Genomic DNA, 144,179 nt, shown 5'->3' on the forward strand with positions numbered 1-144,179 from the left:
CTTTTCCTAACAAGGGAGATACTAGGCAATTGTTAACCCTGGCCATCCATCTTTTTGGAAACACATGACACATATTCCAGTGGGATCTTTTTATAAAGATAAACTTCTGAAACATATATTCTTGGTCACAGTTTCCTTCTAATAAATCCAAGATTAGGAGAATAATCTGCTTCTGCTGCATCTGTACATTTTATTTGTTTTGGTCTTTTCATTTATCCTGAAGGAAGAATCTGAAGAAATTACTCTGATCCTCACCTTTTTCAGTGATTGAACTGTATTATTTACAGATGATAGAATTCTACTCACAGCAAGACAACTTTTATGCAGTTTTTGCCTCTTTTTAGAAAGTTTTCCTTCAGATTAACATCTCATATTTTACTGTTCTTCGTAATAAAATCTTCTGACTGGCAATGCTATTTGTCCCAATTTCTGCTTCTATTGTATCTAAAACTGGGTGCTGTAAGGTGTCTCATAAGCTAAAAAACTCACACCTTGGACAGGTCCATCAATGACAATCACATCCCGACATCAATGACATCTCATGGCACAGACAGGTTTGGGGCCCTGAACTATGTGACAGAAGCTTTCTACCCAAAGCTGAATGGTGGGAGAAACGAGAAAGCTGTAACACAGAAACTCTTTGAAAAGTGGTTAAGGAGGAATGGTGGATCCAATGGAGCCCTTCAGAGAGATAAAGAATAATATTTGGAGGGAGAGAAAAAAGAAGAGAGCCACAGGGATCTTATGATGGGGTGGCAAAGTACAAGAAATTTCCTGTTGTGCTTTCTGCATTTATTGAACAGGTACCACAGACAGCCATACACTGGGGCTACTGTTCCTCACAGGCTGCAGTGAACTGACATGACCTTCATCCTGACCAGATCACACTGGTGGAAGGACACAGAAACCAACCACATATCCATAACAAGCTGAGCAGACATCTGCCAATTGAGTCATATCACTGAGCTGCTGTTTCTTTAGTCGGGATGTTAGACATAGTCCTAGTTACAGTCTTGGAAGAGACTAGCTTATTTATCATGAAAATGGGCTTCCCAAAGCAGGTTTTGATTCCCACAAACACTTTACCCAACAGGAACATGGCTGCTATGAGGCAGACCACACAATAGCACAGGAGGTGGTAGGAGAGGAGCAACCCTTTGTGCACCTGGAGAGCACTGTTCATTAGGGTGTCAGGCTTGCCCAGAGGTGGCTCAGGTGAAACTCATCCTACTGCACTGAGCAGGGCAGGAACCTTGGTGCTAAGGGGTAGCCATGACAGAGATCCACAGGCTTGAAGTAATCCCAGGAAGATGCAAAAGAAATTTGGAAGCTGTAGAAGCACATAATTGCTGTTTTGGAAGGGACCTGTGGAGGACATCAACTGAAACATCCTGTTCTAAGCAGAACCATCCAGTAGAAACCTGCAACTCAAAGCAGGAGAGAGCTACAAAGGAAGAATCTCCACTGTCTTCCCAGGACCTCAGCACTGGCTTGAGGGATGCTAGCTCTGTGAGACGAAGTACAACTGTGAGTAGCATATCAAGATGCATGACTCAGGCAACAAAAGACATCCAGACCTGCAGGCAGATCTGTCTATCGGTTCTTCAGTTCTGCACTGCACTTATCACTGTGATTCAAAATAATTCCCTAATGATAGTTCTCATTGGAGCCAAAAGTAATCATGTGTAGGTCCTTCATTGCACTGTAAAAGGCAGTCATCCAGGAGATTCTCTAAAGAAGACCCAAAGGATAAAGAGAAAGAAATTGAAGACATTTTATATGAACATCATAAAAATATAACCTATCATCCCCAAAACAACTTCCTTTCTTCTTTATGTCTTTCACTAGCTTTCACACACTTAAAAAAATGTAAAATGATTTAGCACTAAATATTTCCACTGAGATATGATTCCAGAACCCAAAGCCCAAAGGTCAGCAAAGGCTTAATGACATCACCTTTCTTGTTGCATCCAGGACAGTAAAGTGCTACTTGTCCCTGACCAGCTAAAGCACAATTCTAGGGACTATCTAGGCTGAGCTTCCAGCCATATTGTGTAAAGCAATATTTTTCTTCAGGGGGTTTTCTCCTGAGTGACACATTAACATATGCATATGTACACATAACCACAGATAAAGAGCCTACTCATCAATCTGTTACTCCCAGTACAGGTATTTCTTGGCTTGTTGCTCAGAGTTTTCTACAAGATCAGACATGCAGTAGGATTCCTGTTCTCTGATATGAGTACGATTATTACAGCTGTCTTTGGTTTACCCAAATACAATATCTTTCATTACAAACCTTACCACTGCTGTGAGTGAAGGGATTGTGGGGATGCAAAAAAATCTCTGATCTTGTCTTGGATAGTCCTTGTGAGTCAACCTCTGCTCGGGCACTTTCACAGGTAAAAGCCAAAGCTAGGAGACTGCAACTTCATAGAGAAGATAGGCTTTTTCTAGAGAAGCTACAGATGGGACCCCAGTCCTCTGGGACCCCAAATCATGCTGCAGTGACACCAGCCAAACAGGTCCTGCTCACCCTTTTCTGTCTTTGCTCACTTCCATGCTCTTCCAACCTGTAGAGTGGTGCTTAACTTGACCCCACAGAGAGCAGGTCAGAGATAGGGATGCAACTCAAAATTGACAAGATTTAGGCAGAAAAAGTATGTTTCTGCCTTCTGTCTGCTTGAACAGGTTTATCATGGGGGCAGAGAAGCAGTAGGAAGCAGGTAGGAAAAAATGTACTGTCTCTTTCAGCAAGGTATGGACACAGCTCAACTACATCAGAAAACTGTGCTATAAATCTTAGGAGTTTTTGCAGAAAACTGAGCAGGCAATGTGTCAGGACTCCACCTCATACCCCTACTGACCTTCTTATTGGCACAGCCCTGCCTCTGTGTATGCTCAGTGGCTCCCGCTCAGGGTCACAACTATGGCCTCCAGTTTGGCTTCTTGTAACAAGTCTTGGGTCTATTCCTCTCTCCATCCAAAACCCCAGCAATGGGATAAGATTTCCTTTCCATTGCTATAATTTGCCTGCTTGTGTTTGTGGACCTAAAGACAATGTCCTGACCCAACTTAACAAAGCCAGAGATCTTTAATCTCTGACTGCTCAGATCACAAAGGCAGTAATGGGAGTGTGCCTTACCTAACCTGTGACAGCCTTGATTCCCAAATACTAGGTACTACTGAGAATGTGAAATAGTCTGAACTGTGGCATTTCTAGTCATATGAAAGTCCACTTGTATTACCTCACATGTCCTATGAAGTTGTAGCTGTATGCAATTTGAGTAGTGCTCTGAAGACATGAAGCACATAAAAACAACCCACTCTATCAAACAATTAAACACCTCTTCTCTGAGCATCCTAGTTTCTGCTGAGTGTCAAATTTCAAACATTTCCACAATCTTCTCTGTGAAGATGGTTTCATACACTGAGACCAAAGCATATCTCTGGCTATTTCCTAGATGTGTCTGCTTGGACATGCATCAAGAGATGCAAACAAACCCAAATCCTTCTGCCCAAATCTGGGTGGGGAAGACAGGAACAAGCTGAAATCTGGAGGTTAACTGGCCTCTTTAGACATGTCCATAGCCTGCTTCATGACCAGTTACTCTGACTCTTGTGTCAAGTCAACTCCACATTCAGGTCTTCTGTCCAAAAACACAAGCAACTTCACAAATAATTTCTGTCACACATAAACACCATTGTCACTGGATACCTAGCCCAGTGGGGGCACAAGCACATATAACAACTCCGATAACTCTCTTTCTGGGTGCCTTTTGTCTGCATTTGGAGGTCTGAGACAGAGGAAGAGTTTCTACAAATCAGCTAGCAGGGGCATGTTCAACTTTAGAGTAGCACTGGGGTCCAGGAAAAGAAAAAAAAGTAGACTTCAGCAATTCAGCAACACCAGGACACAGGAAACATTGGGTAGCAGCTGGAAAGTTGCTCTAAACAGCCAAGGAACTGGGCTCTTTGTGAATTTAGATCCTGGCTGATGTGAGCTAAGTGCCTTAACACCCTCGAGAATCTGGCCCCATGCTCTCACACTTCTCTCAGCTTTCCAAATACACCACCTGACATTTGAAAGCACCAGGCATGTAGCAGCTTTTCATGTGGTAGCACTGTGCATGCAGGCAAGCCTGAATGGGAACTTTGATGCACTTTGTTGAAAGGTTTGGAGAGGAAGCCGTATGAGGAGCAGCTAAAGTCTCTCGGTTTGTTCAGTCTGGAGAAGAGGAGAGTAAGAGGAGACCATATCATGCTTCCTCACAAGGAGAGGAGGAAGCACAGGTGCCGAATTCTTCTCTTTAGTGACCAATGACAAAACCCAAGGGAATGTCAGAAAGATGTGCCAAGGGAGGTTTACGTTGCACATTAGGAAAAGGTTCTTCACCCACAGGGTGGTGGAGCACTGGAACAGGCTACCCAAGGAGGTGTCATGGCCCCAAGCCTGACAGTGTTCAAGAAGAGACTGGACAACACCCTCGGACACATGGTGTAAACTGTGGGGTTGTCCTGTGCAGGGACAGGAGTTGGACTCGATGATCAGAACACTGGAACAGGCTGCCCAGGGGGTTGTGGAGTCTCCTACTCTGGAGACATTCAAAACCCGCCTGGACGCCTTCCTGTGTAACCTCATCTAAGTGTTCCTGCTCCGGCAGGGGGATTGGACTAGATGATCTTCTGAGGTCCCTGCCAATCCCTAAGAATCTGTGATTCTATTATCCTTGTGGGTGCCTTCCAACTCAGGGCATTCCATGATTCTAAGCTGTGAATACCTAGTGACAGTTCATCATCAGTTCATCAAAACAACATTTATGAGTACATGTCATGCCATAAATATTTTGGGGTACTCTCCTTAGGATGGACAGAAATATAGGAATGGAGCCCTCTGCTTTCTTTGGGTTGAATTTAAGCTGTGCTCTATTGAGGGACAGGAGTAGTTTCTTCCCTGACAACTCTGGTGGAATTCTACACAGTTCAATTCATAAGAGTTTCTATCTTTTGAAAAAAGAATGACATTTTAAGAAAATTATTTTGTGAGTTGAGTAGCTTTCACCTCTTCCAATTCTGTTCAAAGCCCAGAGTTCCTATCCCCAGCATTTGTATTCCCATTAGAAGTATCACAGTATCACAGTATGTTTGGGATTGGAAGGGACCTCAAAAGATCATCTAGTCCAATCCCCCTGCTGGAGCACGAACGCCTAGGTGAGGTCGCACAGGAACATGTCCAGGCGGGTTTCGAATGTCTCCAGAGAAGGAGACTCCACAACCTCCCTGAGCAGCCTGTTCCAGTGCTCTGTCATGCTTACTGAGAAGAAGTTTTTTCTCAAATTTAAGTGGAACCTCTTGTGTTCCAGCTTGATGCCATTACCCCTTGTCCTATCATTGTTTGCCACCAAGAAGAGCCTGGCTCCATCCTCGTGGCACTCACCCTTTATATATTCATAAGCATTAATAAGGTCACCCCTCAGTCTCCTCTTCTCCAAACTAAAGAGACCCAGCTCCCTCAGTCTTTCTTCATAAGAGAGGTGCTCCACTCCCTTAATCGTCTTTGTTGCCCTACGCTGGACCCTCTCCAGCAGTTCGCTGTCCTTCTTGAACTGAGGGGCCCAGAACTGGACACAATATTCCAGATGTGGTCTCACCAGGGCAGAGTAGAGGGGAAGAAGGACCTCTCTTATCTACTAAGCACCCCCCTTGTAATACACACTAAGATGTGACCACAAGGGCACAGTGCTGGCTCATGGTCATCCTGCTGTCCACCAGGACCCCCAGGCCCCTTTCCCCTACACTGCTCTCTAATATGTAATTTCCCAAACTATACTGCAACATGGGGTTGTTCCTGCCCAGATGCAGGACACTACACTTTCCCTTGTTAAATTTCATCAGGTTATTCCCCGCCCAACTCTCCAGCCTGTCCAGGTCCCACTGGATTGCAGCACAGCCTTCTGGCGTGTCAGCCACTCCTCCCAGCTTAGTGTCATCAGCAAACTTGCTGATAGTACACTCTATTCCCTCGTCTAAATAATTAATGAATATATTGAATAATATTGGCCCCAGTACTGACCCCTGAGGCACTCCACTAGATACTGGCCTCCAACTAGACTACGCACCATTGACTACCACTCTCTGGCTTCTCTCCTTAAGCCAGTTTGCAACCCACCCCACTACTCTATTGTCTAGACCACACCTCTTCAACTTAGCTGTGAGGATGTTGTGGGAGACTGTGTCAAAGGCTTTACTGAAGTCAAGGTAGACCACATCCACCGCTCTGCCATCATCCGTCCACCTTGTTACATTCTCATAAAAGGCTATGAGGTTGGTCAAGCATGACTTACTCTTGGTAAAGCCATGCTGACTGCCCCTAATAACCCTCTTATCCTTGATATGCCTTGAGATGGCACCAAGGATAAGCTGTTCCATTACTTTCCCAGGGACAGAGGTGAGCCTGACCAGTCTATAACTACCCGGGTCCTCCTTCTTGCCCTTTTTGAAGACTGGAGTGACATTTGCTTTCCTCCAATCCTTGGGCACCTCTCCCATTTCCCAAGACTTGGCAAAGATGATGGAGAGTGGTCTAGCAATGACTTCAGCCAGCTCCCTCAGCACCCGCGGATGCATCCCATCTGGACCCATGGATTTATGGATGTCCAGACTATTTAATTGCTCCCTAACCCAGTCCTCATCCACTAAAGCAAACTCCTCCATTGACGTGGCTTCATCTGGGGTCTCAGGGGTACAGGGCTCCCCAGGACAGCCTCCGGCAGAGTAGACAGAGACAAAGAAGGCATTCAGCAATTCTGCCTTCTCTGTATCTTCTGCCACCAGGGCACCCACCCCATTCCTCAGTGGGCCTACATTGCCTCTGGTATTAGTTTTATCTGCTATGTATTTGAAAAAGTTCTTTTTGCTGTCCTTGACCCCTCTCGCCAGCTGTAATTCTGAGGAGGCCTTGGCTATCCTAGCTGCCTTCCTACATCCTCTAACAGCAGCCTTATATTCTTCCCAAGTGGCCAGCCCCTGCTTCCATGACCTGTAAACTCTCCTCTTCTGCTTGAGCATACCCAACAAATCCCTATTCAACCGCACAGGCCTCCTGGCTCCCTTCCTTGACTTCCTACGTGTGGGGATGCTCTGATCCTGAGCGTGGAAGAAGCAATCTCTGAACGCAATCCAGCTATCTTGGGCCCCTTTTCCTTCAAGCAGTCTTGCCCATGGGATTTCCCCCAGCAATTGTTTGAAAAGGCCAAAGTTAGCCCTGCTAAAGTCCAGGGTTGCAATTCTACTTGCTATTCTGTTCCTGCCACACAAGATGCTGAACTCCACCATCTCGTGGTCACTGCAGCCCAGGTAGCCCTCAACCTTTACTGCTTCAACCAGACCCTCCTTGTTATTGAGGATGAGATCCAGCAGTGCACCTCTCCTAGTCGGCTCCTCCACCATCTGCATGAGGAAGTTATCATCAATGCACTGGAGGAACCTCCTGGACTGTGGCTGGCTGGCTGAATAGTCCTTCCAGCAAACATCAGGGAAGTTAAAATCACCCACAACAACCAGGGCCTGTGACTGTGAGGCCACTCTCAGCTGCCCATAGAAGGCCTCATCAACTTCCTCAGCCTGATCTGATGGCCTGTAATAGACGCCCACAACAGTGTCACCCCTGCCAGCCTGCCCCTTAATTCTGACCCATACACTCTCAATTCGCTCGTCATCCGCTCCTGGGCAGAATTTAGTACATTGTAGTTGCTCTCTCACATAGAGCCTCACATAACCTCACTGTATTGAGGTTATTTGTTCAACAGAGGTAAAACCAGAACTTTGAGGCTGTCTGTTTTGGGTTCACTGTGATATGTCTGTATATATTTCTCTAACTCATGCAGTAAATTTGAGAAATTTGGCTACTTAAACATTATGCTGTTTCACATTCTTCTCCCTTACATAGAGAGCAACTCTACCACCATGCCTGGCTGGCCTGTCTTTCCTGAAAAGGGCATAGCCATCCATGATCACATTCCAGTCATGTGAACTGTCCCACCATGTTTCTGTAATTGCCACCAGATCATAATCTCCCGACCGAACATAGGATTCTAACTCCTCCTGCTTATTCCCCATGCTGCGCACATTGGTGTACAGGCATTTCAGGGAGCAAGCAGAGCACACCAATTTCTCCCTCGGGGCATAGGAGGCCACCGGTCCTCATCAGTTTTAGAATGCTGCCCCACTGGGACAAGCCCGGCTACAACCCCATCCCACTTCGAGCCTAGTTTAAAGCTCTCCAAATGAGCCCAGCTAATTCCTGCCCCAGCATCCTTTTGCCCCTGCGAGATAAATCTTTCCCGCGTAACACTGTCCGGACTGGAGTCTTATAAAACCAACCATTATCAAATGTACCCCCTGAGGACAACACTTGACCCAAAAAGTTACACTGAAAGCAATGTTTTTGTGTTTGCATGAGACTTGTGGGTGACATTTTCTACAGACAGACACATGCTGAGGCATTAGCTATGATTCTGAAGATGTTAAAATGCCAAGCTGCTTTTAAGTGACCCCAAACTCCCCCCTTGCTCTCCTATCCCTGTCAGCAGAAAAGATTGTACATGCTTCAAGAGGGGTCAGTCAGGCTAGTTCAATCCACCTTCTTCAGCTGTGTACACTCAGCCTCCTGCTAAACAAAAGCCTTTGTTTCAGTGAATGGCCAACTGCAAGCCTGGTCAGATGGAAACTGATATGAAACGCAGACTCTTTCAAAAGAACAGCATTTAAATTTTGCTACGAATTTCACAAACATTAGGCGGAGAGGGAGTGCCTGGGACAATGCCAGCAGTATCTAGCAAAATCTGCATTTTATAGCCTTCTTTTACATCTATAACTCTTTTACCTCCAGCACAACTAGTGACCCAATTTTTTTCTCATGGAGCTTGCATCATGTGAAGTTGCTGATGCAGGAACTTGGGAGTTTGCTTAACCTCAATGCAAGTCAGAAAAGTTGAACTATGTCCCACACTCTCACTGTATTGAGGTTATTTGTTCAACAGAGGTAAAACCAGAACTTTGAGGCTGTCTGTTTTGGGTTCACTGTGATATGTCTGTATATATTTCTCTAACTCATGCAGTAAATTTGAGAAATTTGGCTACTTAAACATTATGCTGTTTCACATTCTTCTCCCTTACACGTTACTACCTAAGAAATTTTACTGAGAATTGGTCTATGAGCTCCATAAGAAAGCTGTGATTTTTAAACGATGCAAAATGTCAGATGTTGCACAGCAGACTACAGCAGAAGTCTATCACATGCTGTAACAAGCATGACACCTTGTCATTGTTCAGTCAGTTGTGCACTGCAATCCCTTTTCTTATGTGCTTCACCTCTTCTCTTTGCAGCTGAGCCACCCAATCCTTACCATTGCCTTATCAGAGGGGAACTCTTCCCTGTGGAAAGAACTGATGAAACTCTTAATTGAAGTGGTCAAGTAAAGAATAGAGAAAAATGCAAAACAGGTACAGAAGGAATCTCTAGAAAAGCCACATGAACCTGACAAATCAATTTGGGAGTGGCACAGGGTTCTCACTCTCGATATTTCAGATAAGTTGGTAGAAGCCATGTTAATGTCATCCTTTGGCACAAGCAGAGGATGCAGCTTTTGGGTTGTATCTCAGCCAGTTTATGAAAATGTTCATTTCCATGTTATTTGCAGTCCTGCAACAACACCTGTGAAGGTCTTTTTTCCACCTCAAGCACTGGGAAGGTACAGTAATCCTCACCACTATTTGAAACTCCAATAAATACATGAAAACCTGAGCCAAAGTATCTTCTTGATAAAATTCCAGATGAAAAGATGTAACAATTGACAGGAACTTCAGATACCGAGATTTTAGGATCATGTGGATCAATCAGACAAAATGGTAAGGGACACCACCCATGTCCAAAAATGCCAAGCATCTTGGTATTAAGTGCCAAATACAATATGTTTACTCTCAGTTCTTTAGTTTGAATACAGGCACTAATCTTCTGTGTATGCATATTTTCCTATAAAAACAAGTCATTGAAATGGTCTACCTGTCTAAAATCCTAAACAATAATCTGATCTTTTTAGGAACAACATCTGGTTGCCAGGTAAAACTTCAAGAAATGCCTCCAACTCAGTGACCAGCAGCATGAAACCTTCAGCACCTTGTGGAATCTCTTGATCAGTGCTGGAGGCTCTGGTGAACTCATAGCTAGCAGATTTGACCTGCTCCATAGTTTGTCCCAGAGCAAACACGCCCAGAATTACTTGCTCTGTTTCACTCTTCTTGATTTCTGCAACTTGTCTACAACAATTAAGTTGCAGGTTTTCTTTCCTTTAATCTTTATGGCTTGATGTAGTCATCTATGATTACTTTTTTCATTGTTGTCTCATGATTTTTTTCATTCTTGTTGACACTTGATTTGGTTGAATATGAATGCTTGGAGGGGATTCAGTGATTTTGTATTGTTTGAGTTACGCTCCTCCTGTTTTTGCCTCAAACAAACAGCGATGACACGGATTAGCATGATCTGAGATGTGATCCTGTAAACAGTGGGATAAGTGAAACCATACATCCATACATGCCCCTAGCTTTCACAGTTATGTAGGCCAGGAAGACTAGGTGAAACTCAGAAAGAAGACATAGAGCACTGAAACTAAATAAAATGATCTGGGGTAGATTCTTCCTTGTTTCTTGGTTGTACACAACTCCTATCTTTGATTATCAGAAGAGGCCAGCCCCTGCACAAAGCGATGTAAAGAATGGCCACAGGTATTTCAACCATTTCAGTAACAAGCTGGTCACTCTGTTCTGACATTAGGTACATTTCTGAAACATGCTTCATGATTTGTAGTCAGCCTTGGACTCAAGTTATAACTAACAGGCTTGCTAAATAATTATGTTAAAACTAATTCCAGACCTTTTCTGTCTCTTCCAGGAGTATAAAGTCCTGATAGTGTCAATGGAGGGCTCACAAAATAGCTTAAAGAATTATAAGCCTGTTGGTATATGCTGCAAGGAAAAAGAATGACTAAAAGCCAGAGCAAAGATAAGCCAGAAGAATTAAGAAGCCAGCAAACTATGTTGAGGCTGAGGCCTTGCATGCTAGAGGTGATAAAGAGAGCACATCTGGGGGATCCTACAGTGCCTAGCTGCTCCTGCATTTTAGTTTTGTCAGATAAAGCAAGAAGATTTACAGTGACTTTGCTTTTTTATCCTCACTGCATCTCTAATGAAGCAACATTAGAGTGTTCTGAACTCAGAGCAGTTCCTGGCGTGCAGCCATCGCACATCACAGAGACTCTGTCTATTCAGCACAGCTTCAGGGAGTCACCTCTCCTAGGCTTTAGTGTTGCTCTGCCCATCCATTTCTGAAGTCTGGATCCTACCAAAGCCAGTGCAAATGTTCCTTTCTACCTCCCTGGGATTTGACAGGATTCAGAGTCTGCTGAGCCCCTACACAGGACTGGTAGGACCCATGGCTCTGCTGTCACAGCCAAACGTGCCTCAAGCTTTGTTTCCAACTGACAGGCTCTGTCTTAAAAATAAGTCAGCTGAGTCATGTTTTCTTACTCTTATTGCTGTAGTTAGAAAGATACTCGAGAACCCTAAAACTGCTGTGAATCAATCTTTCCTTTAACTTTCAGTGTAAGAGATGGTCACCCATCCGCTTCAACTTCTTCCAGCAGTTCCTATGGGATCCATCTGCTGCAGTCCATGGGAACATGACGGGAGAGACTCTGGAGGCTTTCCTCAGAGGCGTGAGCAGCCAGGACTCTGCCACTGCTTTACATAATGGCAAAGTCCTTGCGCTCCCCTGGGGCTAGCAGCTAGGGATGACATTAGACATGGATGTGATGCTCCAGTCACTCTCTCATCCAGTGCCCTCCAGCACACAGTTTTGCCTAGCACTAGTCATTTATGAGGCAGTAGCCCTGAAAAACACCTAGTTCTTCAAAAGGGAAAACTATGCAATGAGGACTTTCTCTGACTCCCTGTTTGCCTGAGGTCAGTTTGTTTGCCTTGACTTGGAAGCCTCAGCTGTTTATAAAGGTAATAGAAGATAATGAAGAATGACAGCTCTTCATCAAGGACACATCCTCCATCTTGTTTTGTACAGTGCTCGGTAGTTCAATATACAGATGCAGAATATATTATCACTGGAGACAAAGCAGAAATAGCCTTTGTGTGTGGGGAATTAATCCAAAAAACCTTTCAGACATAAGGTCAGGGGTTGAAGGCACAAACAGGCTCTCCCTGGGAGGCATCCTTAAAGTAGTGCAATTAATATACTGGGTAACACAAGAGTATTGTGGTGCTGCCAAGTAGATAATAATAACAGATAAAGGGAGGGAAAGCTGCAGGCTCTGAATGGGATTTGCATGCCTCCCATGATGTATCTGGAACAAGTTCAATTTCTAGTATGTCATGGTGGAAAGAAAAAGTCTTTACAATATATTTAAAAAAAAAAAAAAAAAAAAAGATTTAGAAGCTAAATACTGGTAAATGGCAAACAGCTCAAAGTGATGCCATCATACTTAGAAAGGGACTGTAGTCTCTAACATTTGGTGTTATCAACCAGTTGCAAGAGACTCTATTCCTCATTCTCTTTTTCACATCTGAGCCCAAGGAAGATCATGCCTACACAGAAGATAGAATTGAAAGAAATGAGAAGAGATAGCACCTGCTCTTGAAGATGTAAGTCTCGTTTCTCTGATGAGCTCTTAAAACATCATCTTACCACCTTGAAGTGACTACACCAAGATCCATAGTTTCCCCCTCAGAGCACCTGGAACAGTCATACAGTATTTCCCCCCCAAAAAACGTGTTTGAGAAATGAAGCACAAAGCCTGGCAAAGTGGTATTTCATTTGGCCCAGGTCCATACCACAAAGCCACATGTGTTTTACCATGTCCAAAGGAGCATGTAAAGACATTACTCCTCCACAGTTCCCTTCTCACAGGCAGCCCAACCTGCTCTTCAGAGAGATGATTCACATCTGTTGTGTCAACAGTGGCTGCAACTCTATGAAAGGACTTTAGGGGTACAATTATGTCAGTAAAGCCCTTGTAGGCTCTGTAATCTGATGGCTGAGATCCCAGGGGGGAAGCAAAACTCTTGGCTGACCCCTCAGAAATCACTCTGAAGAAGGACAATCAGCCAGGGAAGGCTACTCCGTTCTTTAAAAGTGCAGGGAAGGGAAGGTAAAGAAGAGGCACTACCAGAGTCTCAAACACTTCTAAATCTTTTGTTACAATGTATTTGTGAGACATTTCTGCAGAATGAAATTAAAAAGTAGGCTTTCCATAAAGCAGAGAAAAGCCATTGAAGCATGAAAGCCTCAGACAACTACTTCTTTCTTACACGTGACTGGCACAAGTTCTCACCTGAACTTAAAGCAAATGCTTCTACCTGCAGAGTGCAGAAGTTGCAGCTCAGAAGAGAGGAGACTTGTGTGTATCTGTGAAATAGCAACAAAGGTTTAGGATTTTCCTCAGAGTCTGAAAGGTCAGAGAATGCATTTTGCAGTCTTCAGCATGTAAGAGATGGTTGTTTTAGCCTCAAGTATGTTTCTGGTAGCCAGAGAGCAAATACATGGCAACACTGTGTGCAGTTTGTGTCAGCTTTTGCCAGACAACATGATTTCTCAGTACCAGCCATGAGCTCATTGCTAGTACGGGAAGTTTAGGGAGGCCAGTCTAGTTGTCCTACCAGAAGAGAGGGTTTAACTACTTATGTTTTCGGAATTACTTGTAAAATGCTCCCCTTTTGATACTTCTTGTTAAGCATTTTCTTCCCCCCTCTGATAAAAACTTTATTTACATTTCAAACTGTGAAGAATGAAATTACTAAGTATCAGAGATTTTTCTGGGGCTTATTCAGATATTTTTAGTGACTTCTTTCTTTAAATTTGAACCTAACCCTTGCTCATGCCTATCAAGACCACAAAGAAAAGAGGGTTGAATAACCCTTGGTCCTGCCCATACAAGGATAGTAAAACTGCAAAGCACTCCCAAGAGAACTGCAGACTAACTTGCTAGTCTAACTGTATCACTGTATGCACAGCTTAGCCTGAGCTCTGCCAGGCAGACTGTATAACTAGGAAAGTTAATTTCATTAGTATAGGAGCACCCAGTCCCAGGCTTGTGCAGGTGCAGTGACAAAAGTCAGATTCCACTTTCACTCACATTTGACTGGCACTTTTGCCACCAAAACTGCACAGAAAATACAGTCTTAAAACTTTAGTGAACACAGAGCTATTCCTGCTCAGGCCTCAACCTTTTCACATAGGAGAATAATGGTCCCAGTTTTGGTTCTGGATGACCCATCCACACTTGCACGAATCACTTGGTGTAACAGAATCCTTGAAACTGGCTGACCTTCACATATCTTCATCTTTTACACCATTGCATTCTCCAGGAGTGAAAATATCATACACCACTGAAATAAATTGCAGTTCTCCTTCCACCCCTCATTTCATTGAGAGAAATTCCATCACTCTTCAAAATCACTACAAGCTGTGACTACTCCTCTAGGGATATACTTATTTTCTTTAATGAGCTCACCATCCTCTTGGCTTACAGAGCTGCTAGAGAGCTTTACTAGGGCCCACGTCTTAGAACAATGAAAGAAACCTTGCATGCTTGACTGGAGACCCTATTGACCAAGCAGGACTTTACCTGTAGTTACTATGTTTTAGCATTGTTCCCCAGCCACCTGGGCCAAACCAAGCATTTCGACCTTTACTATGCCTTAACAAATTGTTACAATCTAATATGCTTAAAGAAGGTTTTATAGGAAGCAGTCATATTCAAAGTCACAGATTGCTTCGGTGCTTTCCAATTAATTTTTGTTGATGATCCTCTTTTGAATGCAGCAATTTACCCATTTACAAGAAAGGTGTCAGTGTCTACACCACGAAGATATGGCTACAGGTCTTGCAGACATATCCAAGTTGTACTCAGACTGCCAGCTGGGGTGCTGCTAGGAGAGCAATCATGCACCTTCCCAAATTGGCTTTGCTAGAGATCATGCCACTACCTACTGCAGTGCTGAGCTATGTCATTCAAAGTTGCTCTGCTAGGCTGTGCAAACTCACAGAATTACTACTCTCCTCTCTTCCACTGCTCCAATAAAGTACAAGGAATGGTTGGGTGATGACAATAAACGGCAAGATTAAGTAGTACCATAATGAAATGAAATGTGAGCAGCTACAAATACTGCAAAAACAAGAAAAAACATGGAGGTCCAGAGACTATTGGAATTTTCCTAGAGCCATTTTATGACTCCCACAGGAAAGCAATAGGGCTCTTTGCAAGAATAGTGAGCGAAATTTGAGGTAAGGTCATTTATTGACACAGAAATCACTGTGAAAACAAAAACAAAAACAAAACACCAAAACTTGCAGTTGAGTGGTATTGCTATAGTCTATCATAATCAGAGAGCTTTTATTCATAAAGATAAACTTTTACTGATAGAACATATCTAGTGCTTCAAATAACCCAAACCACAACCATAAAGGCACAATTTTTAAAGTCTAACTATGCCTGCAGCAGGGCTGTTTAAGTGACAGAAAGCTATCTATAGTCAGCTGGTGGGTCATTTATTAACGAAGTTAACTAAATCAATCAGCTTGTTCTAGTATTGTAAAGGCTTCCTCTCATTGCTCTCCATCTGCCAACCACAGATCTAGCCAATTGTGGTGCTACTAGCTAACAAGGCTAGCTAAGGCCTGAAGTTATGGCTTATGACACTCGAAGTTAGGCTGACAAACAACACATTTGGAGTCAAGAATGCAAGACAATCCATCTGTATACTGTTATTTCTTCAACATTACTTCAAAGTTCTTAATATATGCTCAGAAAGATCAACAAGTTCTTCCAAAGTCTCCTGGAAAGAGAGAAACCATTTTGTTTTATCAATTGGAATGTTTTATGTTTCTGTGAAAGACAAATGATTGTATATTATAGCCAAGAAGATGGGATGACCTCTAGTTTCCTTTATTGTGATAAGATGTAGTGACTTTTTTTAATCCAGGGTATTTGATTGCAAATGTACTAGTCCATTAACTCCTCAGTTCCAGATAATTGCACTTTATTGTTTATTTCATTACTAGATGCATCTTATCTATTCTGGTGAGTGAAGAGTTTAAACCAGTGTAGTGAGTTACTGGGATGTAGGACACATGGATCAGTTTGGTTCTACATTTGGTTACCATTCAAAAGGCATATATGCACAGAAGACATCGTGACTAGTGCTAATTCTTGGAGATACAAGTGTGGACTTTCTAACCAAAGCCACAATCCAATCTATATTTGGGACAAAAGCCTGTTCATTATAAGACTAAGTTATACACAGCTACCCTCTTCTATCTTTACAGCCTTTGAATGTCACCTAACCCACTTGATCTTTTGATTCAGTTTTAAAAAGTAGCCTCAGAAAACTTCTTGCTGCATAAGGATGTGGACTGTGACATTTATGAAATTGGCTTGTTTGGGATGAATAATTTCTTATGTTGCAATGAATTCATAACTACCTGGGAAAGCCAGGAAGAACAAGAACATGCAATACTGATCATCTATTTTTTTTACAATGGCAACTCAAGTTCAAGCCTTTGTCAGTGAATTTCTGTTCTTGACAGCTCCTGGTGGGGGTATCTCATTGCAAAGTGAATCAAGCCTGATCCCTAATGAAATTCCCAAGCTGCAGAAGCTGGTAGAGACCCTCTTTAATAGAAATGACAGGGAGCCAGGCTTTCAGAGCAGAACATCAGACTGTTTTCTGTGGTCGAAGCAACCAAAGCATGCCACCTCTGGGGGACCACCTGTTACTGCTGCCCTGTTCTCATATGGTTTGACACTTCTGTGAAAATCTGAAGACATGGGTGAAAACAGTTTCATAGCTGCCCTATGTGGCAGGTGCTACCATTGCCTGCTCAGATGCTAGCAAGAAACCAGAAGAGACAGTCACACAACCTATTGGGATATTAGAGAAAAGCATGCTCCCATGCAGTTAGTCAGCCTTTGAAGCCATATCTCTCTGGTTTCAGGTCTACAAAATTTAACCATGGTAATAACATACAGTGGTGGGTTGACCCCAGCCAGCAGCAAAGAACCCACCTTACCTTTTGCTCACTGCCCTTTGCCTGGGAATGAGGTGATAGAATGAAGGCAAAAAGACTGGTGGGTTGAGATAAAGACAGCTCAACAAAGAAAGCAAAAGGTGTATGTGAAAGAGAAGCAAAAAGACGAATTTATTCACTACTTCCCATTGTCAGGCAGATGTCCAGCCACTTACTGAGAAGTAGGGCCTCAGCACATGTAGTGGTTGCTTCAGAAGACAAACATCGTAAGCACAAATGTTCCCCTTTCTCCTCCTTTCCCCTACTTTTTATTGCTGAGCATGATGTCATCTGGTATGGGATATCTCTTTGGTCAGTATGGGTCAGCTGTCCCAGCTGTGTCCCTTTCCAATCTCTCATCCACTTCCAGCCTGCTATCTTTTGGATGGGAGGTAGGGGAGATAAAAAGCCTTGACACTGTGCAAGTACCATTCAGCAATAGCCAAAACACTGGTGAGTTATGAACACTGTTCTAGCCACAAATGTGAAGTGCAGCACCATACAGGCTACTATGAAGAAAACTGACTTCATAACTTCATCCCAGCCAGACCCAGTACCAATACGAATGGAAAAAAACAAATTACAGTTATCAAACAACATTGCTTTTCTTGTGAGGAGCAACACACAGAATGCTTTGTATTCTCTCAAGAACACAAGAGAACAAAAAAAGGAGGTAATCTTTCTTTATCCTAAAATAAGTTCTTAGATGAAAGCAGATTTTTTTCTCCCTTAAAAAAAAAAAAAAAAAAAAAGAAAAAAAAAAAAAAGAAAAGAAAAGCTTCCACACAGGTATGCAAACTAGAAACCTGGGGCACTAGCAAATTTACATGGATTCATCAACTGGCTAAATTCAAGCTGAAATGAATCAAACTTCAACAACACTGTAAAGTGCTCAATAGCTAAGGTAGAAACAATTAGGTCCTTTCTGTTCTTTCTGTTTCTGACTGCATTATTATCCCGTTTCCATTTCAGTGATATTCAAAATACCTATGAAGCAATGGAAAAGGGAGACCAATACATTATTTTAACCAGAAACAGATGTCAAAGTATAAAGTCAGTCTACTTCACCCAGACTGTCAATCCAGATGGTAAATTTCAAGAACCATGGGGAAAACTCTCAAATGTTTATCTGGTTGGACGGGCTTATTCTACTTTAGGTCACTTTGTGCTTTTCTACGCTGTGCCAAGCCTCAGTGTAAAAAGTAAGAGTGTTGCCTTGGAAACAAGACCACTAAAGATATTTTGTGTAGACAAGTTCAGACAACTGCCATAAAGTGTTACAGTCTGAAGACAGTGGGTTGGTTTTGGTTGCAGTAGGGTTAGGGGAGGTTCCTACAAGCAGTGGAATAGACTGGGATCTCCACCCCTTGCTGCAGTTATAAAGGCACTAACATCTAAGGAAGGAGCTGGGGAGGAGTTGAAGGGCCAGCTCCTTTTCTCTGGAGTCCTTGGTGAAGAAAGTTGTAGAGCTGTTAAACTAGTAGGCAATGAAGTGTTTATTGGGAAGAGAGCTTATCTCTTCCTTCTGTCTCCCAGTGAGAAAAATGTGGCTGAAGCTTCTTTTGGCTATTCTTCTCCTGCATGTAACAGCTGCAAAGGAACCTGAGCCGTAAGAACTACCATATTATTACTAATAGTATTCAAGATAAGGCTTTAAAGACAGTGATAATTAGTGCCACTAATTTTACTTCAAATATTAAATACTACCAGGACTCGTCTTTTATATCTGAAGAGCTAAGTTAAGCTGGAACGTGGATGACAAGTGAATGGTTCTCATTTAACGCGAAGCAGACTTTCTGCCTATTGCAGAACTTCTATAGGAGTCGACCTATGTGTTCAGAAAAGATAATAGCAGTAGTAACAGCAGCATACTTGCTAAAATGAGGTGGGTCCAGGACTCAGATAATGAGCAAAAGGGCAAGAGCACTGTCAGAGGTGTCTGGGGCACCCAGGGCTGGGCTCGCTGGGAGCTTCAGGGCAAGAGTGAAAGGCACTGGCAGAGTGTCCTGCATTTAATCTAAACCAATCAGTACATACTGAATAATATCAATGTTTTGTATTTGCTTCATTTGGTTGAGGCTTTTTCTCCTTTCTCTATGATGTGATCACTTTAATATTTGGATCTCACAGGCAGTATGTCCTGATGGTGCCTGCTGTCCTCCAAAGTGACTCTCCAGGTCAGATTTGCCTGCAGTTCCTTGATCTCAATGAGACAATATCCGTCAGAGTCATCCTAGAATACGGTGCTGTTAACACTACTATTTTTGAGAAAACCATGACAGCAAGCAGTGGCCTACAATGCTTCAACTTCACGGTAAATTAATTTTAATTTATGTCCTAATGGAGAAGAAATATAAGGAGGGACAAGAAAAATAGAGCAGAGAGCACAAGAGAGCAACAAGCAACAGAAGAAATAAGACTTGTTGAAGGGAAAGGGCATCAGAGGAGACATATATAGTAACAAACAAGGAGGCATTTTTAATAGGCATAAGAAATAAGAAAGGTCCAAGAAAGGTGATGGAAGGTGAAGTAGGTGGTAGAAGTGAGATGGGTGTCTCTTTGCAAGATCCCATGCCACAGGCATAGCTGTTCAACAGGCTCTGGCAAAAATGACTTCAAGAATAGCAACCCCTGCTTGTTTATCTGTTTCCTCACAGATTGTTCCTGTCAGTTCTGTCCCACTGGCTTTCATTTCCTTCTCTGCCAAGGGCATCACAGTCAGCCTAGAAGAGCGGCGGTCAGTGATGATCTGGAACATGGAGAGCATTGTCTTCGTGCAGACAGACAAACCTATCTACAAACCAGGACAGAGTGGTGAATATCTATTTAGTTTATAACATGTCTTTTAGGAAGTGATTTCTTCAGACAGAATTTCTCTGATGAGTGTGTTTCAGACTCAGCTACAGCATAGGCAGTTTCTTCAGTTCCTGCAGTTCTTTTACCAGCTTCTCTTAAAACCATTGCAAGTATTTCCTGTGGAATTCAAAGAGTCATCTTCAGGATGGCAGGAGACTCTCATCCCACAGTCTCTATTACTTTCTTTGTCCCTTCCTCCCCACTGATGGAAAGGGGGAGCTTTTACTGCTGCTGTTTCATTACTGGTGACAGGTCAAGATAATAGAAAGAGGTGACTAGGTCACTACTTAAATGCCTGGCATAAAACAGTTCTTCTGTCTGTGATGCTGGTCAGCATCAAAGACAGTCTGAAGACTAAGAGTGAAATCCATTATTTTAAGATTAATTAGAAGTTTTTAAGCACAAAATCATGCTATTTACCTTCTGGGTTCTGATGGCTTTGGACTTTATTTTTTCATGTTGTTTTTCCTGCTCTTCAGCTCTTCCCCTGTCCATAACTTCTCATCTGGCCATCAAACAGAGCTCCATGTATGCAAAGAACCATATATCTAGATCCATTTCTTAATTAATTTCTAGGCTTTAAGGTTTCTAGCACACAGCTAGAACACTGTAGGAAACACTAGGAGAATAGTTCCTTCCAGAGGTCAGCCAATAATATAACTATTAGACTGGATCAGCTATACTTTATTTAGGGATGTGTTCTATCTACATAGATACATAGCATGAAGGAAAGTTTACCGATCAGAATGTGGTGCCATCAAGGTGTTAATGAAAAAAGTCTTGATTATTTGTCAGATGACTTGGTTTTGAGGTGAGGGAAACAGTAGATTAAATTAAATTAAGAAAAGGTAATAATTTACAAGGACATTTTTGAAACATGTTTTTATGTTTTTCCTTGTGCAGTAGCTCATTGTTCTCCTTTTAGTTTTCCTCCTGTTAAAAAAAAAAAAAGAAAAAAAAAAAGAAAAAAAAGCACAACTCAAAAAACAACAACAACAAAACTGTACAAGATGAGAACAAACTGAACCAAGAGGAATTACACTGCATTATGAAAAACTGACACTGCACCTAGTTCCAGTGATATTTGGAACTTTCATATGTTCAAAGCAACAAACCTTGCTTTAGAGAGGGGGAAATTAAGAGGAACAAATTTGCCTACATCATGCTGTCCACTGAAAGAGTTAGGACTGTCAGTTGGGACCGCATGACCTGCATAGGAGTTCTTATTCATTCGGTCATCCATTTTCTCTGACATTAAGAAAACTTCCATGAAAGAATGTGAGAACTCAATGCTTAGAAGAAGTCCCCTCAGCAAAGTCTGTTTAGGATTCTTTTACCTTCAGATGTATTTTATTACATGCATCGTGTGCAAATGGGACCATCATAAGATCCAGTGAAACTAGGAGTACTAATGAATGCAAAACATCATGCTCAGCCATACAAACTACAGCTAATGCCAGCAGCCTGTTCCTTGTCTTTTCAGTGATGTTTCGTGTTGTTGCCCTGGATTTCAATTTTAAACCTGTTCAGGAGATGGTAAGTAGCCAGTAATATTCCCCTGTTTTTAAAATTACTGGACGACAACCTCTTCTCAAAGTTTAGATAAACAGTTGCTGTGGATAAAATGAGATATTGCAGAATCTAAATGCCAAATAATTAATATGATTTCCTAAGAACAAGCTATAAGCCTCCCTTATGTTAGAGTCACAGGGAAGAGTACAAGTGTGTAGCAGGTTGGATTCCTGACACAAAAGCTCCTGCTGTTGCTGGGACAGAGGCTCAAAAACCCCTCCACTTTGTTGCTGCAGACATTATTTTAGCTCTGACCAGAAAGCCCACAGTTCAATCTCCTGCTATTACCGTTCAGCAATTGTTGCATGCAAAAATTCTTAAGTCATCCACCTGGTACTTTATTAATTTTAGAAAAGGGGAAATGAAAATGGAAGTTGTTACCACAATCCTTTATCTCACCAGAGGTACTTTTTTCATTGCCAGCAAGCTGTCTTCATGTTTATATGATATAAGCCAAGAGATGGAAGGGTATTTACTGGCCACCTCTCATGTGGCTGTAATGCAGAAGACAGCACAATATTACCAAAGAGCTAGCATTACCAAAGAGCTAGCATTAATAAGCAGAGTGAGAATATAAGATCAAAGAAGTCTGAATCACGGTTTACATGCACCTTTATAACTCTAACTACTCAGCTGCTCTGCATTAAATCCAGCATGAACAGAAACTGCCCCAACATTCCTATCTCTTCCTTTCATGTAATCTTATTGAAGTAAATGTGCTATTAAACTGATTAAAATAAGAGATTAAGATCTCTGATTACTGGTATTATACTGATTATTTTTTATACATTTATCACAGTCCTACAGAAAAATAAATTTTGTTTGTTCAGCCACCTAATCTCTTCTCTCATTTTGTTTTTTACTCTTTCAGTATCCCTTGATTGCAATTCAGGTAAGAATTTTTTTCCTCTTTGTACTGTATTATGCATCTAAAATTGTAAGGCACGTGTGCTTACATTGGTTTGTATGTGTCACATAGCCAAATCTTCCTCCTGAGTACATCAGCAGAAAGTAACAGAAACTTCATAAAATCCTAGGATGCTGTTTAAACCTTACTAACATGGAAACCATGCCTATATTAATTTCAGCAGTCAAAAGCTGTACTGTTCCTATGTGTGCCTTTAACTCCCCTCCATCTCCTCTAGTTTGCTCAAGTTTTTGGGGGGTAGAACTTTTTGTAACTCAAGTGCTGTTGAAAACCATGAACACAGGTAGGCTGTGGGTATAATTACTGGCTATGTTGGCACTTTCATGGCATTTTGTAGTGATTTTTGAAACCACAGTCCATGTCTAGATAGCATTCTTGCAAGTTCTCATGTTATGCTGTGAAGTCAGGTGACTTTATTTTGTTTACAGTGAAACACATATATTTTAAGGTCTATGTGTGGGTTCTTTTGCAGTTAGTGCTTTAATGAGTTCAAGGAAATGGTGTAGATGAGTTTTGTTTAGTCTAACTAGCATAACCTATACTGAGAGTCAAACAACACCTCAGTGAATGCAGAAAAAATCCTTCCTTCTTCTGGCAGCTGAAAAAAAAAGGGGGGGGGTGTTGCTGAAGACCAAGATTTGTGTGAGATAAGCTTGGCTGAAGGGGAAGGATGAAGATTCTCTTTCTCTCCCCTCTTGACATAAAACCAGAGCAACATATACTAAAGAGCAGGAAAGAGCAGTATTGTGCAGCTTCTCCTGATGATGGAGAATAACACCTAGGCTGGCAGAAGATGCCTAAGTCTGAGATCAACAGATAAGTATCCAGCAATACTAATAATCAGAATACAAAGGCGTAATTTATCTCAACACACATGCATCAAGCAACTTCCCCAACAATTTAAAGCAACTTTCCCTGTTTCCTTCTTTGTTTCTGGTTTAATGTGCTAGTAGCAGTAGATTTCCAAGGTAAATAATCTGAGTCTGTATTCTTTTTTTCTTCAGGATCCACGAGGCAACAGGATCTTTCAGTGGCAAAATGTGACATCAGAGGTGAACATTATCCAGATTGAATTCCCACTAACAGAAGAGCCTATCCTGGGGAACTACAAAATTGTCATAGTAAAGAAGTCAGGAGATAAAATAAATCACTCATTCCTTGTGGAGGAATACGGTAAATGCTACCCATTGTTTTCAATCAATCCTTTTGATTTCTAAAACTTCAAACAGCTTCTTGGTAAAAGAAACTTCCATTAGTTGTCATTAAGAAATGGAGAGGAAACAAACAAACAAACAAAACCAGTAAAAGGTCAAAGAACAAAAATCAACCATTTTGCACAAATTCAGCTAGGAAAATAATCTATACAACAAATCAGTAAATTGATTGCAAATTTCACTGTGACAAACCAACCTTCTCCTAGCCATGTCCATGAACTTGCTTGACCAAAGCTCTGCAAGTAAGTCATCTAGACCTCACAGGATTCACCTCGTAAGTCTTGACTTCTCTTCAAAGCTTTGTAGAAATATGTTAGTAAGCCTTCACAGGCCAGGCCACTTCTCGACAATGTTGGCACTCCCATTCTGAGATCCCATTCCATCTGTGATTAACACTGATGATATATCCTCATTTTCTCTTTCATTTCAGGAGATCCTGCAAATTTACAATATGCCAGTATTGGGTTTTTTTCTTTTCATTCTTTGTCCTAGTGTTGCCGAAATTTGATGTCACAGTCACTGCACCAGAAAGCCTTACAGTCCTGGATTCAGAGTTCACAGTGAAAGTCTGTGGAGTGTAAGTACCAGGTGCAGAGTGGTTAGGAAATATGATAAAGAGCAAGAACTTCCCAAGGACTAGGAAAGAGACAGAGCTTAGAGAAAAGACAAAAATAAATAGGGCCTCAGAAAAGGTTGGTCAGGGTTGACTTGATGGTTGAAGATTTCATTTACTTGTGTGCTTGTGTCATTTTATTGTATGAATATTCTCTTCCAGCTGATGTTTGGTGGATTTAATAAATATTTTGAGTGATAGACTGCTAAAATGGAATGTGTCCGCTTCCAATAATCCATTTCAGAGTGAGAGTTTCATATAGCACAGCATTGTAAATTCCAGCAGGGGTCTGTCTTTAACTGTCTTTAGCTGTCTTTAACTCCCCCTCTAAGCTTAGTCCTTCAGGATTTTGCTTACTCTAACACCAAGATCTCATAATTTTGAATCTGGGTTGAAATCCTTATACCCTTGCAGATATGAGGAGATTTGCTTTGATTTCAGTGAGTCTAGAACTCCAGTCTAAGCTGAAGAGTGGAGATTAACAGTCATAATTTGGTCAGTAGCCATGTCTGTCCATCACACTTATAGAGGTATTTATTTTTATGTTTAAGGTGTCAGTTTGCTTTATGGGTTTAGGGATAAATAGAACTCATTAATACTTAAACTTCTGAGTTGTATTATCTTTTTGTAACAGCAGGAGAGTTATGAAAAAGCCTGTTAAACTATTCCATTCTGTGGCTTCCCAACTCACTGCTTGGTTTGGGTCTATTCCTGCATATATTAGCTTAAGTCAATTTTTCAAGCATCAGTTCATGGGCCTATTTCCTCTTCCCCTAGGTACACCTATGGCCAGCCTGTTGAAGGGAAAGTCCAGCTTAGCGTGTGCAGGGATTTTGATTCATATGGGAGGTGCAAGAAAACGCCAGTTTGTCAATCATTTACCAAAGATGTATGATACGTAATTATTAATTCTTCTTTGTGCTTGTCCTCTCTCCTGTGTTCTTGCTTCTCTCATTTTGCTCATCACAATTCTCTTTCTCTCTTTGTTGCTTCACTTCACTCTACTCATCTATTTGCTTAGATCACTAGCTAGGAACTCAAGACAGCTCATTTCTCTTCTTGGTTTCCCACAGATCTGAGTTCCTTCCTCATGCCTCAGTTTCCAGTGTGAAAAGTGTAGACAGTGATGTCTCCATCTGTCCTGTATAAATCACCTTAAAAGTAGGGGGAAAAGACGTCACTCACTGAAGAAGGCTCTGTGTATTCCCAGCATCCTTTGAAAGCCGTGATCCTTGGTAACAGGATTTGGTTTTTTCCCTTTCCACAGCTGGAGACAGAGGGTTGCCTCTCCCAGGTTTTCAGCTCCAACACCTTTGAGCTAAATCGCATTGGTTACCTGAGGAATCTTGATGTGAAAGCCATTGTCACAGAGAAAGGAACAGGTAATCCCTTCTCAACAGTCAGAAACAGCATCAGTGTTGTGGTCAAAAAGGAGAGTAGGAGATACTCAGGCTCTGCCTGCTGAGTACAAAGTTGTCTTCCTGAAGAAGATCCATTTTATAAGCACTATGGCAAACATTAACTCTGATGAAGCCATATGCAAGACAAAGTATATCTTCTCTTGACTCCGGATGTGTCTTACAGGTTTGCAACTTACAGCCACTCAGTCCATTTCCATAACTCGGATAATGAGCAGTATAGAGTTTGAGAACATGGATCGCCACTACAGAAGAGGAATTCCTTACTTTGGACAGGTAAGCAAGGGCATAGAGTGCTTGCATTGAAGATGACTGACAGGTATGACAACGTTGATGGGAACATTTGGGGGACTGCTTGGAGTGCGGGTGTTCTCCCAAAGCTTCTTTCTTTACATACAGTGCTCTGTTGGTAATTCTGAATACTGAAGAGTATTAGTTTATTCTAAGTTTGATTCTGCCAGAAATGCTTTCGATCAAAACAATCCGTTAACTGGCATTTTTCTAACTCACTTTTAAAGCATGATAGAAATCACTGCCTATCCCTTCAGAATTGACCATCATATGACAGCCAGAGATGAACAAAAAAAAAAGGGGAAGAAAGAGTGAAAGCAATTTAAGGAAAAAAAAATCAGAAAATAGCAATTATTCCTGTCTCAAAAAACTTTTTCACTATTGTATGTTTCATGACAAACCCCACATCACTCTGTCAGTGGTTTAAAAGGTAGGGATAAGTAAGTATCTCTCTCTCCTTTAGTTTAGCTTTTTTTTCCATGAGGAAAATATAAGGGAACATCTTACCAGCCTCACTGAAAGAAGAGAAGACATTGTCTTTGAAATATTTTTTCCCCCCTCTGGAACAAGTCTATATAACTTTCTCACTTGGTTTCCACTCCCACTCTGTTCTTCAGACTGCTGTGTACCTTGGCACTTCTTACTGGAGAATGAGGGTCAACAGGTTTCCTGGGGAGATGTGCCACAGTGAGTTCCTCAAACACACACATTCTCATACATGCTAGAGGTTAAACATGCTGAAAGACATGTGGTTGAAGTCTAGGATGTCACATCTCAGAGACAAAACTGCTGATGACGGTTTCAGGCAGGTTCTTCACATTTGTGCAAAAAAACCCAACCAACCAACCTACCAAAACCAAACCAAACCACACACGCACACACAAACAAAAACCAAAACCCAAACAAACAACCAAACAAAAACCTACACGCAGACAACAACAACAACAAACACTTGAGGATCATATCACGGAACTACTGCCTGGAAGCCACTGATACTCATACTTTCTCAAAATGCAGCAAATCCCAGTACCTGTCCTGGTGCCACCACATGCTATTCACGCTCTTTCCCCGCACTATGAAGCATTTGTTGCTGGCTACATGTTGTATGCCTTCACTTTTGTTGCATCCACCTGAATACTTTTAGTTCCCTATTGTTATTTTTGTTTCAGATGTCATTTGTCTCCATGCTGTTTCTGCCCAGTGAGGATAGCTTGTATTTAGTATTTTATTACTTCTGCTGCCTTTTTCTGAAAATAACTCAAAATGAATGCTCTGTTCTAGCAACCTAGAATTTAGTTAATGGTATCTGTTATTTTATGATTATTATTTATTATTATTGTTGTTAGGAGTAGTAGTAGTTTAAATGTTTAACACATAAACACCGGAGGCAGTAAGGACAGAATCAGAAAAGTGTTCAAAACAAAGATCTGGAGAAAAGACCTTCTGACACTTAAAGGTATCAGCAGCAGACTCTCAAGACTAAGAAAGGAAAACATGGAAGAAAGGAAGTATATCTCTAAACTGGGAATTTGTAATCAGAAGGGACTGACCAGGGAAGAGATGAGTTCTTGCTCTACAAAAGAACATTATCAATGATGTACCAGATGCTGAGGAAGTTCCTGCTCTGAACCTCATAAGATAGCTGAGACAGCTGCCAGAAAGTGAAGACAGCCATTTTTGTTCTTAATTATTGCTTTGAATTAAGAAGAAAAATGAATTCTACTGTGTAAAGAGCAAAGGAGTGCAAAACATTAGTATCTACATACAGAAAGATAATTTGCTGAACATGTCTCACGTTCTCTTCTACAGATCAAACTGGTAGGCAAAGACAACTCTCCTATTTCCAATGAGGTTATTCAGCTATTTGTCAATAACAAGAATGTGGACAACTTCACCACTGATAATAATGGAGTTGCACCATTTAGCATTGACACATCTGAAATGTTTGATCTTGAGATCAACCTGAGAGTGAGTATAAAACAAGGCTGAATAGAGACAGAGAGAGAGAGATTACGTCTCTCAAAGTAAACCTGCAAAAGATGAGATGAGGTTTGAGTTCTGGTAATAAAATTGTGCTTTGTCCAGCTTATTTAATGTTGTAATGCTCTCAAAAGAAGTGAGGAAAACAGCAGTTGCAATGCAATGGCCTGCTGCAAGGCTGCAAGATCATTTTGCTACTTTTTCCTTAACAGTTTCGCTTTAGATGCCATTCTAAAATATATGCATTGTGTGAACTAATCATTCTGATGTCAGTATGTGATGTTTTCCCTAGTGACATATGTTTATTTTCCTTTTTTTCCCCACTCCCTCTCCCGATTAGGCAACTTATAAAACCAATGAGCAGTGTCACTCTGAAGGTTGGATAGAGCCTTTTTACCCTGATGCGTCTCTCTTCATCCAGCGCTTCTACTCCTGGACTAGCAGTTTTGTGAGGATTGAGCCTTATTGGAAAGATCTGAGCTGTGGGCAGAAGAGGATGATCACTGTGCACTATATCTTGAATACAGAAGGATACAAGAGCATCAACACCATGAACTTCTACTATGTAGTGAGTGTGCAGTTGTTTCATGGTTTGTTGAAAGGGTCTGACAGGCAGCTATGTGGCAGTCCATCCACAGCAATCAGGGCAGTGAGTGCTCTTCCAGCTTTTGGTTTACCAGTCAGAACTCTGGCCAACAACCCAAGGACAGAAACAGATAGAGGTGGTTTTGCAAAGCTACCTCCTCAGGAAAAATGAACTCCATTTCTTGCCATGTTACTCCATTTCATAGTAAGGAACAACCCTCACAATGTCTCAGGCCAGGTTTCTTGTCCCCTCCTAGAAACTCTTTATGGTATTCTCTGCCTCCCTTTTCTCTTCCTTTTCCTTCTGCTTCCTGATCAGTGACAAAGATCCCAACAGTAGCAGTGGCAGCACCCAGCATGCCCTAAGGCTGGTGTTCAAGCATTTGAAATACATGCCTTGATTGTCCTGTCAATATATGTCGAACCTGACTGCTGTTTTCTCATGACAACCTCTACCAACTCATAAATGTGTTGCTCTTTTCTGCACAGGGCATGGCAAAAGGCAAGATTGTCCTTACAGGGGAAATTAAAGTTAATATCCAAGCTGGTAAGTTAAGTGGCTAATCCATGTTTCTGCATTAAAAAAAAGGGTTGGGGGATAGTTGAACTGAGGACTGAGGAAAGACTTCCTGGACGTATTCAGCAGCTATTGTGAGGGCTGTATCTGTCTCCATCCATGCATGTGTGCATGATACTAGCACTACCACTAAAATCACTATAAAGTCATATTTAGTCCAGCAACTAGTTCATTTGATATGAGTTAAGAATTAGTGTCCTGTAAAGATCTTCCCAAAGGATAATGTAGGGAATGCAGAGTGTCTGTCATAGGGGGCTATCTGAATCTCGCCATATGTTCAAATCCACAATAAATCAGAGAGCATCTGGATCTAAACCCAGCCATGTTATCTCCTGGCAAATCCAGGATTTTTCAGTTTATCATCTAAGTAGATTGCTTCACTGACTGGTATAGCTATATGCCAGTTGAGGATGGCTACTACTGCAGCAGATCTTTGCACTTCTCTCCTTATTGGTCCCTTTCTCTGTTCTAACAGACCAAACTGGCACTTTCACGATCCCACTCATGGTCAATGAAAAAATGGCTCCATCCCTTCGGTTGCTGGTATATACTTTACACCCTGCCCGGGAGCTGGTGGCAGATAGTGTCCGATTTCCAGTTGAGAAGTGTTTCAAAAACAAGGTGAGAGGCACTTAGATACAGCAAGTCTTACCTGCTGTCAGATAAATACAAATTCTTTGTGCACACATTCACAACAGATTTCCAGTTTTATTTCTTGTTTCCACCCACTTATCTCAGGATTAGTCTGCTATCCTTATGTGTCTCCTCTAACACCACCTCCTGACGTTATTGTCAAATGGTAAATCCTCTTTTAATGTTAAAATCTATTTTTCAGGAAGCCCGCACTACCGCCAGATTGTTCCTGCCTTTCTTGAACTGTATTAGTGTCTTATTTAGCTTAGACTGTTCTTTAGCAGAGTGAAGACACTTTAGTCTTATCTCACTTCAAAACTTAATGTAATTTTTTACACTCTTTTGTTGAAAAACACAATTTGTGTTTACCAGAACTAAATACATATAGAAAAGAAGCAAAAAACCACAACCTACAGTTTAAGTTTCCCTATGCTTTCTCCACTGAAACGATTTCCTCTGTGATTTTGAAATCAGATTTCACCTTTAAGATTTTTCTAACCTTCAGGTCTTCTGACCTTTCTAGTTTTCAGCTAAAAAACCCCATGACACATTGGGAAAAGACAAAACAAATGAGGTTCAGTAAAATGTTTCCACTTACCTGACGTGGTCTTCCCCTCCTGCTTGTTCCGTCTTTTCTAACATGTGTGAATAGATTCAAACCAGAATCTGTTCTGTATTTCCTAAGGTGATCAATGGATCTAGTAAAAATCTGATTTGCTCACTGTAGTGTTTTTTGCATGCAGTCTGTGTTATAATAAGATTTGATTTGATACCAGAATATGGCAGAATCACACTTCATTTTAAATCACTTCAGGTAGGCTTCATTTAAACTATTACAGGAGTCCAAAAGCACCCATTACAGGAGTCCTAAGCACCCATTATAGCAGAGGCCTGGACAGCAGAGCCAGTGGAGATCAGATGCTCTTCTCCATGCAGACTATCTGTTCTTTAACAGAAGCTTCTACCCCCCTTCTTGCCCTCCATTTACACACACATCCAAAGCAGCCCCGATCAGAACGGATGAGCCATAACAATATCTGTTTGATAAATTTCAGGTCCAGTTGCAATTCTCTGAAAAGCAGATGCACTCAGCTTCCAAAGTCAGTTTAGTCATTGAAGCTGCTCCCAACTCCTTCTGTGCTGTGAGCGCAGTGGATCAGAGTGTGCTGCTCCTGAAATCTGAGACAGAACTGTCTGCAGAAACGGTGAGCTGCTCAAACAAACGCGTGTATGTCTGAATGGCCTAACATGGAGTGTCCCCTCTCCAGGGAAGGTTTAGATAGGATATTAGGAAAAATTTCTTCATAGAAAGGGTTGTGAAGCATTGGAACAGGCTGCCTAGGGAAGTGGTTGAGTCACCATCCTGGAGGAGTTTAAAATATGCATAGATGAGGTTCTCAGGGACATGGCTTAGAAGTAGATTGGCAGTGTTGGGTTAATGGTTGGGCTCGATGATCTTAGAGGTCTTTTCCAACCAAAATGATTCTGTGATTGTCTCCTTCCCCTGAGGCACTGCTTCCTCCTCCTCCCTTACAGTGTCTTACCACTTGAGACTGTTAGATGGTGTTAGACTGCCACTGCCTTTTTGATGTGCCATAGCTGCCATAAACCAGCTATAATAGGCAATACACAGCCCTTGTTTCTTGGCAGATGGAAGTTCTCTTTCACGTGGTATTTGGTTTAACCAGTGACTGGCAGCACAACCCTCTGGTATATCAGCTACTACTCCCAGTTTTGTGTCATTAGCAAACTTGCTAAGGATACACTCTGCCCCATCATCCAGATCATTTGACAGGATTGAACCCAGTATTGATCACTGGAGTACACCACTAGTTACTGGCCTCCAACTAGACTTCGTGCCACTGACCACCACCTTCTGGGTTTAGCCATTTAGCCAGTTTTCAATCCAGGAAATAGAGTATTGTTTCAAACATCTCAGCTCTGGCAACTTGCAACATGATGGTGTAATCAGAATTGATCTTTCCACATACACGAGTTTTGTGTTTCCCTCCCCCTTACAGATATACAGCCTACATCCCCTGCAAGACTTTCAAGGCTACATCTTCAATGGCCTCAATCTAGAAGATGACCCCCAAGATCCCTGTGTCTCACCTGACAACATCTTTCACAAAGGCTTGTATTACACACCTGTAATGTCTGGATTAGGCCCAGATGTATATCATTTCCTCAGGGTAAATGTTCTGTACACTACTTAAGTCTGTTGAAGTGAGTAGCTTTAGATATTTCTGCAAATGCCACTTTTACTAAAAGTCATACACCACAAACTCTCTTCATGGACATCTATTCTTGGTTAGCTCTGGTGCTTACTGTGATTCTCCAGCATGCATAAAGCTCTTGCAGGTCTCTGCATAGATGTCTCTGGGCATCTCTGTGGTGGGAAGGCAGTAATGGGAAAGAGGGAGGACTAAAATAAACCTCAGCTACAGTATGGTTATGGCTAACCCTGAAATGTATTTTTTACAGGATATGGGCATTAAATTTTTAACCAACTCAAAGGTTCGACAACCGGCTGTGTGTACTAGTGAGACTGTAAGACCTCCACTGTACTTCTTGAATGCAGGATTCATGGCTTCTTCACACCATGTCAAATCATCGGGTAACATAGGGGACAGGAAAGAGATTTTATTTTACTCCTTAAATGATCTTCACGTGACATGGATATGGACAGTACTTATGCAACACATTGGTACTGATACTGAACGTTGGTCCAGCACAGAATGAAATTGCTTAGGATAATGGCCAATTCCCAAAAAAGCCTTTCAAGTCTACACTTCTGACTCATGTCCAGTTTCATGCTAGGAAGTGTTGGCAATTGGTAAAATGTCCCACAAAACTAACACTGTTTATACTGATCCTCTTTTGACCAGAGCTTGTTTGAATAGACAGTGTGACAGTAGATCTAAGAGCCAAATGACCTGACTTCTAGTTCTAGGTCTCATACTCATATCTGGAGAAGAAAGCACTCAAATAATGTCTTCTTTCTCTGTGATACCAGGTTATACCTAACTCACAGATACATTAGTGGCATTAATTAATATTTGTGTGGCATTACCAATAGTCTCAGAAAGAAAGGAGTAAAAGCTAATCATCGTACATACTGGACCATGCTAAAACCTGTCCTTTCTGAGAGTCTTTGTTATACAAACCCGATTTGACTGAATTCCTATTTTCTTACTAGCTGAAGTTGCTAGAGAGGAACGCGAGAAGAGACTTGTCCTTGAGACTATTCGGCAATTCTTCCCTGAAACTTGGATTTGGGATATTCTCCTAATTAAGTGAGTATTGCTCTCTTAACTGAGTACTGCCCTCTCTTTGCCTTGCTTTTAACTGTTACTAAGCATGTCCCCTGATGTCCTGCAAAGTGACAGTTCCTTGCCACCTCTTCTTACCTTTTGGCCTGGAAGATGTAGCTTTTACAATCATCACCTGACCACATGCCCTCTTCTTTTCCATGGTAAAACTACTCTGTCCCCAAGGACATCTATTCCCACAATGTGTGTACCATGAGTCATACTCCCTTCCTAGGAAGAGGGACACCTCTATTTAAAATGTGATTCTGCAAAATGAAAATTCTGAGTTTTCTTTCAAAACTCAGGGAAATGATGGGCAGAAGAACTTTTAAATGGGCTTTTCTCAGAAGATTTGGGTGATAAGTTCTGTGGGGGACATGGATGTGGGATTTCTGCAGACAGAATAGGGATAGTGTTGATTTTCAAAACCCGTAGCCTCTACTGAGAAGCAAGATATATGAAACTTTCCCTTTCTAAACTTGTCCTTTATCCATTCCCATCAGCTCTACTGGAAAAGCCAGCATCTCATACACCATCCCTGACACCATCACTGAATGGAAGGCCAGTGCCTTCTGTGTGGAAGAGTTGGTTGGATTCGGTATATCTGCGCCTGCCACCCTGACTGCCTTCCAGCCTTTCTTTGTGGACTTGACCTTGCCATACTCTGTCATCCGAGGAGAAGATTTCCTGCTTAGAGCTAATGTCTTCAACTACCTAGATCATTGCATTAGGGTGTGTACTTCTGCTCACATTCTTAGACTTAACTCCATCTCCAAGGAAGCTGCAGCTAAATGATTGGTGTAGATGACTAGATCTGCCCCTGCTCTTGGTTGATCCACTGCTCATTCTGTCTGATGACAGATTATCTTGACCGGATTTGTCCTCCACTGCCACTACAAAGCAGAGGGAGATCTGTGTGAGCTGTGACTAGGATGGATGTATAAGCACTGTTTCTAGAGATCATTAGATGAAGGAAACAAGTGCTTTGTGGAGTATCATTCACCATCCACAGTTATGTAAGCCATTGTTGGTTTTAGTGGGTTCTTTACCTTAGATGTATACGGGAAAGTGTGGAGAAGTGAAGGGCTTGTACTTGCCAAACAGAAGGAAGTAGGAATAGCAAGAAGTGTAGAGCAGACAAACTCTTCCTCTCCAGGGTGAAAGTACCCAGACATGGAGCACAAAAGTCCAGTACTTGCCCTACAGAGTTTCTGTCCAGCTAAAGGCTCTATTGCTCCCAGACACTGTGGGGTTGTACTCTCAATATTCAGTGCTTTGGAGGGAAAATGCCTCCAAACCACAGATGCACTGCAGCTCTGGATGGAGGGACCTTACACACAATTGAAAGGATGCTTGAAGAAAGAAAAGGAGAGAGCTGGTTGGCTTCTTGTTTCTTGTGTTGTATCTAGAAATCCTGGGGGAAAAAAAAAAAAAAGAAGAGGAAGTCTGAAGCCTAGATTTCTTCTGCTTGGTTTGACAATTAGGAATGTTCTTTTCCAAACTCTGTTAACAGTTTGGCCTAACAAAACAAAAGGCCTCGGGTTTTAAACATCCTAGAAAAAAGATCTCCATTATTGAGGCTTTCATCTTGCAATCTCATTTTTAAGTATTTCTACAGCAACTGAAGGAAAAACCACTAAACAATGGTTTCCTTTGCAAATTAGTTCAAAGACATTAGCACCAGCTCAACTGGACATAACATAACTCAATATTCTGATCAGGAATCAAATGTATGCATGGGATATTTAACATGTCAATCAAGAATGTCATAAGAAGCAAAAGGGAGTACTGTTAAGGTTACATCTGATGGATGATTCATCTAACACCATCATCCCAGGCCTTAAACACGCTCTACAATGTTAATGTTGGACATAAGCAGAGACTATCTCACCCCCTCTAGCAGTAAAGCACCATTTTCATATGGTACAACATCTTTATCTCATCACATTTCTCTTTCTGTTCTCAGATTAATGTTTTGCTGTCAGATTCCCTTGCTTATCAGGCCAAACTCATCTCCCCAGAGGATGATGGATGTGTATGTGCCAAGCAAAGAAAGACCCATGTCTGGAATATTTTCTCCAAAGAAATTGGTAAGTGCCTTTAAATCTACCTGAGATTGTTAATAATCAATTTATACCTCACCTGCAAAAAAATAATCCTCTTCCAACCTGGAGAACTTGGTCCAGCACTGGTGTTTCCAGCTGTGTGGGCTAAAGAGTTCCTCCACAACTGCAGTGTGTTTATCATTCCCATTTTTAGACATCAGCTCTCTTCCCATATGTCTGACCTAGAATGACTGACCGCTCATTATTTTGCACTATTTAATATCTGTAGATATTCATTATCAGATAAAATTTATTACTTTAATCATCAATCTGCATGAAAGAGGTCCATTTTTTTTTTCCTTTTCTGCTATTATTTAAGGTAATATAGTATTCAGCATTACTGCAGAGACCAAAAATAGTGGAGCTTGTGGAGACAAAGCACCTAGAAACATCAGTATTGACTACAGAGACACCCAGATCAGAACACTGTTGGTTGAGGTACTGCTGACAACCCTTACTGTTTGCCCTGTATTCCCTTCCATCAGGAAAGAAAAATACAGCAAAAGTACTAAAAGGAAGTAAAAGTTTTTCGTGTTCCCTAATGAACTCCTGGTTTGTCTCCACCTTCATCTGGCTGGGACAGGGTCTGGCCATTCAATCTAAGACCAAGTCTGCACCCATCTGACATCCTCTTCCGTAAGGATCAGTGGGTGTTGGTAAGTGCATATCTTCCTCATGCATAGGAGACACCGGAAATTAGGAACTCCATCTGATGGGAACTCCCTTTTAGTAGCAATCACATCAAACATGAACCTGTAAACTGTTGCTTCAAACCAGCTGTCTAAGGATGCTGGAGGATGGGGTGGGAGTGGCTCTTCTGTCACTGCATTGCTTCTGCATGCTTTGTGCTTATCCACTGCATGTGTCTCTCCTTCCCATCACCATGCAGCCTGAAGGCATCAGAAGGGAAAAGACCCAAAACTCCCTAATCTGTACAACAGGTAAGGGTCTTATATACTGCTGTCTTGTGAGGAACTGAAAGGCAGGCTGGAGTTTGCACTCTTTCCTGCAGTGCTCATTGGTGCTGTCCTTCCTCTTTCCCCGTGAATTCCCCAAATGGCAGCTAGTGTGAGCACTTACAGTTCAATTCCCTGCTACAAACCTCCTGTGTGATCTGGTGCATGTCACTTAGTGTCTGTGCTGCAGTTAAAAGTGCTCAGATGTTGAAGAAGGCTTCTCTGGAGCTATCATAGGGAGATGACCCATTTGTGTAAAATCTATTATGCCTTTCACACACTCAGCTGCTGTTGGCTATTGCATGAATAACTGTAGCTTGTAGCTTTCCACTTCTAGTGGGAGTGAGAGAGGGAATGTAATGTTCCCTTCCACACCACCTCGGTGCTGACAGGAAACAGTTTCCAAGGTTTCCTAGAAGCTCTGCTTAAAAGAGGCAAAAAAACCCAACCCTGACCATCACCAACAAGCTTTTCCCAGTGTCTCACTGAAAAAATTCCCAGGGTTCACAGACACTACAGCCTGTGAGCACCAGCCTTGCCCTGTTCAACTGATTTCTGTTGAGCAGTGACAGTTAATGGACCATTTAATCTAGTTTTCAGAATTTTGATTTTGTTGTGCCCCTCTTTCTCCTTATGTTCTCAGAGGCAGCTATGAGTTTCTGTCTATTGCTGTTTATTGCTGTCTATTGCTGTGTGCAGTTTTGTGCAATTCCTACCAGGAATATTTCACTGCTATAACCAATGTTCCTATGCAAATGAACTCAATATTTTTCTCCACAGATGATGTAATTATTCAAGATGTTTCTCTAGATCTACCTACAAATGTGGTGGAAGGATCAGCCAGAGCTTCCTTTTCTGTTGTTGGTAAATACATAACTAATAAAACAGAAAAAGAAAGATAATGTAAAAGATAAAAAATGAAAGCTTTTTCAGGATTCAAAATGTTTGTGTGGGAAACTTGTGAGCAAAGAGACTGATTCTCATCCTGTCTGGCAATGCTCTCTCTTGCATCAGAGAAAACAAATTTAAATATTGGTTACATCCTTCTTCATTTTTCTGTTCAAATTTATTGTATTTGAATGTTTTGATCTGAAGTAACACAGTTCTGAGTTATGACCTCAGCCAGACTCAGGTCAGTAAGACTTTTTTCCATTGACCTCCCCGCAAATCAGAGATACCAGTGGATTCTTTTCGGTTTCTTCCTGGAAATAACCTGGAATTGGTTACATGACTACTAGTCATAAAGTCTTTGCTTTGTAATATTGGTGATTTCAGCTCATTACAGAAATTGCTTGCTGGGTCTGTGCTATCTTTCCTAAAGATAGCAATTAAGAGGTGGTCTATCATCCATCTGCATAACCAATGTTCCTTCTCAGCATTAGCTGTTAATTCTGAAATACATGGTTCACTGTAGCATCTCTGGGCTGTTCCCCCTCACTCCTCTGGAAACAGAATTCTCCTGAAGGTACTTCTTTTCATTTCTAATAAGAAGTATCTGCTTGAAGTGGCATTAAAATAGGTGGTGTTTCTGGTGTGGGCAATTTAGACTAAGTAAGAGGGAAAGGGAAGGGATTTCTTTATTGACTGCAAAGCAGAACAGAACAAATCACTCATCACCGAGAGTTTCATGCTTGTTGGAAAGGCTTGCAACCACAGCTAGGCTTTCCATGACTTTGCCTACAGAACAGAAATTACTGTTTATTTCAGTGAACATGAGTTGTGTTAATACCCACTGGCACCTCCGCTTTACCAGGCGACATCATGGGCACTGCTATGCAGAATGTGCACCAGCTCCTCCAGATGCCATTCGGCTGTGGAGAGCAGAACATGGTCCTGTTTGCACCCAACATCTACGTCCTGGACTATCTGAACAAGACAGGACAGCTGAGTGAGGAGGTCAAATCCAAGGCCATCGGATACTTAGTAAGCGGTGAGACCTTGGTGCTTCCCCTATGATCTATACTGAAAATCCCATTGAGGAACAGTGAGCAGAAGCAGCAGCATGGCTATCGGAGCAGTACGGCACTGCTGCCGTAGTACAACTCAGTGACCCAAGGGCCTGCCCTCATCAAGACATTTTCTATCTTTGCTCTATCTTCTTTCTTTTCTTGTCCTAATTTGCTAAGACTCAACTGTCATGTTTCTTTAGAGGTTCTGCCTTTCAGTCTCTTTCTCCTTTTCCATCCAAGCAAAGCATTTATCCTAATCCTGTTAGCTTAGTTGGAGCAGAGAGCTGATACAGTTCTGCCCATTCTGTGACCCAGTGTTTCTGCAGGACAAGATGTTCCATGCTTCCATCTAAGCTTCCTCGAGGCTCCCCTGCCCACTGTGGTTTCAGATAAATCTGATAGCAAACAGAATAGTGTTTTGTTTTTAAATCAGAGAACACTTTCGTGTTTTTTGCAGGCTACCAGAAGCAGCTGTCGTACAAACACCCTGATGGGTCCTATAGCATCTTTGGCACCAGAGATAAAGAAGGGAACACCTGGTGAGTGACTGGGAGCAGAAATGGATCAGAGATGAATTTGCATTGAATTGACATGATGCAGTTAAGAGGTTTCTTTACTAGCTAAATCAGATATACAGAGCTGGTTAAGACTGGTACTCTGTAAGTACTAAGAAAAATGGCTCTCTACTTCCTGTCAGGTGGGGTGGGCAGAGAGAAAACAATTCCTATAGGCCCATCTGACATCTTGATTTGCATTCCTGCTGTCTCCCATGAAACCCAAGGCACTGCAGTACTCTGTGGCCAGGATCAAGCCCAGAGTGTGCTGGACAGCCTTCCTGTGTCTCATCTAGCTATTCTTTCTTTAACTACTTTCTCTTGGAGGAGCACACAGAGACAAACGAAGCCACCAACATGTTTATGTATAGCATGAAAGGGAGGGACTTTTTCTGTTCCTGCTTACAGTGCTCATATCACAGTTTCATCTTTCCCTTGCAGGCTCACTGCCTTTGTGTACAAATCATTTGCACAAACCAGTCACTTCATCTATATTGATGACAATGTCCAAGCTCAAACCCTGATGTGGCTGGCAAGCAAGCAGAAGCCAGATGGCTGTTTCCGAAGTGTTGGAACACTCTTCAACAATGCCTTGAAGGTGGCTGAAAATTACTTCTTTGTCAAATTTCCACTCTTTTCATTAATGCTCTCTCCCATTACTGTCAAAAACTATACTTTACTCCAAATGTCTGTCCTCTGCCAAGAGCTAAGTCTCCACACCTTACAGTGATTATTTTCAGCTCAGTCACCTTTCCTGCACCATACTTTACATCTTATGAACACTTCAGATAGGGTTACAGGACTATAAGCTTGAGGGAGTGATGTTTTTTGGGGTGGCAGCAACAGGCTTCTCCTTACTCAAAAGCTCTTTAAGAGATTTGTTGATGCTTTTCTTCCTTTTGGACTGTCTCCAGGGCTAGCCACACTTTCCCAGCTGGAATAAAACAATTCATATTTAAATACTTCTCACTCATGGCATTTACTGATTATTCCTCTGTGTTCTTTTCAGGGAGGAGTAGATAATGAGCTGTCACTTTCTGCCTACATCACCATTGCTATGCTAGAAGCTGGGCACTCCAGCTCGGTAAGGAGACCTTCAGCTGCTGGTATGCACCTGGAATTGGTCCCCAGCTGTTGACTTGGTGCGAGTGTCTGCTGCAAACTGGATAGCAGACTAGGTACAAACTAGGTAGTAAGGAGAGAGAGAGGGAGGGAGAGACAGCTCCCAGGGAATGTGACCCTGCTCTGTATCTGTACAAGTTCCTGTGATAGAGGTCACCACTTCTTAAAGCAACAGTGTTCAAGTAGAAACTGCACAGACCTCTGATCTTCTATTTGAGAGACCCAAGACATTTAGTGACACATTTTAGTTTCAAATAAAAAAGTCTTGACAGGTAATAGCCCATACACTATGGTTTAGCTTCAAACATGGCTCAGTCAAGAAAGTAAGTTATTGCAGGTGAATCCATGAAGTCTACAAATGGAACTAAAAGTTATGTTGAAAAGACAAAGTTCCAGCACAATGAAAAGCTGATCCGTCCTTTTTAAAAAGTGGCCAGTAGAAAGGAGACTATAGTGGAGATGTTAGAATTCAATATAAGAGTTTCTCTGCCTCCTATTCATAATATCCTTTTTGAGGACCTTCCTGACTAGTGCATTAGTGAGGACACAAAATCAAACTATGTTTTTACTTGGTGTAAACCTAGTGCAGCTCCACAGAATTAAACTAAAATTGCACCAGAGTCACTGAGGATAGAGACTACTATGTTGGGTTTGTTTGAGACAAGAGACTCTAGACATACAAGAGTGAATTGTTCTCATGGAGGTAAGCAGAGGAATTAGCTGTGAAAGAAACAGAGGAGTCTTGTGTTTATACACCAATATCTTCAAGAACACACTGAAAAGCTACTTGATTTGTATGATGTTCCAGTCTTAAATCCCTCTTTAAAGAATTCTGTATTCTCTGTGCTGAAGTATCTACACAAACTGAGGTGCCATTCTCATTACTGTGATAGTGACAGGATGAAGAGCAGGTTTAAAGAAATTAAATTGTTGGCCAGGTGAGGACTACTGTTCTGAATTAGACCCATATGTTACCTTTTTTTTTTTTTTTAAAGTACCCTGTAGCCCGAAATTCCTTTTTTTGCCTGGAGACTGCATCTAAGAAGAATATCAGCGACGTTTACACTCAGGCACTCATGGCCTATGCTTTCTGCTTAGCTGGCAAGGCAGAAAAATGTGAATCATTCCTTACAGTGTTACAGAAATCGGCAAAGGAAACTGGTGAGTTTCAGCCATTTGGGCAATTTGGGAGGTGGGAAGAGGAAACAGGTCTCGCTGGCGATATGTGGTCTAACCTTTACAATATTGAGAGTATATGCACATGAACCAACCTCCACAAATATTCTGTGGAGTTAATTTACAGACCACCTGTTGCTCTGTAGAGAGTACTTGTGAGAAGAGGCCTCTGAGGCAGTATAGAGCTGTGACACCTCCAATCTATTCTGGTTGCTCCTCACTCTCTCTTTGCATATTCAGATGGCTCACAGCACTGGGAACAGGAGGAGAGATCTCCATCAGAAAAATCTCCCTCCTTCCTCGACCATGCTTCATCAGCCGAAGTTGAGATTACCAGTTACGTGCTGTTGGCATTGCTCTACAAACCCAACCGGAATCAAGAGGACCTCACAAAAGCCTCACAGATTGTGCAGTGGATCATCAGGCAGCAGAATCCCTATGGAGGTTTCTCTTCCACACAGGTGCTGCAACTCCCTTCTACTCCCCAGGCAGTCCTAGGAATTTGGGCACTGGTTCAGGGTGCCAGTGGGGCTTTGACTCCCTAGTTCTCTTTTGTGTCTGCTGTCTCAAACACACAGAGACCAAGCCCTTCTCTTAGCTCAAATTAATTTTTTTATCCTCTTCTTCAAAACTATAGAAAGGTTAAGGACAATCAGGAGTAATTTTACTAGCAGCAAATACAGATATTTGTGTTGGGGATGTTCTGCAGTTTGCCAGAAAACACACGCTTCACCATAATGAAAAACTCCAGAAGTGTGCTCTAGCACTCAGAGTTATATTCTGAGACCTTCATACGAGTAGAAAGATTTATTCCACCCTAAAACACACATGCCAGAATGAAATGGCTCCTTATACATGGAAACCCTGGGATTATACACAAATTCAGAGTTTCTTTACACAGGATGAAGTGATGACTGTGCTTCCTATTGGAACTATGACTTTGACTTCCTCTGCACTGGTAATAATTTGTAGTTGATTTTTATTTTTCTTTTCCTTCAGGACACAGTCATCGCTCTTCAAGCCCTTGCTGCTTATAGTGAGGCCACCTACAATTCTGTTACACAAAATGTAGTCATGATTACTTCCAAAAAGCCTTTTGAGAAGGTATTTATTGTGAACAATGTGAACAGGCTCCTGCTGCAACAGAGCCTTCTTCCTGAGGTCCCTGGGAAATACAGTCAAACAGTGAATGGCAGTGGATGTGTCCTTATGCAAGTAAGTGTCTGCTCTCCTCTTCATTGTGTCTCATATTCCACATACAATACAGCCACGCTTTTGATGATTGTATATCCAACTTCTCTTTACTTTTTCTTAATTATTTAGTTTCCCTAAACTATTTAAACACTCTTTTCCACATCCCACATTCTGACTCCTGTGGATTCACAGCATGATGAAAAAAGAAGAGTCCTTTCTGATCAGTAATTAGTTTCCTTCTGGGAAGTGGCTCTGGGTACAAGAAGCACCTTCATTGTTGTAGAGCAAAAGTGTGATGTGTCCACCATTGATGTAAGCAAGGATCTTCCATATAAAACCAAACCCAACATCGCCAGGAAGCTTCACTAAGTGTGACACTTGTTCTTTGGAATGTCAAGGAAAACCCTTGCCTGAACAAAAGGGTTTTTTCCTCTTTCAGACAGCACTGAGGTACAATATCCACCTTCCAAAGGGGGCCTTTGGATTTTCGCTCTCAGTACAGATATCAAATGCTTCCTGCCCACTGGATCGACCAGCAAAATTTGATATTGTCATCATAAGCAGGTAATGAGCTGTCAACAAAGCAGCTGCACAGATGACAAGACATGCTGAGAAGATACTGTGTGTATTCAGTTCTGCTTATAAAGTCAAGAAACATGAGCTGATCAATTTGTTGATGATATCGGCCTATAAGTCACAATATCCCAAAAGACCTTGTGACAGTGACTGATGGTGGTAGCATAGACTTGGACCCTTCATAACAGGGGCCCCACAGTGTCTCCCATTTGAGCCAGTCAGCAAGTGCACATGATTCACACCAGCCTCCCTGTGCTTTGTGAGGCCAGGAGCAGAGAGTTGAGGTTTGCTTCCCCAGGTATGGTCCAGACTGATGGCGGCCTCTTTTGTTTCAGTTACACAGGAAAGCGCAGCAGCACCAACATGGTTATTATTGATGTGAAGATGCTCTCTGGCTTTCTTCCTGTTAAGTCTTCCCTGGATAAGGTAAACTATAGGAGCAAGATTAAATGAGTCACCCCAGGTACAAAGGAGAAGACTGGTCATGATGATAGGATCTGGATGAAAACAAAGACCTGGTTAATAATCATTCATCCACAAGCCTTGTGAGCTGTTTGCATGGTTACGGTCTTCCTTACTGGAATGCCCTATAGGGAGCTGTGAGCATGCAGACTTTCCTGCACTAAAAACTTGGAAGGGTTCCAGCTATAGCCTGACCAGCTGGCAGCAGTAACTGCAACATCATACAAATTCATTTGTATGGTGTTCCCAAGCAGGGAAAGGTGGGAAATCTATCAGACTAGCTCTGAAACCCATACAACACTGGAGGCAGGTCGTATTCTCCTAATGAACTGCAGTGCATCTCATGCACTTGAGAAGTGTTCATACACCCCACAAAGTGGCAGGTTTTGCTGAGTCCCCTCTATCTATCCAGCAACATTTGGACTCTAAAAATCAGCTTCTGACCCTTGATACTTGGCTATGAAAAGAATGAATTCCACAGCCATGTGGTGGTAACATCTGAAGTAGCACTTGTTTTTTAATGGATTATAAATAAATCAGTTCATCTCAATTTCTTTGGTTTTAAGCTCATTGATGGTCGTACAGTAATGCAAGCAGAAAGCAAGAAAGACCATGTTCTCCTTTATCTGGAAAATGTAAGTCCTGATCACTGATTTTCACTGATAATTGATTTTCACAAAGGATGCAAACAGCATGTAACAGATGCGTCTACAGAGAAGATACACTCTATAAAGTGCATTTATTATGTTTCCTTCCCCATCAATTTTCCCCTGTAATCACTAAGCTGCTTAATCCTCAAACTGCTTGTAACATCCCAATATTCCAAACACTTTTGAACTGACACCTGCCCTACTAGAAACTAGAAATAAGTTAATACAAAAAAGCACATAAAAATAGTCAGAATTCTTTCTCCTTTCAGTCAATAGCAAATCAACACTGAAAAAAAGTTCATAAACTTCAGTCTTTCCAACAGGACTCCTTCTCTTACACTAGTTCATTCCCCACTCTAACCTCTAATCTAATCCCTGGATCAGAATTTACATATTAAAAGTACTTTTGCTTGGGACCCTGCAGAACTAACAACAGAAGCCAATATTGCAGTGGTGCATGTATACTGCTTCCCCGTTTCTTAGTGACACGTAATGTTCATGTCTGAAATGGGAGGGGTTGGAATGTGAGTCTATCATCTTGACTATTGGGAGATCCTGGAGAATTAAGCTGAGTCCTTTGGGACATTTTCTCCCTCTCTGGTAAAAGGATGCATAATAACTACAGAATCAGGCAATAGAAGCAAGATAAGAAACCTACAACTCTTCAGTTTCACTTCAGACTCTCCATTCAGATTTCTGATCTCAGTTTGGCAGGCAGATAATGGATGCCCCACATCTTTATCAGTGGGACTTGGAATATATAATCGATTACCCTGGTGAGCTCCAGATGGTGTTGTACAAATAAAAATATGTATATATCCCTCCATTCCCAGATCCCACAGAAGAAAAGGAAACAAATAATTTTCTCGGTTGAGCAAGTCTTCATAGTGAGCCATCCCAAGCCAGCTCCTCTGCAGATCTATGATTACTATGAAACAGGTAGGTCTTTGATTTTAACCAGTATGAAATGGTGGGGAGGGACAGGGACAGCAGAAACACTGTGTGCATTACGGGAGACCCAGAACTAACCCTCCTGGAACAAACATTCCTCCGAACTGTATCAATAACTGAAATAATAGCATTGGGGGAGAGACTTATTGCATTTCAGTGAGCTTGGTCTCATGCCCAAAGTAACAAGTAGGTGTGACTGAAAATTTATGAAAGTGTCCCAGAATGGAGGAGATTTCAAGGATCTCCAGCTTAAGTGTGTATAGGGTATATCCACCTCCAGGGAAAGGAAGTGGTCTCCAGGCTAATGGGAATGTTTCTTCCCTTCTTCTCCAGAAGAGTATGCTGTTGCTCAGTATACGTCACCTTGCAAAGAGTCTGTTGCAGAAATGGACTAAAGATTAGAAAAGGTAAGCGAAAACCAGGAAAAAAAAAAAAAAAGGCAGGTGAGGAGGTGAAGTATAAAGCATGAGCAGAGGGATTAGCAGGGTGAGCAATAACTATGCTCACAGACAGAAATGGAGTCTTCAGTCTCCGGCAGGTTTCTCAGGGAGCAGACAGACAGTAGCCAGGTCCTGTCCCATGACACGTGCTCAGTGGACTCTGCTGTTAATACGAACAGCTCAGTCTCTAGGATGAAAGCCAAAATGCAGAATAATGGAGAGACTGGGAAACACTGCCATGTTTTCTCAAAAACATCGGCACTTAGCCAGGAATAATCTACCTATAGATATCCTTGAAAGCCTCCCCTCTGAAATCTGTGCTTCATGGGCACAGGCAGGGTGCTTCACCCCAAACCTACAGAAACCCCTTCTGGGCCAGCTCACACATTATCTGAGGAGAACACTTGGAGTGAAATGAATCATAGAGGTGTTGTGCCGGCTAGTCAGAGGTATGGTGCTGTCTTGCTGTAGGGAGGTCCAGGTCTGTGTCCTGCTCAGCACAGCAGTTGTGCTGGCTGTTATCTGCTCAGCAGCTCCCAGGAGGTAGGAGCACAGCTTTTTGCCAACCCTTGATCCAGCTCTTGTCTCTCTTGCACAGAAGAGGCTGACTACCCAGTATCCTGAAACTATATTTCATATCCTGCAGCTGTTGGTTTGTTCTCAATGAGACCATTTTCTTTTGGATTTTCCCCTGCAGGACCATCATAAATGTTGAACAGTGGTATATCACCCTATTTTCTTCTGTCATTAAGTCCTGGAAAAGGCCATTTCACCTAACTAATCACAGTGGGAGTTTAAGACCTCGTTTGAGCTAGTTTCTGATTCTGTTTCCTCTTGTGGGACATCTCTCCAGATCTGTATCATAATCATGTATACCTTTCCATCAATAAACCTCGCTTTTACATTTGTCATTGGTTTTTTCTCAGTGTCATAGAACAAACATTTTAACGGCATTCCACAAGTTATGACTGCTGGCTGGCAGAGGATGAAGAGAGAAAAATATCTGTCCTGCCTGCAGCACTCAGCCTGCTCTCCAGCTACAGCTGATAACCACTGGCAACTACTGTAACACGCAGCACAGTCAGTCCCTCCTAGCCACCTCCAGAGTTGCAGGGCCCATTGCCCATGGCTGCTGAAGAGACCCTCACCTTTCCCCAGCCCTGATAGGGTGCTGCCTTTGCAACTCTGCCATAAGAGTAGAGGTTTACATGAGGACATCATGCAGTGGCACTGCATCACATTTAGTAGAGGAGAGGGTGAAGAAAGGAAGAGGTTCCAGTCCAGGCTTGGTGGCTGACTGGTCTCACATGCTGGATCTCCCCCCGACAGGCCCTCCAGTCTATCAGACTGGACAGAGCTTGTCCAAAAGAGAAGGTGACCCTGGATCAGGAGGCCCTGTCCTAGCCACCAGCGACAAGCCTCCCCATTTTCCTGCATCTCTTGTCATTGTCCCGCTTCCTAATCCTTAAAGTCATGGTGCTTTCTGCAATCATCAAACGCTCTCAATCTGCATCATACCAGAGTTGGTGGTTGTGTGGGAAGGGCGTGATCCAGGCACTACCAGAGCCCTGGCAGAGGGGACAAAGGGACAGGGAAGCATGGCTGGAGAAGAAGGAGCAAAGCAGCACCGGGAGGACTGGATGTGGATCCTCTTATCCAGGACCAACCACCATGCCAGCAGCCCTCGTCCACCCAAACTGGGCTCCCATGGCCACAACCGGGCATTCTGGGCCATGGGGCCAGCTGTGCCACAGCTGGTGATCAGCGAGATCTATGCCCATGGTGGCTTGTTTGCAGGGTAGTGGGAGGTGACTGCCAGCCACACAGGAGCGGGGAGAAAAGGATGGATCTGTCACAGAGTGGGAAGAGGGGAAAGGACCTGCCACGGAAAAGACATGAACAAGCACATAAGCTAAGATGCAAGCTGTTCAAGTGCTGAGGACAAGTATTTGCTTTAAAAGGATGCATTTCACCAAGCAATTTACTAAAGTCATGCGTGGACTTGCATTTTTTTTTTCAGTGAAAATTAATCATCATGTCTACATGAATTATCCCTCTTCCCAAATATATATATATATATATTTTTTTTTTTTTTATTTTATTTTTTTTTTTTTTCCAAAATGTACAAAATAATTGGAGTCAGTGGGGATTTGTGCTTCTGAGTTAGTCTGGCCTGGATCCCCAGCAAATCAGATGTCTGAGTCTCTGCAGGCAGCAGGGTACCCAAATACGCACAGGATTCATCAGTCATGTGTGAGTTTTAGAATTACACAAGGCTGGCCAATGATATGCATGATATTGATTTTGTAAAAAGCCATTTCATTAAGTTTCACAGACGAGGATTTTGTGGTGCATGAAATTGCTTTGGGTAGAGTGCATGTTTCCATGCTAAGTTACAAAATTAAAACTTCACTGACAGTAGGAAGGAAGTAAGAAATGTTGTGAATTTATTTTCCTGACACACCCTGAACTGTAGCACCTGACCGGATTTACACAAGCATCAGACTGGATTAAAGCAAGAGAAATCAGTATTTACAGCAACAAGGCTGAAGAGGAGAGCAGGCTGAGAGGATGTGGATACAGGATGTGCATCTTTCTGGGGCATGTGAGGCCAGTTAAGCCAAGGCTTCAGGATCCCACATGGAACTCATAAAAATCCCCTCAGGTCTGGCCAAATGTTATTCTGTTCAGCCAAACATCATTTTCTGGGAAGAAACAAGGTCCTGGGGGAAAAAAAATATCCTGCATTTTTATCATTCTTTTGGAGCCTTCTTTTCCTCTTAGGCCAAACCTGAACTATTAAAACATTAGAAGCATATGTCCCAGTGCAGACTCTTCCTCTGTATGCTCAAAATGTAATATTTATGACCTGAATTTATCCTGTGACTCAAACAGCTAACTGCCAGTTGCAGTCCAATCCAATAAATATCACAGGCTTATACTCATTTTTACATGTAGACCATGTTCTCTCTGGCTCCCATTCCCACAGAGAACAGCAATACTCCTTAAAATGCATTTCAATGACTCCCAGATTTCTGGAACCTGGGTGTCTTGTTTCAGCTATATGCTTCATGGCATACACCTGAAGCTGAAGCAAGTTTATTAATTATTGACTAAGCAAGACAGGGATGCCCAGTAGACTGAATGTCATTTCTTCCTCTGCAATCGAATAATCATATCATTCAATCCAGAGACTTGCTGAGTGTTCTAGGTCTCAGAAGGTCAGAACTGATTTCATTTTGGCAAGACGTACAGGATAAGCAAATCTCTTTCCTGAGTGCGAGAGTATCAGGCTCACTGGCCCAAGAGGTGCTCTGAGCTACCACACTGTTCCCTCTTCTAAGGCACAGACACTGATTTACTGTGCTCAGTATTGAATACCTAAGTTTAAAACAGCTGCCAGACAACAGAGAGAGATATAAGCACCCACTAAAACTGTTGTGCAGGTCCTAGCGCATAGTGTCAGCAACGCTATCAGAAACAAGAAATTCAGAACTTCGCTATGGGTGTCTGCCAGTGCCCTTATGCCCGCTCTGCAGCTTCTGGGTCTCACATTATGTGCTTTAAAAAGCACAGTAAAAGCTATTCTGAAATGCAGGTACTTATAAATAACAAAGGGATAACAAAGAGAGAATGTCTTTGACTAAAATGTTCTGTCAAGCTTACTTCCCTTTGTATTAAAGCCTTCTCTGTAGAGTTTATTTGTGTCATGGGGGTTGCTTTGCTGCTCCTGTGGAGTTCACACTGAAGGATCTGTTAAAGGCTTATGTCACAGCCTAGTTGAAAAAGAAGACGACTTATAACAACCACACTTGCTCTGGAAACTGAACACAAGCTCTTCTTACTGTAGGTGATGAGTCTCATCCACAATGTGGTCAGTAGGTTGTAAAATCTAGAGAAAAAACAAATAGATATCCTCAAAAAATAAGCTCCAGCATAGCAGCATTCTTTTGTTTAGGTCTCTCAGTTGCTTACCCAGCACTCTTGTTAGACAAAGGAGTCCTTGATCCAGGGAACTTGGTTGCTCCATCTTCTGGCTCAAATACTCTGTGATCCCTGCATTGTCACAGGTAAGAATGCCAAACTATTAAGCAATGGTAGAGCTGTATGACTTCCAGATCTTTTTACCTCCTTGTTGATGTTCACATCTTCTCACCACTCTCCCTCTATTAAATATGAAGTGTTCAATATGAATGTTAGTGTTGACCAACCAATTCACTGATCAGAGAAGATGAGAAATGTGGCATAGGAATCTTCAATCAAGAAATGATGATGTGTCAAAATGCTCTGAGGAAACAACTCAGCTGTGCTCTCTGGTTGTTCCTTTGTTGAGTTCACTTGTCACCTAGCTGGTGGGCAATTGGAGAGGTAGGGCTATGTCTGCAGTCAAATGACCCTCACCACCTGATTCATCAGACAGGTGACACAGAAACATGGTCACCTCTCTGGCACCACTGGCTGTGAAATATGTGTCATCAGAGAAGGGCTTCCCGAGGAACACCAGTCATGTGCATTTTGATTTTTTTATTCGGAGTCACAATGAAAAGTTTTCTAAAAAATTTTTCAAATGGAGAAGCAACATTATGGCATCTAGTTCTGTAGCTCTACACCAAAAGGCAGCTTCTTTCTGCTCAACCTCCTACAGGCTCACCCTTCGAGGGCCAAAAAGGCCTAAAAGCAAGACATTAGATTGAATACAGGACCTACAAGCCTTCAAGGAAACTTCTCACTCTTCCCCTTTCTAATCCTTTGGCAACCTCAACAAACTGATCTCCTGATATGCCTTTCGATCCTGCCCTGGATTCCCCCAAGCCCCCTTCCTGCCACATCCATTTTCCTGCTGGGAAAACCAGGACCTCCCTTAGATCATAATTTTAGCAGGTCCTCTGGACCCCATGTTGTGACACTGCGCATATAACCTGGCAGCTGGGAGACTTAAATCTTATTTGAGCAAAAAAGGAGGGTAAATATGAACGAGGCAGGCAGCACTGAGGGAATAAAAATCACTGCTTTGTATGGACAGGGCTCTTCATGCATGCTACTAAAGTGCAAACCTGGCACATATTTTTCAGCCTCCCGCTCTTTGGCTCAGTACCCACAGGGAGGTGAAGGCTGAGTTATTACTGGAGGCAGCTGCATAACCATGCCATGTGTTTTCTACTTCACGTTACTGGAAGTGACTAGCTCTAACCCACGCTGGTTCCCCTTGCAGTCCCTCCTCTCAAGGCAAGGTGCGTCCACACTTACTTGGTTATCCGAGTTCTGTGCTGTGGTAAAGCTCTGGGAAGCCCTGTGCACTGAGTGTGGGATGCACAGCTGGCTCTCTCCTCACAGCCCCTCACTGCTTAGGTGATATCTTGTCCTGTTCCCTTCTAACCACTTGTGTCCAGTGCAGGGTACCGCAAAACAGGAGGGAAGTACAGTGGTGTAATGCAGCCAGGGCAGACTTTCTAGATGGACAAAAGGGTCCTAATAAATGGGATGTTCTCCAGCTGTGTTACAGCATCACGGCTCATGCCCCTTTCCCTGACTCAAAGGGTCAAGCATGACCAGCTCTGCCTTGCCTAACAAGGTGCAACAGAACAAAGCAGAGGTGCAGGGGACAGGGTTAAACATGCAAATATCTGATTTCCTTGCCTTGTACTCCATTAGGACTTCTAGTCTTGCTTTTCTGTAGCATCCTCCATCTCAAAAATCTGGACAAACACTTACCAGTGGAATCCCAGCTCCTCTCTGCAGTGGGAAAAGACGCGTGTCTGGAGCACCAAATGACATTTGGCTTAGCTGTGGCATACAGGGAGGCCTGGACTTGCTCAGTGTTACCCAGCAAGTCAGTAACTAAGCTAAACATAAAGCCCTTCTCTTCCACTTCAGTTCGTCCAGTAGGCTCTGTACAGGCACCACAGCAAGCAGGTGTTGTACCAGGCAAGTACAGCATGGTCCATCCGGCAAGCTGCACTGCCACAGTCCTCTGCTGCCTTCTAGCATGGTCATTCAGAAAAGAGCAGTGATCTGGGGTTTCATTTTCTATAGCTGAATGAATATCAAATCTAAATGGGAAAAATCTTTGAAATGCCTATGCCATGTAAGTACATTCTGTTTCTCTACTGGAACTCTTACTCATGGCCTTGTGTCATGAAATTTGCATGGTCTCTGGGAATGGCTGTCCCATGGCACCTCTGGGCACTTGTTCTGTTTTTGTGTCACCCTTGAAAGAAACATCTTTTCCTTCCATCTGCTCAGCCTTTCTCTGTATGCAGCTTCGTCCATTGCCTCTGCTCCTGCCACTGTGCACCTCTGAGAAGAGCCTGGCTCCAACTTCATCCCACTTGCCTTGAACATCAACCTCAGGGCCAGCAGAAGGTCCTTCATGAGATGCCTGTACCTCATATTAGGAGAGAGGTAGCCCACACAATAACACTACAGTTAAGCTAAGGATAAACAGAAAGTCTACATGCATTTAGTACATCTTTTTATATGGTAAAAAGTTATATCTGAAAAGATGAGTCGTATGACTCAAAGAGAGTATAGTTAATTGTCCCAAGTGCTGTTTGCAGACACATTTGTAAATGCTTATACTTCTTCTCCCTCCTTCCTTGGCAATAGTCTGGGAATTACAAATGTATAAATGAAAATAACTTTTCATTCTTTACTATATCAGGGATTATCTTCATTTCTCCTTAATATAAAAAAATATATGTGAACATGCAAACAGCTAGTTTCTTGGTTTTATGCTTTAAAATTATTAGACATTATTCACTAACTGCCTTTAATGGATTTAATAGTGGGATTTCAAAAACTGATCCTAGTTTGTGTGTGCTGTGCACTATAAGTGTCAGACAAACACACTGCAGATTTCTCTTGCTGCCATTTTTGCAGCATAGAGTATAGATTTTTTTCAGGAAAGACAAAATTTATAAATAGAGGTGTTGTTTGTTATATAGCTGGGAAAGGTCAATAAATTCTACTTTGTATAGGGCTGACCCTACAAATGGACTAGCTTTACATCACACAAAATGTAGTCACAGGACTACTTATAAACCTCAGCTACCGATTTGGCTTGCAATTTATTCTACAAAGTGCGTTAAAATGAAAGTAATTAATTGATGCGTTTGCCATGCATGAATCTACTCATTTGCTCATATGACAGCAAAGAAATATGAGTTATATTGAGCAGCCCAGCTGTCTGCGCCTGGGAAAGGCAGTTCATCTTCCACTAGGCCCTTGTCTCAGTTTAAGATATTCAAGAGGCCACTGAAGTGGATAATCTTTACTCTGATATTTTCAGTTTCATTTGAAGTTTAGCTGATGAAGCATTTTTCTGGTGTTTCATTTCCTTGCATATCTTCCTTTACCTGCATGTTGCAACTTGTATAATGTTCATATTGCCTGAGGCTTTCTGACAGATTAGCTTCTCTTCACTATTGCCTGTGGAATATTTTGTCCCCTTCACAATAATAAACCCTTTTTATCTCTCCGAGTATTGCTGTGACTCCTATTAATTTATACAATTACTTCTTCTTGTAATGCTTTTTGTCATTTGAAATAAATTACTTCGAGTTTCTTTGCTTTAGATACATAGGCTGTGGAAACTAATATCGTTATTTCAATTTCCTTTAAAATAAAAATATTGATTTTTTTTTTCTTTCTTCTCCTGAAGGATTTTTTCATCCTTAAGCTGCACGTTTGACACAATTTTGTTAACTGGAGCTGTTAATATAAGTCTCGGGTTTTACAATGATTGTTTTCTCACCTGTCCCTGTGTACCATGTAGGTACTGAAGAGAGACATTCCTTTGCTAGAGTCCCTGGTTTCCACCGGGGGTTCTTATGTGAAAGTGCATGAACCACGTTAGGTTTGATACCACTGTTGCCAATAACTGTTTCCTCAGCTTTTTCTTTTAACACATGCCACTTCTTGAAATCCAAAGGTTGAAGGTCAATTTGTTGCTTTGGTTTGGCTTCGACGGTTGAGCATTGTGCTACAGTCATTGAGGAGGCAGAATGGGAAAATAATGAAGAAGCAAGTGTTTTCCTTGGGATTATTTACCTTTGGTGACAGTGGTTGCAAAATTGCTTAAGACTGCTAGGGCAGACAAGGATTTCTGCACATAATAGTATTGTGATAGTACGAAGGGTATTTACACCCACCCGCAGACACCTTTTCTTCCTGCAATTGCAGTGACGGGTGAGCCCACTCTGTTATTGGACAATTGGTAGTCCTCTACAAAGTGGAACAACAGAAACTAAAGTCAAAGGAAAACATACCAGAACTGAGTTAAGGTAACTAAAATTGCACAGCTCAATATCTTACTTTCTTTTCATTGGGAAATATGTTTTATATAGTGGTCACAAACTTGGAGATGTAGGACACTTCACATTTTTCTGTCATTTTTTCTAGGCAAAGTGAAGACTGTGTAGCTTATAGGAACTTTCGCAGAATAAAGTTTGCTGTGACTGGAATTTATCGGCATTTATGATGGCCTATATTAACTTCTTAATTGCACCTTCTTTGTCAGTCTGTCCAACTCAAAATAACATATTTTTAAGTGCTGGTGGAAAGGAGCCTGAGAAGGGAAGTAAAAGTGCTCCCATGACATCCATTTCTTACTGACCTGGTGTCTTGCACCACTTCAATGCAATAATACCTGGAAAGGAAATCCAATGCGTCAGCACATGTAACTTACCAATATATCACTGCAACCTCTCTGAGAATTGTCTAGAATTAAGATAATTTTCCCTAGCATTCTTTGGAACAAAATAAAATTTTAGAATAACGTTGTAGTTTTATTTCAGCAGTGGAAATAAATAAGTTTCAAAAATCTTCTATGGAACAGTCAAAGGATGTGTTATCTTTAAAAATGAGAGTAAATATATGTCATCATTCATTTTTAAGCAGGATGAAACAAAATAAATTGCAATCATTTGGAATAGAAATCCACTCTGCTTGGAGGGTTGTAAGAAGTTAGATGTAGAAATTTTGGCTATATCAACCATGATGTGGCCTAATTTAAATTCTTTGTGATGTCTGTGTGCTACGTACATGATTCACTTACGTTTTGTACCACCCTAATATGGAGACTAGTTGCTGAAGATATTAGATACATACAGGTTTTCTCTTGATCTGCCAGGTGTTCAGTGACCTCAGACATATATGAAGTTATTACCATAAAAGGAAATTCTTCCCTGTGGTTAAAATCATGACTGCCAGTTCACTGACACCGTCACTGTGTGTTGCAAAGATGTTGGACTCAATGATCCTTTTGGGTTCCTACCAACTCAGGGTATTCTATGATTCCATGATTCTATGTTGTATGCCTTTTTCAGCAGTTGTATCATTTATTAGACCAGCTAGCCTTGTTGGAAGAAGTAGACAGTCTCACACAAGTCCCAAAAAGCACCCAGAAGCTTTCAAGCTCAGTACAAGTTCAGACCACTTGTTCTGAACTCTGTGAGAGAGGAACCAGCTGAAGCATCAGCTGCCTGATAGTGCTTCTGGAGCAGAGTGGGCCTTGGGGTGTCACAGAGCTGGTAAGTGGTTTCTGAGATGCAGGTATTTTATACCATGTGGATAGTAAATTGGTTAGCAGAAGGAAGAAGATGATAGTGAATAGGATCTCCATCAAATGGCTGGTTTTGATGGCCCTGTAGATCTATGAATTTTAGTTTTACGTGCTCATCCTTAAAGCGTACTTTGCCTGTGTCCATTCAGATTTCTTTTTGGTTCCAGTTTACAGCAGCCTGAATGACAAGTAACTTGGGATGAGTCATATTTTCCAGCAAATGCCCAGGACACTATTGCTTTGAAAACTGCTACTTGCATGAGTTATTTACTGGAGAAGTCAAAGACAGAAGTGAGAGGACAGACAACAGGGGTATTTCTGGAGAACGATCTGTACGGATTTTATTACTTGGTGGTTACACAACCACTTTTTTTTTTACCAGCATTTCTATCTGTAACTGATAATCTGCTAAATCTTTTGTTTTGTGTGAGTATACGTTTACCCTTTCTCCATGTGACATTTATATAACACTTCCCCCCAGCAGACACTGGCTGCCTCACAACTGTTTTCCTGATTTTCGTGCTTTACAAAAGGCATTAAATTTTATTCCATGAGAGACTATGCCTGATTTTTGAATACCATTCTTAAACTTACTTTTGTCCCCAGACATTTCTCATGGCCTTTTGCACTGCTATTCCCTGCAGTTTTCTGGCTACTACATCAGAGCCAAGACACGCTGTATAGCTAGCATTCGGTCTTAACATTCAGTCTTTTTTAAAGCTTAATCTGTAAGCAAAGAGCAAATAGGACTGCCTGTGCTCTTGTGATCCAATAGGCTCCCTTGCACAGAACAGAGAACCTCTGCCATTAATGTGGCTTCACAAACACATTCAAGGTGGTTCGTGATGAAGCATTTTCTCTCCTGGGTTATTCATACACAACAGAAATCTTCAAAGGGATCATGAATCTCTATAAACAGTGTTACTGAAACCTTTTACTGCACAGGCAATGGAGGGCATGCTGACAGCCCCACAGCTGCAATTTTGCAGATTTCCGTGGCCTGGTGCAAACACCCCACTTTGTCAGGCTTCTCAGGGAGTGCTTATAGTTTAGACTGAATATTTCTGTTCAGTGATTTGAAGGTATTTTGCAAACTTTTTTCTTAGTAGATTCAACTTCTAGATAAGCTGCTACAACTAGAGGTTTGCAGAAGACCAAGTCAAGTGAGCAGCACTATTTCTGAGTGACTTTTGTTACAAACGTGACACAGCAGCACGGATCTGACCCTGGCAAAGGGAAGGAGGATCTGAACCTGCAGCACCTGGAACATTAGCACTCCAGGTGACACTGAATGACAGAGATGATCATTGTGCTAGGGAAGCAAGGATGTCTCCCAATGGCATTGTGTAATATTTGTGCATGTTCACAGTGGAAACAGAACTCATTTCCATAAGTACCCCACCTCATTTGGGGTTATATTTCTAACAGGTTAATTGTCTAACCCATGGTAGCTCTGTTAGCTATTGTGTCAGCAAACTACTTCAGTATTCTGTTAACATGATATGGACAATATTTCTGGCTGTGGGTTTCCTTTTATTCTTAAAATACCTATAAACCTGGCTTTTGGCTGCAAAAGATCACAGTATCCCACATTAGAGTGCTGTGATTAGTTGTCGCCCACAAGGAATATTACATTGTGTTGAAGATGGCTCATTTCCCCAACACTGTGGATTTCTGATGGGTTAAAGAAAGCGGGGTCTGAATCATTCAAAGATTTCTAATATAAGCACTATCCAATAAATACCCTTCCCCCACTTGGAAAGCCTCTAGCCAAATACCGTCCCTCTGTTCCAGTTCCTCCTTACCGCCTCTCCCCATTTCCGGATGGGTCCTGGCCCCCAGCCCTTATCTCCTCCAGCCCCTGGGCTGTTTGCAGAGAGCAGTTATAAAGAGGCTGACCCAGCAGAGTGGAAGGGAATTACAAGGTGCAGGGAAACAGCAGCACCGGGCCAGACTGGGTGTCTGCTTGACTCACCGTGACCTGCTCTGCACCATGGGGAAGGACAGGCTGCCCAGCAAACCAAATATCTTCCTCCTTCTCCTCTTCATCCTTCCTGGAAACACATTTCCCACCACAGAACCGTAAGCTACACATGTGGAGGGGGGAGGAAGGTCTTAGTGCTCCTTTTTACTTTCAATTTTCTTCCTTTCTGTCATTCTTCAAAAAGCTGTGCCAATTTCTTCCACTTCTGCTCTGCGTCCCACTACTAGCCAAGCCCTGAGCTTCCTGCACATCTCTACTGGTGGTCCCCACTCTCACTCTGCAGCCCCCTTGTTGTCCAGCCCTGCAAGCCCCCTCCAGCTCTGCAAGTGCCCACACTCTTGCCCCGCAGCTGCCTGTTTATCCAGCCATGGACCATCACAACACCTTTGCCTAAGTATATTCCTTTCTAGAAACCTTCAGGTGCCTTGTTTTTTTTTGTGAGCATGATGCCAGAATCCATGTACTTACCTTTCCTGTAGTATCCTTGTTTCAATCACTGAGTTATTTCTCCCCATTGTCCTGTTGCTTTCAAGACACTTTGCTCCCCTTTCTCCTATTTCTTTCAAGTCAGTTTGTTTCCCTTGGCAACATCAAATGTACTTGTTCCCAAAGAGGATCTGTGACCTAGATTCTCTTCCTCCAGCACAAAGCCTGGTGCTGGCACCCTCCCCTGTGACATCCACCCCAGGGCTCTGCAGACCAGCATCATGGCTGCAGTGCCCCCTCTGCTGAGGGCCCCAAGAACAGGGGCAGCCTGGGCTGGTGGCATGGGCAGACTGGAGTCTCACCCCAGCCTTGCCTACCAGAGGGTTGCTCCAGAGCCTCTAATCTGGTTGGGAGCAGCCTCCTTCAGATCCTGGCTGCTGTCATGCTGTGCCTCTTGCTGTGCTGGCAGAAGTGCAGTTCTCACCAGTGCAGATCTCCTAACGCTTGCTACAGAGATTTCATGCCCACCAGCACTATGGTAGTGCTGGCAGCTGCAGCAGAAGGCACAGCATTACTGCTGCAGCTTACTGTGTGGTCAGGGGTGAGGTGATGACTGGCGCAGGCTGAATGACCTTTGACTCACACTGTACCATCAACCCTTCATTCATTTGCTGTTTGGGTTCTTCTGGTGTGGATCAGCCAGCCAAGTCTGCTTTGAGGTCAGGCAGAGATCTCTGGTCTGCCTACAGTAATCTGATGCAATTAAGTAATTAAGAAATCTTAATTCATCCCACCCAATATCAGAGTGAAAGAGCATGAAGGAGTACTGTTCAGACCTCTCCTACCGTGAGCAACATGCTGCTCTTTGTCTCTGACTTGAGCACCATTTTGGGAGGGGAGAAGGAGGAAGAGCTGAGAGAGGTGGAGGAGAGAGGGGTGTAGGTGGGATCCACAGAATGAAGATGGGAGCCCAGCAGGGAGGCAGTGGAGTCTGGGCAGGTAGTATGAGGGTAGCAGTTTTTTTAAGTGCTGCAGGGTAGATCAGATGCTATGTACAACACAGAAGGGAACCTGCCCTTGAACTGAAGACAGAATAAAGCTTCCAACCAAGACTTGCTTACTGTGTCCTGCTCAAGTAGGGAGATTGCTTCTTCGAGCAGCAGCAGTTGCTGCTATTCCTGTTTCAGATGTGGCCAGCTGCACAGCAGACACAATGCAGGTTCAGAATATATATTAGAAAAAGTCTTATTCACCAAGTTAGTGCAGCACTGGAAAGAGGTGGCCCAGAGAGATTGTGGGAACTCCATCTAATGCAGACCTTCGCAAAAGTCCTGTTTGAGAAGAAAAGTTTGGCTTGAGACATCCAGAGGTCCCTTGCAACCAAAACTTCTACGATTCTGCAAGATACTGACAGCAAGTTGGTTTGGTTTTGTTTTGTTTTGTTTCTTTTCTTGCTTTGGGTCTGTTCTGGAAAAATTCCATAGGAAGTATTGTTCTCCTATTCTGGTATGTGGTTGTACATGCAAGCTGGTTTACAACATAGTAGACCTGCATGGGTATACACTGCAAACGGTAAGAAATGCAAAGTCATGGTGGCAGTTGAATTTTCAGGTGTGGATTTGGACTGATGGAGCTGATGGGCAGAGTTAATAGGCAGACATTAGGCCATCTTAAGCTAGAGTATTACCTTCTGTATATAAACTCATAATTTTTGCCTCAAGCTCTTTCTCGAGATTCTCCTATTCCTTTTTGATGCCTGCTTCTGACAGCTATGCCTCTGTTGTCAGAATAGTTCATTGCAAGCAGGGAGACTGCTGAGATCTCTTTTGGCAGCCCAGATGTTTTTTGTCCTGGAATGTCTATACATGGACTTGAGATCCAAGTTATTTAAAGCTCTCATCGTACTTTAATACATCTAGCTCTTTTCACCAACACATCCCAAAACAGCTAAAGGGAGGTCTACAAACAACGTATTTCATATCTCTGTTTCAAAGGAATGGACCCTGCTGTAAGGAGGGCCAAAATTTCGTGTGTTGGCCAAAATTTCAGCAGATCAGTGAACAGGAAGAGGAATGAGGCCAAATTCCCCATGAACTAGGTCATGCTGTCCTTTTGGTACACTGGATGTTATAGTCAGGTTGCCAGTGCCACTGACAGTGTGCAGGGGAAATGAGATGAGGGTGAAGCTGTGGTCAGAAGGCTGTGAAGGAAGGGGAGCACTGGAACAAGCAGATAGGCACAACCTGTAAGTCACTCCCTGGGTGGCTGGAGCTCCTTCCTTTCCCTGCTTCTGCAGCAGCATGGACTAACCAGAGCTGCTGGCTGCCTTCTTACCATGCTTTATCCTGTTGCCTGGTGGTGAGGGAAATGGAGGTACTGCCTGGGTCCCACTGTCTCTACAGGAACTTTAGGGCTTCCCAAAAGTTTAGAGCCCAGACAATCACATAACTCTGGATGGGCCCAGCTATCTCTTTCCCCAGGGCTGGCACCAACTGGCAAGGTGCACATTAGCCTTCCCCAGTGAAGAGCCCATGGAGAAGTGGCATGAGCAGTCCTGAACACAGGTTTCATCCCATGCATACAAGGATTAATATGCCCTGCAGCTTGAATTGTCACCAGAACCTCCTGTTGCTTGCATCTGGATAGCTTGAATGTGCACATGGAAAAAGGAATACTAGGCCCATAAAAATGATCCAGCATAAGACCAGAGGACTACATTGGCTCTGTATTTTGCCTGCGTTGGTGATCAGTCATGGGTGCTGATGGACAGAGTAAAGGAGCAAGGCAAGTACTTTGGAAATGAGTTTCCTCTCTGCTGTAGACTTATGGAGCTTCTATCAGTGGTTCAAGGTCTTACTGTGGCAGAGATTCGCCTGGGCTGCTGTTTTCTAGTCATTCCTGGGCAATGAATTTACCCAGGACATTTTAATGACCTTCATATAAAAAGTAGCTATCTTCTTGCCCTTATGAGCCTCAACCAAATTTTATGTAGCTGATGCCATAGGGCAGACACAGTATGCCTTGGAAAATTACTAGCAGGTGGGAGTGACAGAACCATAGAATCATAGAATGGCCTGAGTTTGAAGGGACCACAAGGATCATCAAGTCCAACTCCTGTCCCTGAATCGGACAACCCCAAAATTTACACCATGTGTCTGCGGGCATTGTCCAAATGCTTTTTTAATTCTTCCGGCCATGACTACCTCTCTGGGGAGCCTGTTCCAGTGCTCCACCACCCTCTGGTGAAGAACCTCTTCCTAATATCCAACCTGAACCTCCCCTGGCACATCCTCTTGCCATTCCCTCAGGTAATTATGTAATTTTGTGCATTAGTGAAAAAGTTTCTGCTCCCTTCTATTTTTAAGACAGATGCTTAATATTTTCCCTTGGCGTTCTTTACTACAAATTTTGTCACAGGTGATGAACAAACCATACTTTCTTGTGTGCACATTGTGACTTTATAGCTTTCTGTCATGCCTTTTTCCAAGCTGAAGAGTCTTAATCTATGTAGTGTCTCCTCCTATGGAAATCATTCCACATTTCAGATAATCTCTGCTGTCTTTCACTGAATCTTTTCTGCTAAATCCATGTTTTAAATGCATGCCATCTGTGAGATGTGGAAGTATCTTGCAATTATACAATGGCAAAACTATGTGTTCTGATTTGTCCTCTGTTCCCTTCTGAACACTTCCCTACAGTCCATTTGTTACTTATCATTGAATGAGAACTTTCCAAGAGTGATCAACAGCACTTATGTCTGAGTGGTAATAGCCCACTTAGTGATACAGCATATACACGACAGCATATATACTGTTGGGGTAATTTTTTTCTTCCTCTATTGATTATTTTCTCTTTGTGAACAGTTCATTTGCCATTTTTGCTACACAGTCCTACCATATGACAAAAGTTTTCTACAAATAGACTCATAGAATATATAAGTCAGTTTTAGATATTCTGTTATTCTGGACAGTTATCAGAAAATGGTACTTCCCAGATCGTTCAGAAGTGTACTGAACAACAGGGGTTCCAACACAGATGGAGATTTTCACTGGTTCCTACACTTTGTGTCCTAACTTTTAACTAATTAATCCAGCTCATACTTAATAATTTGATTTATTAGTAAAATGGTCCCTTTCATTGAATGACAGCTTACTTTAAGGTTCTTTTGTGAGGAACCTTTGTCAAAAGCTCTTTAAAGATGCAAGTATACTTGTGTTGCAAGAAAACACTGCTCTCTGAAATCCTTTGTGCGCTCATCTTATAAAGGTCCCAAACTGAAAGAGCTCACATTTTTTCTCAGCATGAAAAGGATTTGGCAACCTGGATAGGCAACAGGAGAAACCAGACAAGTGGATAGTTTTTTCGACCCTAAAACTGCTGAATTTTCAACCCTTTTTAGCTAATGCCTTTGAATCTGAATAAGAGATTGTGGGGATATTAAAAAATCAGTTGACAGCCTTGAACCTTTCACACCATCCTTACTCCCTGTTGTGAAGCTGAACAAAAAATCCTTTGTAAAGGACTCTATATTAGCATAGAAATTGTTTCTTCCACTGCAAGCATTTTCCTGTGTTTAGGCTAGTTAGTCAGCTTAATATGTAAAAACCCAAATTAAAATGAATGCTCATGTGTATATGCACTGCAATTCACAGGGACAGTAATGGATTAGGCATGCTGATTCTTTGATTTCCTTTCAATTAGTAGTTTCCTTAAAACTGTTTCACATTTCTGATCCTTCTGATTCTTGCTTCCTTCTATTCCTAGGCAGTATATGGTGCTACTGCCCTTTCTGATACACACAGATTCTTCTGAGAAGGTCTGTGTTCAGCTGACCCACCTGAATGAGTCTGTGACACTGAGTGCCACACTGGAGTATCAAGGGGAAAACAGGAGCTTGATTGATGATGTGGCGTCAGAGAAGGACGTGTTCACCTGCATCCCTTTCTCTGTGAGTATCTCACCCTTGTGGGATGATCCCTTGTGTTTATTGATGTGGCATATCAGATCTAAACAGTCAAGAAATGAGAAATAAGACGTTGCAGTTAGAGACTTCGAAGCTAAGCCAAACAAAAAATGAATTTGATGTGGACAACTGACTGTGGTAACCTTATTAAGAATAATTTTATACAATTATCAAATTTTGTGTCCCACGTATTTCTATGCATGTATGGCTTAGAGAACTCTTTTTGGGATCTTTCATCCTATAACTTTGATGGACAGGACATACCCCATGTTTGTTTGATCTGTGTAAGCTTCAGAGGTAGAACAGTGAAGTGGAATGAGAACTATAGAAGCTGGAGAATTGTTAAAGACAGTGAAGTCCATTAGGTCATTTGTCTCCTTTTGGAGCTTACTCATGATTGTTTCCTGTAGAAGGCTGGTTGGTGAATAATGTAAGCAACTGATCCCACCCTCTAAATAATTAATCTGGGTTAATTTCAATTTTAATAAATCATATGATGGAACAAGACCAGATTCAATATTTCTCTAAGGAAAGTATATAAATGAAAATTTAAAGAACTACAAATTAAGGGAGGGAAAAGGCTTCCAGTATTGGAAAGAGAAAAAGAAGCGTGTAGAAAACTAAAGGAAATGGAGAAGATCTCTTATTTCAACAGTTCCTGAAGGAAAAAAAAACACGATGTTTTCTTGAGACAGAGGAGACAAATCATGTTTTTCTCTTGCTTCCAGCACTAAGTTTTTGGTATTGCTTTAGGGAACATTTGGACCTGGCTAATACTCAGTTCTTCAAAGACTTAATGCAATGGGGTGAATTACTAAAGCAGTTTTCATCTTCATTTTCCTTAGCTTCCAAAATCCAATAGCACATCAGTGGCATTTCTCACTGTGGTGGTGAAGGGGGCAACACTGAGGTTCAGAAGCCGCAAGTCAGTGCTAGTCAAGAATTCTGAGAGCCTGGTCTTCATCCAGACAGATAAACCCATCTACAAGCCTGGACAGACAGGTACAGGGAATTGGGTTGGTGTTGACTCTGACAGCAGAAACTCTTTCAGGATTCATTCCCCGGAGGACCCAGACTTCTTCATGGTGGGAGTTAAAGTACTCAGTAAATCTTATTTCAGTCAGCTGAAATCTAGGACATGTGGTACTTTCATCATTCCTATTCTCCATCCTTCAGCCACAGCATCTCAGCCAGATGTAGGCATAGGCTCAGATTCATTTGACCCAGCTAGAGGCATGAATCTGAGATGACTTCAAAGCATAGTTTCCCTTGGCTGCACCTGAATCAACAAAGCAGGACAGGCACTCTCAAGGGACAATTCAGTTCAGCCAAGATCTGATTATCCTTCTAAATGTATCTACCTCTCACCATCTGCAAGAGAAAGAGCCTGAAGTAATTGCTTCCATAACTTAGAGATCTCTATTCAAAGCCTGTTGATACATGGAATGAATCTGAGTCATAAATTACTGAAACTGACATTTTCTGGTAATGGCGACGAATTTAACAGTAGAATTTCCTTCTTTTCCATTACACTCTTCAGTTCTGTTTCGGATCGTCTCTCTGGACAAAGACTTCTACCCGCTGAATGAGAAGGTAGATCCATAATTCCTTGTTGTTAACCAGGAGGTTAATTCCCAATTAACACCATTACTGTCATCACCTAGAACCACTGAAAACAGCCTTTACGGCATATGATACTTTGTTACTCACACCATCCTTGACCCATTCCATATCCTGTCCTGGGACAGATTCCACCTGCCTCTGTTGACTGAGAAACATATGTCCTTTTTCATAGGGATATAGGTGTTTAAAACCAGATCTGCAAAGGATGTATGTGGCTACACATGTAGGCAGGGATCTCCTCACTGAATAAATTACTGGGACAAGTTTCCATTGGAAGTGACAGATGTGCAGTTGTTTCTGCAGTGAATGCAACCACATGCTTAGAGGCAGAGAAAGCAGTATGACAAGGTCTTGGTTTTAAAGAACAGGTCAGGGGTATAACTCCATCTTTTAGTTTATTTGGCAATCATCTCCTCATGCAGATAAGTTCTTTAAAAACTCTCACTTCATCACATTTTCATACTGTGGTAAGATAAAGAAGCTGGGGCTCTAAAATATTATAGAAGAGATTCCCTTAACCATCGAGAACTATGGAAATAGAGCACATACACAAAAGGAAGAACCCAAAGGACTTCTTAGAAGGTTATTCTTCTGCCCTTCAGTCCAAATCTGGGAAATACTTCCATTCATATGTAACTAATATTTCTAATGCTGATTTTCCTTTGTTCTTTCTCCACAGTTTCCATTTGTGTATGTTCAGGTGAGTGGATAAATATATGCCTATTATCTCAGCAGAATGTGCAGGCACAGAGGTAGTAGTCTCCAGCAGTGGTGTAGTCAGGCTGAGGTGCAAGGGAAAAAATATGGGCACATGACCTTTTTCCTTTGTGTAAAGGAAGGCTGAGTAGTTGGGCATCAAATAAGTTCCAACAGTGGTTCTTTCATTAGGGAATGTGCTGTAGGAACAGAGCAGTTAATCAGTGCAAGCCATGCTGTGAACAGAAATCTTGCCTAGTGGTCATATCAGAATGGCTTATTCCTCTTGCCAAGCAGAACTAAGATTTTGTGTCTGCCAAATATGGTTGACACCACAGAGCTGTGTTAAACAAACTAGAAAAATAAAAGAAATAAAATCACGTAAGTAGAGGTCCCCTATCTTCCCAAGCATGCCCTTTTTGTCTGCTTTTGTTTGTTTTGTTTTTGTTTTTGTTTTGGTTGTTGTTGTTGTTGTTGTTGTTTTTTAACAGTTGAGCTTCAGTGACAGACAAAAGTTAATAGGAAGGACGTTTCTGTTAATGATTCAAGTGCTCACATTGTCAGCTGAGAAACTAGAATTTACAATTATTATCTGGGACATCTTCTAGTGGAAAACTGATGGGAAGGACTCAGCGATGTACCCTGAAGCCATGATAACAGCACAAACAGTGCTGAAATTAGTATGCACAAATCTTACTTTGGTTTGTGTGTTTATGGGTCTTGTGTAGTCAGTCCTGTCATTGCTCCTTGCTGCTTGGGATTGCTGTCAGCATTCTGCACCATGTCTCTCTAGATCTGGGGCTATTTTCACAACAGGGGAGGCAGAAGATGGGCCAAAACCAGGCTATGCTCCTCTTTTCCACCCTCCTGTCAGAGTGCTTTCATTCTCCCCATCAGCAAACTTCCAGAACAGAGCTGCAGAACTGGTGGGCCACTGGTCATATGTGAATATTTGGAGAAAGAACAGTAAGAGAGGTTGTGTTGTGGGACCGCAGGTGAAGAAGGGCATTTCAGAACTACCTTCTGTTGAGGCTCTCCCACGAGGTTGTGGAACAGTTCCTTTGCCTTTCAATTAGGTGATATTTGACCAATTTCAGAAATTTCATTAAAGGAGCAAGAAGAAATAAATTCTATCCACTACCTCGAGAAATCCCATCTGTCTTTGTCTAACCAGCTGAATAATTTCATAACCTTTTTAATTTTTTTGTTAGTACCAATCGAAGGCTTCAATTCCAAATCACTAGGAAGACCATCCTGTGTTTTCAGCTCCAGCCTGTGAGGCACAGTGTTTGTCCATGTTGTTGATGCCAGTTTATGTAGACCTACTCCTCCAGCCCCACCATCTTCTTCAATTCTCCTTCTCAGTCCAGCACTGCCCTTTGTTTTGCTTTCACAGATGTCTACAAGGCAGTCTTGTAGAGTGGGAAACTCATTTGGCAGCAAATTCACCATTTTTCTCTAGGTTTGTTTTTTTTTTTGCCAGATCAGATCTGGCAGTGCAGTTTACCGTGTGCTTGCATGAAATTTGGGCTGGCCCAAAGGAAATGGTGTCACGAGTGAAGAAGGGTGATAGCTTACAGTCAGCAGTGCTAAGGAAATAAATGTTCATCAGTCCACACCCTTAATATAACTAATTGATTATAGCCTGTCACAGAGGCAGAAGCTAGTGTTTCTGATCTAGCTATTATTTCTGAACTATCATCCTGACCTATTGCCTCTGCCATAAAGAAAAGAAATAACACACCTTTCTGAGGAAAACCAAACAAACTGGCTTTCAGACCTTCTCTATAAATATATCACAGAAATGGCAACAAATTCACAAGCCCATCTGTAAACATTTTCTTGAATTCCTCCTCCAAGGAAGATCAGTGGTGTCTCTCACAATAAGTGGTGAGCTTTTCAGCAAGGTTGAAAGGTGACAATGAAGATGGTTTGGTCAGAGCTGTGGGATGTGTTATTCTGACAGTGCCCTTCTCCCAAGGTGCCTCTTGGGAAGAAGACCCCCTCTTCTGACCCCTGACTAGTGAACTCCAACTGGGGGATGTCATTCACATCCCCTTTTCCCTAAGCCCTGAGATAAAATCTCAGTGAAGTAAATGCACAGTCACATATCTTGAGCCACATACCTATCTAAAGTAAACAGACTTTTGGTGACAGCCAAGGTACAATGCAAACATCAGGGAGAAAATGAAAGACTGTAAACATTAACCATCCTGATGAGGAGACTGGAAAGGGTGCATGAAACTATGCAGCACCACTGCACTGGTTCAGTGACTTCTGCAAGAAATTTGGGGCTGAGCTGATGAATTTGGGGCATGGCCTATTGATAGTCTGTTCATAATGGACAATACTCAGCTGTAGTAGTGATGACATTTCAGCTCCAACATTAGGAGTGGGGAGAGATAAAAAGGGAGAGCTCTCAGCTGTATGTGCATACATGGGAAATACTTTACTCTGTTCGTCTCCCCACTCCCCCACCACACCACAACCTTTGGACTTTTACAGATGTACATTTCTCAGTCCCATAGTTAGATCATTTGTCTTATTCCTCAGCAGATTATGCACTAGTACCCAGATAGTCTCTATTCCAGGCATGGAAAAAATACTTTTAGCAGGCTGTATAGTGAGTGAAGAAGACTGAAACTTACCTTCTGCTATCCATCTCCTTGCCTTGTTACCTTACCAGTCTGTCTTTCCCAGCTTCCTGACCCTATCCTTCATAAGCACGCAGGTAGAGCTGAGGGGAAGACAACACAGGACCTCCAGGGTTTAAAAGATTTATTGCATGCTAATTCTGTAGAACTGACAGGTAAGTGCTCACAGATCCTTACAGATTATTGAAGAATTACAGGTAGGTATTTCCCAGCCAGGATGTATATGCAATCCACTCTTCTGTCCCTGGGACTCTCCTGTGCTGTTTTGTACCCTTGACTTAACTTCACCTGCAGGATCCCCAGAGGAACCGTGTGTACCAGTGGCAGGGGGTGGAACTAGAGACTGGCCTTACACAGCTCTCCTTCCCCCTCACCTCAGACCCTATCCAAGGCTCCTACAAAATAGTCGTGCAAAAAAGCTTCTCATACCATGTGGAGCACTCCTTCAGCGTGAAGGAATATGGTAAGTAGAGGTGGTATGGGATGCGAGGTTGGCAGCAATGCCTTTTACTTTGACCTCTCAATTTGGGATTCCCTGGGAATGGCATGGAGAAGAGAGAGACTGAATATATAGGCAATGAGGTTCAGAGGGGCTGACCCAGAAGGTGCAGAGCATCAGAGGTGGTTGCTCGCTTTATGGCACCTCTGCAACCTGCCTGAGCTTCTATTTGCTTATAGTGCTCTTGGGTGTACAGGATCTGACAGGCTTTCTGTGAATGGCTTGTGGGACCAATTTAATTCGACTTGGTTTTAGTCACTTTTTGATCCAGCAGCTTGTTGCAAGTAGCACTAGATAGAGAGTGAGAGACTACAATATTTTGGTGACCCTATTTTGCACCTCTCATCAGCTGCATTAGTTTGTTTTTTCCACTTGTAGTCCTCTCTCATCTTCCTCTTCTTCCTTGTTTCTGAAAAAGCTTAGAAAACATGTTTGGTAGAAAACTTCGGTTTAAAGAACACTCCGAAATGCTACTAGCAGACACAGTCTGGTGGTAGAGACTGAGTAAGGAGAAATGTCCTGCCCCAGGAAGTAGTATAACCCCTAGTTCTGTAATAAAACTTCTCTGGTGTTTATTAGACATGTACTCTGGCTAGACCCAAACAGTAGTGAAGACTGAGAAAACCTAGGGAAGGAGTAGCAGAGCTGTACTAAAGACCATGGAGAGGCGATTGTTCATATTAAGATGATCCTGGCTCTGTGTTTGGGTTGCTGCATAGTATACAGCTCACCTTCACTCTTGTCATATCAGACTTTCTCTCTCCCATCTAGTGCTGCCCAAGTACGAGGTCCTGGTGAAGCTGCCCAAGATGATCACTATTAAGGAAAAGGAGCTTCCAGTGTCTGTCTGTGGTTTGTGAGTCACAGAGCTGGAGTAAATCTCTCTTTCTCACCCTACTCTCCTCTTTTCTGCTGAGGACCGAAAGAAAAACTGGGGAAGGCTTTTCATTCTTTTCCTAGACATGTAGTGCATGATTGTTCCACCTTCTCAGTCCTGAGTCTGCTACTTGGCCTGAACAGTCAAAATGAAGGGTCTACTCTGTGTTCCTTAAAAGATAATGTCAAACTAATCTGCAGGTCGCTCCTCTCAGTTTACAGTACATTTCCTGTCTTTACATTTCTTCAGTTAGAGCTTCTCTGCCAACCCTGAATCCTCAAATACTCAGAGCTGTTGGGTCAGACATAATTTAAAAAGGTGGTGCAAACCCAGTGTTCTCATTTTTAACTCCAAAATTGCTCCTTCTGAGCCCCTGGTTGCCTTTCTACTTTTGCACTGAACCCTGAGCAGTTTGTGATACAAGGACACTCCTGGCTGAAATAACTTTCTATAATCTTTTTCTGCATTCCTACAGAGACCTTCTACTTAGAATAGATTTGAATGGATGATGAAAGAATCTTACCACAGACATGATGGAAATATAATCACTAGAATCATTAAAATACCAAGTTAGTCAGCCTTTAAGAAGAAATATTGGAAGTCATCCACAAAGTTCTTTAAGGAGATGTTTCTGAGTGTGATTCTGACTGTCTCATCATCTAAAATATTGTTTAACGTTTTGTGATTAAAGGTATACCTATGGGAAACCTGTTCTTGGTTTGGTGAATGTCCAAGTGTGCCGGAAATTTTCCCATTCTGCTTCAAATTGTTATGGAAAAGAAGTAGAAGCTGTATGTGAAGAATTCACTAGGCAGGTGAGTCCCAAGATTAAAATGTAGGGGTCTTTCTTATGGGTAACAGGCAACATTAAGGGTGGCCAAATTTGTGATGGCTGAGAGACAGCAGGACATAAGAGACAGTACTCTGCCCAGGGAAAAACAGATGTCCCAGAGTAAGGCGTGCTTAAGAAGAGGTGAGCCATTAAACTGGAAACAGAATTGATGAAGAAAACCCCACAGGTGAAATTCTGACCTGATTGAAATTAGTGACAATTCTCCAGTTGTCAGCTCTGAGGTCCCTGCTATTGATCCCAAAACTGAGAAAAGGATCTGTGAAAGAACTTTGTAACTGTGGGAGCAACTGTCAGGTAGCAAGGAGCAAAGAAGAGGAGCAGGAAACAAGAAGGTAGTATTGTATATGGGTCAAACACAGGAGAAAGGAGAAAGGACAACAAGGAGAAGAGTGAAGGCAACAGAAGAAACAGGAAGAAAAACAGAACTAAGGTAGGATCTTGTTAACAAGGAAACCAGTGTGTGCCTTGGAGAAGTGAGTGACAGGTACCTCACAAAACACAGAAAATGTGTGGATGAAACACTAGGAAACAGACTGTAAACAAGTTCTGGTCTTGGAGACAACACTAGAACGTAAGGCTGGGATTTCATGAACAGAAGTTAAACACGTTGGATTTGGGGTATCTATTCCTGTCTCACAGCCACCAAATTTGTTCACAGAATTCCAATTTTGTCTCCAATCCCCTGCTTAGGCAGACACTCGTGGGTGTGTTTCTGGTGTAGTAAGGACCAAGATATTTCAGCTCCAGCGCAGGGGATATGAGATGAGCATTGAGGTACAAGGCAAGATCACAGAAGATGGCACAGGTATGTACCACATGGAGATGTCAAAGTAATGCCAGGCCATAACAGGAGGGCCTGCCAAAGATGAAGAAGGTGGAGTAACATGTCTGGAAATGCTGTTTTTGCTTAATAATTTCTCTTTACTGTGCCTCCTTTCAGGAACAGAGATGACTGGAACAGGCTCCTGTGGAATCACACCTATCATGAGCAAAATCAGCTTTGACCTGCTGGACTCTCAGTACAGACCAGGGATCCCACTCTTTGGGAGGGTAGGGAACTTCTTCTGAGACCCTGGACAATGAATGGCAGGGTATTACAAACTTGCAAGTACATAATCCCAGCAGATGGAATAGCAGTGTGTGCACATGACATGGTCCATTTTCCTGTGCCTTTGCACAGACAGATAAATTACTGATAGTTGAGGCACTCTAACAGGCACATGGCCCTGAACCTTCTGGCACCCAGCCCAGTAGAGAACAGAAGGCCTGTTGTTCTGACACATGGGCATAACATGAGAGAGCAGCAAGTCTGGGCTATTCCACAAGAGAACATTACCCAGGTGCAAAAGGTGATCACAACACAGGTAGGCATAGTGACCTGCTCAGCAAGATCCCACAGTACCCAACCAGACTGAGCAGAGCAGGGTGGGTTCCACCAACAGTCCAGTGACCACCAGACAATGTGAAGTCGTGAGTCAGGGCTGAGCTCAACTGAGGAAGTTCAGTTAACCAGATGGGAACAGCAGGAGAAAGAGCTGAGTGTAGGTTTACCTCCAATGTAGATTTAGTCAAGGACTGGGGCAAGGCACAAGTCTGAACTTGGAGTTCCCAAACCAAGAAGCAGATGATAGGTGGTGGAGGTCCCAAATGAGGCTGATCAGGGGAATGAAAATCTACTGAGGAACATGGGGCCCTGACAGATAATTTCTCTGGGCCAATTAGATGGTCTGCTGCTTCAAACATTTCAGGACTCACCTCACACATTTCCACATTCATGTCTTTTTTTCTTCTCTGTAAAGAAACAACCTGCCTGGCAAGGAGGAAAATAGGGAAAAGGCTTTAGGACTTGGGAATTGTTTTCTGGTTTTGGTCTAAAACCTGAAGTTTGCTTTTACTCTGTTAGGTGAAACTGGTAGATGGCACTGATGCTCCAATTGCCAATGAAACCATCACAATTTCTGTGGATGGAGACAAATACAAAGGAAATTACACTACGGATGAGCAGGGACAATCCTGGTTTTCCATAGACACTACCACCTTCACACAAGCCTCCCTGGAAATCCGAGTGAGTGACAGAGGCAGGGCAGAGGGACTAGGGTGAGGCTCTGTCTTTCTTACCAGAAGGGGAAATGTCTATCCATGGGTTATCAGTCTTTCTGCCAGTGGAAAACAAAGCAATTTTCTTGGCAGGTCACCTCCCTTCTCTGACTCTCCTGTGCATGCTCTTTACCTTCTTCTAAGAATGGGATGTACAGAACATACCCAGAGTTTTCCTGTGGACTTTCATGTGGCTTGTTACCTGGTTTTGGTCAGCTATTAAACTTTTATTCTTCATTATCAGGCTGATCATAAACCTGAACTGAACTGTTATGACAACAACTGGATCACACCTTCATATGAGCATGCCATGCGTAGAATAAGTCGGTTCTACTCCCCCAGTAAAAGCTTCCTCAAAATTGAGCCAAAGCCTGAGACACTGAGTTGTGGCTCCCCCGCAGAGATCCATGTGCACTATATCTTCACACCAGAGGCCATAGGAAAGCAGAAGAAAATCATCATTTACTATTTGGTAAGAATTATTGGTGGTTACTTTGATCTATGGTCACAGAGAGCTCTGTGACATACATAGCTGCTTTCCATGCTGAGCAACCACAGCACTGCTATACGCTCAGTCCTTAACCAGTAAAGACAGAAAGAGTTTGAAATGGAAAGCATGTCCTGTGGCAATGGGATTTAAACAGATTTCCATAACGTTTCTAGTGTCATCTTCTGTGTGCAGACATGGGTAATGGTGTATATGTTTTATTGACAGAATAGAGACAAAATGTTCATGCAGAGAGCACTGTCTTGGGCACAGCCATACAAGATGCACTTCATAATACTCCACTCCCAGTTTCCTCCTTTCCAAATTCTGGTTCATATATGGTCACAGCTCAGAAACCAGCATCCTACAAGAAGATGAAAGATGAGGAAGAAAGCTGCCTCCTACTCAGTTTTGTCCTTTGGTAGTCATCGGACCACTGAAACTAAAGTGACTCCTCTAACTACAGTACTAAAAAAGCCCAATAAGCTTAGAGCTTAGGTCGTATATCAGGCAATGATGAAAAGTTTGGGATATCACAGGAACTGGAACAGGGTATAAAATACTGGCATTGAAGATCCACAAATTGGTTCATTTAGGGGGGTAAGAAGAGAGACTTTTTCAGCTGTGACTGAACAGTGATTTATCAGTTTTGCTTGGGAGAACAGGAAGAATCAGATGAATATTCAAACAGAACTTATTTCCCCTAAATTTGTGTTTCTGGTTATGCCATGTAATGGCACTGGCAGAAGAAATGAGAGTAGTCTTGGAGAGCTAGAAGAAAACAGTGGAACAGATAGTAATGTTCTGATGGATTGTACAGAACATCAGGGTGGGGCTTAGACTGAAATTACAAAAAATATAATAGAAACCTGTGGTAGACATGGCCATGTGCTTATTTTCAAGACTGCTAACAACAAATTGAAGCATAAGACTCCTGTTTATTTTTATAGCCTGGGAAAGCTGGTCTTAAGTATTTACATTCAGCAGGTAACCAAACAGTAAGGGAACTTAGTGGATCCCACAACATGAAATTGAACTATGGTGCTATGGAATAGATATCCTACATGGAAATTAATTGCATAAAAGGTGGTTTTGACTGTGAAAAAGGAAACATTTACTAGAAATTAGGAAATTGCAGGCAACAGTCACGCTGTTGCTTACTGTCTGACTTCGGGTACTTTATTCAAGCTTGTATAATTTGCAACCTGTGCTCTTCTATTCCATTTCTGTGTGAGTTATGAAACTAGTCTGACTATGTTTTTCTCCAGGCTGTTTCATAATGCAACTGAGAGTGGAATGTGTAGAACGTTTGATCCTCAGTCTGTTGCAAATTGCTAGAAATGTGCATATGACCTCCAAACTTATGTGTGCTCAGAGGCAAAGCCCATTTGAATTTGGTCTATATATGCAATATGTACAAAAGGGAAACCAGGTCTGACTAATAAGGAAACAATGGTTCTCCTAGAAGTGAATATTTCTGTCTCCAAAGACCCAGTAAATTCCAGTCTGGTGCTTGCTTAGTATCTTCTTGGTTTTGCTCACTGTTGGCAGTGTTATTCATACTCATACTTTACAGTTAATTCAGTGAACATTCATTCTCCTTTCCTGCAACACCAGTAGCGACAATTACAGGAAGGTTTCTCTGTCACACAGGTGATGGCCAAGGGAGGCATTGTATTAGCAGATACCTATGATCTGAGTGTGAATCCAGGAGATGGTGAGCAGAACTGTGCATTTTTAGCATATCTGATGATAATTTGTGGATGGGAGGATGTAGAGAAATTCTTTCAGTTCAAACATAAAATGTATTCTTTAAATGAAGTGGCTTGGGTTAGTTTTGTTTCCTCTGAGTTCTGTCAGATGCTATTTTCTTGACAAGAAAATGTTAGAAAATTCAACAAAAAATATGCATAAAGTTTTGGTCATTTTTTCCTCAAACCAAAGTTTTCTGCTGACAACTCTACCCTGTTCAGATTCTGGATGCTTACCAGTGTTGTGAGACTCATATATACAGTGAGCAGGAAGAAGAGCATGTTTCCTTTTATTTATCTCTCACTTTCCTTCATTTTTTTTGGTACTATTTCTCCCTTATAAGCATGCAAACACATACAAACCTATATTCTAACCAGTACATTTAATTTTATTCATATAAATGTCCAAGGGTTACACAGTAACTGAGACTGGCTATGATGTGTCTTTAAAAGTCTTTCAACAATAAGACTGTTGTCTCCAGGGAGACATTTTGGAAGCCTCTGAGAAGGAGTTGCACTGCAATGAGTGCAGACAGTATATGGAAAGATATGGATCTTGGTGTTGCATGTTAATAGAAAGTTCTGCATCCTTAATAGTAGCAGTGACTAAGCTAGCACCCTGGCTCATATCAAGAGATATTCTATCACCTTGTCCAGACTGTGACATGAACCATTACAACAGTCTCTTATTTCTATGTTTTTTCCCTCATCTATTTTTTGTGGCTTGCAGAAAATCTTGGAATTTGAGGAAAGAAGCGGTTGGGGACACCAAGAAATTATGCCGGATGTTAACGGGGGAGAATCTAGAAAGCACGTTGAGGCCCACCAAACTCATCTCATTTGGCTATTACACAATCTGTTTGAATGCAGGTGTCTTCAGTAACAGCCATAGACTCCTGTCATGTATCAGTATTCCTGCCTCTGCTAACTGAAAACCTTCAGCATGAGTGAACTTGGCTTTTTATCTGGGGAAGGAAAATGCATATACTGGAACTACTTGTATGCTGCTTAACCTTTTCTCTCTCTGTTAGGCTATGGGACATTTCAATTGACCTTCCCTATTGAGGCATCAGTTGCTCCCCTGGCACGGATGCTTGTATATACCACTTCACCCAGTGGGGAAGTCATTGCCAGTTCAGCAGATTTCCAGGTTGAACATTGCCTCCCCAATAAAGTGAGTATAAGTCAGGGTTTATGCAATCCATGTTTGTCTTGTGGCCAGTAGTTCAGTTAAAAGTTCCAGAATGGAGGCAGAATTCACAATGGGCTCATGAAATGGTCTGACTAGATGTTGAATGAGGATTAGTGACTGAAAATCTGGAATAAATTACAAAGCCATAACTATAAAAAGTGGAGCAAGATGGAACAAGAAAGAGAATCACTGGTGGATATTAATTACTTCGGTCAAAACTGAATATGTAATAGAAGAACTGGAAGGCACTAGCAGAGCTCAGTTCACAAGGCTAGATGCTTCAGTATAATAGCATGTAACAGTGTTTAGACAAGTGGCTACTTTAACTTCCTTCTGGGGTTGCAGGTCAGATTGAGTTTTGTACCCAAGGAAGGTCTTCCTGCCTCCAACACACGCCTGCAACTGCACACCTCATCAAGGTCCCTGTGTGCCCTCCGTGCTGTGGACAAGAGCGTTCTCCTTACGAAACCTGAAGATGAGCTCTCTCCCAGCTCTGTAAGTCTTGACTATTTCTGCAAATGAGCAAGTACAAGAACCAACCATGTACCTATTAACACCACTGTAGACATGGGGACACATATTTTTATAGTTGTATATACTACACTTATTTTTTAGAAGCTGGCTTTTATCAGTGGAGTGTTAGGTAGTGTCTGCGTCCCTGTAAGTGCTGACCTGCACGTTTTTCCCTGGTTCTTTGCATTTCCCCAGGTGTATGATCTTCTCCCACTGAAGGAAATGCGTGGTTATAGCTTCAAGGACTACTACCTAGAAGAAGACAATGTAAACCCTTGTGTGTCACTTGACAACATGTTATTAAATGGATTTGTCTATGTACCCATTTCTCCTGATGGCGAAGGTGATGCCTATGACATTCTCAAAGTAAGCAACAGCCTTTCACTTTTCCTTGTTTTTCTTTTTTTTTTTTTTTTTTTAAATTCAGTCTCTTCACCTTTCTTGAATGACTTTTTAATGAACTTTGCTCTGAGCTTGCTAAATTTTGTATGCAAGACAATTACCAGACCGAGGTCCTGCATCTATGTAACCCATCACTGGTACCTGAATGCTTCTCTGAAGCATTAAAACTTTGAAAAGTCTCCTTCTTGCTCATAGAGATACCTACAAATGGGCTTGAGTAAGGAAACACTCCTGAGAAGTGACCTTGCATGCTATAATATTAGAAACACTTCCTCAGTCATGCATATTCTCTCTCTATCTGGTGTAGATAGATGTTTAATAAAGTGCCAGTTACTTTGATAACACATATATCCACCTATACCCATCTAAAGAGTCTTGCACAAGACTTTTTGAGTACTCTCAATCCAATGTTTTTCACACATGTCATTTTCATCCAGGCAGATGTCTCCAAGGTAGACCTATGGCCTTAGCCTTCCATCTGATCATGCTAGGATTTAGCCCTAGGATTAGTGTAACATGATAAAGCCTCAACATCTGGGTTGAACCAGTCTATCTGGCATCTATATACAACACTTTGTCAGTCTTATCGATACCAATGGTTTATTTTCAAAAGTGTGCTTACATATTTTTTGTTCTTCTCTTCGTTTACTAGGAACTGGGCTTAAAAGTCTTCACTAGCAGCAAGATCCATAAGCCTGAAATCTGCCAGCATTACCCAGGACACATGATGGAAAGGAGTTACACTGGTTCTAGTACCTTCTTCATTTTACCTCCCACACAACTATCTAAAATTTGCCACCCTGCTTCTTCCCTTCCATCTACTTCTTTGAATATTAATTACATCAAGCAGATCAGATTCTGTTCAGATATGCTGACCTAATTCAGAATCACTCCCTTCTGGGCTCAGTCCTGAAATATGAAACTGATACACCTCTGCCTGCTTATCTCCAGCTAGACAGATGTGCCTGGCTAGAACTGTGTGTTTTCAGTGACTCCCACACCAGTCACTACAGCAGGGATCCTGTAGACACTAAAACAGTCTGCCAGCACAAAGTAGTAGGGAGTTTTTGCCATCAGATCTGAGTCCAGCTACAGAAGCGTAAAAAGGGTGTCTCTGATTCTAGGTAGTCACATCCTAGCAATAACTAGAGGAGCAACTAGGGCAAAAGTAGGCCAAGACAAATGAGGTGTTACCATATGTGGGTAGATGTTTTACCACTGGAGGCTGAGAAATTTGGTTCTGTTCCCAAGTTTCCCACTCACATGACTATAAGAGGCTGGGTAGGTCATGTCACTTCTGTGCAGCTTCAGACACTGTGAAGATAGAATAATGATATTACTTCTTTTTTTTTCTTCTTTTTTTCTTTTTTTTCTGAATAGTTCTGAGATTAGAAAGACTATACAAAACACTCTTACCTATGTCACTTCCAGTCACTGACTTTTCTGGTGCAGTATCCCAGTTCCTATTAAAAAATGATAGGTTTTTGGTCTGATGACAGATTCTAGCCTTCTATTCATAACAGATCAGGTACTTTCAAAATGCAGGATTTGTCTTCAGAGAATGGCCTGAGACATGTGGCTGCTTTTAGAAGATATAAAGTCTTCTAAGGCTGATTAAAAGCCTTTCATAATGTACAACACAATGCAACACTGTGAGAAAGCATCTCCTTGTTCTGGAACTGTTTATTTACTAATGACCAGAGATGTAAAGACCCATATTAATCTCAAAAGAATCTTAGATGGAGCTGGAAAGGACTATGTGTTTCTGGTCATGTATAAACACAATCAATTCTTTAACCCAATTTCATAAACTATGTGCAACTGTATTATCTAGAGGCAGTAAGTTCTACATTTGACTTTGTATTGCAATAGAAATGTATCCTCAATAACATGGCTCCTTTGGCACCACTGGGTTTGCTGGCAGTGGGGGAAAAATGCTCAGCCCCATCCAATCTCTGTAAGAAGAGCAGCAACATTAGGAAAAATGAAATATTTAGACGACAACAGAGAAATACATTTGTTTACCGTGGCCAAGGTTTCAAAGTTGTTCTTTCAATTTTAAAATTTTAGCTAAGAATAACCACTACCCAGAAGGAAAGTATCCTTGTGATTTAGAACGGAGTTTGACATGTCTTTTTCTTTCTTCCATCCTTGAACAATCTTGCTAGTCACTGCGATGAATCTGCTTGAAGATTTAGACTATGAAATAACAGAACATATTAATGCTGACAGTCCTGTGGAGACCATCCGGAAATACTTCCCTGAGACATGGATCTGGGACATAGTTTCAGTGAAGTAAGTGTTTATGGGAATTCAGAATGTGGTCAAGAGGGCAAAACATTATATGATATTTAAGCCTCAATGGAAGTATCAGTATTTCAGTGAGAGGAGTGTTTCTAATAGCTAGAGGGATTTTTCAAGGTCACTAAGTATAGGATGCTTCGGGAGGACATGTGAAAGCCGGTGCCCATATCCCAGCTGGTCAGCAGTTTGCTGTCAGCAGATGTTGTTCAGTAGGCTGAAAAAAACATAGATGATCACCAGAATATAACTGAAATTTTGTTATCTGTCCCTCGCCAGCTCTGACGGAAATGCTGATCTAAATGTGACCATCCCTGATACCATCACCGAGTGGAAAGCCAATGCCTTCTGCACTTCGGCAGACACAGGCTTTGGCCTGTCCACAACAGTGTCCCTCACAGCCTTCCAGCCCTTCTTTGTAGAGCTCACCATGCCCTACTCTGTGGTGCGTGGTGAGTCCTTCACACTGAAAGCCACAGTTTTCAACTACCTGACTGCCTGCATCAGGGTAAGAGAGTCACAACTTTGCTCAGTCTGACATTTTAGGGAAAGCTACATGGGCCACCTATACCATGGCTTCCCAGGGCAAATGACCGATCTCTGACTATAATTTCATGTATATGTGTGTATGTAGGAGTTCTTATATACTGAAGGGGGAATAAGGTTCTCCAACAAAGTTTTGAGAGCTGTGTTGGATTCAGAACACAAAGCTCTGCTGCTGAGGTCTCTGGCCTTGTCATCACAGATTTATGTTGTCCTACAGAAATATGAAACTTAGGTTATTCACAGACCACAGTGTCATTGCATACCCATATAGAAACTGTACATTCATCAGAGTGGATACCTGTGTTCAGCCTTTAGTCTTATATAAACATGTCACACAGTATCACACCAGATTTGCTGGAATATGTAGGCTTCCTGTGTTTTGTTACATCTGCCCCAAAGTCACTGAGCAGTGATAGCTTCATTATTCTTATCTGCATTCTTTCACCAACAAAAACGATTAAAGGGAATTTGGGAAGTGATTTGAACAAAATCTAAATCACCTTTGCTCAATTTTTTAAAAATACAGTTTTCTTATTCTAAAAGAAATTAAGCTGAAACAATAAAGAGCACTGAGCCTTTGCTCACACAACTGATCCATGCTCTCCATTTTCCTAGAATCTATTTCCTTTCCAGAGATACACATCCTGTTCTCTACACTTCCCCAATCTCTTACAATTGTACACATCTCAGTCTTTTCCCACCTTATCACCTAGTTTTTGCTGTGCAATATCCATAAGGTGCTCAGTCCTACAGTATAACCAGCTCCACTACCCATTTCCATGTACTGCAGTCTCCAGTTTCTCTGCAGTTCCAATGTTCATGACACCTCTCTGTACAAACAACAGGTCAGTGTGTCTCTGGCTGAATCCACTCATTTTGTGACTACGCCAGTAGGGAAGCAAGAAGAATCCTACTGCATCTGCATAAATGAAAGGAAAACTGTGGCTTGGGCAGTAACACCAAGATCTCTAGGTAAGAAGTCAAACAACAGGAAAATACTGGGATCAGATATCTGTGGATGACATCAGATCATTGGTGTGAGGAGTTAGCTGTCTCCAAACCTGTCTGGAAAGACCTTATGCATGCCAGAAATGATAAGTCCAGTTCTGCAGTTGAGACACTACACTGGGATGTAGTTTCCAGGTCCTAAACAAACTATTTAAGTGTTATGGGCCATAGTTTCCTTAACATTTGAACAGAAATCACGAATTCTCTGTGCAAGTAAAGTGCTCAGGCAGTCCTGTTGTGGAGCTGAGAATGTCTTAGCTCAATGTGGCTGGGTCTGAAATATCTCAATCAAAGACTGCTTTTTGTGAAGCCTTCCAGAACAAGACTGTTTGGCTAACAAGACCTGCACCTCCACTACTCTTCTTGCTGATGGACTAGCACCTGCTAGGATGGCCATCACAAAGGAAGGCTGCAGCTGGATCAAGACAAAATACTGTCTCAAGTTTAGTTCTCCTCTTGGAAAAGCTTCTCTGTAATGCACCAGAGAGTAACCAGCTCAATCACAATCTCACATTTCCCTGGCGCTGCCCAGCAGGGCTGGCTGACCCTTGTTTCCTACAGGGCAGGTGGAGTTCTCTGTGGGCACTGAGGCCCTGCAGAACCAGCAACCCTGCGGGAACGCCATCGTGGAGACCCCTGAGAAAGGGCGGAAGGACACGGTCATCAGACAGCTGCTGGTGGAGGTATGTGGGCTGCTGAGTTTGGTGGCACAGAAAAGGAATAATAATTTAATGCTCCACGGCAACAGTTGCTGTATGATAAAGGTTTTGTGGTTTAGTCATGATTGCAGCACTTGTGGTTTGTGTGACTCTTATTCTGCATGCATTTATAAAAGAAACATTGATAAATCTCACACAGGCCAGTAGAGCCCATAACTCAAAATGTTGCCATCTTATAGTAAAAGCAGGGTATTACATTACATTGTGGGACAGACATAATAAGGCACGCAATAATGACAGATTTATCCCAGATACATCATCTGGGAGATAAAAGAGAACTCCTTAATTTTACCTGTAATAAATCACAGGGGTAGGTTGCAAATGGAAGACTTGCCAGAAAACTTCCTCCAGCACATGGCCAGTACTCTGGAATATGGTGCTATCACCACAGTCTACAAATATTTCCAAACAAAACTACCATCATTGTTTTGAATTACTTATGTTACACTTTCAAGAATGTTCAAAACAGTATGAACTATTTTTTTTATTTTTGCAGTCTTTTGTACATTTTTTTTTCTTAAGTAGTGTTTTGCAATGGTAAAACCACAGCTTTTCCCATGATAAATAGCCAGTCATAAAATTAATCCACAGTTTAAGACTCCCTGTGATATTAATAGCAAACTAGCTTGTTGTATAGTGAAATCTATATAATATCACATCATAATATTGTCAGTCTTATGCATAACAGAAAGGAATAATCATATTTAACAAAATTATAGTCAGGAGGAATATATAAAATTGCAACTCCTCCTTACATTGCAGACATTCCAATTTTCAGCAAGGCAGAACTAGAATTCATGTAATATACAACTTCAGAAAATGTTTTGCTAACCTGAATGTAATGATGGAACAACAATCCTGTTATGCATTTTATTTTTTTTTAATTTCACTTATTTACAAATGAATTTGATTGTATAGTGCATTTTGTATATCAGGGCACAAATAACTGTTTAATGTTTCAGAAAACCTTCCTAATTTCAGATATGCTTTCAGGAAAAAGTGTGTTTACTTTTTTCTTTGAAGATCCTGGAAGATCAGGACTGCAAAGTCTTTTTTTTCTCCCAGATGGCGAGGGATTGAACATAACAATAAGCAAATGACTTGTGTCAGAGTGTCTCGGAGATTACTGGTTTTATCCTGTTAGTGTAATGAGGTAATTAATCTACAGCAAACCCTGACTAGATAGAATCAGAGATTAGAATCTAAGGCTAAACAATTAATTAGCAGGGGTGGATACAGTGTAACTTGCTCGGGGTGCAGCTGCATTGTCTCAGACACATGGATGTCAGTACCCCGTGCAGCAGACAGTGCATCCCGGGGAGAGAGACAGGAATGTGTCAGAGCCCCGGGGGCATCCTCCTGCCCCTCCGGAAACTGACCCTTGCTGAGACCTAGCTGGGAAACAGGATGCTTTTTCACTCAGGAATTTCTCAGCTGGAAGGGAAAATCTCTCAGTTACAGTTTGGATGTTTTAATTTCCTGTTGAAATGTTCAAAATCAAACAAAACCATGGATTTGTCATTTAGTTGCATTTCAGAATGACATACTGAAACAGACAAGAAGGTGCCTTTTCAAAACAGAAGCATTTAGCTCTGTCATATTTTATCCAAAAAAGCTTTTTATTTTTTTTTTCCTACTCTTTTAATCTTTTTCTGTCTTTTCACACTGAAGAATGAGAGACAATGTATTTCAACTGTGAGAGAAAGAGGAGGTAATACCATTGTTTACATGCTGGAAAAAAAATCAGCTGGCAATAGTTGGGACCCAGTAATGAAGCAATGGGAACTCTCCTATTTAGAGATTTAAAAAAACAATGTGGGTATCTCACTGAAATAAACTCTGGCAAAATATGTTATCTAGTAAATATTGGATTACTGTATTTTATGCAAAATGCTTCCAATCAGCCCAACAGAAAACAGGGCTTCTTTTCTGACTTCAAAAATTAGGCTAGAAGAGGGATACAATCATCAGTTGACTGGCATGTATTTTAATTTGGGCTGTTGTAACGTCTCACCTATGGGTCCATAGGAAGCCTCTGGTTGTCACTTGTCAAAGCTCTTGCAGACATATCCTACCAGTGTCCCAGGCACTCAGCCATCATCACAGTCTGAAGAGCTCTGATAGACTGTGTCAAGGTGGGCAGCACCTTGGAAGACAGAGCTCTGTGACTCTATTAGCACTGTCAGTAACATCATCTTGCATGTTACCCGCATTATAACTGTAAAGCTGCAGGGCCTCTTTCAGTAATAAGAAAGGAAATAACATGTATTAAATCTCATGCTTGTAATTAGCCAATATGTTATAGTCCTCGATTACCCTCAGTTTAGCACACAGAGAAAAATCTTTGTAAGTGATTTCTAAAAATTTTCAGTACAATCAATTTATTACAACGGGAGAATTTATAAGTATTTAATTTTCCTAGAGTCCCATTTAGTTTCCCTCTTAATATTTCTTCCTTTTCCTTTTTGTTGTTGTTTCTCATTCTTTGCTTTTTTTCTTGCCTTTTTCCCCCAAGCCGGAAGGAACTGAGGTGGAAACTACCTACAACTCTGTGCTCTGTCAATCTGGTAAGAGCCTTTTGCTTTCTAAGACTTTTTTTTGCTGAGGTAGAGACTAAAGACAAAGGGAGAAGACAAGGCTGGTGAATGCTTCACTCTGAGAAGAAAGGTGTAGGGATCTGATGAATTTGAACAAACTAGATGTATGTTCAACTGGTAGTGAAACTAATTCTTCCTAAAGGAGAAGAGCTGAGGCTGTAAAAGTATATCTCTCAGGAACTGAGGCTGGCCAGGTCCTTGTAGAGAGAGAATATCTGGGATTTAATAGTGTTATCTCTAGCATCTTTCATTCAAGGGGTGTGAAATCACAAACCAGACCATGCAGTAAGACAAGTCTGTCCACCAAAGCAGAACTGGCCAGATAAATAGGCTGGAAAGTGTCATGTAGAAGTCTGTGTCAGTCTGTGTGTGAGGGAGGGTATTGCAGGGAAGTTTCCACAACAAAATTACAGAGGAATAGATTTTTTGAAGGCAGGAAACCCCTGTGCAGGCGATGGTGTTTCACTCTTTTAGTTGCTACCCATGCATGTAGATATATCTGGATCTGTAATCAAATTGATCTGGTTTATTATCCCAGAAAAGTCAGTGTCAGAGCCAATCTTGCTGGTTCTCCCCGAGACTGTGGTGGATGGCTCAGCCAGAGCTTGTTTCTCAGTGCTAGGTAAGTGAAGTGTCATGTGCTATTTTTAAACACTGCCATGTTTCTTTGGGCTGTGCTTAATTTACTGGTAAGCCTTGAACTGTGTTAATTTACACTGGTAATTGTCTCGTTCCCCAGGTGACATCATGGGCACTGCTATGCAGAACCTGCACCAGCTCCTCCAGATGCCATTCGGCTGTGGAGAGCAGAACATGGTCCTGTTTGCACCCAACATCTATGTCCTGGACTATCTGAACAAGACAGGGCAGCTGAGTGAGGAGGTCAAATCCAAGGCCATCGGATATTTAGTGAGCGGTGAGCTGGGACAGCTTTTGCTTCTCTGTTCATCCCTTCCCTTGGCAACTGAATAAGGACACTATTAGCCACTGGTATGTATGACTGGGGGAGGCTGTCTGGTGCATTCTCTGGAAGGCAAAATGATACTGTGGTAGGCCAGGTATGTATAGTACAATATCTATAAGAGAGAATCCTGTTCTCATGTGGAGGTGCAGGGTGAGAGAGGACAGCAACCAAACAGGAACATAGAAGAAGTCCAGGACTGGCAATAATTCAACAGTTCTCTCCACAAGAAAAGGGATACATTAAATCTCAATACATAAATCAGATTGTAACTGTTAATCATGGCAGCTCCTTACGTAGATCTCAAACCCTCCTTAGGGTTAAGATTTAGAAAGCATAACTTCGCCTTTGACTAGGCCAGAATTTTAACACACTAGCTAGGACATGTTGGCAGACATAACACCATATGGACATGGTGGGTATCTGCTGACTAACAAGGGACTGGTTTTACTCAGTTATTTCACATAAAAATTGTACATTCTCCAAGGAAAATCATCCTGTTTTCTGCATCCCCATCCTGTGTGGGGCTCGCCTTTGTATTGAGTTCCCCTCTGGGAACCATTTCCCGATTTCTCTCAAGTCTGGGATACATGTACCTCTCCTTATCAAGCCTAGGGCAGAGAGTGACATTGATCACAGATACCCAGTTTCCAGGTGTTTTAGGAGAGATGAAGCGCACAAGGATGGAGGTACTCAGAGCTATGGGTTTGCCTGAACCTCCATTGTAACACTGAGCAGTATAGCTCACACTTGTGTCATTAGAAGGGGTACACTCTGTCCCATCTCTGCTACATATCCTTTGCATGGCTCCTTGAAAAGTACTGTGGCAACTAAAATATTCTTCCACTCTCCATTTCTAGGGTACCAAAGGCAATTGAAGTACAAACACTGGGATGGTTCTTATAGCACCTTTGGGCCCCGTTATGGGCAAGCTGGGAATACCTGGTAAGATTTCAGTACTGCTGGCTTTTCATTTCTGCTTTTCATGCTCTCCCTTTCTTCAGTGTTCTCTTGTGCATTGTGGAGGTTGAAATGGAGACAGAGATGAATTGTAATCATGACAGGAAAACCACATGGGATAATGAAACAGGGAAAGATGCTAGAGGAGGTGCCTTTTAGGTTTGCAGTGCTACACTGATAGCTACTTACCTCCTCTGGCACCCTTCTTCAGCCCAAGTGAGGGTGACCTGCAGAATGACCTAGCTAGTTCTTGTTAGCAGAAGATGCTGATGAATCCCCAGAGTGCCACTGCCTACCTACCTGCAGCCCCCAGGGCTCTGAATGGCAGGCTACATTTAGCCTCAGTCCCTATGTCACCGAGTCACTAAGCTAGCTCACAGTTTCCAGCCAGCGCACTGTGATGAAGTCTTGTAGCCTCTACTGCTTTCCTCCAGAACAATGATGCCCACATGGGCCCTCTAACCTTTGGTGGATACAGGGGCTACTCAGAATGTCTCAGTTCCTTCTGTCACTTTCAGGCTCACAGCCTTTGTCCTCAAGTCCTTTGCCCAGGCCCGGCCTCACATCTTCATAGATGAGAAGCACATCCAGGATGCTTTGGTCTGGCTCACTCAAAAGCAGAAGGAGAACGGCTGTTTCCGCAGTTCTGGGACACTCATGAACAATGCCATGAAGGTAACGTGGCTGCCTGGTTGGCTCCACATGGGCTTTATCTGGCTGGAACTTGACCATAAGTCATTCCATGATGAAAAGAGCTATTTCAACACTTGTGGGTTGGGAAGCAAGGGGTAGTTGTGTATGTGAGCTATCACAGAAACAAGGAAGAAGCCAACAGCCTCTTCTGAAGGACTTACCATGAGAAAGAGGCTAGGAAGAATTTGTCCCTGCAAGATGTAGATATGTAGCACAGGGAGAAGCCAGTGGTGCTGTGTGGGATCAACATCTACTTTTGTGGTTTGCTGCAGGGTGGAGTGAATGACGAGGTCACGCTGACAGCCTACATCACTATTGCATTGCTGGAGATTCCTCTGCCTGTAACTGTATGTGTCTGCACCCCAACCTGAGCCACAAATGGTACTAACCTGCCCTGCTAGTGGCTCCCCAGATTATCAAGTCCTTTTACCTTTTGAAAGGAGAAATCCTGTCTGAACACTCTTTCCATTCAAGCCTAGACTGGAATAACACTTCGCCTCCATTTTCTTACCCTGTCCAATCCTGTCTCCCATATGCACATTTCACTTAATCTTCTGAGCTCTTTTGTGAAGAATCATACTTTTGTCTCATTAAAACAGTACAGCTTGAATAAACAGTTAAATAATAATCAAATCTGAAATGAGCCAAATAGGTTTCATAAACAAAAATCTCCTTTTGCTTGTTGGAATAGTACATTCCTTTTGAACAATTTGTATGGGCCTATTGTGTTGAAACAACAGCACAGGCCTGTAAAAAAAAAGGAGCCACACTCAGGGATCCAGTCTCATTTTCTCTGCCTCATCTAAATTGTTTTATGGGAAATCCCCATCCTAATGCTTGAGGAATAAGGTATATCTATAGGTAATAAGGTATACCTATATGGAATACCATAAACAGTAGTCTGTGAAAAGCCTGAGCCCTATTTAAAAGCAATGTGGGTTTGGTCATTCTGATCTCTCAGTCTGTGATCCCCTCCCAGTGAGATAAGCTTCTAGTGCAGGTAAAATTGGGGCGTGAATTGCAGTACAAGGACTGCTGAGCCAGGATGGCTGTGAGGCTGCTGCAATCCCTCTGCTCCAAATGTAGGAGGGGCTATTTTGTGTTGAAAGTTTTTCCCTGTGTACTAAGAACAAGCAGAAGGAATTATTTTGTAAATAGGGTGACAGGAATGGCATGAATGCCACCAGAAGTGTATTCTTTCTTTGGTATCTGTTGTGTTTAGAAGGCAAGTTCTCAGGCATAACTATATTGAATAATAAGGATGTTTTTGTCTCCCTGACCGAGTCTAGAAATACCACCGAATGTGGAGGGGGTTGTCAGAATCTGATTGGGATATGGGTGCATTTCAAGTTAAGCTGCATGAACTCCTGAGCATAGCACAGCCCTTAGGTATTTATTGCTATTGAAAAACATACAGATTGGTCCTGTAAGTAAAACAAGCCATATTAGACCCCACATAAAAAAACTTATTAGTACTGTCCTGAGCATGTGTTCTGTCATTGGACTCAACTCCTCCCTAACACTGACCCTACAAACATAGGTACAGGAAACCTTAGGTGAGGCATAGATCAAACCAATTTTGGTTTAATTATTAGTTTTCTCAAAAGCAGCTAAATTGCTTCTCCAAAAATGACCACAAAAAAATAATCTTCTAATAGACATCCAGTGAAGGCAAAGTACAAAGCCACTGAAAAATAAGTCTTTTCCTTCTAGACCATTGATTAAGCTGTAAATGTGCTATTAGGCTTCAGACCATGGCATGCCCCCCTGCAATTTTATTGCTTCAGTTTTATGGCAGTTTTCCCATCACAAATGAGGAATAGTGATGTGTCTGCCAAAAGGTCACGAGGTCACAGTATCTGCTACTTAATGCTATGTAAAGTAGCTACATTTCACTTCGCTGTAGTGATTGCACTCTTAAACCATACTTGAGATTCTGGCTTCAAAAAGACATGCATTGTTGATGTCCAGAAAATAGAAAAAAAAATACATTCTTTCTTGTACAGAGATAGAACTTACCTCCAAACTAGAAGCTACATTATCAAATTCCAGAAAAATGAACTTTTTTCAGAAGGCCCTGTAAAAGGGGAACTAAACAACAAAAAGGAGAGGGTGAAAGCACAGAACAGTCTCAGGGCAACAGCTAGAGGAGGAAAGCAAGTATTGAGCACGTTTACAGACAGGAAGTGTACCAGAGAACTGCCCTTGCCCTGAGATGCAACCAGGGCAGTAATTCTTCTCAAGACAGAGGACTGGAGCCCTGCTTCACGTATTTAAATCAATCTGAGAAAAAAAAATCACAAGATTTATTAAAGAAAAGCAGATACAAGGTAAGGAACAGCTTTTGGCTTCCCACTCATTCCAGGTCCTATTGGACCTGGATGGGAAGGGATACACAATGGTACAATCATTGTCAGACTAGAGAGGGAAGATGTCAAGGGTCCATAGGTACCATCTGGCCCCTGTTGTTCTAAGACAGACCTCAGTGTGACCTCAGCTTGCTTCAGCTCAGACTCTCTCCCTCCCCAGCACTCAGTGGTGCGTAACGCCCTGTTCTGCCTGGAAACAGCAGCAGATGAAAAAGAAAACCATGTGTACACCAAGGCACTGATGGCATACACCTTCGCCCTGGCAGGCAAGGAGGAGAAACGGAAGGCATTGCTCGGCTCACTCGAAAAGGAAGCCGTGAAAAAGGGTGAGTGCTCCTGGTGGCACATCTCTTTCTTCCAACCCACTGGCCTTATATCTTCCTTTGATAAATTGGTGGGGCAATGGCTTTAGGAAATGGCTTCTGTGGATAGGGACAGGGGGTGGGAGAGGAAAGCCTTGTGTAAAGAGGTTGAGTTTTTGAGAATTCACTCTCAGTGCCCAGCTCTACTCCTCTGCCCTGAGGGAGTTCATCAGGTAGCACCAGGCACCATCACCATTGGTCCTGAAGTAAAGGGTGACTGTGCTCGTGTCCATCCTCGGTCCACTCCTCTTGCCACACCAGGTACTGCTTAGCGAGGTCTTAGCAATGTTTATGACTACACATGCTCAACATCAAACAAAGCTGACCTTGCACAGCACAAGGCACGATCAGTCAGAGAAAAGGTGCATGAGATGTGCAGGAAAATGAACATGCAGGTCATTTCAGAGGCTACAGTGTAACCCCTGAGTAAAGTCAGGAAGTGTTCTGGTAAAGTAGGGCCAGACAGTGGGTTTTGCCCAAGTGATGGGCAGTAGGGTTGTGAGAGGAAGCATCCCCAGCCCTGCTGACGGTCGTAGGGTCATTTTGCCTCACAGAGCTTGTCACTGCCTGACTCTGGTATCTCTGCTTCAAAAGGGAAGGTGTGCTAGCCTGGTGCCCTGGTGACCTGCTCAGGTCACTCATACCTCGAGGTGTCCAAGCCCATAAATACCTGTGTCAATCTGGAGTCTAGGACAAAGTGGTATCCAGTCCTGAGGACAAAGCCTCAGCAGACTCAGCTTAGTTGTAAACATGCAGCTAGTGTAAACCTGACACTTACCATTTCATGCTACGTGACAGATGTATCCTGGGGGCTCTGGCCTCCCAGCTGGATCGGCAGCAGATCAAGAACTCCCTTGCAATAACTACTAATAAATGGTTGTTGTCTTCTCTCCACACGCTCCCTGGCTCCCATAAAGATGGGTCTGTTCATTGGCAGCGGCCAGGGAAAGAGCCAGAGGTTCATCTCCCATACTTACGCTACCGAGCTCCCTCTGCTGAAGTGGAGATGACAGCCTATGCACTCCTTGCTCACCTCACCACGCAGCCGACACCTTCCCAGGAGGAGCTGTCGTTCGCATCTCTTATTGCAAAGTGGATCACCGGTCAGCAGAATCCCAATGGAGGCTTCTCCTCCACCCAGGTGAGCTGCTTCCCTCCTGCCACCTCACGCATCAATGCCAGAAGATGGGAAGTGTCAGAGACCTAGGTGGGAGCACAGTAATGTTTGCCAGGGCAGGGACTGCAGCACTGCAGTATCTCACTGTAGTATATACAATGGTTTCCAAAGTTCCCAAGAGGCAAGAGGCTGGTATGCACCTCTGGGAAATACTGATATTTTGCTTAATGACCTGGCTTGATTGACACTACAGTGGGGCACCACGGTAGGGACGCAAGGGACTGTGTCATTGGAGAGGGCTCCCACTGCAATTTCTTTCTGCATCTGAAGCTGCTGCTTCACCCTGTGGCGAGCGAGTGGAGGCTGCTCAGAGCTGCACACCAGGGAGCTGAGGGAACATGCAACTGCTGTGCAGAGGACACGGGAAGAGAATGGAAAGATGCAAAAGCTGCTCATTCCCTGTGTCCTTTGTTCTTAAAACTGGAGAAAGTGAAGAATGGAGGGGCGGGTGTCTCCTGGCAGCAAAAGGCAGGCTGTGGAAAGGCTAAGTCTGTCCCCTGGGTGCCGGGACCCGTCTCTTCCAGGACACAGTGGTGGCCCTCCAAGCCTTGTCCCTGTATGGAGCTGTCACCTATGCCAAGAGTGGAGCGGCTTCCAAAGTGACCCTGCGATCTGGAGGGGACTTCCAGCAAGACTTCCAAGTGGATCCCACAAACCGGCTGCTGCTCCAGCGTGTGCCCCTGCCCCAGGTGCCCGGGGAGTACAGCATGGAGGTTTCTGGCGATGGATGCATCTACCTGCAGGTGAGGGTGATGGGGGAAGCAGGTGGCATCCCTAGGAGGGGAGTCCTTTGCCAGGCAGGAGCTAAGGAGAGGGCAGAAGGGACAGCACAGAGGGTAGGAGTGGGAGGGAAGGCTCTGGGAGAGGGAATAGGAGAAGAAGAGTAGAGGTGTGTGGAGGAGAAAGAATGGGAGGGAGGGAGGGAGGGAGGGACGGAGGGAGGGAGGAAGGAAGGAAAGAAGGAAGGAAGGAAGGAAGGAAGGAAGGGAGGAAGGGAGGGAGGAAGGAAGGAAGGAAGGAAGGAAGGATGGGAGGGAGGGAGGGAGGGAGAAAGGGAGGAAGGAAGGAAGGAAGGAAGGAAGGAAGGAAGGAAGGAAGGAGGGAGGAAGGGGGGGGGGAGGGAAGGAAGGGAGGGAGGGAGGAAGGAAGAATCCACTGTGTGGAGGAGCTGGGAGAGTGGGAGAAGTGGGGAGGCTGGACAAGGAGAGGATTGTCTCTCTCAAGTGCTGAGCAGACACACACACACTCTCTCCTCTAGACAAGCCTGAGATACAACGTGCAGCCCACACAGAAGGATGGACCCTTCATGCTCCACGTGTACAGGATGCCAGAGACATGTGTGGACTCCAATGCTCACAAGGTCTTTGACATAGGTATAAATGTCAGGTGAGTCTGCATTTGGGTCTGAGCCTTCCTGAGAAGCCATGGGAGCTGGAGGAGGTCTGGCTGTCCAGGGTGAGCCACTGTGGAAGCCCTGCAGGAGCAGTGCCTCCCTGGAAAAGTGGGCAGGACACAGCTGGGCTGGGAGGAAAGGCTGTAGAGGAAGGACATGTCCTGTTGTCGTGGAGCTGTGTGGGCAGCCCATGGCTGGGCTACCGAGAGGCTGCACAGCTGACTAGGAGGCCATGGCATAGCTGGAGAAGGTGCTGGACTGTCAGGATGTGGTGGGGTGGCAAGTATTATGGAAAAGGTGGAAGTGCGCCAGCCTCCATTTGAGGTGCACTGAAACTTTGTCACTTGGTTCCTTAGTTACACCGGGGAGCGCAATGTCTCCAACATGGTGATTGTTGATGTGAAGATGCTGTCAGGATTCATACCCATTAAATCCTCTGTGACGAAGGTAGGATGCTGTGTAAAGCATTTCTTTGATTATAGCTGTCCTTAATCAGGGGCACCAATTTCCTTATTTAAAGGAGCATCTAATTCTTCCCCTGTTGTCTTCTCTGCTGTTAGACCTGTCCCTGTTTTTCTCCAGGTCTTCCACCCCTCAGCTGTGGAGGAGTAGTGAATGAGGGATGCCAGCATCAGCACTCTCTTCCCACCCCTCAAACACTTGTGGTAGCTTGCAGTAGCCCTGAGACCAAGAGCTGAAAGGAGACCATCAGGTCTAATTTCAGGGACTCAGGAGCCTTGGGAGATGTACAACAGCTGTGACAATGCTGTACCCTCATTCTATTTTTGTATCAAGGAGGTGCAGGAGCATGAGATGGTGGGAACTTGGGGAAGACGTACTCTGCATGGCTTCGCACAAGACTGTTTGCTAAGTCCCTTGGGAAGGACTTTACTCATGTGCTTTACTTCTCACCATCCATCAGCTGAGGCTCTAGGGGTGGAAGAAGCTCAGATGAGTTGAAGGATGGTTGACTAACTTCCCTTCAGATCAGTAAACTCTTCCATGTCTCCTCTTCCCAGCTCTCAAACAGCTGGTTTCACCAGATCCAGCGGACAGAAGTGAGCTCAAACCATGTTCTGCTGTACATAGAGCAGGTAAGAACTGAATCAGCATTGCCATGGGCACACAGTGAATTCTGTAGCACACTGGCAATAGCATGTACAGAGATAGAGAACAATGCTAAGCATCTCTGGACTTGTAAACATGACACATAAACCTGACTGCCACTGATTTTCTCTCCATCTCAGCCCCAGCAGCCTTTCCCTCTGCCCCACGCACACATCAGGCCCTGACCTCCCCAGCAGCCAGAGCCTCCACCAGTGTGGGGCAAGGCCCCAGGGTTTCCCCCGCACCCAGCCAGACCTGCAGCTCCTGCAGCCCCAGGGCCCGGGCAGGGCTGGCAGCGGAGGGCGACAGAGCCCGGAGCGGTGGGGGGACACGGGGGAGCCCGGGGTGGTGCAGAGCCGCCCCTGAGCTTCCACCGCTTCCCTTCCCCAGCTGGGCAGCGAGACCCTCAGCTTCTCCTTCACGGTGGAGCGGGACGTCCCCGTGCAGGGCCTGAAGCCGGCGCAGGTGAAGGTCTATGACTACTACGAGACAGGTGAGTGCGGGGTTGGGGCTGGCCCGGGAGCGGCGGGACCTGCACCTGCCCCGGCCGGGGCCCTCGCCCGCCGCGCTGCCTGAGCTCTCTGAGCACAGAGGCGCCCGGAGAGCTGGAGCCGCCACCACCCTGCCCTCCTGCTCCTGCCCGGGCGGGCCCCACGGAACACCGAGAGGCAGGTCCGGGCGGCGGTGACGGTGTGCAGATCCCTGCAGGGCTGCCCCTCACGCCTGCACCTGCTGCGCAGCCGCCCTCCCCTAAGGGAGAGAGCGCAGGAGGCCTGTGGCCGCTGGGGTCCCGTGTGCAAGGCCGGTCCCAGAGCGCAGCCCCGCCCGCGTTTCCAGGCGGTCCCTCCGCTCCTCGTCCCGGCTGCGGCGCCAGGCGGCAGCGACAGAGCCGGCCCCGGCCCGGGGTGCTGGCAGCAGGTGTCTGAGCAGCTCTAGGGCACCCTGGGGTGCAGACCTGCCGGGGCTGCTCTGCGGAGCAGCTCTGCCCTGCGCTGGGCTCCGGACAGGCCGTGACCGAGGCTCCCTCCCGCCCGGCTGAGATCTCTGGGGAGAAGGAGAGGGTGGCGGCAGCAGCGTGTGTGGGGCCTGGGAGAAGTGACTCCCTAGCACCCGTCCCTCTGCCAGGAGTGCCGAGAGGCTCTTGACAGCCTGCTCTCCTTTCCTTTCTGTTTTCCAGATGAGTTTGCCACACAGGAGTACAGTGCTCCTTGCACCACAGGTAGGGTATTGAAACCCCTTCCCTTCTTCACGGTTATCTATATCTTCCTTGTATTTTTGGCCTTCCAGCCAGCGCTTGCCTCCTTCTTCTTAATGGGTAATTTGGATGAAATTGGCCCAACTCACAGGCACAGATTTTGTATACAAAACTGAGAGCACAAGAGGCACAATGTTACTGTCTCATTCAAAATCCATCATCTCTGAATTCTCAAAGTGGTTTCCTTAGTTAAGTTCTCCTGGTTTGAATGAAGATTTGAGGTATCCTCTGGTCCTTCCTGAGAACTCCAGCTGGTGTAGCTGTGGGATCATTGTGAGGGGACTTGGCTCAAACCACCTAGCACACTCCTTCTAGAGCAACGGAGCAATTAAGACCACCAAAAGATAACCCATAAAAGCACCATGTCATGGTTTGACCTACCATGATTTCATGCTGTGCTCCAGAACCTCCTGGCATACCTTTTCACTAAAGCTGTAATGCAGTGCTGCTCTTAGCCCTGTGCTTCCTCCTCTGAGCACAGAACCATACCTGCAGTAGGGACTCCTCATTACGGAGGAATCCCTCCCTTGCTGTTGAAAAGGTAAGTGTTTGGCTCTTATAGGAGCTTGGGCTTTCCTCTCTTTTGTGGTGACAGAAAACTGCCATGGTGGTAGATCCTCACTTGTGCACACAGCCACGTCACTTGTCTGTGTGAGGGATCAGTTCTCCAATATGGAACCCTAGCCTGCTTAGCAACTCTATGTGGCAAAGTCTGTGGTCATTCTGGCACATTGCAGCATGCCTTTAAGCAATGTCATTCTCCTTGGATCCCAAGAGATGGCAAGTTTGCCTTTGGCAGCTACTGTCTGGAGCAACAGCTGCTTCCTGCTCAGCTCCCGTTGCCCAACAGGGGTCTCTCAGGAGGCAGATGTTCCTCATGACCCTAGGCAGCCAGCTCTCTGTCTTGGTTTGGAGTCTGAGCTGGTAGGACAGAGAGGGGTTCTCTGCAGTACAAGGCCTTGAGGCTTAGGAGCACAGGTAATGTAGGAGCTTCTGTGCAAGGCCCTGACCAGGGATACTTCTCCTATATGGAGTCTTCCAATACGAAGGCTAGCAGGTCTGGCTTCCCATCAGTTGCCCAGTTTCAGGTGTTTGAAATATGGAGGCTTCTGGAAAGCACTGAGACCCTGGGAAGTGGTTTTTCACTGGGCCTCACTGTGTCATCTGAGAGCAGAGAAAAAGTGATTTGGACTTGGGGAAGGCAAAAGCTTTATCTCTTGCTGGTGGTACATGGTGAATTTTTTTCCTTTTTATATTCTTATCTGGTGTCCAGGAAAAGAGCCTGAGCTCCCATGCTTTTACTCCATACTGCTTGCTAACCTGGGTTGTGTCTGTAGGTACAACTGTGTCCGCTGGTTCTGGCATACAGCCTCCCTTCATGGAAAAAGGGTGCATAAGTCCTAAGACAGACTCTGAGTGGACAGTACAGCATTTCCAAAGGGTCTATTGGTGTGGTCTGGTTATCCAGTCTGACACTAGTGGGGAGGCTTTAGATTTTGGGCTACTCTTCCCCATGTCTGTTAAAAGGCAGAGGCCCACCCACTGGTCTAGGTGTCCAAAGGTGGTCTGCACTGACTAAAAGGTGGATCTCAGTTGCAAAGCAGAAAGCTTCCTTCCCTGCTCTGAATAGTACTGATGTGGCAGATGCCTTCCACTCTCTGCAGAGAAATAAATACATTTTGAGAACATGCCTCATTGCTGCAGTGAACATCGTTGCTGCCTGTTTGCCCTGTGCTCCTCCTGTTTCCACCCCAGTTGTGACAAATCCTATTCTGCTTATCTCCCAGTGGGTCAGAAAGAGTCTCAGCCCTCTCTCAACTTCACACAGAATCACAGAATGTCAGGGATTGGAAGAGACCTCGAAAGATCATCTAGTCCAATCTCCCTGCCAGAGCAGATGAGATTACACAGGAAGGTGTCCAGGCAGGTTTTGAATGTCTGTAGAGGAGACTCCACAACCTCCCTGGGCAGCCTGTTCCAGTATTTTGTTACCCTCACTGTGAAGAATTTCAACTTCACATAGCTTTGAAGGTGGCATGAGTGTTGAGTGCTATGGATGATCCTCAACCCTGGTCAAATAGCAACTCACTCTTCTGCAATGTGTTTCACACATAACCTGGCTTCCCAAACCCACATCTTGCTCTTTCTGTCTCTCGGCCCAAGAGAGGGAACTGGAATATCTCTCTCACTCCTCTACCCTTCCCTCTTCTTCCATCCTTGCAGAGGAAGTAGACCAGGACAATGCATGAGGAATACTCCCAGCTGCTGGAATCCACGTGCCTCGCTACCACCACCACCATCAATTGAATGACAGATTAATAGTGCCTGCAAGGAATGGGAAATTAACATTACAAATAAACTAACTGTACTCACCAATGATTTCTGAACAGTTTATTTCCTATTCTGTTTTTTCCTGCTTAGCCTCCAGTCACAGCATTAATCTCCCTAGCTTCTTAGGCTGAAGAGCATCCCATCCAGCCATGTCTGTGTGTAGGACAGTAAGGCTGACTAGTGAGGGGAAAAAAACAAAATAGGACAGAATGATTTAAGTCAGGGGCAGCCTTTCTTAACATAGCCCTCTTAGTGTTATCTAGCCTGAACTTGTTATCTGAGATCCTGTCAAATCAATAGTGAAGTACAGGTACTTATTGAGAATAAGTTCTCTCCCTTGGTTTAGAAACCATAACTTTGATTTAATTTGTCTCTGTGTGTCTCCCACCAGTAGGCAGCCTGGATGATCAGCTAATGTTACATGAAATTCAACCTGTGATGTGCCCCATAGACACCCCTTCCAGGGTGATTTCTTGTTTGTAGAAGAGTGGGAGGAGATACACAGACTGCCCTCTTCTAATACTAGAATGTGCAGGGGTGGGAAGGAGGGATGTGTTCATGCATTATGCCCTCAGCTGCTAATTTGTAATGGCCTATTCTCCAGTTGAAGCTTGGGCCTTCTTGTGGAAACTTCCATATCTTGTGCCTCCTGCTTCTGGGACATTCCCAAGGAGAAGCTAACGGCATTTTCTGGTAACCTACCTAAGTTTAGTTTAACTGGCACATTTATTTAAATCATAGAGTTGCTTTGGTGAAACTGTCTATAGTCCTTTTAGCTATCTCCAGAAATGCTCCCCTTTTCTTGCTTCTGTCTCATTAGTTTCTGGTTTTAACCTTTAAATGGCAGAAAGATCTTACGTGACTGTTTATTCTCATACAATGCTTATTGTTAGGTATCATGGCTTATTGTGTATCCAAAGCATGCACAGCTAGTTGTTCCATCCATTTTTTTTTGTGTGCGTATCAAGTGTTTTTGAGAACAAATAAAGTTCTTCATCTATTTTGCTAGATATTAATATTATGTCACTTCGTCTCCTGTAGTGTTTGGTGTTTACTCACTCAAGACCTGTTTCACACCTAATATTCAAAGAAGTCTATGGAATGAACTGGCTTCAGCAGAAGCTGAGCAAGATTTCTAATCAAGCATGAATACAAATTGCATTTTGTTTTGATTTAGTAGTAAAACCATCTCATTTCCTACCATGAGGCAATTTATTTTCCAAGTTCTCAAAGCAACATAGTTTTTGGTTTGATTTCAGACCGTTGTGATTTGCCTTTGAAGCATGCCATGGGGATAGAAATTCAATGTTCAGACATTCCTGTACTTCCTTAAGGCAGCCTTGCTAAAGTTTTCTGTGTGGTATGCTGTGGAGGACCTGCAAGTATGTGACTTCGGTGATTCACAGCCTACACAAGCAGAGACACATTAAATGGCTTTACAGATAAGGACTAGCCAGGGAGCCCAAATGACAAGTGATGTGGCTGCCTATGGCAAATAGTTAGGTGTTGTCTAATTTAAAACCAGGCAGCAGAAAAATTTGTCAACTCTTTCCATGGTAGAAAGCAATTATCCAGATTTTGTGAACTGAATGTACTCCAGTGATTTCATAGACTTTTAAATTAAATTGTCATGATGATCACTTTCTTTCATTTGAGGCAGAAAAGAGCCAGCACCATAGCCATGTAGAGCACTGACCAGAAAGTAATGAAAATGAAGGATTTGTTGCCATCCATTTACAGACTGCCATAAAGGAGGGTCTGTATTTGCAGACATGTATCTGTATGCACAAGTTTGCAGACTTGGCACTTTTGAATCTTCTTGTCCCTAATTAACAATCTCAGCTGGGACTGTGTGTCTCCACTACAGTCAGTCTCTCATGACCCCATAGCAGGTGGACAACTATAAAATGGGCCAGAGCAACCTACTTTCCTCACACAGTAGGGAATTAGAGCTCATGAAGGAGACAGAGGGTCTTGAGATGCCCACGTTGATGATGACAATGCAAAAAGCTTCAGCATCAATGAAACACGTTCTTTGCTGCATTGGTGACCTGGGTCTGTGTACGTGACAGAAGCTGCATGAGGGACTCCTATAGGTGTGTTTGCTTAAGCTTATGTTGCTGGCGGGGTCAAAGGCACACAGAATCACATAAATAAAATACACAGGGTGCCATATGACCTAGTGAGCTAAGGCTGATTGACTGCATCCCCAGGAGAGATCTAGACTAGAGAGAATGTGATCCTTTGGAAAAGTGACAGGCAAAAACTTTAACCCAAACTACCAGATGAAAATCCAAGGCCTCACCTCTGAATTCTGCTGAAGGACTGTAAGCCTACTTATGAGGGAGAAAAAACAAAACAAAGCAAAACAAAATAAACACTCCACCAACACACAAACCAAAACAAAATACCACCAACTGTTTTAAAATTACTCAAAAATCCCAAAATAGATTTACAGGCCTCCACTGAGGGTAAAAGGAAAAAGTTCTCATGAACAATGCAAGGGGGTTGACTCATAGGATGGTTCTTGGTTTAAATTCTGACTAATGACACTGTTAAGCTCCTAGTCCCTCTCTTATTTCACCTCAACTGTTTAGAAAGAGCAGTGTCTTCACTGCCAGAATGGAAGAGTCCACAGGTTTTCCCTTCACTTCTACCTGGCCTGCTGTGAAAGATCAGACTGGGCAGGTTCACGCTGTCCTTCCACCTCATAGTAGCCATTTCACAGGGAGATAAAGCGATATGTGATCACTGGGTTATGTCCAACAATTACCTTGCGAAAAACACCCACTTATAGAGGCAAGGAACCAAGCTTCCCGTGCATAATGGATCATGTAGGCTTTCTTTTTTTCCTGGAGAACTAGCAAGCATGGAGGCAAACCTCCCAACTGCTAAAAGCTGTCTGCCTCCTGTTGTTCCTGAGGACTTGCCAAACACTGCCTTGCCGTGGATGGCTCTGGATTTAAGTATTGGGCCATTACACAGTCTGAGCTATGGACAGAGAGGGAGACAAGATGCAGTAAAAAAAAATAAGACCAGAGGCATCTGATGAGAATGAAGACTTAATTTATTTACAGTGTTGCTTCCTTTTTGGTGCTGAGGTGTCCTCCTCTAACATTTCAATAGGCCCATGCAACAAGATCTTCTAGGGGGAGAGACATGCGTATTGTTCCAGCAAGGTTCAGACAAGATGTGGTCTTCAGGCATTTCCCTGTTCAGCCTTGGCTGGAGGTGGGAAAAGGACACAGTGAGATAAGTATCCCGGTGAAGCAGTGTCCAGAGCCCTGGACATCTTCTCTGTGTTCTGGTGGCTATGGGAGTTCAAGCCCTGCTAAAAACTGGGAAACTGGCTCATCTAAAAATACCCAGTTGCATACAGATAACTGAATGGAAATGGCTGGACACATTGAAGATATATATCCATGCTACAGAGAGAGGACGGGAGGCAGAGGTACCCCAGAGATACATGAGCTATCCCACTACATATTCTCTCAGCACCTGTATTTCTCAAAGGAAGAGAAAAAATAATCCAGGGCATAGTCTGAAAGGTACCCATCAAAGACATGTGAATAATATAAAAATTTCACCAAGACATTTGTTAGACAATTCCTCATTATCTTTGTGTCTGAGGCATAGCAAACGTGGCCCTGAAAAGGGCAGAGACACAATGGCTGAGTGTGTTCAGTCCCAAGGGAGATTTCAGTCTTATTTGTACAATGTGACATACACACACAGCAAAACACAAGTGCGTCTGTGTGAATGAAGTCAGCAATGCTGGGACTGCCGTTCCTAGTGAACAAAATGAAAGCTTTATCTGATCTTACACAAGACATGGGGTGGCAGCATTGCTCTTCCTCTCAGTACTGAGGCATACCTAGAGATTGCAGTAGGCACAGTGAGGATAAATGCTGACAGCACACCCAGGCTGAGGAAACCCAGGTCTGCAAAGACATTCAAGGCAATCTGCAATAGGCCATACTGGAACATCTCAGTTGTTCCTGTGCAACCTACCTGTGGTGCAAGGAGCACTGTACTCCTGTGTGGCAAACTCATCTGGAAAACAGAAAGGAAAGGAGAGCAGGCTGTCAAGAGCCTCTCGGCACTCCTGGCAGAGGGACGGGTGCTAGGGAGTCACTTCTCCCAGGCCCCACACACGCTGCTGCCGCCACCCTCTCCTTCTCCCCAGAGATCTCAGCCGGGCGGGAGGGAGCCTCGGTCACGGCCTGTCCGGAGCCCAGCGCAGGGCAGAGCTGCTCCGCAGAGCAGCCCCGGCAGGTCTGCACCCCAGGGTGCCCTAGAGCTGCTCAGACACCTGCTGCCAGCACCCCGGGCCGGGGCCGGCTCTGTCGCTGCCGCCTGGCGCCGCAGCCGGGACGAGGAGCGGAGGGACCGCCTGGAAACGCGGGCGGGGCTGCGCTCTGGGACCGGCCTTGCACACGGGACCCCAGCGGCCACAGGCCTCCTGCGCTCTCTCCCTTAGGGGAGGGCGGCTGCGCAGCAGGTGCAGGCGTGAGGGGCAGCCCTGCAGGGATCTGCACACCGTCACCGCCGCCCGGACCTGCCTCTCGGTGTTCCGTGGGGCCCGCCCGGGCAGGAGCAGGAGGGCAGGGTGGTGGCGGCTCCAGCTCTCCGGGCGCCTCTGTGCTCAGAGAGCTCAGGCAGCGCGGCGGGCGAGGGCCCCGGCCGGGGCAGGTGCAGGTCCCGCCGCTCCCGGGCCAGCCCCAACCCCGCACTCACCTGTCTCGTAGTAGTCATAGACCTTCACCTGCGCCGGCTTCAGGCCCTGCACGGGGACGTCCCGCTCCACCGTGAAGGAGAAGCTGAGGGTCTCGCTGCCCAGCTGGGGAAGGGAAGCGGTGGAAGCTCAGGGGCGGCTCTGCACCACCCCGGGCTCCCCCGTGTCCCCCCACCGCTCCGGGCTCTGTCGCCCTCCGCTGCCAGCCCTGCCCGGGCCCTGGGGCTGCAGGAGCTGCAGGTCTGGCTGGGTGCGGGGGAAACCCTGGGGCCTTGCCCCACACTGGTGGAGGCTCTGGCTGCTGGGGAGGTCAGGGCCTGATGTGTGCGTGGGGCAGAGGGAAAGGCTGCTGGGGCTGAGATGGAGAGAAAATCAGTGGCAGTCAGGTTTATGTGTCATGTTTACAAGTCCAGAGATGCTTAGCATTGTTCTCTATCTCTGTACATGCTATTGCCAGTGTGCTACAGAATTCACTGTGTGCCCATGGCAATGCTGATTCAGTTCTTACCTGCTCTATGTACAGCAGAACATGGTTTGAGCTCACTTCTGTCCGCTGGATCTGGTGAAACCAGCTGTTTGAGAGCTGGGAAGAGGAGACATGGAAGAGTTTACTGATCTGAAGGGAAGTTAGTCAACCATCCTTCAACTCATCTGAGCTTCTTCCACCCCTAGAGCCTCAGCTGATGGATGGTGAGAAGTAAAGCACATGAGTAAAGTCCTTCCCAAGGGACTTAGCAAACAGTCTTGTGCGAAGCCATGCAGAGTACGTCTTCCCCAAGTTCCCACCATCTCATGCTCCTGCACCTCCTTGATACAAAAATAGAATGAGGGTACAGCATTGTCACAGCTGTTGTACATCTCCCAAGGCTCCTGAGTCCCTGAAATTAGACCTGATGGTCTCCTTTCAGCTCTTGGTCTCAGGGCTACTGCAAGCTACCACAAGTGTTTGAGGGGTGGGAAGAGAGTGCTGATGCTGGCATCCCTCATTCACTACTCCTCCACAGCTGAGGGGTGGAAGACCTGGAGAAAAACAGGGACAGGTCTAACAGCAGAGAAGACAACAGGGGAAGAATTAGATGCTCCTTTAAATAAGGAAATTGGTGCCCCTGATTAAGGACAGCTATAATCAAAGAAATGCTTTACACAGCATCCTACCTTCGTCACAGAGGATTTAATGGGTATGAATCCTGACAGCATCTTCACATCAACAATCACCATGTTGGAGACATTGCGCTCCCCGGTGTAACTAAGGAACCAAGTGACAAAGTTTCAGTGCACCTCAAATGGAGGCTGGCGCACTTCCACCTTTTCCATAATACTTGCCACCCCACCACATCCTGACAGTCCAGCACCTTCTCCAGCTATGCCATGGCCTCCTAGTCAGCTGTGCAGCCTCTCGGTAGCCCAGCCATGGGCTGCCCACACAGCTCCACGACAACAGGACATGTCCTTCCTCTACAGCCTTTCCTCCCAGCCCAGCTGTGTCCTGCCCACTTTTCCAGGGAGGCACTGCTCCTGCAGGGCTTCCACAGTGGCTCACCCTGGACAGCCAGACCTCCTCCAGCTCCCATGGCTTCTCAGGAAGGCTCAGACCCAAATGCAGACTCACCTGACATTTATACCTATGTCAAAGACCTTGTGAGCATTGGAGTCCACACATGTCTCTGGCATCCTGTACACGTGGAGCATGAAGGGTCCATCCTTCTGTGTGGGCTGCACGTTGTATCTCAGGCTTGTCTAGAGGAGAGAGTGTGTGTGTGTCTGCTCAGCACTTGAGAGAGACAATCCTCTCCTTGTCCAGCCTCCCCACTTCTCCCACTCTCCCAGCTCCTCCACACAGTGGATTCTTCCTTCCTCCCTCCCTCCCTCCCTCCCTCCCTTCCTTCCCTCCCCCCCCCCTTCCTCCCTCCTTCCTTCCTTCCTTCCTTCCTTCCTTCCTTCCTTCCTCCCTTTCTCCCTCCCTCCCTCCCTCCCATCCTTCCTTCCTTCCTTCCTTCCTTCCTCCCTCCCTTCCTCCCTTCCTTCCTTCCTTCCTTCCTTCCTTCTTTCCTTCCTTCCTCCCTCCCTCCGTCCCTCCCTCCCTCCCTCCCTCCCATTCTTTCTCCTCCACACACCTCTACTCTTCTTCTCCTATTCCCTCTCCCAGAGCCTTCCCTCCCACTCCTACCCTCTGTGCTGTCCCTTCTGCCCTCTCCTTAGCTCCTGCCTGGCAAAGGACTCCCCTCCTAGGGATGCCACCTGCTTCCCCCATCACCCTCACCTGCAGGTAGATGCATCCATCGCCAGAAACCTCCATGCTGTACTCCCCGGGCACCTGGGGCAGGGGCACACGCTGGAGCAGCAGCCGGTTTGTGGGATCCACTTGGAAGTCTTGCTGGAAGTCCCCTCCAGATCGCAGGGTCACTTTGGAAGCCGCTCCACTCTTGGCATAGGTGACAGCTCCATACAGGGACAAGGCTTGGAGGGCCACCACTGTGTCCTGGAAGAGACGGGTCCCGGCACCCAGGGGACAGACTTAGCCTTTCCACAGCCTGCCTTTTGCTGCCAGGAGACACCCGCCCCTCCATTCTTCACTTTCTCCAGTTTTAAGAACAAAGGACACAGGGAATGAGCAGCTTTTGCATCTTTCCATTCTCTTCCCGTGTCCTCTGCACAGCAGTTGCATGTTCCCTCAGCTCCCTGGTGTGCAGCTCTGAGCAGCCTCCACTCGCTCGCCACAGGGTGAAGCAGCAGCTTCAGATGCAGAAAGAAATTGCAGTGGGAGCCCTCTCCAATGACACAGTCCCTTGCGTCCCTACCGTGGTGCCCCACTGTAGTGTCAATCAAGCCAGGTCATTAAGCAAAATATCAGTATTTCCCAGAGGTGCATACCAGCCTCTTGCCTCTTGGGAACTTTGGAAACCATTGTATATACTACAGTGAGATACTGCAGTGCTGCAGTCCCTGCCCTGGCAAACATTACTGTGCTCCCACCTAGGTCTCTGACACTTCCCATCTTCTGGCATTGATGCGTGAGGTGGCAGGAGGGAAGCAGCTCACCTGGGTGGAGGAGAAGCCTCCATTGGGATTCTGCTGACCGGTGATCCACTTTGCAATAAGAGATGCGAACGACAGCTCCTCCTGGGAAGGTGTCGGCTGCGTGGTGAGGTGAGCAAGGAGTGCATAGGCTGTCATCTCCACTTCAGCAGAGGGAGCTCGGTAGCGTAAGTATGGGAGATGAACCTCTGGCTCTTTCCCTGGCCGCTGCCAATGAACAGACCCATCTTTATGGGAGCCAGGGAGCGTGTGGAGAGAAGACAACAACCATTTATTAGTAGTTATTGCAAGGGAGTTCTTGATCTGCTGCCGATCCAGCTGGGAGGCCAGAGCCCCCAGGATACATCTGTCACGTAGCATGAAATGGTAAGTGTCAGGTTTACACTAGCTGCATGTTTACAACTAAGCTGAGTCTGCTGAGGCTTTGTCCTCAGGACTGGATACCACTTTGTCCTAGACTCCAGATTGACACAGGTATTTATGGGCTTGGACACCTCGAGGTATGAGTGACCTGAGCAGGTCACCAGGGCACCAGGCTAGCACACCTTCCCTTTTGAAGCAGAGATACCAGAGTCAGGCAGTGACAAGCTCTGTGAGGCAAAATGACCCTACGACCGTCAGCAGGGCTGGGGATGCTTCCTCTCACAACCCTACTGCCCATCACTTGGGCAAAACCCACTGTCTGGCCCTACTTTACCAGAACACTTCCTGACTTTACTCAGGGGTTACACTGTAGCCTCTGAAATGACCTGCATGTTCATTTTCCTGCACATCTCATGCACCTTTTCTCTGACTGATCGTGCCTTGTGCTGTGCAAGGTCAGCTTTGTTTGATGTTGAGCATGTGTAGTCATAAACATTGCTAAGACCTCGCTAAGCAGTACCTGGTGTGGCAAGAGGAGTGGACCGAGGATGGACACGAGCACAGTCACCCTTTACTTCAGGACCAATGGTGATGGTGCCTGGTGCTACCTGATGAACTCCCTCAGGGCAGAGGAGTAGAGCTGGGCACTGAGAGTGAATTCTCAAAAACTCAACCTCTTTACACAAGGCTTTCCTCTCCCACCCCCTGTCCCTATCCACAGAAGCCATTTCCTAAAGCCATTGCCCCACCAATTTATCAAAGGAAGATATAAGGCCAGTGGGTTGGAAGAAAGAGATGTGCCACCAGGAGCACTCACCCTTTTTCACGGCTTCCTTTTCGAGTGAGCCGAGCAATGCCTTCCGTTTCTCCTCCTTGCCTGCCAGGGCGAAGGTGTATGCCATCAGTGCCTTGGTGTACACGTGGTTTTCTTTTTCATCTGCTGCTGTTTCCAGGCAGAACAGGGCGTTACGCACCACTGAGTGCTGGGGGGGAGAGATACCCAGTGATTAGAAGGGTGGGGAGAAATGAGGTTTTTGCCCTACTACTGACACATAACTCCACTGAACTTTGAAGAGGGGTCTGCCAGAATGAAGTCTAGGGATAAGTAGGGAACGATTTTTTCCAGTAATGCTAATATTGTCAGCATATAATTCTTATATCACAGGGATCAACAAACAAGTCCTTTTTTCAATGTGGAGGAAATTCTGGGCAGTAAAGTGTCATCATCAACTAACACAACATAACTGACTCAAGTTCAATTGCAGCCACATACAGTTACAGGCAGAGGAATCTCCAGCAATGCGATAGTGATGTAGGCTGTCAGCGAGACCTCGTTGTCCACTCCACCCTGCAGGAAAACACAAAGGTAGATGCTGACGCAACCACGCTTCTTATATTCAGTCTTTTCTCCCACTCCAGTGGGAATACTTTATTCTGCATTGTAGGCCACTGGCTTGTCTCCTTCCCCTTGCAGCTGATGTGGATGTATCAATATCACTTATAAAGTTCAAGTTAGCTTTTATTCTCCTTCTTATTGTGGTGATCACGTAGAATCATAGAATCATTTTGGTTGGAATAGACCCCTAAGATCATCAAGTCCATCTAGTACTAAACCATGCCCCTAAGAACCTCATCCATACGTCTTTTAAACACCTCCAGGGATGGTGACCCAACCACTTCCCTAGGCAGCCTGTTCCAGTGTTTCACAACCCTTTCTGTGAAGAAATTTTTCCTAATACCCAATCTGAACCTTTCCCGGCACAACTTGAGGCCATTTCCTTTTGTCAGATCCCTTGCTATTTCACAGAAGAGACCAACACCCTCCATGCTACAACCTCCTTTCAGGTAGTTGTAAAGAGTGATAAGGATGACCCTGAGCCTCCTTTTCTCCAAGCTAAACAACCACAGTTCCCTCAGCTGCTCCTCCTAAGACTTGTGCTCCAGATCCCTCTTCAGCTTCATCACCCTCCTCTGAACTCTCTCCAGCGTGTCAATGTCTTTCCTGTAGTGAGGGGCCCAAAACTGAACATAATATTCAAGGTGGGGCCTCAGCAGCGCCGAGTACAGTGGGATGATCTTTTTCCTAGTCCTGTTGGCCACACTACTCTTGATGCTGTTGGCCTTTTAGACCACCTGGGCACACTGCTGGCTTATATTCAGCTGGCTGTTGATCAGCATGCCCAGGTCCTTTTCCCCCAGACAGTTTTCCAGCCACTAGTCTCTGAGCCTATAGTGCTGCATGGGGTGGTTGTAGTCCAAATAGAGGACCTGGCATTTGGCCTTGTTGAACTTCATACAATTGGCCTCAGCCCAATGATGCAGTTGGCCCAGATCCCTTTGCAGAGCCCTCCTACCCTCCAGCAGATCAACAGTCCCACCCAACTTGATTTCATCTGCACACTTACTGAGGGTTCACTCGTTCCCCTCATCCAGATCATTGATAAAGATATTAAACAGAACTGGCCCCAACACTGACGCCTGGGGAACACCACTCCTGAGCAGCTACCAACTGGATTTGACTCCATTCACCACAACTCTTTGGGCCTGGCCGTCCAGCCAGTTCTTTACCCAGTGAAGAATGGCCTTTGGCTCCCAACTTCTTGCCATTGACGTGGGCATTTCCCATCTGCCTGTATACTCAAGAAGCTCAACTGGACCTATCTGACTTAGGGTCAACTTCTAGCCTCACAAAAAAAAACCAACCAGGCAGTCATGTTACCTTCATGGCATTGTTCAGGAGTGTCCCAGAGCTGTGGAAACACCCATTCTCCTTCTGTTTGTAAGACAGCCAGACCAAAGCATCCTGGATGTGCTTCTCATCTATGAAAATGTAACGCCGGGCCTGGGCAAAGGACTTGAGGACAAAGGCTGTGAGCCTGAAAGAGAGAAAGAGCAGTGAAAGAGCCGAGCATGCCTGTTACATGTCACAGGTGACAGGGCCCATGAGCACATCATCTGCTTGGAGAAAGGCAAGAAGACCTGGGGAACTGTGGGCCAGTTAGTCAGCCCACATGTATATTATATCTTCACCTCAAAAATCTGTCCAAAAAATGCTTCACAACTGGATTTCTTGTCCCTCTTTTGTCTCATGAAACCCTGTGATCCCTTTCTATTGAGGCTACAGTTTGAAGGACAGTTATTGGTCTGTATCTAAAAAAATCGCTTTAGAAAAAGTAGGGAATAGCATTCCAAAACATCTGCATAATAGTAATACTCAAAGTGACAGGGAAGAATAATTAAATCCCTGCTAGCTCATGGTCTATTGGCAGGACTCTTGCATTAGAAATCCATGCCTCACGGGCTTCCTAGAAGTCCCCAGAGTTTTAGAGTAAAAAAGAACATGTTAAAAGAGTGTTTGCTAGAGTTGTTACAAGCAGTTATGGAAAAGAAGCAGGCATGAGGCGAGAAGCCAGCATGCTACTGAGCCAAGTATTGTTGCAGAAACTAAAACTGAAGGTGATGAAGTCATCCATTCTTACTCTTACCTGAAGTTGAAAATGCATGGCAATGATATGCTGGAGCAACTCAAAACTTTGCAGTAAGTCACACTGACAATACACATCCTCCTCCAGGCTCTATTTGCTTAGTAATACACAAATGCTCTTGAAAAAAATCATACAGCACTGCTCTTATATTATCATCCTTTCCACTTATATGGAAACACCCTTCCTAGCAGCATTCTCAGCAGGTGCTGGTCTAGAAGAGCTGCCACTGCAACTCTTCGGGCTTCCTCAGTCAGGATGTGAAATCCCTGCTCCCTTCATCCCCAATTTATGACCATTTCTTTCATGTTTGTCATGGTCCTCAGACCTGCTGGTGGGAGAATGTGCTTCAGCCACATAACAGGCTGATGCAGCCTATTTTGTTAAGGCAGCACAGGGACCACACCAGCGCAGGAAAGCCTGGTGGTCTACAACAGAATTTCATATTTACTGTCATGCTGCACTTATTATAAATGTGTAGAGGAGAAAGAGGAGCATATAAGGGATGCATAATTGACATGAAAATCTCACCAAGTGTTCCCTGGTTGGCCATAACGTAGTCCAAAGGTACTGTAAGATCCATCTGGGTGCTTGTAGTTCAGCTGCCTCTGATAACCTGTAATGGAGAGTTAAAGCAAGATTCAGATGCCAGAGGAAGTCTACTGAGGGATGGGGAAGTAGAAAAACAGCTGTATCAGCAAAGGCAAAGGAGAGGAGAGTAGGTAAGCCCTGTCCTAGCCAGTAAGAAGTACTATACATCCCCACTTCCATGCACTGCTTGTATTTTGTGAGGTGAAGCAACACCTGCATTTCTTCAGAAGGGAGGACATATTAGTGACAATGGACAAGTAACTGTAGCAGGCCACCTGACAACTCTGCACTGCATTGCAACCCAATTCCGGAGCAAAGAAAAGTGGGTGCAATGATCAGGTACCCTAATGCTTAAGCAACAGAAAATAATAAAGGAAAAGGCAGTGAAGGGCCTTCTCAGGCATACAGCAGAGACCATCTGTGCATGAGAGAAGCTCTCTCTTCATATTTGGCCAACATTTGACAGAAGCACCCCAGGCAGGATCTGGAAAAAATACAATGCATAAGCAAAAGCCATGTCCCAGCTCACCGCTCACTAAGTATCCAATGGCCTTGGATTTGACCTCCTCACTCAGCTGCCCTGTCTTGTTCAGATAGTCCAGGACATAGATGTTGGGTGCAAACAGGACCATGTTCTGCTCTCCACAGCCGAACGGCATCTGGAGGAGCTGGTGCAGGTTCTGCATGGCAGTGCCCATGATGTCACCTGGGGAGCAGGAGATACTAGAGGTGTATTGACAATGCTCAGGGTTGTCTATCAGAATCAGAGGTGGCCACTGAATGAGAGAAGCAGGAGATAATGAAGAAGAACAAAAGAAAATCTGAATTGATAAACATCTTGGAATGAAATGCAGAACAGCAGAGAAAAAGAGGGAAAAGAGAGGGAAATGAGAGGTTAGGGCACTGGCAGAGAACGCTGAACAAAAGGACATGCAGAAAGGGCAAAAGAAAGATCACAACTGGAAGGGAAAGTGCTTGAGACAGAGGGGTGAAAGACAGGAATGAGGTGTGCTGGAAACCAGGAGAAAAGACTGTGAGGTAGGAGGCCAACAGAGAGGGGCAGAAACAGTATATGGTTCTTCTCAAAGTCTGCTCACTCACCCAGCACTGAGAAATGTGCTCTTCCTGAGTCTTGTACCACATTTGAGGGTAGCAACAGGGAAAACTTCTCTTTTACAGGTACTCCTGAGAGGGAAACAAGACCCAAAAAGCTTCAGTGCAGTGCCAAGAAATGGCTAATGAAAGGGGAGGGGGTCTCAGTGAAACAACAGGATCACTTCCTATTAGAAATGCCCTGACTTCAGTCTCTTCGTTCTTCCCTGGCTATAAGGCAATCTCTGCATGAAACCACCCTCACCACTGTTAGGCACTGTGGATCACATCTCTACAGCTTTTTCCTGGGCATGCTAGAAAACAGGAGACAGGGCTTGTAACTCCAATGTCAGCACACAAGAGAACAGGGATGCAAACAGTCATGCTAAATCTGTCCTAGTTCATACTCTGATGCTTAGGCAGGACTATCCATTCTCTAGGGCCTTCTTCAGTCTTACATCTCAGGCTCCCAATTGATGAGGCATGTTTTGATTACCTAAAAATATCAGCCTGTGTGGAATACATTAGAGGCAGCACTATCTTCCTTCTCCAGACTTGTCCCACCCATCAAACCAAACAGGAACAAATGGAGAGGGTGGGGAGAGACGGCTTTACCTTTTACACAGAGCACAAAGTTCTGGGTTGTTTCCTTCTCAGCTCCTTCAGGCTTGGGTGGGATGAAGGAAAATGAGAGAAGTGAGAAGTTAGTGAGACAGGAAGTACAGACAGACAGAGGAATCCTCAACAAGGACAGAGAAATCTGCCTATATGAGATTATACAGCACTCTGTCCAACTGCATCACAGTGTATGCTCTAGCCTGTGGAAAGCTCAGTCCTCTCATTCCCACAACCCACATACCTCCACCAGCAGCTGTCTGATGACTGTGTCTTTCCGCCCTTTCTCAGGGGTCTCCACGATGGCGTTCCCGCAGGGCTGCTGGTTCTGCAGGGCCTCAGTGCTCACCAAGAACTCCACCTGCCCTGTAGGAAACAAGGGTCAGCCAACCCTGCCAGGTAACAGGAGTCACTGCCACTTCCAGGAATTTCAATCTGCAGGCCCATGGGTGGGGACTTCCCTTCACACCTGGGCTCTGCTTATTTCCCACAAGAACGTGGCTATCTATATCAGAATCCATCTTGGAGGAGATAAGCTGCACTGCCATCAAAAGGTGACTCTTTTCCAGAACTTAGGACACCACAGAGGTGGGACTCACTAGCCTCACTGCTGTTCAGCACACTGCTGCCTGCATGCACAGCACAGATGCTACCACAGCACGTAACAACAGTGAAAACAAAGTATGAAGATCCCATGGGGCAGTCATCTAATCTCTGGGAGGGATGGAGACAACAGAGTATCCCCACTGGCTTGCAGCGTCTCTGGCTTCAGAAGATGTTGTCCAAGGGCTGTAAGGCTCGATGATGCTACATGTGGTACCACACAGAGCCTTGGACACTGTGAGTCTGCCAGCCTTTGCCTCCCAAATAACCCCAAATGAGACAGGTATTCAGCTCTAATGCTTACCAGGAAATTGTGTTACTCTAACACCCAACACTGAATGGGGAGAACATCACAGAGAAAATCTCTCTGCAGTTTTCAGCACCCTGAGACCTTTACCTAGAGATCTGGGAGTCACCAGCCAAGCCACGGTTTTCCTCCCATTCTCACAAAGACAATGAGATTCTTCATCCTTTTCCACCGGAGCAGCCAGGAAATGAGCAGATTGAGCCAGAGTCATGCTGACCTGCCAGTTGTAGAGAAGCACAATCAAGGAAGGGTGATCATGAGAGACAGGGAGCCAGGAAGCAATAGCAACAGCTGCTTCTTCAGAGGCAAGGGAGCAGGGAGCTGGAGTTGTGGGTTCTGCATTTGGAGTACATAGGAGGAATAACAAGAATTTTGGGACAGAAGGGTCTAGGGCTACTCAAAGATATAAGAAGGCTAGGTGAAGGTAAGAGGTGTACACAAGAGGTTACACAAGTACAGAGAAGGATTTAAACCTTCCTTACCCTGATGCAGGCAGTCAGGTAGTTGAAAACTGTGGCTTTCAGCGTGAAGGACTCACCACGCACCACAGAGTAGGGCATGGTGAGCTCTACAAAGAAGGGCTGGAAGGCTGTGAGGGACACTGTTGTGGACAGGCCAAAGCCTGTGTCTGCCGAAGTGCAGAAGGCATTGGCTTTCCACTCGGTGATGGTATCGGGGATGGTCACATTTAGATCAGCATTTCCGTCAGAGCTGGTGAAACACAGAGAGTAAGGACAGAGGGTGTTTTTTTTATGGCGTTTTGGTGACTATCTGTGCCCCTTTTGACCCACTGAACAGTACTGCCTGTGTGAACTGTATGTTTGTTACTGTAGGGCCACCCCACCTCTTCTTCCATACCCATGACCACTCCTTGGACAAACTTAACCATGGCTGAAGATAATTCCTTCTCAGAGGTTTGCCAAGTGATCTCCTCAAACAATAAAAAATGTTTTGGCATTGAAAAGGTTTGGCAAACATATGGGGGATTCATGTTTTCACCTTATAAAACCAGTTTTATTAAAAAGGAAGGAACTAGCCCAAGGTGCTTACCTTATAGATACTAAACTCCAAATCCAAGTTTCTGGGAAATACTTTCGGACTGTCTCTGTCACCTCTTCAGGAGTGCTTAATGTGGCATGAAGTCTGTCTGCCTGAAGGCCTGAATGCAGTGAGACGCAAAAGATATCAACTACTGACAATTCCAAACACGCAAGATCTACATCAGCATCATGCTTTGGTCTGAGAAAGTGTCAATCTACATGACAATTAGAAGCCTTACTGGCAGCAGATGTTTGCTGTGGTTGTAGTGAGTACTGGTACCCAGAGCAGTTAAGTTTCAGGGTCAGGGCTTATTAGCAAGAACTAGCCTTCCAGCATTTCCTGCTAGTCTCCAGCAAACCTTAGAGTATGCGGGGCAACACTTCACAGGTTAAAACAAGGATGTTAAAGCAAAGAGCTATTTATTACCTTCTGTGATACCTTCTGTGCAAGCAGCCCTGTCTCTTTCAGGCACAGTCTTAACCTGACATCCTTCTCTATCCTATCAGGCCAAGTAGCAATGGAATGTCCCTCTGTTGCAGTGTTTTTTACAGGGTCATTATGATTCAGAAAACCGCCTCCCTGCTGAATTTACAGCTTCTAAAGAACTAGGCTAGAGATGCTCAAACTAAAAACATGCAGTTGGAATTTGGGAGGGATAAAAATAGACTTTTTCCCTAAACCAAATATTTCACACGTAAAAATTATTCCCAAGAAGATATTCTGAGTTTGGGATGAAATTGGGTAAAAAATAAGCCTTTGTTTGACTTTAGTTTTGAACAGATGACAAACAGAAGGGTCACGAGCAGGATGGGACAGTTGGTTTGCTTGACTTTGACAAAAAGAAAGAGAGATACACACAAGCAGATAAAGAAGAAAAGTTCTTAACTGAATTCTAGTTTTGGTCATCTTTACTTTGCCTAAATTAATGTCTCTGTTTCGATAAAAATTGTGTAGCTAGCAAGTGTCCATACTATCTCTGCAACAGGCACCTCCAAAGTCTGGGAAGATTTCAGAGCAGGAATGAAAGATGCTATCAGAGCTGTATCACATAGCTCCAAGCAAGAGTGACAGTGGCTTGCTTGTATTGTCTATCATGATATTTCAGTCTTCTGACTTCTGCCTGTTTCAGTTTTAAAATAATTTAAAAGCACCTATCCTGCATCTTATCAACCTGTATTAGAAGTTGAGATTGGTACACTAAAGTGTGCCAATGGAAAACTCTCTAAATCAGTTGTCCAGCTAGAATAATCTAGATTTTCCAGGATATTTCCCTTAATACGAGACTCTGGATGATGACATGGCCAATCCTGTCCCCCAGAAAGCTACCGTTCAAGAGTTGAGATAGCCCTTAGAAACAGGGTGGGTCCATTTCAGGCTGGACTTCACATCTTACCACTCTCAGCCTACCAGCTTGTCACTGAAAATTTTCTCACCCGCTTCTTCTGTTTTTGATGATACATAAAACTGGATGAGTCAATGAGGGCAGACTGAAGATGGTATTGGAGACCCCTTAAGTGATACCTAGGAAAAGACATCTAGTACAAAAACCTAGTGAACAGTTCAGATGCCAAATAACATCCTCTATTCTGCCAGGGTCTTTGAAAACTACTTGGTTCTGCTGACTTCTAATGTGGAATTATCAAAGCTTGTCTTTAGACCTTCATAACCCAGCAAAAAAGATATTCCCCACACTCATGCACAAGCTGACATCTATGAACCCACTACTTCAGTATGACTTCCACAATGCCAGTTTTGGTTTGAGTATTCACCCCAAAATACAGACAGGATCTCAAATATAATAACAAGACCCAGTTCCTTTACCACCTGTCCTCACTGCAGACATAGGTCCTCCAGATGAGAGTGGAGCCGATTCAAGGTGGGCTGCTGCTGGCACATAAATACCAGTGCTGCAATACTGTGGTTTCCTCACTTTGGTATTTGTGAAAACCTTCAAACCCATTTCCTATGGGAGAGAAATCCAACATATTTTTTGGTTAATGAGTCCTGTTGAAATCTACACAGCAGACCTGACATTGGTATTTTACTGCCTCAAAAGGAGAAGCCATTACTGACTGTGGATTGGACCTTGAGATGAACTCCTTAACCCTGGGGTCTGGGTGCTTGGGTGGCTCAGACAGACCAAAGTATAAATCCCCTTTGTCTCTAGGGCACTGGTTCTTGTCCAGTTCCAGCCTAGGGGTCAGGATGAGCCAGGAAGTAGATAGTTTTCTCTCTGGAAGAAAATGTCTGTGGCTATGATGCAGCTCAAGGACTTTATTTGGACTAACTGTAATGGCACAGGATTATTTACATCCTGTTAGAACCTCACATCAAGTCAGCCTCAAAGCTTTTCCTGTAAGAAGAAAACTTTGGGACTGATCACTTTTCCACCAAGTCAGGAGCAAAGCTGGCAAGACAGGTGAAGCATATGACTCTCAGTGAACTTGCCTCTGGATAAAAATTAGTGTCAGATCATTCAGACTGACAAACCCTTCCCTTGGTATATTGCATCATGCCACAGAAGCTTAAGTATTCTCAGTCTGTCTCCCACTCCATTCCCTAACCATGCAAGAGGGCTATACCTTGAGAATGCTGTAAGTGTCGTCTTCATTCATCTCCACTACTGGAGAATAGGTGATCCCATTCAGAACTATCTTCTTCAAGGGGATGCAGTTTTCCAGGGACTCCTCTGAGAGAATGTCTGGACTATAAGGATAGTCACGCAGTCCCTTCCCTGGCAGCAAGTTATACACCTAGGCAGAAAGAGCCAGAGTATCCAGCATTTTCAGTGTCCACTGTCACAACACACAACTGAGGGAGTTGGACCATAACCATAACAGCACATACATCCACATTGCCATGGTCCTCCCTGTGGTGGGAACAGTGGGAATTTGGGAATCAAAAAAGAAATGCAGATTTGGAGATACCTCCTCTTCTGTTATGAGCAGCGTGTTACTCTGGTTATTATGGCTCAAATATATAAAAAAGACATTTTCAGTCCTTTGTCCCTACTCAAGGATTGTTGTTTGCTGCTTAGCATTGGAATAAACTCTCTTCCAGATGCTACTCCCAGAAAATTAATCCATGACTGGAGAGAATAACTGAAAAACCATCACCAAACTCACAACGGTGTTTGGCTCTGGCCAAGAGAAGCAGTCACCTTATAAGGTTTTCCTCAATGTCATCCCTATAGTTGGATAAAACTCTTAAGAAACAGCTGCTGCCCAGTTCTCATCTTTTTGCCCACCGAAGAAAGAAGAGAAACAGCACAGGACAGCTTTCCTGTGTCAGCACGGACAAGAGGGACTGTTCACTGTTTCTACCCCAGCACCAGGCTGCATTTTCTCTGACTAGGCTCCAAAGTTGCTCCACAGACCAAGCACTTACGGAGCTGGGTGACAGGTCAGCTTCTGGCTTCATGAGAAGAACACTCTTGTCTACAGCACGGACAGCACAGAGGGAGTTTGGGGAGGCTCTGAACAGCAAGTGAGCATCAGAAGAAGGCAGGCCTTCAGAAGGAGAGAAGCTCAAGTCCACCTATAGCAACAGGAAAAACTATGTCACAGATGCCCTGCCCTTGCAGGACTTTTCCCTTCAGTTGACTGCATCAGTTCTAACCTCACAAAAGCCCACAAACGCATAAACACACAGACACCTCTGTGCTCCCTCTGTGTGGCTGCAGAGCTGGGTTTCCTCTCTGCAATGCCAGACAAATCAGCACTAATGGTTCTTGACATCTTCCTACATCACAATTGCTCATAAAACTTTTGAGCCAGTTTTGGGGGTTTTATGGCCACTAGTAAATCTCATGAGATAATCGCACATAGTGATTCGATGTGTTCAGGCAGCTGGGCATGGTGTTGAACCAGGTCCACTCTCTGTACTATACGCAGATATTGTATGTGGAGAGAAAACAGGCTTGCAAAGACCTTGCTTAGCAAATTTTTCGGTAACATGAGAAGCAGTGATACCCTGGAGTAATATTGCAATATCTACTGTCTGTCAGTTCTGAAGAACTGGCTTGTTGGTTGAGGCCTCCCAGATTTGCGTGCCTTCCCTAAAACCTAACTGACAACTCTAATGACTCCCCTACCAACCTCTGCCCTGGTAGTAGTTGCTAGCATAAGTTGTCATCACCATCTAACATGATTTTGTAATAAGATAGCTGACCTGCATAAATCTTCCCTCTCCTCAGCAGTACAAACCCTCCTCTAACATTAAATGATCAAAGCATCCTCAGAGTAAATGTGTTGCCTGACAAAGTAGCATCAGCTGCCAGTCTTCCTCATGTTCCAAGCAGACCACAGCATGCCTTCTGCTGACACCTCCCACCTCTCCAGGCTGGACTCATAATCTTGAGACTGCAATAACAATATTCTTCAGGAAATGGCAGAACAAGGGCTTGTAGCAAGATTGCTGCTAGAAAAACTGTGTAGCATAGAGATAGCTCAAAGTCTGTCTTATCCAGTCTGACAACAGCTTTGAATACAGGATACTTTCAGAGAGGAAAGCAGCATCTAAGTGTGTAAATCACTTGGCTGGCACCTAGACCTTAACGCAGTGCATAGTATGACCTTTAATATATGAACAAAATGCAGGTGACCAAGCTCCAACAATAACACTGGTCTCAAGAACTCATTTAGCTTGGACTGTAGCAGGACAAGGGACTGCTTTTAGCAGTGTCCTGACTACTATTCTGAAGTTCTGACAGGAGTTTTTGAGGTTATTCTTTTCTTAGGGCTGCTCATACATCAGTCTGATCTTCTCATAAGGAATATGTGCGGCTATAAGACAACAAATGTCTACATACTCGCAGAAAGGCTTTATTCTTCCGCACTCTTTCAGTCTCGCCATTGCTATTGAAGCACCACTGTGCGTTGCTCAGCAGGTTCAGGCAAGGTTTATCTCCATTTACATACAACAGAAGTTAAAATGACAGGGTAAGATGTACAGGAGCTGAAACATCTGAAAAGTATGAGCTTCAGCCACTGGACTGGAGCTGTGTGTGTTCTATTTTTGCTCTGTAACCACATAAGCAGCCACCTCATTGCTGGAATGAGCTTGTGGGAAATAAAGTGAAATACATGGGTTGCAGAATGACATAAGACACGTGTCCTCCATTTTCTTTACCCAGGACCATCTCTGAGATCAGTGGTTGTATCTAGTTGCTAAGAGGAGTTTTATCAGTGTAGTCCCTGCTAGCACCTTTCTTCTAATAGTTGATCTCTTCCAAGCTAGTACAAATCAGTAAGCAGTGAAGCTACCTACAACAATTGATAGGTGGCATGTCCAGTGTTAGTAAATCTTAATCAATGAGCTTAGCCAGGCTAAATCTAAATAAATGAGCTTGACTATGCTGCAGTCTGACAGCTGCTCCCATAAGGATTGGACACGTACCTTATTGCTGAAACACTTTTCTACATTGAACTTGGTTGAATCAGCGATCACCTGTCTGCTGGGGGCAGTGGTGTAGACAAGCATTTCAGCCACTGGAGCAATATCAGCTTGTACAGGCAGTTGTAGCAAGAAGACCCCATTGGCTAGCAAACAAAACAAGAGCAAAACGTTACAGTACAGGAAACCTGTTCTTGGAGCAGCCAAAATGCTAGGTTTGACTTCATGCTGAACTTCATCCTGGCAATGATGAAACTCTGGACCTCCAAGTGGGATGAACTGGTGCTCACAGAGATGTGTAAGTCTCACTGTCTAGCTGAACAGTCCTGTTTCAAGTCTTGTTTTCCAGTGCATGAGCATGCTGAACTTCTGTTCAGCTTCTAAAAAGAGACCATCAGTCTGTGTCTCCTAGGAGCACTGGAGCCCCAAAAATACACTGTCAGAAGAAAGACAGCTAGCACAGGGGATTTGAGCAAATCCGTGCAAAACCTAAATAAAGGCAGAGAAAAGAAGTCTCAAACTCTTCCTGTATCTTAGAGGACATAGAGATGAGGATCCCTGCTTTTATATGGAAGCAGCCTCTATATCTGCCACAGTTGCCTAGCCTCCCAGGACAGCGACGATTTGGCAGGAGAGAGGAACTCACCACTTTCCTGGTCTAAATCCAGAATGTGGGTGCCTGCTCGCTTAATGATGCCCTTGGCCATCACCTGAATGGAAAGAGAAACTCTGCTGTGATTGAGGTTATGCATGATCCAAACCTGAAGGAGAGGGAACCTGAGAGGAGAGCAACCTAGCTGTATGCCTGCTGCTCACACCCTGCTCAGATGCTCTATGCCTTCTTGTAGCAGAATTCCAGTGCTCACCCAGGGGGTACTGGGACCCTTCTGCTCCTAAGCCAGTCCCTCCTTTTTGTGGGAGAAGAACATATGAAGGATGATGGGAAAGTGTTTAAAGCCTCCTGCCACAAAGACACAATTTCCATCTCCAGCCTCACCACAATTATCAGTGACAACCTCACTGTATGGGAGGTGCAAGCTTACCAGGTAATAAAAGACAATTTTCTTCTTCTCTTCTGTGGCCTCTGGAGTAAGGATATAGTGCACCCGGACCTCTGTGGAGAAGCCACAGCTGAGTGTCTCAGGCTTGGGCTCAATTTTGAGGAAGCTGTTACTAGGAGAGTAAAAGCGCTTTAGTTGGAGATAGCCTTCTTCATGGCGTGGAACAACCCAGTTACGGTCATAGCAGTAGCGACGTGCTTTGTGAGTTGCCTGGAAAATGAGAAAAAAAACACACATAGATCCTTAAACACAGGTGGCTGAACTGTAGCCAAAATTCATGGCCTAGCCTTAAAATTTTGGTATTTTTTGTATTTAAACAACAAGGTAGTCTACAAGAAAAGATGCATGACAGTGTGGTTGTATCATTAGCAAATCACTGGGAATTATCTCACTCCCAGAGAAGCTGGAGTTTGTCTCAAACAAGCTGAATCATATCAATTGTTTGTTTACTTCAGTTTCACCTCAAGGGCTAACACCTTGCCCTTTCTAATACCCTGTTAGTTGAAAAAGAAGAGAACCTGATTTTCATATTTCTTCTCATTATTGGTGCTGGAGAAGCGATAGTACTGTTCAGAGATTACTAGAATCACAATCAAGCTAAGGATGCTATGGAAAAGGAAGAAAAGTCTCCACCTAAGAATTCAAACCCTAAATTGAGTAGAAGTTTAGGAGCTGCAAGAGTCCAGGTCTCCTCAAAAATGAGAGCAAGGGGAATATATTTCACATTTAGAAGGATGCTCATAATTTTATGTGCCTGACATGCCCATGTTTCCTTATCTTTCTCACTATACTTGGGAATTCTTGCCTTTACCCTGCAAAATTCTGAAAACTTCAAGCACCTAGTGGTAGCTTCTGCATAGTTTTTAATTGTTTTAATCTGTGATAAGAGAATTGTAGGGAGAAGAGCAAGTATAATTCTAGGCAATCTACCCTATTCCAGGGTGAGATATTATGAAATGTGCATGCTACACACATATTGCATTTTCCACTAAAAAAAAAAGATGCTCAGCAGCACTTATTTTCCCAGATAAACAAATTCCACACCAGGGAGAGAATTTCTGTGAATGTTTCATATTCTTTATGACAAAAAAAAAAAAAAAAGGAGGAGGACAACTTAGAAATTCAGAATGCTAAATTAAACTCTGAGAGCTGCAGATTGCTTTAACTGACCACAAAGGATATTTAGATGAGACACTTGGGCAATCATCTAATTGAAAAGACAGCAAAGCACTAGCATTACTCCACCATGGGAGTCAGACCCACCCTTGAAACAGATTTCTCTAGGTAAGGCTGGTGATCCCTTGCAGCAGAATGGACTACTATGACCTCTTGACATTCCTTCTAACCCTGTATTGCTATGGCCAAGCATAAATCAAATATTTGCAAGCTAAGTGCAATTGTGACATGGCAACCTAGTTTGTTGTATGGCTATTTGCACCACACTGATGTCAAGGTCAGCACAAACAACCAGAAACAAGAAGCTAAGTGCTTTTGCATATATCATAGAAACTTCAGAGGTGTTCCCCTTCTGGCCCTGTGGGTCACTTCATCACCTCCTCTGCCCACAGGACTCACCTGAATTCCAACAGAATCGAAGAACAACATAGAAGTGTTCAAGGCAAACCGTGCCCTGCCCTCTTCATTTGTTGTGTAGTTGTTTTGCTCGCCTCCTTGGAAAGAAATCCTCACGATTTCATTGGCAATTGGAGCACCAGACCCATCCACTAGTTTCACCTGGAAGGAGAGGAATGCCTGTCACCTGAACAGACTGATAGACCACCAACCTAAGGATGTTGGGCTCATGTCAGACAAGGAAGCCTCCACTGCACTTTAAACATGCATCATCTATCTCTTTCAGAGAGAGATATTATTTCTTTGGCCCTTTCTAATCTCTGTCTCTGGGTCAGAGGAGTAAATGTGGAGACTGATATACACTCACACCCCTTAGGCCTTCTATTAAACAGAAAACAGGAAAAACAGAATTTGACTTGACTGAAGAAACAGAAGTGCAAGGACAGAGAGGTAAGCAGAATGGGGGCTGTGCTCTCAGCTGGTCTTCCCTAGTTTGAGAGCCTGCAGGGGAGAGGAGGCCCACAGGGATTAGCAGCTCTGAGGTCCAGCATCTTTGCAGAGTAGGATATGCATGGCTGGTCCAGGAGGTTCAGTAGCATGATCTTTTGGTCCTCATGGCGTTCCATTCTCATGGCTTCCCTACCTGTCCAAAGAAGGGGATTCCAGGTTTGTAGTAGGAGTCTGAATGCTCAAAGGTGATTTTGCTAATGGTCGTCGTGATCTCAGAGAAGCTTGTTCCAGTCAACTCCACTCCTGCAGGAAAAAGCATGAAGACTTAATTTTTCTCTGCCTGACCAGCATTACTTTTACTCCATACCCACCCTCCTTTGTTGGGCAAGCAATTTGTTGATGCTTCTGTCCTCCAGGTAGGAAAGCTTTAGGATTCCAGAAAAGCAAAGGTCTGGTTTTCTCCCTCATTCCTACTTGGCAGGCTGGTCTCCCTTGGGCTTATTACATGGGTCTTCAATCCAGATGATTCATACCTGTCTCCTCCTCTTTAATTTTAGCCTCTACACGGAGCTTATTCTCATATCCACTCCTCTTGAGCTGGAATAACTTGGTCTTTACCATTTCAGAAATGCAGCCATAGTTGTCTGTCTGTTGGAAGAAAACAAAGAAGACCATTGTAGTCTCATGTATATAATGTTTATCCAATTCACTGAATCCATTGCAATTTGTTGCTCTGAACTGGAAGAGAAGCCCATAACCTCACAGATTATTCCCTCTGTTGTTTTTATCAAAACTGGAAAAGCATACAAATAACTTGGCAAGACACAATTTTGAATTAATTGCAGCAACATCAGAGCAAAGAGTTTGCAACCTAGAAGATTTTTGTGTATGTGAAGTTTAGAATTCCAAACACTTGGTACAGAAGCACAGGGAATTATTCAAATGTATGCCACACAGGAATTGTTTACCGGGCATCAGGCACGTAGAATATAGCTGCTGCCTTAAAATGCACAAGCTGTATGAGTGATACATAAACCAAAGCCTGTGTATGCATAGAAAGATGACAGCTGAAAAAGTATTTCCAAAGCTTGCCACCTCTTTTCAGCATCCTCATGTGGAAGGTGGGTCTCCAAATAAAAGGGAAAAGATGCCTGGAACAGAGGTTTAGCACCACGATGTTTGTATTTTCTCCTAGCACGGGTAACAACAGCAGTGGCAGAGGCAATTGTGGGGATCATACTGTAGCAGACCTCAAGGATATCTTCTGCTTGCTTTTTTTGTCCTGGGACAAAATTGCCATTACTTCAGCTTCTGTCAGTTAAGCTAGCACTGTTACACCTGTCCATGCTCCAAACACCATTCAGTTCTGCCCTTGTAGACTTGCCAGTCTGAAGAGTGAAAAAAATGATATTTTTTTTCCTGTCTGTCATAATCACTGATGCTAAAATCTGTATTCCTTTCCTTCTTGCTCAAACCACATCACCTTTCCCCTGGTTTCTGCTCCTTTCCTGTTTCTATCACCAACTTCTGAGCCCACACACCATCTCTAGTGTAAGCCAACTCCACCTCTGCTCTCATTGCTCATACCTTTTCTATCTTAGTTCTCTTTTTACTTTCTACACTCAATCTGACCTTTTTTTTTTTTGTTTCTTTCATCTCTTTCTCCTCCATCAGCTTCTTTCCTTTACACACCTTTTTTACTGCACATACCTTGCCTCTGTTTTTTACCTTTCACATTTTGTCTTGCACCCAATCTTCTCTCCTTCTTCAGGCTTCCTTAAAAAAGGATTTAATCTGTCCTGTCTTTGCATTCACGCTTATACATCTGCAAGCTTGTTCCTACAAGGCAAGCTCAATAAACTACACTTTCTCCTATCACTCTACCCACAAGAGTAACCATGACTCACCTGTCCAGAGAACTCATCACACACTGCCTTAGCCTCTTCACCATAGCAGGTGGTGGCTGCCTGTTCAAATTTCCGGCAGACACGGAAGCTCACGAGGCCAGGAACAGGCTTCCCAAATGTGTATCTACCAGCAGGGAGGATTGAAAGAAAAACAGAGCCAATGGGAAAGTGAAAGGGATGGAAAAAAATAACTAGCTGACCCCCAGTGGAGTCAGGACTCTGCCCTAGAGATGTCTCCAGGATACAGCAGGGTCATCACAGGCAATAAAAAGTAGAAAGAAATTTGCATTTTAGGATCAGGCGTGGCAACAGAGGCAGGAGCACTGAATCTTATAGTCCTGACTATGATACTCACAGACCACAAACTGTCACTTTCAGCTTCTCATCAAGAATGGTGATCACCTTGGGCATTTTCACTGTTACTTCAAATTTTGGAAGCACTGCAGAAAAAAAAAGGAACACAGTCTATGGGGGTGGGATAACATAAAAATGAGACATGAAGGCTGTTCAAAGGCTCTTCTTACAAATGACCTGAAACACTTTTGCCTCTCAATGGTCTGATTTTAGAGGCTTCTGTCACTTGCACATCCCAAGTCAGTGAAAATCACAGGCACTCAGCCAACCACTATGCCAGGTAAGAAGACAGGATTTTTACACCAGCTAATAAAGTACAGCAGCTTCTTACATAACACCTGGGTTATCAGTCCCACAGCAGTAGGATACAGTAAAATATAAAGTTAAGTCAATAAAGGTCTCCCACAAACATATGGAGCTGGGACTGCAGCCTGGTCTCTGCATTTCCAAAGCATGTGTGTCTTAACAATTTGCAAAATAGGAAGACCCCATAGCTTCCTCACTAAATTAGCACAGGGTGGCATTACATCAAAACCCAGCTATGGGAAGGGAAGTGGATGGTGACTGTCTTGGGAGAACTAGGAGGGACGCAGGGCACAGGGACAATCTTGCAATTGAAAGAGGTCAAAGGACTTTCAACCACAAGCCAGATCATGTCAGGCCATGTAACCAGGGCTGCAGCTGGCTCAGTGGAGTGGGAAGATATGTTGGTTGCGACCATGTACAGGTGTATGTTTGGATACCACTTTCTAGCCAGGCAGATGGAACTCGCATAGGGGTGAGAGTAACAAAGAGAGGTTAAGGCACTAAAGCTTCATGCAAGCTATGGACTTAGCTTGTGGAGGAGGAAAGATAAGACCTGAATTCACAGAGAGCCCCAACCTACACCAAAAGGTCAGAACTTTGGGCCTTAGGCAGGGGAGACCCAGACTGATAGCATGACGCTTGACAGGTGTGTACCCAACTGGAGATGAGTCTGTGGCCTCTGAAAGGGGGTGAGGCTTGTGGTTACCAGCACAGACTGATCCAAGCACATTGCTCCTCCTGATGGGACCCTTGGTGAGGTGGGCAGTCAGAAGAGCCACACTGCATGGCTTGGGGCTTAGGAAGGAGTCACTCAAGTGTCACTCAAGTCCTTCAGTCTTCCCTCTTCAGAAAGGGATGATGTTTGGGAGGGAGTGGACAAAGAGACATTTTTCCAGCCATACTGGACATTCTGGCCAGATCTACTACCCTGTTCAATGAGGCTTTCAGGACCCATGGAACTGTTAGGAGCTTGAAAGTGCAGCAATAGTTACCATACTCCTCCACAGAGAAAGGATGCCGAATTGTCCTCCCGGAGGCCTTCTGTGCCACCACTGTGTAGGTCCCTTGCATAGGTTCAGAGGTGAGGTTGAAGAACAGCTGTATTAACCCTGCCTTTAACTCTGCATTTGCCCACTGGTACAGACGGTTGTTCTTTGGGTCCTACAGGTAATGAGAACACAAGGAGATTGTGAGAAGAGTAGGAGTCTGCAACAAGAACTAAAAAGCGCTACCAAAAGTGTGAGAGTAGGCTGAGCCCCAGTGTTTCAGGAGACTGCAGGGCAGGAATGGGGGTCAGTGCAGAATTGTGTGGGGAGCCCAGCCTGGGCAATAGAAGGACCTGTAACCTGGGCACAGAGTACTATTGCCGTCATATGAGTTAAAGCTCTGTGTATTTGAATTAATGTAATGGGCCTGCTTAATAGAGAAAATAGACAAGAATCATCTTGAGTTAGTTATTCTTCCTGGGTTGAGGTGCAATAGATGTGCATATGAATTTAATGTTTGTACATACCTGGACATATACCAGTGGAAACTAGAAAAAGAAGAAAGAAAACAGAATACTTAGAATGCACATTTAGACAGAATGCAAGCAACCCAGTCGAATGACCAGGGATATGACCATGTTTCAGGGAACAAGCTGGTCATCCAATGGGATAAGCAAAAAACTTCCTAGTATGGAGCAACAGAGGATTTTGAGGTACAGCTGGTAGGGAGGGCAGTCCTTTGCCTCAGGCAGAAAAGTCAGCTGAAATTACTAGCTCAGGGTAATCTGCAATACTAAGAGCATGTGTACACTGTGGCCTGCTCACTGCTGAGGTGTTCACACCAGCACTGTTTATTTGTAGTTTGTCAAACCTTTCCAAAAATGCAGAAGGCAGCCTTACACAGAAATTTGAAGAACAGGTCCTGTTAACAAGATCTGAGCAAGCCCAGGAACTGCACAACTATCCCAGTGTACTGAGAGCTCTCCCCAAAAGACACTCCTTTCCTTCCTTTCACCACATAGATGACTTAAGGCCAAACAACTAGTCAAAATGAAGGATCGTACTTACCACCTCATTCAAGGGACGAAAGTCTTTATCCAGAGAAACAATTCTGAACAGGACTGATGGAGAAAGGCAGACAGTGAGGTTCCACGGTATACTCACCAACCAGAATACATTAGTTACAAAAATGGTATAACAGAGAACAGAGCTGTTATCTTCTAAAGAAATTCCATTCACTAGAAAGCGAAGTCACACTAGAAGGCTACCCATGGAAGAAATTACATGAGTAAGAGGATGTTAAGAGCAAATCCATGGCAGTGTGAATGTCTTACTGATCACAGACAAGATAATCTCATTAATTAGGACCAAAGTTAAATTTAAATTGCCTTTGCCTACTTTGTAAGGATAAATTTTCACACTGGAATTCACATTGGTCTTCTAATTTTGCTATAACTAGACTGACTTCTTAGAAAGGATGAATGCAAGCAAATTATTTCAGCTCTTAGATGCGAGTTTGTGTTGGCTCTGGATAGACAGAGAATTCAGTGCCTCTGTTAGGACCTTTGTTTCTGTCCAGACCAAATTTAGGACATCAATGGCCTAGAAGAAATAAATGGCTTATATAGTTCTCTCTGTCTTAATTGAGCAAAATCTGCCTCTTTGAAAGCTATTTCATGGCTTAGTTTGAATTTTGGCCCTGTTCTTTGTAGGACAAATATCCAGTCTTTCTCTGATTTTAATACTGACCCTAACTGCATGGTCCCCAGTGACAGAGGGTGTGTGCGCAGGTGCCTTAAGATACATGCATGTATCTTAAGGTTCCCCAAATTGTTCCCACATGGAGCATTTAAAACCTAAGCCTCCACCATAAGGTTGCAGTTCTGGCCCCCAGTGAAAGCTGATGACATCCAGCCAGCATAGTCCAAGAGGTTTAGTACTAATTTTTGCTTCAAACACAAATCTTCACCCTTTCCCCGGTACCTGTCTGTCCAGGCTTGTAGATGGGTTTGTCTGTCTGGACGAAGACCAGGCTCTCAGAATTCTGGACCAGCACCGACTTGCGGCTCGTGAACTGCAGTGTCGCCCCCTTCACCATCACAGTGACAAATGTGACTGGTGACTGGCTATTTGATTTTGGAAGCTGGAGAGTAAGAAGCCAACTATGTTATAGGCTACCTTTAAAGGCTTCCTGAACTGAACTGGCCTTCATGAAATATGATATCTAATATAAACCTGAAGGACCCAACACAGAGTTGAGGAGAACTATAATCAGGAACAAAAGACTGATCTTTGTTTGTCCCACATTCCTACTCGTCCCTACTGCTGTGCAGTGATTGTGCAGGTATTGTGCAGCAAAATAACTGCCCCCTCTGCCACTTGATGATTTAAAAAAATTCTTACTGCCCTGACCGAAACCTTTCTGTCCGTTTCCTTTGACATTCACTGGGGCAATGGAATAATTCCCTTTCTCTTTCAGATAATGTCCCCAGTCCTTGCAGAACATCTCCTTTTCCAAACCAGACATGCTAGAATTCTATACATCTCTCTCCAAGTGACAAAATTCAGTCTTCAGCCTATATCTGATAAACCCAGACATGAATGCCAAGCTCTTCAGTGTCCTGAAAGACAATACTTCAGGACAAAAACATAATCTATGCTCTGAGCTAGATGGCCAATTTTTCTGGCTGCCCATGACTTGTTATAGTCCCTGGGGCTATCAATTACACTAAACTATTAATTTCCTGCTTCACTCTCTTTTTCAGACACAGACAATCACAACTCTATGATGTTCTCACTTTAATTCAGTGTACTATATCCACAAGGCAAAAAGTATCTGAGGTCCAAAAGCTCTACTCTAATTTGAAGACACTCAAGTGACAATCTGTGGCTGTTGAAGGATAATGTGAAGAGCCATTTGAAGAAGCTGTTCACCAAACAGCCGTCATCAGGAATGTCAATACTAAAACTACTCATTTCTCCTGGCCTCTCCTCCTCCTGTCCTAGATGTGCTTGCTTTCCAGGATTCAACATTCAGTAGCATGCTAAGGAGATCTCAGCAGTGAGATGGTGTTGAGGATGAACATGAACATACCTTTAACTAAGAGGGAAGTGAAACTACACAGTGTTACTCTGTTCATTAGTACTCAGTGTCCTTATAGTTTATCCCTAGCACAAGGGATCATCCCACAAGGGTGAGATACTCACAGAGAAAGGGATGCAGGTGAACACGTCCTTCTCTGACACCACATCATCAATCAAGCTCCTGTTTTCCCCTTGATACTCGAGTGTGGCACTCAGTGTCACAGACTCATTCAGGTGAGTCAGCTGAACACAGACCTTCTCAGAAGAATCTGTGTGTATCAGAGAGGGCAGTAGCACCATATACTGCCTAGGAAGAGGGGAGAAGCACAGGTCAGAGGAAAAGGAACAGGTAACAGGAGCTGTACAGGAAGAGCAAATAAACCAGTCTGATGATTCCAGCTTTCACTGTACAGGGAGAGAGATGCATTTTCTGGGAGTGTAACAAGTTTTCCAGCATGTCTGTAGACAGGTCAGCCTCAAAAGTAAAATACCACAGGAAATCCTCAACACAAACATCTGGAAGGGATATATTTTTCAGGTTCTGGCACAACAGCAGCTTTTCCTCCTGAGACCCCAAATAATGGCAGTGGGGAAAAGTTGATTGTCACCTTTCTCAGATGCTGTTAGTAGGATTCAGCAGCCACACAAGTACCAGTACTTCATGAATAAACACTGTTGACTGCACACTACAAACCGCCGGTAACACTACTGTCATTCCTCATGGAGACCGAAAACTGCCACAGCGTGGTGCCAGATCATAAGCAAAAACACTAGAGCAAATTCAGTTAGTTTGCAGGGAAGCAAGCTCTGCTGATTCAGGCCGAGCATGGGGTCCCTGGCTCAACTCTGTGCAGCCTCCCTCCCAGCAGAGCAAGGTGTCAGAGTCCTGCTGCTGAACACTGCATCCAGGAATCAAACCTGATCAGTCTAGTGGCAACAGTGCTCCCTTTTGGGTGGGCAAGGACTGGCCTCTGACAAGCATCCCCAGAGCAGTGAGCAGCTGGGAGAAGAGCCCCCGACACCTCAGCAGTGAGGCGGGGCATTCCCTTTAGCAGCAGCGGAGGCTCTCACACCTTTATGTCCAACTGTTGGTCTGCAGGGAGAAAGCTTTGGTCCCTCAGATCCCAACCCTGCTGTCTGCTTGCGCCACATTTGATGAAAGTGCTGCAGCACAGCCTTGCTTCGCCGGGGAGGAAAAGACATTGCCAACAAGACAAAGGAAAGAGTCTCTGAGATGTCAGGACCCCTTGCAGACTGCTTCTGCTGTACACATACACACATGCACACAACACACACTCCCTTCACATACAAACAGGGCAAAACGAGGTGAAGAATGGATGAAGCAGAATATACCTTCACAGACCTTAACAGACACAATCTTACACTGCTACATAACCCTGCAAGAGAAGGGAATTTTCATTCCATTGGCTGAGCTGAAATAACATGAATTTATAAATGAAGCCTTTTGTGGTCACGCAAGATCCATTATTTGTTCCTTTTATATATATATATATATATTTTTTTTTTTTTTTTCCTCATTGTCAATCAAAAAAACCACCCCCATCTCCTGGGCATTTCAACCTGGGAGTAGGGTAGTCAACGCAAAATGAAATCTTTAATTGTCTTCTGGAAAAGTCTGTCTCTTGAGAAAAACTGAATGTGTAAACAGTTATAAAAAGCTGCCTTTTAAGTAAAGAGGCAATTTTGTGCAGCAAAATTTTAAAAATTCTTTCAGTTCTCTGAGGCAGCAAAAGATATTCTCATAGACCTTTCCCTCTTTTTCTTTTTTTTTTTTTTTCCTGAAGCTTTGCTGATATCTCAGTTTCACAGGCTGTTTTGGGTCTCCCTGAAGCACTAGAGCTGCTGCTTGTAGAAGACACTTTACACAGCCCAAGTGTCTTTATTCCTGCATAAAGAAAAGTAGGCAGAAGAGACAAACAACAGACACAGGAATTCAACCCAGGTCTCCTGCCTGCCCACAGATCCCCCTGCATAGCTTACAGTTCTGTGGTGGGAGAGGTGTCTCCAGGAAGGAAGAAGAGGAGCAGGAGGAAGATGTTTGGTTTGATGAGCAGCCTGTGGTTCCCCATGGTGCAGAGCAGGTCGTGGTGAGCCAAGTGAACACCCAGTCTGTCCTGGTGCTGTTTGTGCTCCCCCTCCGCTCTTCGAATCAACCGCTTTATACTCTCCTCTGCAAACAGCTCAGGGACTGGAGGAGATAAGGGCAGGGGGCCAGGACCCATTCGGAAGCGGGAAGAGGTGGTAAGGAAGAGCTGGAACAAGCAGCTCTGAATCTGGGCAGAAGGCCAGAAGCTGGGGGAGGAGAGGGAGGGAAGGCTGCCCAGCAGATAGGAGCTGTCTCTCTTTTGGGGCAGGGCAGTAGGCAATGAAGGAGGAAAGGTGGTAGCTAAAGAAAAGAAGGGCTAGCAGCAGAGAATAGGGGGGAAGTCTCCGTTTCTGGTAAGGCTCCCTGTATGGAGCTGGCCAGAACGCTGGTCTTGGAGGCTTCTGGAAGAGCAGAAGCAGTTTGATGTCCTGCAAACTGGGGGTGGGAGATTGATGTACGGTTTTGGAAACAAGAGTGGGTGTGCCTAGCCACCACTTATGAGCAGGATCTGAAAACAGAGAATGCAAACTCTGAAAACCTTCACGCGCCACCCACCCTGCTCTCTTGCGCTCTCCATTCCTTGTCCCACCAGAGCTAATTCTGGGAAAGGGGGCCAGAGAATGTCTGGACAATCAAGTTGTCTAAGATAATCTGACCTTCACCCTGATGGTAATGGGGACAGTGACATGATGAGAAGCTGCCAAAAGTTCAACCTGTTAACTGCACGTAACACATTAACCAGTTCCCCAGAGCAGCAGTTGCTGTCACGTAGAAGAACAGATGTGGCCTGAGTCTTGCTTTGCCTGTGTTGTTGCTTATCCAGGTCAAGTTATTGGCACATCTAGATCAAATTATTTCCATTAGATTGAGTCCTTCCTGGTTTCATGATGTGAAAATCCATGTAATGCACTGTGATGGGCAATGTTTTGTCATACAGAGAAATTTCGTTTTTACCATCATCTTTACTATAGTTACCTTGGTCTGCAGGAGGAGGATCGATAGCTCTGGTAATTATTACCCTTGAAAGTAGCAGTGGAATATCTGTCTTACTTCTAATCCTAACCCAGACTCCAAAGAATGGAGATCTGTGTTAGAGGATGTAAATATTGATCTGAGGATTAAAAAGGGTGCAGGATTATCTGTCTGTCCTTCTCCTCACCTGTCATCATCAGAAGTTTGTTAAGCTCAGGAACGTTGGAGTTAAGAAATCCAAATGCAATGAGATAATAAACCTTCATTACAGACCTCATTCTGCCCTGCAGCGAACTGTATGGGAAAGAAAATAGGATAGTCATGCATGTCCAATTTCCTTGGGGACTGCACAAAAGAAACAGCCCAGGCTTGTGCCCTGCCTTCTCCATCTGATGCCTGAAGGTTGCTCTGCCTGCCCAAAAGAATTGTAATTAAGGAAGATCTGCCTCACCAACAGAGAAGAGAGGATTTGTACACAGGATGGTCAAAGCCTTTTTGAAGATGGCTCTACATAGGTTTGATCAGGTCAGGAGCCAGACTGAGGCAAACCTTATAGGAAAGAGGTGCAGAACTGCACACAGCAAGGGAAGCTAGGGCTGCCCTTCTGGAAAACAGCCAAACAGCCCAGACACTCACAAGTCAGCTAGTGATCATTAGAACCCTGGACAAAAATGTGCCTTGTAGCCAAAACCTGAAGAGAAAGGCTTCAGTCAATTGAGGGGGACAAGATTTTAAAGGCTTGAGAATCCCAGCAGGTACCAATGAACATTCACAGATACCAAACTGACTTGAAATCTGCCCTCAAGCTTCTTGGCCTCCGCTTCATTCCCAGTGGCAACTTTGGGCCCCAACAACCTAATTTCAAGAGTCTCTGCACGGCCCATGTGATTCAGCTTGTAGGTAGTGGTACAAACAAGGCAGTGGCAATGAATTTTCCCTCTCCTGCCATTTCCATCTGCTGTGAGTACAACTGAAAAGGTCAATAGGCTCTCTAGAGTTTTTTTACTGGATTTTGAGTGGCTATCTCTAATCTCCTGAGAAAACTTCTGCATGGTGTTGGCCTATCCATGAGGAGAGTGTGTTTTAGGGAACTCTTTCCTGGATTTCTTAGTGAGTCTGAAGTTGTGTCACTTGGCATAGCTCAAAGAGACAGGTGCTCCAGTAGTGCAAAAAGAGCATTAAGTGTCCTGTAATCTGAACCAAGAATCCTGCTGCATTCATTGATAGCATCACAGAAGTGCTGGTTGGAAGTGAGCTCTGGAAGTCCACTCTGTCACTTGATGCAGGACTGCTGCCAATGCTAGGTCAGGTCAGCTGTGACTTTGTCTAGTCAAATCTGGAAAACCTCTAAGGATGGAGAATCTGCCATTTCTTCAGTGACCTGTTCCAATTTTGCACCAATCTCTGATGAAGACATCTTTCTTCATCTCCAATTGAAACTTCCTAAGCTGCAGATGCAGCCATTGCTCCATGTTAAATCTTCTGCCCCTGCCGAGAAAGGGCACATCCCAACATCTTTGCAACTGCCTTTCAAGTATTTGTGGGCACCTATTTAATCACCTCGACCTCCACTTGGTCAGACTAAACTAGCCCAGCTTCCCCTGTCACTCCCTGTGTGTCATATGCTCCATACTCTGACCAGTTTGGTGGTTCTCTACTAGACACTCTCCTGTTTCTGCATATCACTCTTGAACTGGGAGTCAGCAGACTGGATACCATCCAAGTGCAGCCTCAGAAATGCCATTGAAAATGAGGATTGTAACTTACCTCAATCTGCTGGCCATGTTCTTCCAGTATTTATTCATCGCTGCTTACAGAGTTCATCTAAGCAGAACTTACCTCCAAGAAAATGAGTATATATCAATCAACTATATCAACGTGCTCTAGACAGAAGATTAAAAGCTCTGCCAAAGATTTTCATTCATTTGCTTTTCAAGGAAATGAATATACTTGCTTCAAATCCCTTTAGTATTGTTGCAAAAACTTGAACCCAGAGAAGAGTCATGTGCATTGTTAAAAGTAAAATACACAGTTCAAACAATGGTCAACTTTTGAGGTAACCTAATGTATATATTTATTTTACAGTTCCTGAGCATCACTTTGGTATGGGATTGAGAGGTCATGTTTGAAGAGCTAAAAAGTTAAATAGTCTACCACTGTAAAATCCTAAGGGAAGCAACTGTTGCACTATTTGCAAGGCAAACTGCACAAGCTTTGAGACATGCTCACAGCACTTACAGGCATCATGATAGCATGATTAACTGTTCTCTCACTGAGATCTCTGGTAAATTAACTGCTAGGTTTCTTTCTGTAGATGCTTTCACAATTTTGACAGAGCAGGCAAAGTCTCCAGCATTATTACACAGAGCCTGGCAACTTTCCGGGAGTCAGGGACAGCACCTTCTTTTGATCATTGAATGGACTCTGGCACAGACAAAATGACACACACAAAGTAACCCTGACAATGATGAAAACTTGAAGTTTTTAGGTCCTAGCACACTGCTTAAAATACTGTGGTTTTCTCAGTTTCCCCAGGTCTGGCTGTTGCAGGCATGGTTGTTGAAAAGCAGGCCTACCCTCGCTGGGTAAACAGATAACAGTAAGTAGGAATGTAATGTAAATGTATTAGGATAAATAGGATAAATTGGGAATTAATACAATTTCTCTTCTTATGTTGGAACAAAACCTCTGTGTGGAAAAGAGTTTTTGAGGTGTGTGGAAATGCAACCTGCTGTCTTACTTTAATTGTTCACTGTGGCTTTACGCTGTTCACACTCATAGTCTGTGACTGCTCTATTTGAACTGAAAGTTCCTTGCAGTAAGGAGTTGTCTGCTGCTTCCTCTCTCTGCAGTACGAACCTGCAGAGGTGGGGAGGGAAACATGTTCTTGGTTGATTCAATAATACAACACAACTGGCTGTATTCCTCTGACTCCAGAAATCCAGCCTCTTGACTGCTTGCTTTGAAGCTGGCCTATACAACAGTCTGCAGTTGGTTCCTTCCAACAGAGAGACGTAATGGCATGGGTACACACTTTTGATCCAGTGCAGTATTGGAGGTTTGTTTTCATTGCTGGATTTACTGAAGTTGTAGTCTCATTTCACACTCTTCTCTTCCACTTACAGCATGGGATGCAAAAAGAGAGGCTGCCACTGGGAGAAGTCTGTTCATATGTTTCCAGCAGTTAACAGTAGTAGGCTTCGTTTTCCTGGTCCTGCTGGCACCAGACAATGAAGACAGCAGGGAATAGAAATGAAATCTGATGCTCAGGAATGGAGGATAATGGCCAGCTCACCTTCAGAGATCTGAAGACCCAGTATCTGTTGTGACAAAACTTTTCTTTGCCCTTATAGGACAAATAAGGAAAGACTAGGGCAGGAGACATGTCCCAGGTCTCATCTGGTCACAAACAGCAGTAATGCAACAGATGTGGACTGAGAATGGATCTGATACTGAGGATAAATTACCCTTATGGGCAACAAACCCATCACTGCAGAACACCTTTGTGAGGGTGTGGAAAGGGCAAGTCCTTGGTCTTGTGTAGAGCTTTGTTTTGCAGGACAATGGTCCACTTGTACAACTGATGAGATGGTTATGAGATGAAAATGCACAAGGGATTTATCTAAGAGATTTCTCACAGATCCATGCAACAGAAAATTCACAGCTGGAGGCCTGCAAATGACCTTTCATCAGGACACCACAGCATTGCACAGGGCTGTTAGAGAGGACCCTGCAAGAGACATGGAACAAAAGTGAGACTGAGAGAAAATGTTGAGATTGTCTCCTGGAGGCAAGAAAGAAAAAACATCTGATTTTGAAGGGTGGAGTCCAGAGGAAGTGAAAGAAGCCAACCTCCAAAAGGCAGGTTTTAGAAAACAAAACATACACCAAAAAAATCCCTATCCACCTGAAGATTACACGTCTAAGTAACTTTATCATTGTGGAACCCAAATCAGAACCAAACATAGACACAATGTCCTACAGTGGCAGTGATGCCCCCCAACATGAGAATGGCAGTGCTGAGAATTTAATGTAAAGATGATCACCTGCAAGGAGTTTGTAACAACTGGATTTAAGAAGGGAACTAAGCCAAGTGCTTGGTGTACCAACCTACTGACAGAGTTTCCTTGTGGAAGTGCTAGAGACTAACTTATTGTCTTAACTGCCGTAAAAAGGAAAGGGACAGGCAAAGTCACTGGACCAAATCATAATGCTTTGCCTCATGCAGAATGCTGAGTTTTGTCCCAGAAGACTACGCCAAAATTAATGTTCTGACTTGGGTTGGCACCAGTGAAGCAGCAAAGAACTGGGTCCTCACACCCAGTGACACCAGCATTTGGCAGAATGGGTGCAAGACGGTTAAACCCAGTAAAGCCAAGATAGACCATATGCTTTTCTGACTGTGCATCTGTATGGGCAGTGGAGGTAAATAATCATTGGTCTGAGCAGCTGGAGGGGACTGAGATACTACAAATAGCCTGCTTTTCAGAGGTACATGCCTTTAGAAGGTGCAGTGCCATAAAAAGCAGACCCTTTTGAATTCAGTGCTGTACAGGTGACAGTAAAAAGAAAATGTGCCCAGGAAGAAAGCTCCTAAGGTCTGGTGCAGGAACTCTGGGTGTTGTGGAACACAGGCAATCAAAATTAGCACTGTTGTTTTTAAAATAGAATGAAACTCACTTGATGCCATTTAATTCAGAGCCATCTTCCCAAATCCATCCAGATCCTGGGCTGTTCCTCAGTCCAATCCAGAAACATTCTGGTTTAATACTCTTGAACAGAGCCTAGAAATGGTGACAAATTACAAAGTGACTAATGAAAGCCAGCCTGAAAATGGAGGTAAGGATAAGTAAAGAGAACAGAAAGAAAGATACATACCCTCGCCTGACTGTTCCTTAAGTGACTGATAATAATGCTTTTCCACACCTGATCTGCAGATCAGCTCTGCAGATCATGCCTGGAATAACAACGTGTACACTCACAAGGAAGTAAGGATGCTTTCAAGGGTCCTGGGCAGATTCTTCAAATGACATTTCTCAGGGCAATATAGGTGAACCAACTGCACCCAAGCCTCCTGGAGTATCCTACACATAGCTTTATGTAGGAACGTATGCTATTAGTATTAATATTAATGATCTACCATACAGCTAGCTAGCATGCTAATGTAAAGTACTAACAATTAAAGGTAAAATCAGGTCAGGGCAGGAAGTGCTGGCATGACAGATCCATGTAAAGAGCCCAGTTCCAAAGCTCATTAAATTTTATACAAACTTCCCTCCTATGTGTTTTCAAGGTTCGTTTCCTTTTACCTAACCTTTAATTCCTGTTTACTGTTAAAATATGAAGTCTTCAATAGAAACTCAGCCTTTAAGTAAATTACCCCACCCCACCACCCCCCCTCCCCCAAAAAAAAAAAAAAAATAGACAAGAGAGAGAACTTTGTCTTGTCCACATTTGCAATGAAACCAAACAACAGTAAGCTTTCAGTGGTATGGCTGGGATCCATCCGTATATCCTGCTGCCATAAACTGCAGATGTCACATCTTCACAATGATGCATTAACAAAGCTGGTTTGGTAAAGTGGTGGGAATAGAAGTAGCTCAAGGAATGCTTGAGTGTTGCTGGGGGTTTGGAAGGTGACTGTGCTTCCCTGACAAAGGGAGGCTGAACAGTCACAGCCTTTGCAGCATAGGGCATATACAGCCAGGAAAGTCCTGCTTACATGGGGAAGTCTGAGCAGGGATAACAGGTAACACTCTAGTAGTAGAGACAGCAGTAAGAAAGCAGCCGGAGCAGGGAAGCTTTCTTCGTGCAGAGAAATGGGTAATCTGGGGAAGATGGGTATTTCCCATGGAATCAGGATACGCCTAAGCAAGCGTGAGGGCTTGGTACCTACTCCCAGTTGAGCAGAGACCTGGCTTTGTAAGCCCCCACAGAACATTATACAATGCAACTTCTGTCCAGGGACTGGAAGCTGGCCATGTTCATTGGACCTGAGCTAATACGCCATGGCTTGCACAAAACCAGACCAAGTACTTCTGCTCTACTTAGGCAGACGTGCCTCACCTTCTTAGTGAACAGCTCTGCCCATTTCTTTACTGGTCATACACACCCCTGTCTCTGGTGAGCACCTGCTAGAAAATGAGCAGCTTCTGATTTCACCAGCAAAAGTAGGCTTTTTGGCAGAAAGAGGAAGTGAGCATTGAAAACAGACCAAGAAAGAAATATCCATGCATGAACACAGGGAGTGGCGAGGGATACTGAGCAGAAGCAGCTGGAGCGGTTGCAGAGAGGAGAGGCATCACTTTTGCAAAGGAACCATTTCTGGAGAGTGGTGATGTGTTGGTTTGTAGGCAGTGAGTACAGTGACCGTACTAGTGCCAAAGTCTTTTCCTGTGATCATTCATATCAGCCTTATTTGGGATAGGAAGGGAGGTGGAGAGAGACAGTGGAGAAGGCAGCCTCTTGACATCCTTCATAGGATGATTCTGAGTACCTAACAGTGACCCTCACCTCTCCCTTCTCCCCTTTGCTTCTTTGCCTATTGGGAACTTTCAAGGTGTATAGTGAAACTGGAAGTGCACTATAACCTCCGTTGTAAATCCTTCTCCTCCTTTGAAGTCAAAACATTGCACTGCTTGGATGTCAATCACTGAGGTATCTGCAGGGAAAGGAAGATCCTCAAAGAATAAGAAAACCATTACCATTTCCCAGGTATCGCTGATCACCAGGAGATGGGCTCCCTTTGCCCAGCAGGATTCCTGGCTGGAATTCCAGTCCTTCTTCTCCTTGGAGAAGGAGTAGCAGCTCCCTCTGTAGGCCACCCACTGCTCAGGGCAGCGTGGGTGGGTGTCGCCTGTAAAGGAATCAAAATACCAGCTTTTCTCTACCATTAGCCAACAGAAAGACACTTGTCAGCAAGGAAAAGCAACTCTCCTGGATAGATGCAATGCAGAAAATGCAAGTCAGGGTAAACACGTAAAAGTAACAACGCGTGAAGGCAGAACTTCAGATCCTCTGTGCAATTTCCAAGCCTTTGTACAAGAGTCACATGCACTCTGATGCTGGTGCAACCCCTCAGTCTAGGCTTCCTCTGAACTACTCAGATATATGAGAACCAAAATTTGCTATCTGAAAGCAGACAACACTCTGGGTGTGCAAAAAGTGATGGAAATAATTACATCATTTTGTGGGTACATTGTGATCACACCATACATGAGGTGAATGGATTTTAAGCAGTAAACAGTACGCTCTCCCACATGGTCTAGCACCTTCTGCATGCATGCAAAAGTGTTATAGACCTTACGTATTTGTTCTACAGTTTACCACTATAATTACAACAGATAAGCCTATAGAAACCTTACAATATATTTCACAGTTTTTTGCCATAGGATCTGAAACAGATTGCTTGGGGTCTGCACAAGGACTATATTCCTCAAAATATTCTGGATAGGCAGTAGGTACTTAAGGCTGGTAGATATCCAGAATAGCTTATCGTTTAACCCCATGTAATGAAGTTCAGGATGAGAGCTCCTGTGCTTAGATGAGCCTCCAATCCTTTGCTGTTGGTTGCTCATCCTCAGCACCCCTTTGTGCACTTACTCATCTTCCAAATCAAAGCAATTGCCAGGGAGATGCTCAGTATCCCAAAGCCTATAGCCAAGCCCCGCACAACTGCTGGCCACAGACAGGGAGCTGTGAAAGAGAAAAGAAACCATAGTGAACAGGAGCCACATGAAAACTGATGGTAGTTTTACATGGTTTGTGTCCTGGGCATTTCCATAAGGAGCATCCCTGTCTCTCTATACTCTGCACATCGCTGCCATCACTATCCCTGCCCAGCCACCCCGGGGCCTTGCCACGCTCCAGCCCACTCATCCAGGGCCCCATTTCATCTGAGCCTGGGACCCTCAGTCCCTGCCTGAGCTTTCCAGGAGATGTACCTGTCTCCAGAGTAGCCACAGCTCTGCCCCTGCCTGGCCACAGAGCCAGCTGGTCCAGCTCCTGCAGTGGCTCACCCCAGGAGAGGAAACATCTGCCCCAAGTCAGCCAGAGCCCCCCAGGCACCCTATGGCATCTCATGCTGGCAGGAGCCTCCTAGCAAACCCACTTCAGTCTCAGCATTGAAGCTCCGGGTGCAAACACAGAGCTGCATTGCCACAGCCATCATGTTCCAGCTGAAGTGCAAAAAGAAACCCAAGGCCTTTCCCCCAGGTCTCTCAGCAACAGAGGCAGGTTTAACCTCAGCATCCTGTTCACAGGCTTAGACACAGGTTCATGTTACATCTTCCCAGGACACTCCCAAGTCAGTCCTATGCTCTCATCCACCTCTGCAGTGGTGGGATGGCAGGATGTGAGGGTCAGCCTTGAAGACTTTGGCATGCCCCTCCACACTTTCACCACCATCTGCTGTTCACTTGCTGCCAGTGACAGAGGGTGAGTGTTTAGGCTGCCTCCACCATAGCCCAGCACAGCTTCCTTTCAAACAGCAGGGCAGGACTGCCATGTAGAGATTTACAGCACAACAAGTTAACCACCATGCAACACATTGCTTTCTTATTGTCATCTCCTGGAGCTGTGTTTGACCCAAGAGGCATTCACTTTCCATAAACCATTTGAAATCTCAGCACTAAAACCTTGTCTCCCCGAGGCTGAGTAGAGGATGATACTTAACTGCCACAGATGAGCTCCATGGGGTTTTGGTTTGCTTGCTTTACTAACCTCAGGGTGACAGCTGCACAGACAAAAGGATTTTCTAAGAAACACCTAATGTGCAGCTAATGATTACTGGTGGTGAAGAACTCAGGATTTCCATGTGCTTATCCCTTAAACTTATGTACCACAACCTGCTCTTGTGGTGCTTGAGAATCTTCTATCCAAATCTAGCAACAAAGTCCTCGGTGAGGCTCTTGACATCCAAGGTGTTTCTCTCTCAGCCATGTCACAAAACCCAAACAAACATATTTGTACTTCCAAAAAAGGGCTAGGAGTCTAAGGAAAAAGATGGAGGAAGGGGAAAGCTAGCTTTAACCAAAGACACCACCACAGCAACCACATAAAAAACTTGGCAGAAGAGCTGTGAGCAGGATGTCATAGCAATAGGATACAAAATACACAGGCAAGACAGAAGGGGCTGATCTCTGCTCAAATAAAATTATGGTCAAATTAGATTAAACAACTACATAGAGAAGTAACAGTAACAGTAATTGCCTGCCACGGACTAAGCAAATACTACTAAATGCATGGGGGTTCAAATTATATTATGGACTGCCAGATAAGGATGGTGACAGCAGTCATGAACCGTCAAAATAACCCAGAGCAAGTGTGAGAGAAGCACAGTGATGAGGGGTATCAATTAATCACATGAAACTATACAAATGCCATGGCATGGCATGATGCTGAGACTGAATGCTTAGACATCATCAACAGGCACCTCACACAGTGGTGAGCTGGGAAACACAGAAAACGAAGCAGCTGGTGACTGCCCTGAGCCTTGCTTGGGCCACCCGGCTCAGCACAGCTCCATCCAGCAGTTGCTGTGCTGCAGGGAACACAACCACACTGAGATTCAACAGAGCCAAAAATCAGGAACCACAATGACAGGGGGAAAAAAGGCACTGTAATATAATAATTTCAAAATGGGAAACTACAGGAAAATGAGGAAGTTTGTCATTGAGAAATTAAAAGGGATGGCTAAAAGAATAAAATATTTATAAGCAGTAGGGAAGACTTTTTTAGGATCTCTAGGTGGAGACTGAAAACAAATGCACACTACATATCAAAAATACTGTGAGAAGGAAAAGCCAGCGCTGAAATAGAAGGGGAAGGGACTTTGCTTAAGAACAAGAATGCATGCTTTAACCATCAGAAGCTTTGTCCAAATACAGAAAGTAGGCCAGATCAATAAATTAATAAAAATGAATTGATTTTGATTTTAGAGCAGTTTGCAGGCTCATCAGTTTTAAGACTAGGTTCTGGTTTTATAGCAATATACTGAGATCTGTGGGCTTGATTAAAATAAGTGTCTTGGGTCACAAAGGAGGGGATGAGAGAGCTCCATTGTAAGCATCATTCTTCTGGTAGAAAGATCTTTCCTAAGTTAAAGGTTTTGTTGTGTTGTCTGAAGCTTGCAGGACCTTCTAGCTGCTGTACTTGTAATACCAACATTTACATCTTTTTAAATCATTATTAAAGAACAAAAGCCATCTCTTTTCAGTTACAAAATACAGAAAGACTTTTCAGTTACAACCTACTCCTCAGCTTCACACAAGGACAATGGGAGAACTGAAGGACTTGAACTGTGTACCTGTTCTCTCTGCCTGCTCTCTATTCCTCTTGTAAGGTCACTTTCCTGTCTCTGGTGACATGGGGTTTGCCATCAGATTAAGCCTCAAGAGAATGGAGTCAGATGAGGTTAAGGGTGGAGCTGCTTCTCTGCAGATTACAACTGAAAACTAGGTACAAGGGGATAAATATCTGTTGAAACCTAATTCTTTGTTCTGAGACCACATTTCTAAGGATTTGCACTTTTATTTTCCTTTCTCTCTGGCCTCTCAAAGAAGTTATCTCCTGCAACTTCCATATCACTGTTCCTGATCTTAGGGAAAAGATCACCCAGCTGGTGCCTCCTGGCAACGAACAGAGAAGTTCACCCTCTATTGTTCAAAACTAACAGCAGAATAAAAGGGAACTGACTCAGCATGAAAATAAAATCCCAGGGCACCTCCACAACCAGAGCAGTGAGAAGTTCACTTCAGTTCTCAAAAATGAAAAATTTTGCCATTTGATGATTTGGGGAGGAAAAAAGAAAATGAAGAGGGAAACTCATATTTAACCGTTTGAGGTGAATTTAAACCTCACTTGAACTGAAGCAATCAAACCAGGAAAGTGGAATAAAAACTTTCATAAATCTGGATTTTTACCCCTTGCAAAAGGGGTTCCCCACAGTTGCCCCTTTTTAAAACAGGTTCAAGGGTTTGTGCTTGATTCGCAGCCGCTGGACCACATGTGAATCTCCTGTAGAAGAGGATGGGAGAAGTACCTGAGATGAGTTTGAAACAGGAGGAAAATCTGAATGGACCATTGAGAACTATTTCCATGTCGTTGTCTGAGGAACTGTGGAAGAGTCTCCCCAAGGGAAGAGAAAAGTGGACCAGTGGACATTTAACATAAATATCCAATGTTATAATTTTCTAGCATACAAAACACCCTGTTAGGTCTCTCAGCGCTCTGGAGAAATGACTGTGATAGGCTGTATTCATCTGCAAGCAACGTGGCCCAATACTTTTAGGTTTTGGAGTCCAGATTCAGTTCAAAAACTAAAAGCTGTTAGCATTTTATAATTCAGGTCTTCTAGGACAACCTGAAGAATGTCATTGCACTGTCCTAAATGGCTCCCATCAGCTTCTGCCTACATCAGTATAGAAGCAGCATTACTACCTATAGCCAGGGAGGAGGATTTGAGAAACAAGGATCCTGTCCCTGGCTGTGGCACAGACCTGGTTATTGCTATCCCTACAAGCATGCCACACAGTCTAACACTGTCTTAAGTGACTGCTGGACTGACATTTTGGTAGTGTGGTGTATCTAAGGCTCTCTGGAAGCCAAACAAGACAGTCAGGGCAACTGTTCATTTTCAAGGAGACCATGAGAGCGAAAACCAGCTGGTTTGACCAAAGGACTGCTCTATACACCTGTGACACTGTGTCACAGGGGTGAATTGGTAGCAAGGGCAGCATTTGAAAACAGACAATAGATATCTGAGAGCACATCTCTCAAAAGTTATGGAGCTGGGGACACAGTTGAAAATAAAGATCTTCTAAAGAAAGGTACTTAAACTGTGCTCCTTAGAGACTCCTTACATGCACGAGAGAGCTGGGAAATAATCAAATTACATCCACAGAAATTGTGTTCAAATATCAGATTCCTTATTTTAGGTCCTCTGACTTTAACTTAAAAAGGTGAGGGTACATAGAGAAATTTGGAGAGGAGGAATATTAAAAAGACAACTGCAATCACCTCAAGAGAACATTGGGTAATCTCCACCTCCAACAAGGTGGGAGTCAACACAAACTGCAGGGAATGAAGGGATGTGCTTGTGTTTTCTGATGCAACAGAAAACATCACTTCTGATGAAAACACATGCAAAAGCAAGACTGCCTTCCAAGCAGATGGTGTGTGATTACCAGATAGGAACTTGAGGGTTTCTGTGCTCCCTTCGTTTGCATAGTGCAGCAAGTGACCAAGCAGCAGTAACAACCACTTATATATGAAGTTATTCTGCTCGGGGCATAGGAATCTCCTTTCCCATAGTGAAACATCCCTTTGCTGTAACAGCTCTGAAAAAAGCTGAGGTCAACCATTAGTGTTACAGCCAATGCAACACAACTCATTTAAAGGACATGAGCATTTAGAGGAAAAGCAATCAGCTCATCGAACAGAGACACTTAAAGAATGATCACCAATGCAAAGTCTCACTCTTCTAGGGCGGTATTTCTCAACTAAGCAGCCAGAGAAATTGCTACGTGTGACATTTGCAAGGCCTGAACAGGGGGAATGGAGCGGAAATAAGGAAAGAGAACATTTAGGGATAGCACTAAGAAAATCTCCTGATAGTAAAATGCCCTGCAGAACTGTCTCAAGGCAAAAGCTGAGGAGGTATGTAAAACTAAACAGTGAAAACACAGGAAAAAGTGTATCACAAAAGAATCCTGCAGAGTCCCATGGGAGAGAGACTGGATGATCTCATATGCCTCCCCTGGTCTCTGATTAGCATATGCCTTTAATTTATCTGTACATGCATCTTGCCTGCCCTTTGGAGAACTATGGCTGACAATCTCTTACTGCTGACAAGCAGACAACTTTAAAACTGCAAACCTCTTTTGCAGAAATGGATGCCTGGATTGAATGCCCACGAGTAGACACCAAAAGGGTACTGATGGAGAGAGAGAGAGGAACAACGCTGCGTCTCTGACCCACTGGCTTTTATCACATTCAAATACAGTAATTTTAGAACCAAAGCAACAGCACCATAAGCTGGCACTCCAAATCAGTGGCCAGCTTGGACTGGTTTTGATAGAACTTGCTTTCACTCAAAACAAAATCTTCTGTTGACCTACCTCATCCAGCTTCCTTACCTCTTTTTTCCTGTACAGCTTTGGCCCTCAACTGAGAGAATTTAACAGAAGTATAAATTATTTCCTCACTTGCTTCAGCTGCAGAAGTTTCTGATCTGCTTCCCTCCATGCCAACGCAAAGAGTGCGTATGACAAGATGTTTCAATCAGGCTGTTGAGTGACAGGGCTCAACACCTGTGAAATAGGAAACCTGAGGCTACATTCAGAAGACAAGAAGTGTGAAACCTGTATCTCCAGCTGATCAAAATAACTAAATTTATAACAGCATGAAAAGCAGTGGAAATGAAATAACTTTCCATTTCCTAACCTGTTAAGGGATGTCTTAGAGTAGATATCAGTGGAAGAGGTGATTAATCACAAAGTGTGTGGGTATTCTAATTGTTGCTAATGCAAGAGGCTGTGAGAATGTGTCACTCTGAAGAGCTGCCTCCCAGGACCACAGCAGGTGAATAGTGAGAGTACAAGGTGGAAAGAGGAATAAGCAATGGCTATGGCAAACTGGCAGCCCAACTCCTGTCATTAGGAAAGTAGAAGTGGACAGCATGGGTTTGAGAAGGAAGCCTTGTGACCACTGGACACTTCTACTGGGAACTCTTTCTACACCCAACACTCAGTGTGGAAGTGCTTGAGACACAGGCAGGCATCCCTCGATATCCTCTGCATCAACATATCAACAGCATCAGCACAAGAGAGACATGGACATACTGGAGAGAGTCAAGCATATGGACACAAAGATTATGACAGGACTGGAACATTGCTCCTATGAGGAAAGGGGCCTATAAGGATGGGGACAGACTTTTTAGCAGGGCCTGTTACAATAGGACAAGGGGTAATGGTTTTAAACTAAAGGAAGGAAGATTCAGGTTAGGCATTTTGTACAATAAGGGTGGTGAAACACTGGCACAGATTGACCAGAGAGGTGGTAGATGCCCCATCCGTGGAGACATTCAAGGCCAGGCTGGATGGGGCCCTGAGCAACCTGATCTAGTTGAAGATGCCGCTGCTCATTGCAGGGGGTTGGGCTAGATGAACTTTGAAGGTCCCTTCCAACCCAAGCTGTTCCATTACTATAATTCTATGATCCTGTGACTTAGTGGCGGCCACTACCGCCTCCCACCGTTACTGACGTGCTACCGTCCCTGTAGGTGATTCCAACACGAACGGTAACAGTTCGTCTCCACAGTGGGGCAGACGTACCCGGGCACCCCACCCCGCGGGGCCGGTCTGGCCGTCTGGCCCGGGGGGCGGGGCGAGGGGCGGGGCGGCCCGACGAGGCGTCCTTCTCCTCCATTGGGCGAGCGGCTCCCGCCTCGGTCCGCACTCCGCAGAGGCTGTCTGCTGGGAGGGGTCAGCCGGCGGGCGCTACAGGGCGCCTTTCAG

General features: G+C 43.9%; 4 protein-coding genes across 4 annotated transcripts; 2 read left to right on the plus strand and 2 right to left on the minus strand.

Annotated features, from left to right (window-relative positions):
• Positions 1 to 18,621: 18,621 nt before the first annotated feature.
• LOC308040744 (ovostatin-like) lies at positions 18,622 to 47,049 on the plus strand (the record flags this gene model as incomplete). Its single annotated transcript, XM_080345045.1, has 35 exons — positions 18,622 to 18,743; positions 19,265 to 19,448; positions 19,792 to 19,948; positions 21,474 to 21,526; positions 22,434 to 22,454; positions 23,495 to 23,663; positions 24,197 to 24,281; positions 25,095 to 25,206; positions 25,585 to 25,699; positions 25,902 to 26,011; positions 27,836 to 27,994; positions 28,347 to 28,574; positions 29,081 to 29,138; positions 29,644 to 29,789; positions 30,857 to 31,006; positions 31,823 to 31,993; positions 32,286 to 32,418; positions 33,001 to 33,097; positions 33,616 to 33,844; positions 35,079 to 35,202; positions 35,537 to 35,655; positions 36,107 to 36,158; positions 36,954 to 37,037; positions 37,927 to 38,103; positions 38,580 to 38,661; positions 39,118 to 39,274; positions 39,686 to 39,760; positions 40,794 to 40,959; positions 41,215 to 41,435; positions 41,974 to 42,189; positions 42,608 to 42,732; positions 43,080 to 43,170; positions 43,773 to 43,841; positions 44,690 to 44,795; positions 46,769 to 47,049. The coding sequence occupies 35 exons, from the start codon at positions 18,622 to 18,624 to the stop codon at positions 47,047 to 47,049; spliced, it is 4,644 nt and encodes a 1,547-aa protein (XP_080201171.1).
• Positions 47,050 to 56,633: 9,584 nt separating this feature from the next.
• On the plus strand, positions 56,634 to 95,523 carry LOC308052734 (alpha-2-macroglobulin-like; the record flags this gene model as incomplete). The annotated part of the gene is given in 37 exon segments (XM_080363332.1): positions 56,634 to 56,716; positions 56,718 to 56,891; positions 61,984 to 62,167; positions 63,028 to 63,184; positions 63,723 to 63,775; positions 64,485 to 64,505; positions 67,450 to 67,618; positions 68,426 to 68,510; positions 69,223 to 69,346; positions 70,075 to 70,189; positions 70,325 to 70,434; positions 71,288 to 71,449; positions 71,726 to 71,953; positions 73,622 to 73,685; positions 74,751 to 74,893; positions 75,257 to 75,406; positions 75,620 to 75,790; positions 76,479 to 76,578; positions 77,995 to 78,121; positions 78,407 to 78,635; positions 79,519 to 79,645; positions 80,243 to 80,364; positions 82,916 to 82,967; positions 83,536 to 83,619; positions 83,737 to 83,913; positions 84,819 to 84,903; positions 85,437 to 85,593; positions 85,884 to 85,958; positions 88,141 to 88,306; positions 89,260 to 89,483; positions 90,044 to 90,262; positions 90,778 to 90,905; positions 91,269 to 91,359; positions 91,932 to 92,006; positions 92,410 to 92,512; positions 93,197 to 93,238; positions 95,498 to 95,523. Coding segments are annotated over 37 exon segments (4,602 nt in total).
• A 3,939-nt stretch (positions 95,524 to 99,462) lies between these two features.
• On the minus strand, positions 99,463 to 128,827 carry LOC308040812 (alpha-2-macroglobulin-like; the record flags this gene model as incomplete). The annotated part of the gene is made up of 36 exons (XM_080345160.1): positions 99,463 to 99,479; positions 99,617 to 99,658; positions 100,343 to 100,445; positions 100,849 to 100,923; positions 101,496 to 101,586; positions 101,950 to 102,077; positions 102,601 to 102,819; positions 103,380 to 103,603; positions 104,557 to 104,722; positions 105,013 to 105,087; positions 106,459 to 106,615; positions 107,753 to 107,837; positions 108,342 to 108,518; positions 108,914 to 108,997; positions 109,520 to 109,571; positions 109,764 to 109,885; positions 110,520 to 110,646; positions 110,912 to 111,140; positions 111,480 to 111,588; positions 113,292 to 113,433; positions 114,053 to 114,223; positions 114,858 to 115,007; positions 116,868 to 117,010; positions 117,511 to 117,574; positions 117,908 to 118,135; positions 119,501 to 119,659; positions 120,141 to 120,250; positions 120,481 to 120,595; positions 121,855 to 121,978; positions 122,210 to 122,294; positions 123,507 to 123,675; positions 124,028 to 124,048; positions 124,569 to 124,621; positions 125,484 to 125,643; positions 126,708 to 126,891; positions 128,586 to 128,827. The coding sequence occupies 36 exons, from the start codon at positions 128,825 to 128,827 to the stop codon at positions 99,463 to 99,465; spliced, it is 4,602 nt and encodes a 1,533-aa protein (XP_080201286.1).
• A 4,454-nt stretch (positions 128,828 to 133,281) lies between these two features.
• LOC308044973 (killer cell lectin-like receptor subfamily G member 1) lies at positions 133,282 to 142,908 on the minus strand (the record flags this gene model as incomplete). The annotated part of the gene is made up of 5 exons (XM_080351963.1): positions 133,282 to 133,393; positions 134,344 to 134,447; positions 136,368 to 136,519; positions 137,266 to 137,358; positions 142,800 to 142,908. 5 exons carry the CDS (start codon positions 142,906 to 142,908, stop codon positions 133,282 to 133,284), a joined length of 570 nt encoding a protein of 189 aa, XP_080208089.1.
• Between the last annotated feature and the right edge of the window lie 1,271 nt (positions 142,909 to 144,179).

Source organism: Nesoenas mayeri (genome assembly GCF_963082525.1).
Source record: "Nesoenas mayeri genome assembly, chromosome: 1".
Taxonomy (NCBI): Eukaryota; Metazoa; Chordata; class Aves; order Columbiformes; family Columbidae; genus Nesoenas; species Nesoenas mayeri.